This window comes from Populus euphratica, unplaced genomic scaffold (assembly GCF_000495115.2).
Source record: "Populus euphratica unplaced genomic scaffold, PopEup_1.0 scaffold87.1, whole genome shotgun sequence".
In the NCBI taxonomy this organism is placed as follows: Eukaryota; Viridiplantae; Streptophyta; class Magnoliopsida; order Malpighiales; family Salicaceae; genus Populus; species Populus euphratica.
Window position 1 is genome coordinate 551,747 of NW_011499900.1, and position 127,414 is coordinate 679,160.

At 33.0% G+C, this 127,414-nt stretch overlaps 17 protein-coding genes and 5 long non-coding RNA genes across 32 annotated transcripts; 10 read left to right on the top strand and 12 right to left on the bottom strand.

Moving 5' to 3' along the window:
- Positions 1-7,451: 7,451 nt before the first annotated feature.
- On the top strand, positions 7,452-9,897 carry LOC105132638 (probable WRKY transcription factor 40). The gene is made up of 4 exons (XM_011036244.1): positions 7,452-7,997; positions 8,457-8,783; positions 8,910-9,026; positions 9,303-9,897. The coding sequence occupies exons 1-4, from the start codon at positions 7,836-7,838 to the stop codon at positions 9,651-9,653; spliced, it is 957 nt and encodes a 318-aa protein (XP_011034546.1). The 5' UTR covers positions 7,452-7,835; the 3' UTR covers positions 9,654-9,897.
- Positions 9,898-12,041: 2,144 nt separating this feature from the next.
- Positions 12,042-15,738, bottom strand: LOC105132639 (uncharacterized). Its single transcript, XR_843609.1, has 2 exons — positions 15,213-15,738; positions 12,042-13,088 (listed from the first exon to the last, which is right to left on the bottom strand). It is a non-coding gene; the product is annotated as an uncharacterized LOC105132639 (long non-coding RNA).
- Positions 15,739-18,866: 3,128 nt separating this feature from the next.
- On the top strand, positions 18,867-21,574 carry PNSB1 (NDH-dependent cyclic electron flow 1). Its single transcript, XM_011036246.1, has 7 exons — positions 18,867-19,374; positions 19,487-19,634; positions 19,930-20,120; positions 20,369-20,626; positions 20,763-20,871; positions 21,119-21,204; positions 21,276-21,574. The coding sequence occupies exons 1-7, from the start codon at positions 18,932-18,934 to the stop codon at positions 21,439-21,441; spliced, it is 1,401 nt and encodes a 466-aa protein (XP_011034548.1). The 5' UTR covers positions 18,867-18,931; the 3' UTR covers positions 21,442-21,574.
- Positions 21,575-22,014: 440 nt separating this feature from the next.
- Positions 22,015-25,077, bottom strand: LOC105132641 (phosphatidyl-N-methylethanolamine N-methyltransferase). Its single transcript, XM_011036247.1, has 2 exons — positions 24,722-25,077; positions 22,015-22,578 (listed from the first exon to the last, which is right to left on the bottom strand). The coding sequence occupies exons 1-2, from the start codon at positions 24,964-24,966 to the stop codon at positions 22,329-22,331; spliced, it is 495 nt and encodes a 164-aa protein (XP_011034549.1). The 5' UTR covers positions 24,967-25,077; the 3' UTR covers positions 22,015-22,328.
- Positions 25,078-30,461: 5,384 nt separating this feature from the next.
- On the top strand, positions 30,462-32,942 carry LOC105132642 (probable N-acetyltransferase HLS1). The gene is made up of 3 exons (XM_011036248.1): positions 30,462-30,772; positions 31,056-31,189; positions 32,052-32,942. Exons 1-3 carry the CDS (start codon positions 30,551-30,553, stop codon positions 32,917-32,919), a joined length of 1,224 nt encoding a protein of 407 aa, XP_011034550.1. The 5' UTR covers positions 30,462-30,550; the 3' UTR covers positions 32,920-32,942.
- Positions 32,943-37,681: 4,739 nt separating this feature from the next.
- On the top strand, positions 37,682-46,325 carry LOC105132645 (protein LOW PSII ACCUMULATION 3, chloroplastic-like). 3 transcript variants are annotated; one of them, XM_011036250.1, is made up of 12 exons: positions 37,682-38,092; positions 38,777-38,807; positions 39,182-39,274; positions 39,355-39,417; positions 39,945-40,056; positions 40,618-40,703; positions 41,791-41,849; positions 41,938-42,040; positions 42,130-42,190; positions 42,973-43,055; positions 43,180-43,260; positions 43,493-43,732. In XM_011036250.1, the coding sequence occupies exons 1-12, from the start codon at positions 37,788-37,790 to the stop codon at positions 43,559-43,561; spliced, it is 1,146 nt and encodes a 381-aa protein (XP_011034552.1). In that variant the 5' UTR covers positions 37,682-37,787; the 3' UTR covers positions 43,562-43,732. The 3 variants fall into 3 exon arrangements, with proteins under 3 accessions (XP_011034552.1, XP_011034553.1, XP_011034554.1); XM_011036251.1 differs by lacking the exon at positions 43,493-43,732 and adding an exon at positions 45,941-46,325 and having other exon boundaries at positions 37,683-38,092; XM_011036252.1 differs by lacking the exons at positions 43,180-43,260; positions 43,493-43,732 and having other exon boundaries at positions 37,683-38,092; positions 42,962-43,055.
- Positions 41,195-44,125, bottom strand: LOC105132644 (uncharacterized). The gene is made up of 2 exons (XR_843610.1): positions 43,759-44,125; positions 41,195-41,662 (listed from the first exon to the last, which is right to left on the bottom strand). It is a non-coding gene; the product is annotated as an uncharacterized LOC105132644 (long non-coding RNA).
- LOC105132643 (protein LOW PSII ACCUMULATION 3, chloroplastic-like) lies at positions 43,767-45,191 on the top strand. Its single transcript, XM_011036249.1, has 4 exons — positions 43,767-43,945; positions 44,034-44,136; positions 44,226-44,286; positions 45,104-45,191. Exons 1-4 carry the CDS (start codon positions 43,854-43,856, stop codon positions 45,127-45,129), a joined length of 282 nt encoding a protein of 93 aa, XP_011034551.1. The 5' UTR covers positions 43,767-43,853; the 3' UTR covers positions 45,130-45,191.
- Positions 46,326-46,846: 521 nt separating the features above from the next.
- On the bottom strand, positions 46,847-51,746 carry LOC105132647 (putative cyclic nucleotide-gated ion channel 7). The gene is made up of 8 exons (XM_011036253.1): positions 51,644-51,746; positions 50,872-51,008; positions 50,200-50,782; positions 49,847-50,062; positions 49,153-49,460; positions 48,367-48,478; positions 47,886-48,122; positions 46,847-47,782 (listed from the first exon to the last, which is right to left on the bottom strand). Exons 2-8 carry the CDS (start codon positions 50,928-50,930, stop codon positions 47,063-47,065), a joined length of 2,235 nt encoding a protein of 744 aa, XP_011034555.1. The 5' UTR covers positions 50,931-51,008; positions 51,644-51,746; the 3' UTR covers positions 46,847-47,062.
- Positions 51,747-53,565: 1,819 nt separating this feature from the next.
- LOC105132744 (LRR receptor-like serine/threonine-protein kinase GSO1) lies at positions 53,566-55,521 on the top strand. The gene is made up of 3 exons (XM_011036416.1): positions 53,566-54,540; positions 54,986-55,435; positions 55,501-55,521. Exons 1-3 carry the CDS (start codon positions 53,566-53,568, stop codon positions 55,519-55,521), a joined length of 1,446 nt encoding a protein of 481 aa, XP_011034718.1.
- Positions 55,522-55,526: 5 nt separating this feature from the next.
- Positions 55,527-57,747, top strand: LOC105132648 (uncharacterized). Its single transcript, XR_843611.1, has 2 exons — positions 55,527-57,029; positions 57,424-57,747. It is a non-coding gene; the product is annotated as an uncharacterized LOC105132648 (long non-coding RNA).
- A 3,241-nt stretch (positions 57,748-60,988) lies between these two features.
- On the top strand, positions 60,989-63,543 carry LOC105132649 (putative receptor-like protein kinase At1g80870). The gene has a single exon (XM_011036254.1). It carries the CDS (start codon positions 61,181-61,183, stop codon positions 63,341-63,343), a length of 2,163 nt encoding a protein of 720 aa, XP_011034556.1. The 5' UTR covers positions 60,989-61,180; the 3' UTR covers positions 63,344-63,543.
- A 5,064-nt stretch (positions 63,544-68,607) lies between these two features.
- On the bottom strand, positions 68,608-69,615 carry LOC105132650 (lamin-like protein). The gene is made up of 2 exons (XM_011036255.1): positions 69,260-69,615; positions 68,608-69,121 (listed from the first exon to the last, which is right to left on the bottom strand). The coding sequence occupies exons 1-2, from the start codon at positions 69,426-69,428 to the stop codon at positions 68,772-68,774; spliced, it is 519 nt and encodes a 172-aa protein (XP_011034557.1). The 5' UTR covers positions 69,429-69,615; the 3' UTR covers positions 68,608-68,771.
- Positions 69,616-70,379: 764 nt separating this feature from the next.
- On the bottom strand, positions 70,380-74,134 carry LOC105132651 (Tetratricopeptide repeat (TPR)-like superfamily protein). 5 transcript variants are annotated; one of them, XR_843616.1, is made up of 4 exons: positions 73,430-74,134; positions 71,866-73,139; positions 71,206-71,298; positions 70,380-70,771 (listed from the first exon to the last, which is right to left on the bottom strand). XR_843616.1 is itself a non-coding variant. In XM_011036256.1 (2 exons), exons 1-2 carry the CDS (start codon positions 74,017-74,019, stop codon positions 72,095-72,097), a joined length of 1,635 nt encoding a protein of 544 aa, XP_011034558.1. In that variant the 5' UTR covers positions 74,020-74,134; the 3' UTR covers positions 71,733-72,094. The 5 variants fall into 5 exon arrangements, 1 of the variants encoding a protein (XP_011034558.1); XR_843615.1 differs by lacking the exon at positions 71,206-71,298; XR_843614.1 differs by lacking the exon at positions 71,206-71,298 and having other exon boundaries at positions 70,380-70,799.
- A 923-nt stretch (positions 74,135-75,057) lies between these two features.
- LOC105132652 (trafficking protein particle complex subunit 2-like) lies at positions 75,058-77,152 on the bottom strand (the record flags this gene model as incomplete). The annotated part of the gene is made up of 4 exons (XM_011036257.1): positions 75,058-75,490; positions 76,673-76,758; positions 76,885-76,946; positions 77,064-77,152. Coding segments are annotated over 4 exons (330 nt in total), but the record flags the coding sequence as incomplete, so codon positions are not given.
- A 1,346-nt stretch (positions 77,153-78,498) lies between these two features.
- Positions 78,499-81,460, top strand: LOC105132654 (uncharacterized). Its single transcript, XR_843617.1, has 2 exons — positions 78,499-78,925; positions 81,132-81,460. It is a non-coding gene; the product is annotated as an uncharacterized LOC105132654 (long non-coding RNA).
- A 784-nt stretch (positions 81,461-82,244) lies between these two features.
- LOC105132655 (magnesium transporter MRS2-1) lies at positions 82,245-87,145 on the bottom strand. 3 transcript variants are annotated; one of them, XM_011036258.1, is made up of 7 exons: positions 86,827-87,145; positions 86,618-86,687; positions 85,478-86,084; positions 83,554-83,682; positions 83,120-83,455; positions 82,980-83,027; positions 82,245-82,532 (listed from the first exon to the last, which is right to left on the bottom strand). In XM_011036258.1, exons 2-7 carry the CDS (start codon positions 86,623-86,625, stop codon positions 82,302-82,304), a joined length of 1,359 nt encoding a protein of 452 aa, XP_011034560.1. In that variant the 5' UTR covers positions 86,626-86,687; positions 86,827-87,145; the 3' UTR covers positions 82,245-82,301. The 3 variants fall into 3 exon arrangements, with proteins under 3 accessions (XP_011034560.1, XP_011034561.1, XP_011034562.1); XM_011036259.1 differs by lacking the exon at positions 86,618-86,687 and having other exon boundaries at positions 86,827-87,143; XM_011036260.1 differs by lacking the exons at positions 86,618-86,687; positions 86,827-87,145 and adding an exon at positions 86,182-86,379.
- A 2,271-nt stretch (positions 87,146-89,416) lies between these two features.
- Positions 89,417-91,251, bottom strand: LOC105132656 (chaperone protein dnaJ 8, chloroplastic). Of its 2 annotated transcripts, XM_011036263.1 has the most exons (4): positions 91,149-91,246; positions 90,813-91,118; positions 90,600-90,668; positions 89,417-89,888 (listed from the first exon to the last, which is right to left on the bottom strand). In XM_011036263.1, exons 2-4 carry the CDS (start codon positions 91,059-91,061, stop codon positions 89,694-89,696), a joined length of 513 nt encoding a protein of 170 aa, XP_011034565.1. In that variant the 5' UTR covers positions 91,062-91,118; positions 91,149-91,246; the 3' UTR covers positions 89,417-89,693. The 2 variants fall into 2 exon arrangements, with proteins under 2 accessions (XP_011034565.1, XP_011034564.1); XM_011036262.1 differs by having other exon boundaries at positions 90,813-91,251.
- A 2,549-nt stretch (positions 91,252-93,800) lies between these two features.
- On the bottom strand, positions 93,801-100,493 carry LOC105132657 (probable protein phosphatase 2C 60). 2 transcript variants are annotated; one of them, XM_011036265.1, is made up of 11 exons: positions 100,402-100,493; positions 99,841-99,963; positions 99,041-99,104; positions 98,235-98,343; positions 97,544-97,697; positions 96,589-96,714; positions 95,669-95,792; positions 95,483-95,559; positions 95,061-95,113; positions 94,226-94,280; positions 93,801-94,138 (listed from the first exon to the last, which is right to left on the bottom strand). In XM_011036265.1, exons 2-11 carry the CDS (start codon positions 99,955-99,957, stop codon positions 93,938-93,940), a joined length of 1,080 nt encoding a protein of 359 aa, XP_011034567.1. In that variant the 5' UTR covers positions 99,958-99,963; positions 100,402-100,493; the 3' UTR covers positions 93,801-93,937. The 2 variants fall into 2 exon arrangements, with proteins under 2 accessions (XP_011034567.1, XP_011034566.1); XM_011036264.1 differs by having other exon boundaries at positions 100,304-100,489.
- A 15,307-nt stretch (positions 100,494-115,800) lies between these two features.
- LOC105132658 (shikimate O-hydroxycinnamoyltransferase-like) lies at positions 115,801-119,901 on the top strand. Its single transcript, XM_011036266.1, has 3 exons — positions 115,801-115,899; positions 116,529-116,984; positions 118,677-119,901. The coding sequence occupies exons 2-3, from the start codon at positions 116,577-116,579 to the stop codon at positions 119,562-119,564; spliced, it is 1,296 nt and encodes a 431-aa protein (XP_011034568.1). The 5' UTR covers positions 115,801-115,899; positions 116,529-116,576; the 3' UTR covers positions 119,565-119,901.
- Positions 119,902-120,137: 236 nt separating this feature from the next.
- On the bottom strand, positions 120,138-121,108 carry LOC105132659 (uncharacterized). Its single transcript, XR_843618.1, has 2 exons — positions 120,839-121,108; positions 120,138-120,745 (listed from the first exon to the last, which is right to left on the bottom strand). It is a non-coding gene; the product is annotated as an uncharacterized LOC105132659 (long non-coding RNA).
- A 3,057-nt stretch (positions 121,109-124,165) lies between these two features.
- Positions 124,166-126,564, bottom strand: LOC105132660 (heat shock 70 kDa protein-like). Its single transcript, XM_011036267.1, has one exon. It carries the CDS (start codon positions 126,315-126,317, stop codon positions 124,350-124,352), a length of 1,968 nt encoding a protein of 655 aa, XP_011034569.1. The 5' UTR covers positions 126,318-126,564; the 3' UTR covers positions 124,166-124,349.
- Between the last annotated feature and the right edge of the window lie 850 nt (positions 126,565-127,414).

Sequence of the window (127,414 nt, forward strand, 5' to 3'; positions counted from 1 at the left end):
ATACTAACTGTCCACTAATTAAGGAGCAACCTTAGTAACCTCAAAAAAATCACGATCAATGTCCCTATGTATATGCATGATGGGTCATTATGTATCCCATGAAATCCATACTTGTAATCAAATTAATGCATGGCCACACAAGAAATTAGATTAACAAATTGAATTGTATATCATTTTCTTTCTAGAAGTTCATGTAGGACAAATGGACCACAACCAGCCACTTTCCCCCCAAAAAAAACAGACATCGAGGATATTTCCCTTCAGTTGCCTAGGTTTATCTTCTACCCAATTGTTTTTTTTCTTTTTGTCTTAATCGGCCAAATATAGGAATTCTTTAATCATTCAGACATCAAGAATTGAATTCTAAGATGTTTATTTGGTGCAGTCGGTTAATTTAAATAACGCTTAATCGTTAGTAATTTTTAATTTTTAATGAAATAAAATTTAAATCATGTAATTTTTTAATTATTTATGCAATCAAGAAAGCAATTCTAGGCTCGGTGTACCGTCATTTAATTTTATAGCTATTATAAAATTGAATGACGGATAATGCGCCGGCAATGTAGTCCCAGTTCTATAATTGAGGACATGACACTTAAAAAAATAATTGAGGTTCAAATTGCTTACTTAATTATATATATATATATAATTTTTAAACGGATTATTTATTCTCGACCCATTATAGCTTATGAAAAAAGATTCACGATTATTACTTGAATTTGAACTCTCAAGATGAATTTTTAATCAATAGATCAAGGGATAAATTAATTTATCCGATGAGATAATATTATATTATTGTAATTAATTTTTTTTAAAATATTTTAAACCAAAACCGATAATAAAATATTAATCTTTTTTAACGAACATTCATGCATTGGACCTTGGTGAGTTGCTTGAAGAAGAATTTTATGAACAAGTGGGATGATTGATTTATAGAAGGAACGTGTCAAACTTTGTGTTCAACTGGCAGTGTACATATTCTCCGACTTTTCAAGTTGTCCAGACCATGGCCTGTCGTCTCTTGACTGCTAGGTGACTGGGACCAAATGTTGACACAAATTAATTATTAATACACAATATCAAAACTCAATTTTAATCAACCCTCTAATCTCGTTTCATCCCCCCCTAACATGTTTATCCGTAGAATCTTAGAAGAAAAGGTCACTTTTTCTGTCTAATTAAAATTCTCTTTTGTCTAAAAAGAAAAAGAAGAAGAAGAAACAATGTTGTTCTACAAGAAAAAAATACGACTACAATAGATGATTAAAAAAAATAGTATAGGTTGTTAATTAGATTGATGAAACCTATACATTGATTGAATATATATATACATATATATATATATATATATATATCCCTCTAATGTCAGCCATAATTGAAGTCGTGTTAGCCTAGCGGTTGAAATGTGAGCAAGTGGGAGTAGCAGGAGGAAGGAGTCTAAAACATGTGGTTTGGAAATACGACCGTGGATTACAAAAATTTGAATTTGGGCACCATTTTTTTCCAACACTACAATAATAAAAACATTGGATTGATACTTTTTTTGTGGTTTTCAATGATGTAATGAAGTGGACATGGACGTGCTGGAGGAAATGGCAAAACCGAAACGCATGCATGAATGAGAACATGGTGGAAAGTTTCATTACAAAGTTCGATGGACTGACCCACCAAACCAACTCGTGTGTTGTGGTCGTGGTCTCATTCCATGGTTGAGTCTTTTGGAGGGAGGGAGGATTAGGTGACTGCTGACTTTCTTGTAAAGCTTTTGGCTTTTTAATGGATTGGGGGGACGTGAATTTTGTACTGTGACGTATCCCACTCACACCGTCCAGTCCAAATTCAAGCATGTTCTTCCTCTTCCTCTTCCTCTTCCTCTCCTTTTTTTAACGAGAATTCTTCCATGTTTATGTTGTTTCTTATCCTTCTGATCTGGCTTTATTTGCATAAAAATTGCACCGTCACTTTATAACCATCTGCTTTTTTTCTATCGAGTGCATGGATCTTATTCTTTTTTTAATCTTATGAGATTCTTTTTTTAATTTTATGATGAGATGTGAATGCGGTTGTGTTTTAAAGTATTTTTTAATTAAAAATATATTAAAATAATTTTTAATATAAGTATTTTAAAATGATATAAGAATTAAAAAATATATTTTTAATTTTTTAAACATAATTTTAAAATACAAAAATAAAAAGAAGCTTACCATACCAATATTATAGATTTATGCTAATATAATACTTTTATAAAAAAACATTAAAATAAAAAATATTTGACTGCAGTATAGTATAGTAGCCAATGAGACAAATTTAAAGTTTATAATTAATATTTAAAATTGTGCGGTGAATATTTTCTTTTCATTAGGAAATGCAAACCACACCTAATTTATTAAAAAAAATATAAATTTTCATATATAAACACTTATTTGTTTTTAATAATAGGGTGAGGTTTGAATTTCTCACACGAGGATCAAAGATATTTTTTTTAATTTAGATGAGAATATACGAGTATAAAGACAGATTAAAAAATGACTGTATAAATTAAAAATAATTATTAGACTTATAAAAACAAATTAGAGACTAAAACATAAAGTATAAAGATCGTTATAGTGTATAGTTTAGTTGCTAATATTCCTTGTAAAAACAAGGACTAATCCACGAGATTTGACAAGAGTCAATGCATAATGCCAACCCTTAATTTAAGGCAAGATTGATTTAAGGGATACGGTGATATGATTATCATTTTGGAATACTTTACTACTAGCAAAACGTTAATCATATTGATTTATTTATTAGGAGCATAGTCTCAGTGCTTTTACAGGATAAGTGAGCATAAAATAAACTATATTATATATCTTTAACTTAAGAACCATGTGATAGATGTTTTTCCTCCTTTGAAATTTAATGGAATTTACAGTGTGTTCTTGGAATCTTGACTCCCTGTATTAATAACACAAAATTTCCCATAAGAAATTAAATCTAATTTAATAATTTGATGAACTTTGATGTATTTATGTCACTTTTTAGATTTTAATATTATTGATTGTTTTGTGTGTGTGTTTTTGGAGTTTTTATAGGCAGGTTTAAGTGCTGATAGTATACTATGTATGTTGAGAGTAATTTAATAATTTAGGAATTGATGTGGTTAATAAATAGGATAAAAAAAGGGGATTAGCCTATTTTTGAGATTCAATAACTAATTTTTTAAGAATACGTTGGTTTTATTTCCATAATCAGGGCCGAGATGGAGTTTACATATTATTAAAAAGAATTAAAAATTTATATATTTTGGATTATTTTTTTTTTCAGAACAAATTGCAGGTCACTGATTTCCGATGCTCACATCCATGAATTTGTTTGGTAGGGTGGGGAGTTATTTTTTAAATAATTTTTATTTAAAATAATATTGTTTATATTTAATTTTTATTTTATTTTATCGTTCGAAAATATAAACAAATTAATATTAAAAAAATGAATTTTCAACCCTTCTATTTTGTACGGCACTGCTAAACGAGTGGCAGCCAACCATCTTTGACATTTTATTTTGAACTTGCTGGCGAAGGCTTAACCATGACTTTAGCGCAGAGAAAATCAGATGTGGGACAGCAACTTTTAGCCCAATAACATTATACAGATGGTGTTGAAAAAAATAATTAAAATTGTCTTAGTTTCATTTATTTATGTACGGCAAGTCAAGTTGATATCTTGGACTCAGGGCATGACTGTTGACTAAGAATATTAATTAGGTATGGTATGTCTCACGCCCTGTATAGTAATTCCAAAAACTTAAGAAAATTACATTTTAGTCTTATAACTTTTTAAAAACTTTAATTATACCCTTTAATTTAAAGTTTATTTTATAGGAAATCATGTCTCATCAAGTTCTTCTCCCAATCTTATTTTGATTTCGTAAGTGTCCATTCTTTGTAGGTTATAATCTGATAAGAGAACAACTATTTTTTCAAAAAATGACAAAATAAATGAAATATAAAAGGGTAGTTAGATCATGAGCTCAACTATAATAAAAGGTAAAGGTTGTCTTTTACTTTTTATAAATTATTATCACTTTTCTATTTCATAAAATATTTAGGTTTTTTTAGAAATGTGATGGGATTATATTTTAGCCCAATCATAATTTCAAAATTTTTAGTTGATCAATAAGCATTATATTTTGCATGGATTCCAATGAAAATCCTCTTTTAAAATATTGGTTACTAGAAAATTATAATTTATAAAATTTTTAAATTTATTTTTAAAAATATAACCACAAAAACTATCAGGTTATTTAATATATATTTATCGTTAATAGTAACTATATTAACTATTTGACTTGTATTTCACTGTAATAGTTTTTTTCCTGCATAAATTATATATGCAAATTTTCATGATATGTTTTTGTACACAAAAAATGCTTTGTAGAATTCAAAGATTTTATATATATATATCTAATTAAATAAATTAAAAATTATTTATGCAACAAAAACATGTATGAAGCTTGGCCCCTATCTTGTCAAAATAACTAACTAAACTCGTGATTCTAGTTATGTACTCAATTGAGGTTTAATAATTATCTTTCATAATTTTTAAAAATATAAAATAAATATCCATAAAATTAATAACAACCAAATACTAATGCGATTGAAAAAAAATCAAACTACAATAAATTACATTGAATAATTAATATTTAACTAAATAATAAATAATGAAATCTGAAAAAATAAAAGAAAAGAAAAAATTAAAAAATAAATTCAATTATAATAGATAAAAAATATTTTAAAAAAGGCTTCTATCTCGGGCTTAGCTAGCCTAGAGCTCTAAGTTAGAAAAATTAAATTAAATTTCATGAATGGTTATGGACGGAAAGTTTATAATTCACTAAGTTGAAGGACTAAAATATACATTTAGCCCCAAGTTTAGAAAAATTATTTTTTTTCTATATTTTTTATTTTAGTTCTCCATCAATTAATTTTGTTATTTCTTAATAGATATCCTTTAATTGATCATCAATTTTGATCTATAAAGATGTAATTAGAAAAAAAGAAAAGAAAAAAGAAGAAAAAGATGAGGGACTGAAAAAACAAATCACCATGACAATCTGTAATGATTTATCTCTTGTTAAATAGTAGTGTGGAGAACAATATATTTTTCAGTATTACCTAATTACCGTAATTGTGAGTTACAAATTCTTACATATAATTATATTTTTCTATATTACTATTTTATGTTTATCGCTTATTCTTATATATCAAGCAAAAATTTAAAAATCAAACAAAATTATCCGAACAATCAATAATGAACAAGTCTTCCGACTGCAACCCTAAAACAAGTCCTCAATTAAGTCTCCAAAATATCCAATATCTCAAGCATATAATATAAATATTCTTAGTCATAGTGGCTAGATCCCACTTCACTTAACAAGTTGATCCAAACATTTCAACTATCCAAAACCTAATTTAAAATGGGTTTTAAATTAAATAAACATTAATATGATCTGACTAAATTTACTTGTCTATAATCCAATTGATCAGGCTAAATCAAATAAAATTAATTTTAAGATTCATTTTAAAAGTAAAACAATATTATTTTAATAAAAATAATTAATCAAATAAACCAATTACTTTTTTTTTCTTAATTTTCCAGTTAAATCCTCGCACCAAAGATCAACTATATGCTCCTGCTAGCCACCAATGAAATCATCGAAATTCCTCTTTAAAAAACAAATGCATCAAGTCCTCGAAGTCGCGAGCTTCACGCTTCACCACCGACTTCACGATGACTCGGGGAAAAAATTGGCAAGGAGACATCCACTCGTGGTATTTCAGGGTGGCCGAACCGAAACGTAGTCGTCGTGTGATAGGACTTGTCGTCTTTAACTATCATATGGACCATAAGTTCGGTGATCCATATGAATTTTGAATTCAATATCTGTGGTTTTGATTATTATTTTTTTGGGTACGGTTTATCGTATTAACCGGCTTTTATATATGGAAAGATAGGGATTTTTTTCCCACTTTTTCATTTTTTAAAAATATAAATTTAATATTTTTCACTCTTTTTTTCATTTATTGAGTTTAAATTTTTTTAAAAAAATTAAATACTGAAATATAATAATAAATTTTTTTTTTTCATATAATGTTCTTTCGAATGAGGTCTGCATTTTTTACTATTTGTTTGTAAAGTGTATTTTAATTAAAAATATATTAAAACAATATTTTTTATTTTTTTTTATTTTTAATATTAGTATGTTAAAATCATTCAAAAACACTTCAAAAATATCAATTTAATATTAAAAAAATAATTTAAAAAGCATAATGTAAAAACAAATACCTAAATACAAAGATGAATCTAATAAAAAAATCACAGGGAGATAACACAAAGAAAAAGTAAAAAAAAAAATACATGAAAAAAAAATACACAATATTTGAAACCTTTCTAATTGAATTCAATATATAGGTTTTAATAAAATATAATGTTCGTAACATTTTGAGTGTTGAAAATTGAATTTTAAATAAAATTCAACATTTAAAAATACAACAAAAATAAAGGGATCAACCACTCTAATTTACAATTCTAAAAAGAAACAAATTTAATGTTAAAATTAACTTTCCTTAAATACTAATCTCCCCATTTTTTTTTTCTAGAGACACTTGAAGAAAAGGGATGATGATAATAAAGGTAATATAGAAAACAAAACAAAACAAATTAAATTTTTATTTTTTAAATTTAAAAATTTAATTTATTTATTAATTGACAACGTTATGGAATTGATTCGGGAAAATGGATGAATCAACAACTCAAATTATTGATGGACACATGAGCCATAAATTCCAACCAAACCCCCTCCCCACCTCCCTCCCTCCCACCCTCCCCCCCGCCGTGGGAGCTTACAACGTGCTCCCAATACTGAAAAATAAAATACCTCACATTGTTTTGTCGGTAGGTGTGGTAAAGCACATTTTAATGAACATAAACCAGAAAAAAGTTCCCTACGATTATGCATTGGATGCAACCCTCTTTCCAAAAACCTTTAGAAATTGTGAATCATTTGAACAATAATTCAATTACTTACACGTGATTGCAAGGGAAAGCCCATAAGTATGTGCGTTTATACTTGTAATCAAGTCCACATCTTTCTTTTTCATTGAAATTAAATTTGTTTTTCTAATTTACTCATAATCAAGCTATCTACCTTTTATTTTTATTTTTAAAAAACCAGTAATAAAAATTACATTCTTATGAACATATATCCTTGTTAGCTAACCCGTTAAAATTCTTATTTATAATCAAAGCAATACCAGCATTCGGTCAGCATTAAACTTAACCTGTTTCACGCGTGCGACACTCAACACAAGGACACACCACGTCACCACCCATTGTTTAATACTCTACTGTAGTATACTCCTCCTCCTCCGACCTTTTTTTGGTGGGCGCTTGACTTTGACGAAAGGTTTGTCCCATTGTCAATCCCCGACCGACAAGGTCTCTCACAGAGCAATCTAATCTGCATTCAGCATTTGTACCTATAAAAAAGAAAACAAGAAAAGAAGAAGCACGTGCAAGCTTCTCATGTGACCAGAACATATGTATCTGCTGCTCCTGGTACTGTTATATCTTTATCTTTCTTTCTCTCTCCACCAAGTTTCCACAACCGAGTTGGGCTATATATTCACGAGTTTTTTGCCTTCCGTTTTGTTCCATCTGAGTCTGGATTTAGCAACTCCGTGTTTTCACAAGTTTTGCTTGCTGCAGCCACAAAGATTGTCACTCTCCTACATAATTCACTTGGTCCATTGATTTTAAGAAGATTGTCAAGAAGGACTAGTTCGATTAAGGCGGCTATGGATAACTCATCCTGGGTTGATACTTCTTTAGATCTTAATATCAATCCTCTAAGAGTGAAAAGTGATGCTCCAGTTGATGCAGAAAGGTTTGGGGTACCAAGAAAAATGAAACCCACTTTCATGTTCCAGACCAAGCCTTCAGCGAATTCGAAAGAAGAGGTTAGCTTTATATATATATATATGCAGATACTCGCTTTGCAGTAATTTGATTATGTTTGTAGGTTTTAGTTGCATACCCCTCTTCCTTTCTTTATGGTTTATGGCCATCAGTTGAAGGCTAAACACATAGCTTCTTACATTCGATTTGGTTTTGTTTTTCAAACAAATTTCAATAAAGCATGTAACTTTCAGCAAGAACAAGATATTATGAATTCTTGTCACTGGGTTTCATGAAAAGATATATAGAAATGTTTTTGCTGTCATATATCATCAAAATATTGATTCATAGAAAAAAAAAAAAAGATTAACTATTACAAAAGGGACTAGTATCCTTCTTAAGTTTTAGCTAGGAACTGGCTGAACTTGATTAGAATAGGAACCTATCCGAGGTGCTTCTAAAACTTGCAGTCTTTTAGGAGTTTTGAAGTTGAATTTATTTTGTATAATTACTGATTTCAGACTGGAGCCATAGAAGAGGAATTGAACCGAGTGAGCGAAGAAAACAGGAAGCTCACTGAAATGCTAACTGTGATGTGTGAGGACTACAATGCTTTAAGAAACCAGTTGATGGATTGCATGTGCAAGAATGGAGAAAAGGAGCTTCATGGCCCATCAAAGAAAAGAAAGTCTGCAAGCAGCAACAACAACGATAATAACATTGCAATGAATGGGAACTCTGAGAGTAGCTCAACCGATGAAGAATTGTCCAAGAAACCAAGGGAAGAAGTCATCAAAGCTAAGACTTCCAGGGCTTATGTCAGGACTGAAGCGGGTGATAAGAGCCTTGTAAGTGCATATAATACACCTCTCTGGTGCAAAAATCACGGTTGTTTCTCAAGTTTACAGGTTATTTCGATATGCTATGCAAATGTCTTCATGGTTTACTAAGCGATTGCATATAATTTATTGCAGATCGTGAAAGATGGATATCAATGGAGGAAATATGGCCAAAAGGTCACCAGAGATAACCCTTCTCCAAGAGCTTACTTCAAATGCTCTTTTGCTCCAAGCTGCCCTGTCAAAAAGAAGGTGAGACTGAAACCATAAACACAGTTAGTTCTGTGCTGCATATGTAAAGAGCATTGGGTCGATTTCGTCCATGTTCTGACTTGTTCAATTTAGCTGTGATGAGGCAAATAAATAGCATATAATTAAGTTGGCATTTAAACTCACATGGACTGTGAATTTTGTCCAAGTTTTCTTTGTGCATGAAATAAGGGTTTTAGTTCCAACTTTCTTCCGTATGAAGTGAAAAAGCTGAGTAGAATGCTAAGATTCTTCTGTTCTCACTTGTGGCTCATTCAGGTTCAAAGGAGTGTTGACGACCAATCCGTTCTGGTGGCAACTTATGAAGGAGAGCACAACCATCCCTCAATGGAGGCAACATCAGGTTCAAGCCATGGTCTAACACTCGGTTCGGTACCCTGCTCCGCATCTCTAGCCTCATCTGGGAAAACTAATATCACTCTTGATCTCACAAAATCTAAGTCTAGCAATGAAGCCAAAAGTTCAAAACCAAAAACCGATGCACCTGAAGTCCGGCAATTCTTGGTGGAACAGATGGCCTCTTCGTTGACGAAAGATCCCAATTTCACAGCAGCACTGGCCGCAGCAATCTCAGGAAGAATGTTGCAGCAAAATCACACAAAGTGGTGAAATTTCTACTTAGATAGGAGAAGAAGCTCATACAACTTGGAGTTCTATAAATTATGTAGGTTTCTATTAGATTATGTGGGTTCCGTCAGACCATTTTGAATTTTACAATGTATTTGTAAATACATCATCTGATACACGGAGAAAAAAAAATCCCAAGAAAGATAGCACCTTTGAGGGATCCAAACTCAAATTGCAAAGCAAGGGTTATTGCCATTTTAATGGATAATTATCAGTTTTTGATATATGTTTATTTGTTGGTATGCATGGTCTTTCAGAGTCAAGTGCTAACCTTATGATAGTGGGTGAGTTTTAGATATATTATAATGGATAATTGCCATCTTAACGTATCTAGGGCAGCAATTGCACATCAATCAGATGTCTTTAATTGACTGCAAGGGCGCAAGGTTCTGGTTTTGGCCAAATGAATGTTTTGTTAGAACAACTGGAGTCCAGGACCACCATATCCATGTCATATTATGTCGTCGAACTTCCATTTAGCAGAAAGTCTTTGGCATCCAACCTTCCAGAATTACTGGGACGGTGTTTTTCTCAAGTTAAGTTGAATGATACAAAGTAGATGTTCGTGTGCTCCAGCTAGTGTGAAATTAAGCCGAGGTAGTTGGGATTTGACAAGATTTTTGGATTTGGAATGCTCTCTCCGGACAAATATAACCGGCTATTTTGACTACTTATCAAGATTCTATGCCGGTTATTTTGACTTATCAGCATTCCGTGGGTTCTTTAGGTTATAACCTTGATGGCACCACTTCTGGATTTTACCGATGTCCTGTTAGATCGCTCTTTCCAGGAAGGATCGTTGCTAAATTGAGATGGGTTCTAGTGATGCTTATCTGACAGCTCCAATGGCTGCTTGCCTTGATGTTTGGACCGCAAACAACACCCCGTGTGTTACGTGAACAATCTACTGCTGGTGACAAGAGTATTTTTCCATATTCAACTGAGGGGGTCAACAACGAGTCTTAATCCACGCAAGAATTCTTGCTAGTAATTGGCAGAAATTCGCAAAAATTGAAGGATCCAACTCGTACAAAGAGAGAGCGTTACCGCTGTGTAACTTCACCATTAGTCAAGAAGGATCTTGCAATGATTATGAACCGAAGGAGTATATTGCCGTGTAAGGATCTTGATATGCTTTTGCATGACTAAGATGTTTTCAAACTAGGCTGTGGTATCTTTAGATGCCTTGTTAAAAGTACAGGAACATGTATTCCCTGTAACAAGCCAATAGATCAAAACCAACAGTTTATTCACCTAGAAAGGAAATTGGACTAGCTATTCACGAGTGGTAACAGTAGTAAATTTAGCATAAAAATAAAAATAATTATTATTATAATTTTAAATTTTAATTTATGAGTTTATTCAATATCATGTCAGGATTATGTATCAGATTAACCATAACACCAAATCAATATAAGAAGAAAAAAAAATTATTATTATAGTTTTAAAATTCAATTGAGAGTTATTGATCTGAGTCAACATAAAAATAAAAATAATTATTATTATAGTTTTAAAACCTACTCAGGTCATGGATTGGCTTAATTATTGACTCAGTTTAATATAAAAATATTTATTATCATAGTTTTAAAATCCTATTAGGAGGTTGACCTGGGATCAGGATCGGGTCACAAGTTGGTTTGACCATTAACTCAGGTCAACATAAAGATTCAAATGGTTATTATCATAGTTTTAAATTCCAACTAAGGGTTCGACCTGATGTATGATCATAGTCACAAGTCGAGATAGTCTACCCGGGTTGACTTGAGACAATATAAGAATAAAAATAATTATTATCATAATTTTAAAATCCAATTCGAAAGTCGATCTATAATTATTATCATAGTTTTAAAATCCAATTCGAAAGTCGATTTAGGGTAAGGCTAAAGTTACGGGCTAGAAGGATTAACCCGAGTTGATTTAAATCAATATAAAAATAAACATAATTATTATTATAGATTCAAAATCCAACTTCAAAATCAACTTGGGGCAAGGTTGAGATTACAAGTCATGAGAGTCAATGTATAAATAAAAATATTTATTATTATAATTTTAAAACTTAACTCAGGAGTTGACATGAGGCAAAGTCGACCCCTAAATTAACACTCCAAAATTATAATAACAAATTATTTAATCCACTCCAAAACACTCCGTACACAAAATAAAACAGTTATTTAAGTGCAGTACAGTAAAATCCAGTCTAATAAATATTTTCTAGCATACCATGTATTACTTTAGCATTCCAAGAATTTGAGGTGTGACTGATGACTTATTCCAAGCAAGACATCCGAATTTTTCAGCCACGCAGGCAGGAGCCATGTCTAGAAGAATATTTTTGCCATAATCCAAAAGGAAAAGTGCTAATTAAAAGCATGTCGGAAAGCTTATTTGACTACAATAATTCAAGAATCTATTCTCAACCTTGAAAAGGAAAGGAACATAGAACTTGAAATACCGACATTAAATGTTCATGTAACCGTGAGTGAATTTTTTGTCGCAATAACTGCATTCACTGAATCATTTTACGTGAGCAGAACTTGATTACGACTTCAAAAATCTAAAGTAGCACGGCAGTCTCTTTCAATCACAGAAAATTAGTTGGACCAAGATGGACATTCCATGAATAAAATTGAATCCTACCATTTGAGACGTGGAAGCGAAGACATTATCACACAGATTATTCTAACATCCCATCCATTCAGTTTCCCATTCCACAAGGAAAAGTCACTACATCCAGGTCGATTCAACATGTAAATTTACTTGCACCACCAGATAATACAGCATTCATTGAATCCTCAATTTCTTTCACTTTGGTCTTCGCCTCAAGATAGCCATCCTTTACCCTTGCTTCTCCCTTGGTGGTCCACTTGGAATCTGAAGCAACTTATGAGATGGTCCAGCCGCTTGCATGAATTAGTATATAGCTGTTGGACTAACACTTCAAAACCCTCTTGTTGCCATGTCCTTCCTTATGAGCTCTGCTTTTGGAGTCTTGACTGGAACTTGGTGGGAATATCGGAATTGGCTTATGGATGACAAAGTTCGAGGTGTGTTTAATAAAAGAGCCAAACTCATCTATGAACTGCAGCATCAACAACAAGCTGCGAGTTTACAGCAGTTTGGAGGTCATGGGTTGGGACAATCTTCAACAGTATTATACAGAGCCCAGAGCTCTCTTTACCATGAGTTATTAACAAAAGTCACAAAAAAAAAAGGGGAGTCGAATATTAGGCTTGCAACATGAATTAATCAAACACGCAAGAAATGAATAGAAAAGCTCATGTCTCCACCTTGCACATTTGATGAGCATTTTCAACGATTGATCGGAACTTTAGCTCTGACAGTAGGAAGAAAGTTTGAGCATTTGGAAGTGCTATCTTTCTCTCATTAGCAATTGGATCAAAATCCAAAATGACTTCCCTGCATGCAGATAACTCCGTGTCAACCAAGTGAAACTCATTAAAAGTTTGAGCATCGACAATTCACATTGCCTTTTGGTTATTGAATGCCAGTACACCGACCATGTGAAGTGCATCTATCATAACAAACACATTTAATTGAAATAACCAATGCCTAAATATATGCCTTCTGTTAGGGATGAAAGGCCATGTAAGTTCAGCCAAAGCTGCTGATAGGCTTAGCTGTTCAAACAGCTTCCTGCACATCAAAAGAAATGATCGCAGACTGAGGAAGCTACCAGATCCCCTTCGCTTTGGAAGAAGATTATCCAAAGGGTTTTGTGCATGACATGCTTGTCATCATGGACTGGGACTCCCCGATCTTCATCATGAAAAGTGGCATAGCATGGATCTTTTAGAAAGCGGGGAAAAATTAATTAGCGACAGCAACTTTGTGAAAAAGCTCAAAACTTAATTATATTACAGGCAAAATATCTGGCAATTTGCAGCCCGCCACGGAATGCAGAACGTTTACAAGTTAACAAACTGAATTTAAACCATCATGTTTCTGGTCATGATTTGCTGTAAATCTAACTCAGGTAGTGCAAAGATAAAGACTATGTTCTCAAGCTCGAAGGTTAAGTGGAGAGAAATCTCCCTAGTATTTTATTATATATAAATAATAATTTCAATAATTAAAAAAAAACCCCAACAATTTATATGTCTCTTAAAACACTGATCTAGATAAAAAAATATAAACCAAGTAGAAAATAAATAATTAAAATTAAAAAATATATAAAAAAATAACTAAAATAGCCAAAACAATAACTTTCAGGTCTAATTTTGAGATACACAACTATTATTCGATACACAACTATTATTCAACAAGCGATAAGTGACTTATTAAAAGAAAATAGCCTTGGAAATCACCTGAAAAATTTTGAGCCCAATTTAACATCGGATTTATTAGTTTAATTTGCTTTATAGTCAATTGATTAATTAATATGACACTATTATATTCATATAAATATATATTTATTATTGATAAAAATTTAATTTATCTTTAATATCAATATAATATTAAATTAATGAATCTAATATTTAATTTATAAATTTAAAGTAAAAATATAGTCCACATATTTATTATTAATAAAAGCATTAATTCAAAGTTAATGGGACACTAGTCTCTATTGTTTTGGAAAAGAATTTATTTTCCTATCAATGAGTTTTGGTGAGGTCTAGCCCCGCAGGACTGTGAATAGCAGGATCTTGCTCCCGGAGCATGACCACAGATGAGACGGGGATGAATCCTCAGAATGCACAGGACACACATCTCTGGTATTAATTAACGCGGGAATAAATTTTGTCAATTAACCCCCTCAAGATACGAGCATCTGGCCACATTAGTGAAAATAATAGTAATATAAATCACTTCGTTAAGTTTTTATGCCAAACTAATTCAAGATTTAGTGACAGATTCTTTCTCTCTTTCATGATCATAAATATTTTGCACTACATAGATTGATTATAAACCAACTATGACTAAATTTCACATAAATATGATAAGAGCAAAGAGAAATCAATCATTCAGCTAAATCAACAGGATGATGCATCAAATAACGCACTGAGGTTCTCTTGCATGAAACATCACTTTTACAGCAGATGCTCACTACTAATGGAAGCAGATTATTAGCCTCGCAAGGGCCTCTTACCAGAAAGCGCACTCCTTGGTTCATTGCAAATGAGACTTTCATCTGTCCAAGCAAGTGCCTTCTTTGACATGAGAAAATAACAAGAGTGCAACAATTTGCAATTTAATACGAACCCCACTTACTTTTACCATGTTCTAAACCCAATTTCAACATAAATTCTTATTCTTTTTTTTGTCATCAATGACTAGTTTCCTACTTGTTTTTCAATCTCTATTTCTTATAAACAAGCAGGAGCATTAAACCACTCAACATCAAATACCAAATGCAAAAATCTTGCCTTTTTAAAACTTTTACCATCAATACCTCTCAATTCTTGAAGTTCCACAAATTACTAAACATCAATATCCAAATAAAAACACACCCAATTCAAACACGCTTACACAAAAAAAAAAAAAAAAAGAAACAGAGAGGGAGAGGGAGGTTAAAAAACTTACCAGTAGTAGATGTAACCCAGGACACCTATTTTTCACTTTGAAGTTGAATGTTATCAGTACTATCATCCCCCACTAGTAAGTACTTCACTCTCACCACCACCACCACATTGCTTCTTCCTTCACCACCGCAATCCTTCTTACAGCCATTCTCCCACTGGACCACGACAAGGACGATGACGACTCCCGGCTGAGGGGAGACGAGTGTTCCGACGAGGCGTCAGAGGAGCAGGAATCATTCATGGACTTTTGTCTCTAAACTACGAATTTTCCACTCCCGCATTTCTTCTTGTTCTTGTTGTTGGACTCCGTTTCTTGCGGCGGTTGTTTCTCGTTGGTAGGTTTCTTCTTCGTCGCCGGCTTTTCTGGTTCCTTGTTTTCCCGTTCCCTGATGCTGTTCTTGGCCAGCACTCTAGGTGGGTCTCCTGACATTGCCTTTTTTTCGGTGGCTATTGTTTGTGCTGTAGCCATTAAAATCATTTGAAAACTTAAAAAAATAATATTTTTTTAAATTATTTTTTAAATATAAAAACAAACAGCTCTTGAGGTTATGTTTGGGTACTGAGAAAGCGGAGAAGAATTTGTCGATGGTGTTGAAAGACAGGAAGGGAAAATTTTGCGGGCTTTTAGTTTTCCTTTTGGAGATAGAAAGGGAACCATCCAGTTAAAGTGTGCCACGTAACAGGATGTCTGTCTTTAGACTCTTTACTAAGAAGTTGATGTTTTGTCCGCCATTTTTATTTTCCCGAGATCGCAATCTGATTGCCTTCTTTTTTGGATTTGTTTGTTTTATTATCACCGTTATTAAATGGCAAGAATGGTTAATATGGGACATGTCAAGGCTGAATTATTAATTAATTTAGGTAAAATTGATTGTTTAAACTTAAATCTGATAAGAACTTAATTATTTAAAAAACATGTTGTGATTTTAAGATTTTTTTAAATTAAAATAACATAGTTTTGGATTAACTTAGTTTATTTAATTTAATTTATATTTTAAATCTTAGACTACTCATATCTAATCCAAGTTTAATATTAACAAAGCTAATTAGGCATGAAAAAACATTATAAACACAAACTTATTTGCAATGTGTATTGAGACAATATAATGATATCCTTTTTCTTAATGTCCAAAAATATTAAATTGATTATTAGAGGTATTGAGGTTTTTTCATAATGCATTAGTTATTGCTAAATTGATTGTAGAAAAATAATATTTTTTTTTTATTTTTAAAATATGCTAAAATGACCAAATGCTCTTGAAAGCAATAAAATAAAATAAATAAATCTAACATCTTTTCGTATATTTATTATGGTTTTTTTAATTTTAAGTTGGTTGAAAAATAATTTAATATATGACTAAATATAAAAAAAACAAAAAATAAAAAGTGGATGGCAAGTTTATACCTTAGCTGAGAGGTGCTTACATCTTTCGAGTGGTATCTCTAAACAGCCTAAATTGTTTTTCATTGTGTTGTTGAAAATATCCTAATATTCTTTTTCCCATATAGTTTATCACTAATAACATTTTTTTCCTCTCTTTTCTCTCTCTTTTTTTTTTTTAATTTTTGCTATTCATGCAAAATTTTAAAGTTGTCCTCTGATTTCTGAAGATTTTTATTTTGATCTTTTTTCTTCTAATTTCTAATTTTTGTTCTTAGTCCTTTTGTGAATTTTTTTCTAATTTTTGTTCTTAGTCCTTTTGTGATTTTTTTTTTTGATTTTATCCTTTAATCCTAATTTGTAATATGTTATTATTTTCGATTTACTCTTTATTTCTTTATTGTTTTTTTATTGTCCTTTGTGAAATTATTCTTTCTTTTCAATTTCATTTGTCAATTAATTTTTTTGTCCATTTTTATCCTTATTTTTTTTATTTTTTATCATTTTGTTAAATTGTTTCTTCTTTCTAATTTTTACCCTCCAATAAAAAATAAAATTTATTTTATATTTAAATTTTGATCTTCATTCTTATAATTATAATTTTTTTTGCTTTATTTTGAATCCATTTGTATAATTGAAATTATTTTTTCAATTTCATCCTTCAGCATTTTATTAATTAAAAATCAAGTCTTATGATTTTTTCAAATAAGGTGTTGCGGATCTAATGATCCAAATCACAAATTTAAAAAGTTCATGCAAATTGATATTATTATATATATCTATTTTTTAAATTGGCTTTGTTATTTTCTTCATATTTTTTTATCAGTTTATCCTAATACTTGGGTTTTGCAAAATAACTCGAGTTAACTCAATCTTAATTATTAGGATTACATGTTTATCATACTAACTTAAATTAATCAAACTTGATTTTTTAAGGGTTTTTTTTTACTCGATTTTATCCTTCTGTGTTTTATAGGCTGAAAATTAAGCTACACATATTTTTTTAATTTTTTTTTCAAGTTATCATAATTATTTAAAAAAAAAAACTTATCTATCCGCAACAACATTTTTTTTCTTTTTTAAAATACATTTGCAGCAATTGAAGTGTGGTACCAAACCTAGTCTTTGCTAATTATAAAAGGAAACAGATGGATGGCCATGGATATAATATAGTGTATTTTATGGTTAATACCTAGAGGAAATGATTATTTATTATTTATTCCGTGATATTCTTTTATCAGGTCAGGTATTAATTAAAATTAAATCTATTTTTTTTATGAGCTTAACAACATGCCCTTCCTTTTATGATTTAGTTTACTTGAAAAAAATTAATAAATTTTATTATATGTTAACTTCACAAGTCAAGAAAAGATGGAGAGGTATTTATTCCTTTAAATGCATCGAATGATTTAGGAAATGGTCGCTTAAAATTATTCAAAGAGTTTGTATAAATATGATAATGATACTATTTATTGTCTAATATAAAAAATAATAGAGGAAAAATAATCTTGCCAGAAGTGATCTAAGAATAGCATGAGATGGCCCACGAGTCCTTATTTTTGTATAATTTTATACAAGCACATTCATTGTCCAAGGTTACCATAACAATCTGTTTAGAAATACGATAAAAAATATTTTTATTTAAAAATATATTAAAATATTATTTTTAATTTTTTAAAATTTATTTTAATATCAATTCATTAGAATAATAAAAAATACTAACAATATTTAATTTTAATATTTAGTTGCCACACATAGTTAATTGGCCCACGAGTCCTTCTCATCTCAATCTCATGATACACTAGCACATAAATTTTTTCTTTAATGTGTTTTATTATGATAATTTAAAAAAAATAGTTATGATTTAAAAAAAGAATTGTTAGGTTAAGACAAGCAGAAGTTACTCACGTCATCCTAGTTAAAAATTGAGTGAGATGTAGTTTTATTTTTATTTTTAAAAAATAATATCATTCTAATTTTTTTTAAAAATATAAAATAATATTATTTTAAATTAACTTAAATCAATTAATCCGAATTAATCACTATCAAAGCTTTAAACCAAGTTATAAGCCAAAAACAGATTTAATAACTTTGATTTAAATTGCCCTCTCATATCTTTAATCCTGCTTGTTATCCCCTTCAATCAATCCTTAATCTCATGAAATTTTTTTTTATTTTTTATTTAAAAAATGAAAAACACAAAAAAGAGCAAGCAAGGACCCACCTAGGCACTTATCCAACTAGCTTCCACACATTGAAATCCCAACTTCTACAACCACAAAGCGAAGAAGTTTGCACAACAAAACTAACTCCAACTGAAAAAAAAAACTATCCACCTCATGGCTTCAACATCTTTGCTGCCCAAAACCATCTCTCCTTTCCTCACTAACCCACCCTCACTTCCCTGGACTCATCTCACCACCAAGCCATCCTTTTTTAACCCATCAGCAGACCATCATCTTCCATGTACTAGAAAACCAAGCATTCTGACCCCCTATGCAAAGAAAAAGAACCCATGGATTGATATATTTGATGATGGAGAGGACCCTGATATGGAATATGGCTCGTTGTTTGTAGATGGAAAGCAAGATGAAGATACTAGGCCAGTTGATAACCCCAACAACCCATATGGATTCCTTAAGTTCCCAAAAGGTTATAATGTAGAGGTTGCTCAGTTGGGATTGAAAATTAGAGGTGATGTAAGGAGGTGCTGTTGTATGATTTCCGGTGGTGTTTATGAGAACTTGCTCTTCTTTCCTGTCATTCAAATGCTGAAAGACAGGTATGCTGAAAGACAGGAATGATGCTATGATCTAGTATATTTTATACGAATGAAGATAGTCAATTCTTGTTTTATTTATTAATGATGCTTAATTACTATGGTCTTGTTTAAGGTACCCTGGTATTCTGGTGGATGTGTTGGCATCAGATAGAGGAAAACAGTGTTATGAGTTGAATAAGAATGTGAGGTGGGCAAATGTTTATGATCCTGATGGTGATCCTGAGCCGGCAATTTATACCGACATGATTGGAGTTCTTAAGGTTGGTGGCTTGCATACTTGCCTCTGCTCTTTCGATGATTATATCTCATTTGGTCACCTGAGCAGGCTGGAATTTCTGTTTCAGTTTCAAGTTGAGTATAGATTGCAATCTTTAGGATGCCAAGAATTTTAGTGAAGTGCTCCAGCTGTTGCATTTTAGATATAATCAAACCATCTTCGTTTATTTAAGTCTCAAAACCCTGACTAGAATATGTGTTTCCTACATCAACTTGCCATTTCCAGGGTTATTGGCTTAGGTTGATTAGATTTGAAGGATTGTTGCCTTGTGCTTGCAGAATAGGTACTATGACTTGATCTTATCGACGAAATTGGCAGGGCTTGGCCATGCGTCATTCATGTTCATGTCGTCGGCTCGGGATAAAGTTAGCTACATATACCCCAATGTGAATGCAGCAGGAGCAGGGCTACTTCTGACAGAAACATTCACACCAGATAGCACGAATCTTTCAGAAGGGGGTTACCACATGTGAGTTTATTACACAGCATAATCATTTGCAACACTTGTTCCATGGAAAGTTAGACAGCATCTTGAGTGCTAATGGTTTATCAATCTAAGTTGTTTATTGCAAAAGAGAGACGCACCTTGTTGACGAGGTGGGGGTGATTTTAAACACTATACAACAACGTGGACCTGGCACGAAATTGCCGAGGAAAACCTGAACACGGAATTGAAAGAACCTGCCTAATCCAAAAATTGCACTGTGTTTTGTTTAGGTACCATCAGATGCTTGATTGGCTAGGAAGACCAATTTACAATGTGCCCCGGCAACCAGTGCCTCCACTTAGAGTTTCACTTTCAAGGAAGCTGAAAGAGTACGTAGAGGCAAAATATAGGGCTGCTGGTGCAGAGAAAGGGAAATATATTGTGATTCATGGGATAGAATCGGATTCAAAGGCTTCAATGCAGTCTAGAGGTGATACTGATAGCTTGCTACCGCTTGAAGTATGGGATCAAATAGCTGATGCTATAAGGTATGGATGGACTATAATAATATGCCCTACCATTAAAGAACTACCTAAAGCTTAGTTTCAGTTTTGCCCATAATATGCATGGATAGCTTGATTTCCTCTTGCTCTCTATTTTAATTTACTCTCCTCTTTCAAACAGTGGATTTAAGCCAGTTTTTGTCATTCCACATGAGAAAGAAAGGGAAAATGTGGAGGAAATAATTTATAATGAAGATATCGGTATTGTCTTCATCACTACTCCAGGACAGGCAAGTGTCATCTTCCAGTCATTTTCTTATAAATCATAATGTTGTCCACAAAATTCTCAAAAAAAGAAAAAAAAGAAGCATCATGCATGGCTTCTGTTGAAGGTTCTGTCATCAAATCATGTTTTTTTCCGACGAAAACATTTTCAGAAATCTAATAATAATCAACAGTAAGAGAATGCTTTCGAGTTTTCCAAGCTTTAATGTTGGTCGTTCCGTTTTGCCAAGTATAATTCTGTTTTCTTCTCAGCTGGCAGCCCTCGTCAATGATTCAGCTGGGGTGATTGCAACAAACACAGCGGCAATCCAACTTGCAAATGCACGACAGAAACCTAGGTAATTTCTTTGCTCAAAGAAATTGTTTTTATCAACTATTTTGATTTGTGTTTATGCTCAATCTGTTGCAGCATTGCACTGTTTGGTTCTGAAGAGAAGGGTAAAGTATTTGTTCCCAATGCAGAGGAGAAGAAATGCATTATTGTCTCATCTAAAACTGGGAAACTAAAAGACATAGATGTAGGAGCTGTGAAACAGGCAATGCAAATTTTTGATATGTCCCTAGCTCTGGTCTAGAAAAGAAGGGCTTTATTTTTGAAGTTATGATCTTGTGCTTCTTCTCTCAACTTCCATTTTTATTATGAATGTCCAGCCACTGGGAAATCAAAATTGATGTTAAATGCCAATTTGTAAAGTAGAGTTTGAAGCAGTATACAGAAACAGGGTCGACCTGGTGATCCACCAACCCGGGTCTGGCCTTGGCAGGTGAAAAACCTAGATTTGGACCAAAACTCCATGGTTTTGGGCTTTCATTCTCTAAAATGTCAAAAGGTTGGGTTAACTTGGATCCACTCTCAATCCATGAGCTTTTAACCTCTAAGTCTGGTTTGAAAAATGGTTTAAAGAATGAATTGTCTTCAGGATTTACCCAGTTGAGAAATTCAATTTTCTACGAGCACTGTCAAGATAGTGACAGTCTGAACTTTAGCTCATGGAGTTGGAATATATAGCCAGCTAAGAACAGGGTTTGATCTTCTAATCATACATACATTCAAACGCTATCTACCCATAAACACTTTTCTGTCATCTATAGATTACAGCTTGATGACACCATTAATCTTAATATAACTCGTAATACCATGGCTTGAGTAGTAAAATTCAGTAAAATGTAGCTTCAAAATTAATGCCTTTACTAGTTAACTGTAAAAATATTCAGCCAAATGTAATGTAAGTCTACTAGGTGAAAATTACACAAGAAGGAAACTTTGTAAAACAAAGAAGCACCTTCTAAAGTAATTAGAATGAGAAAAATAATTAATCATCAAAATTTGAAAGAAATACGGGGCTCAGATGTTCAAAATGATGTTATTCAACCGGACCTAAAGAGCTGAGAAAGAAAGCATCTTCCAACCATCCACTCTCTTCTTGGAGGTCATTAGACGGTAAAATTGCAACATTTTTAATCAAGATATTGGCTTTGCTCGAGTAGCTGGATCCTCTTTTGATTCCACATAGATCATGAATACATAGCCCAGAGTCCACAGGAGAATGTATTGGAAAGGGGTCCAGGATAGGCATGCAAAAAGACTCAAAATGCTTCCAGCATATTGTGGATCTTGTATAACCCCGAATGGGAACTCTGTCACCCAGGGGATGTTCTTCCCAAAGCGAACACCATAGTAAGTACCGGATTCACCAAGCAATTGGTATACCCTGTAATGTGAAGGTTTTATTATAACCACAAAATGAAGTGGATAGAGGCAGTATAATTCCACACGATTTTACACTTATTTAGACAGCAGCAGCTAAAATATTCAAGTAAAGCCTCAGAATCATAATATAAGAGAACAGTTTCTGGTTTATTTTCCACTACCAGTACCCTACCTCTAAGGAATTATAACTCCCCAAAACAGATACAGTGATTCGCCAAAATTGTAAAACAAAACTTTTTTTCAGTTCAAGGAAGTCATCCAATTACAAAAACAAAAACATGCCAAATATCAGCCACAAAATAAGGACTTGGGAATCTGAACTGTACACTTCTCCTGGGAAGGTCCAAGCAAAGAAACAACCATTCATATATCATGATGCACGTTCACAAAAAGGGACTAGGGAATCTGGACTAGATATCCAAAGATAAGCATCTAATTATGAAAAGGGTGTCCATTCTAAGGTTATAGACAATATCTTAACAGGAAAGTTAAAATTGCATTTCTTATTTTATACTGCTTTTAAATGGGGTATGCCAATCAAAGGCCAAAATTTAAGCAGAATGAAATAAGCTCGTGAAAAGCTGTTCTGTATCAGAACTAGGTATATTTGATAACCCCACCTACTGCAGGATCTTTTACTTTTCCACCAAATCTGATATTTTTTACTATTATTATTCGGTCCAAAAACAGAGACCAGATTCTCATTAATTTCATAATTTTATGACGAGAGCTGAAACTGTAGGTTAAAACAGTGGTTAGAGGAAAAAGGGCAAAGAAAAATGAGAGAACCAAAAATATCAAAAGATATAAACACACAAAAAAGCAAATTCGCAAACAGTATGGTCAAGAATGAGGCATTTAAGAAATTATGCTTCTTAGGCAAGCATCATGCAATGACAGCTATTGATTTCAAAGACTGCTTGATTAGTTGCTCTTATACTCGAAACAGACCATTTATATAATAATATCAAAACCACACAAACTTAATGACATGCTGAAACTGCAAGAGCAAGCAGGCCTAGACTGGAACATGAAACCAACAATTACACACAAACTATAAGAGTGATCCACAGAGCAACAACCTAGACTAAACTCGAGTGACCAGATTAGAACAATGACATGCACATCTTAACATCAATGTGTGACCAGCCACTGCAAGCGAATATTTTCTATAAAGGTGTCATAGATATGTGGATTAATTCTGCCTTTAGTTAGGCTAGAGGTTCTAATCACCATCAAATATCCAAGTAATTGGATAGATAAGAAAGAAACATGAAATAGGGTGAAGATCAGCTCTTTAGGACCAGATTCAGATTTTGATTAAATATAAGAACCAAACTCCAGCAATAACCTACAAAATACACTTTTCTTTGGCTGAAATATAAGCTTATTATATAAATGGAAGCCATTAAAAGGCATCAAGTTTAACATGAAAAAGATCAAAGGGATGGCTACTAGATTGCCTATGTGGAAGCAAACCCAAAATATAGTGTAAATGTAAGAGAAACAAGAAAGGAAAGAAACCATTCTTTTTTGCTTTATCAATGGTGTGTAATGTATGACAGTTCTTATGTTCCAATTCAACCACACTCATCGATTGAGCAACAGGGGTTACCTCATTCTAAATGATAGGAGCTAACAGCAAAGCAAATCAATGACAGCTACCAGCACTTGGTTATAGAATGATAAAGTATGCCATAAAGCATTAAATAAGCAAAAAAATAGATGCTTCAAGGTAAATCCACCAGTCCACCTCACAACAAAGCACCATAATTACCATTACTCAACTACACCAAGTATTTTTCATTTCTATTACCTAAAAAAAGAAGCAAAACTTGAATTCTGAATTGGGTCCATAACCAACAATTCATCCCCATCAAAAAGTTACCAACATGGGGACATTTAAGCTACCAAAAACCGATCTTTGTAGGCATATATCGATATGCTAGTATCCATAACAAAGAATTTGCAGTCTCTTTTGCCAAAAAATGAAGGAAAGTTTACATGAATTCCTAGCTGGGTCTTTCACCAACAATCCATCACAATCAGACAGTCATCAAACTGTACATTATTCAATTAAAAAAACCAATCTTTACAGGCATACATAAACAAGTCAGATATTGATAGTACAGTGATTGACTGACCTGAAGTTGAGGAACTGACCAAAGCCAAAGAGGGGCCAGAAGTAGAGAGGAGGAGGCCAAGAGAGAGTGGAAACTGAAAAAAGAGAAATGAACTGCAACAACTTGAGGAAATGTGAAACATGAGACATAACCTTTGATGGGTTCTTGTCTTTCCCACATAGGTTCACCCATGCTTGTGGGTTTGTCCATAGCCAGTAGTAATACGGGAAGGGAAGCAACACCCCTACTGCTGCAAAGACACCCATTTTCTCTCCTGCTTGTTTTCCTATTGATTTTCTAGGGAAATTTAGTAACAAAGTCACAATGAGTACCAGGATTTTTGTCTGGTTTGGTGTGTTTTGGAGTGGAGACCGGAGAGGTTTGATTTTGATGGTGATTGTGACACATGGTCTTCCCAGGCAAAATAAAATGGGATTGGGCCTTATGAGTTGATAGAAGTGTTTCTAAGAGCCCAATTGGGCCTTATGAATTGATAGAACTGTTTCTATGAGCCCAATTTATGGATTTAAAAAAAAAAATACATTTCTTCTTCTGTTCGGGCCCAATGTCATTTGTCATTTGACATTTGTACAACTTACCGATATATTATAATGTGTGTTTGATGGCGAGGAAGAGAGTGGTTTTTCATTAAAAAGAAATATATTAAAATATACTTTTTTAATTTTTTTTAATTCTTAGTAGAACATGAAAATTATAAAAACATCAAATATTGAAAATCAGTTTAAAAAATAGATTTAAATTGTTAAATTCATGTCCGGAAGATAATTTCAAGTAAATTTACTTAATGAGATATATATAAACATATATTATATTCATTTGAACTTGAACTGCTTTTCTTTCCTGTTAATATAATAATCATCATTCAGCTTTCTGTTTTTTTTCCCCTATAATTAAAAACTAAGATTTTGTTTATTTTTAAAATTTAAAATTTTATTTATTTTTTCATTTACTACAAATTAATATGTTTTTAGTGTTTTTAAATTATTTTAATATATTAATATCAAAAATAATTTTAAAAAAATAAATATTATTTATATATATTTTAATACAAAAATTTATTTAAAAAATAATCATAATCATTATCAAACAAACTTTAAATGCATAAACCATATATTTTCATAATGAAAAGTAGGTGCACGGGAGAATTTGCATCAAATCATAGCTATTAATTTATTGCCTTGTATCACTCCCGTCAGAATGCATATCAATCTTCATCCTCGAGGATAAACAAAGCGAAACATATCTCTTAATTTCTCATGGTTTCTTTCACTTTTCCCTTTGAAAGGAATTTAGTTTCAAGTGGGTGTCTTCTTCTCCTTTTGCTATCTCTGCTGTAAGATTCCATGCCATCTCTTACCTAAGCAACGATTACTAGCTCACCTAGCTAGCTAGGGTTCACTCGCAAATTAACTGTGTAAAAGATTAAAATTGGAGGTGATTGATTTGATTCTGGTTTCAGATCCCATCAAGAAGATTTCAAAAGGGTCAACATCGATCCATCGTAGTCTTGGCTAAACACTCCTGATCAGATCGAATGTTCAATGAATTTCATAACCATTGACGTGAGCCGAGCTCACGGGACACAACTACATAAACATCATTAAAACTAGCTGTACGAATTGAGAAAAAAGGTTGTCTCCTTCGTCTCGCAAGAGCAGATTGATTAGATGTATCTTAGGGGACAACAGGATGAGCATGATTTTACCTAAGAGATGCGCAACAATGGGATTCTTGCATGGTCTTTGAAAATAGAAAAGACGATTGCAGGAAATCTGAAAAGTTAGATGCAAAGAAGATTATAAGGGAATAATATATATATATATCTTCGATATCTGGGTGACTTTCTTACTACAACAGTAATTGTGATGCTGAACAAGAATATTATGCTCAGACTTCTTATCATTATCTCTTTCAAACAGTACCGATCATTCTATTCTAATCAACTGGAGTTCGTCTTTGAATATTTCCCATGGATTGATTGGTGTAATATTAAAAGTACTGGTATAATAAATTAACGAAAAGCATAATAATTCTTTAAGACGCCTTAAAGTCGAAGTGACACCATATGCATGATAAATCTTATTTCCAAATCAACATAGGAAATTTGAAGGGGTTGACTGATCAATCGGATCGATTTGTTCAATTTCTTGATCTTTTAAATTTTAATATTAAGGTAATATCTAAAAAAATTGTTTATTAATTTTTTTTTAAATACACCATGCTTGTATAAATTTAGTCTTGATTAACACGCTAAAATACACTTATCATAAAAAAAAAACACGCTAAAATACACTTATCATAAAAATAAAATAAAATCAACATTAGAATTATTAACCTTTTTATTAATTAATTAGAATTAAGTATAACTTGGTCTCTATATTTTTAAAATCCATTAAGTTAATCCTTGTATTTTCATCTCGTTTCCTTTGGTTAATTCTTGCCACTTAAGTTACGGATTGAATTAGTGGATCCTGTGATTTGTACAGCTCGTAAGTAAATTTATCTGTAGTATTTCATGTATATTTGATATTGCTATGCATAATATTTTTTAAAATTATTTTTTATTTGAAAAACTATTTAAATAATTTTTAAAATTATTTTTTATTTGAAAAATCATTTAAATAATTTTTTTTAGTTTTTTTATTTTTAATATTATCATATTAAGATCATCAAAAAATATTAATTTAATAATTTTTAAAACTGAATATATTTTTAAAATGCAATTATAAATACAAAAAACAAATTGTGCCATAGTAAATAATATTCCAACATGCACCAAACATATGCAAGGGAATACTTACGTAGTTTTATGATTGAAAATTACTTGTCCACTCCCATTTCTACCCCCCCTCTTAAAGTGTCTTTTAACAATTTTACTGGAGAAAATTTTTCTGCCGTTGTAAAACACATATTCCATGGATAATTAATATACCAATAAAATTATCAATAGAAATAATTTGTTGTTAAATTTTTTATTGATAATTTTTTATCTATCAGTAAATCTGTTTGTTAACAATTTTACTGGAGAAAATTTTTCTTTCGCTGTAAAACACATATTCCATGAATAATTAATATATCAATAAAATTATTGATAGAAATAATTCATTGTTAAATTTTTTATTAATAATTTTTTATCTATCAGTAAATCTATTTGTAATAAAAAAATATTATTACCAACGGATTTACTCATGAAAAAAATATTATTACCAACAGATTTACTGACAAAACAAACACTTAAAAAAATACCCGCTTCATTCCGTCGGTATATCATTCGAAAAATACTATCGGTAATTCCTTCAGTAATTATTTAAAAATATTTTAAAGAATCTATTTTATAAAATTATAAAATAATTAAATAACATAAATCAACACTCTATGGTATATACTCAAAATGCTTAGAAAAAAGAATAAGAAAATCAACTCAAACAAATTTGCAACAAATAAATAAAATAAAAAAATAAATTCAACTAAAAAAATTCATATGAAAAAAATGAGGTTGCAATTGCTAAAAATTTTAAAATCCTATAAATAAATCATCTAAAAATTGATCTCACATGAAAAAAAAAATCTCACAACAACATTTATATAATTATTAAGAACAAAAATAATTAAAAATAAAATAAAAAACAAATATAGTGAAAAAAATCATGAAAAAAGAAAAACATTACCTTAATGTAGTTGCAAGTGAAGTTAATGAGAGAAATTTTTTTTTTTGTAAAGCATATTAATTAAAAAAACTAAGAGGATAAAAGAAGAAGAAGACATACCCGAACATAGAGAAAAAGAAAAGGACATGAGGAGAGAAAAAAAGAAAAAGAAATAGATATGGATGATTTTTACATATAGTGAATAATAATAATAATAATAAATGAGTCTATCTCTTATGAAATAAGAGAATCTAGACTTTTTATTGAGGCACGTTAGTGACGGATTTATCGACTAATAATTAAATATTAATATTTTTTAATTATTTCATCGGTAATATTTAATTCAAATTTTTAATTTTATAAAAACTTTTCAGAAAACCGCCAACAATTACCGATAATTTCTCAATCCATCGGTGATTCCGTCTGTGATATGTAAATAAAATTTTTAAATTAATTGAATTTTTTCAGAAAACCGTCAAATAACACCAACGACTTTTCAATCCGTTAATGATTTTTTTTTGTAAAAAACAACAATTAACAGTGCAATTAGAAAGTGAACAATTCTGGAGCTCTCTGAAAAATACCGACAGAAAATTTCATCTATGATTCCCTTTGTATTTGACATGATGAACAGTATTCACAGTTTACTGATAGATTTTACCGACAAAATAAATTCTATCGGTAATTTTGTTGATAAATTATTTTTTTATTTTTGTTTTAATTGTTTTTCACTGTAATTCTCTCGGTATATACCGATAAAATATTTTCATATGTAAAATTCCTCAAAAATTTACCAATAAAAATATTCTCTCCATATTTTTATTTATTTTTATTAATTTTCCCAATTATGAAAAAAAAAGGGGGAATTCCAATATATCTACCATCATTTTAAATGTGCCAATCGATGGATTTCAAATCCATTGCTGTTTGGTTGTCCTTTTAACTTTCAGATTCATGATAGTTACCAGCATTGCTTTTCTTGTTTGACCAATTTGTGTTTGACAACATCAGTGTTCGCTCTCCACACAGGACAAATCAATCGGAATGTTTTAGATAAAGCTTCCTAGAATGGATTGGTTCAGTTACCACCCCCTCTTCTTGCATCATCATGTTTCTAACGTTTAGGGAAAAAACCAGCCTTCAACAAAGGATAATGACAAGTCTCGTAGATTTATTTCTTGAATTCTTCTTCTTTTTAGTGAAAGGAACCTTCCGGGTTCTTAAGCACTCAGCACACGTCTCGATGCTTCACAATCACCATTAAGATAACTAAATTTAATTAAGAATGGATAAGTTTCTTGCATTAAGGTAATGGTTATCATTCCAAGCACATGACCATCTCACATGTTCACCAAAAACGTGGTGACGGGCATGATTCTCACCACCTTCACCAATAATTGGTGAAACACGGAGTAATATAATGTTTATTATTTGAAACGGCTACTCTAGGGACAAAGATTTTGCTTCACCATTTAACTAAAAAGAAGAGATATTGTAGCCATCATCTACTCCACCCCAAAAATCGGCTGATACGCAGAAGTAATTATGCCTATGATAACCACTAGTCCAAATGCTTGATTGACAAGTTGTAATTAGCGCCGGATTATGATATAAATGATTAATCGTAGAAGTCTTTCATGTGATTGGTTTATGAAATTCTTGGGAAAATCCACGCCAGACTTCTTAATCGTAGAAGTCTTTCATGTGATTGGTGTATATAGAACTTGTATATATCGATTCCCACTTTGGTTTTAAAAAAAAGTTTATCTGCCATTAATTTCATCATCAGCACGATCTGATTGTAAGATATTGCACTTGATAAAAGACAAAGTCACCTGATGTATCAATAATTGCGACCATAAATATATATGGATCATTATATGTATGCATGTATGGATATAGGTCATCAAGAAAAAAAAGGCATATAGAACATGCATCTTGCTGCTATTCATGAAGAGAATGTGAGTGAATATATATATATATTTGCTAGAAAAAGAATTCCCCGCTGAATCTGATCAAGAGGGCCACGTCAGAACCTCCACTATACTATAAATATACGGGGAGCTAGAGATTACATAGGCCTAAGTGACATAGTCGAGAAAACACACATTGTGAGAACTTTTGAGCTCCATAACTCAGTAGTCTCTGTACATTGCTAGCTAACACAAATTTTTTTCCCACCATGTCACTAAGAATAGCTGCGGACAATTTCCCAACTTTGCCGGTCGGCGAGATGGAGAATTTTGTGGTGGTGAGAGAGTATGATGAAGGGAGAGACAAGGTGGCTGTGGAGGAAATGGAAAGAAGGTGTGAGGTCGGCCAAAGGGGAAAGCATTCACTGGTTACTGACCTTATGGGTGATCCAATTTGCCGAGTTCGCCATTTTCCGTCTCATGTTATGCTAGTGAGTAGCAATTCATCAATTCTCATTAGTCCCACTTCTTTTTTTCCTTTTTACATGACACTCAAGTTTGTGAAAAGAGAAACGTACACAAATTATTCCGTGTTGCATGATCACATAATCTGTAGGTCAAGATTTAAGCAACAAAAATGAAGTTTGAATGTGTGTGTGTCTTAATGGTGTGTTTCTGAAGAGGGAGGAGGAGGCTTGCACTGTGGTTAGGCATTGCCTTTTTTCTTCTTTCCATTTTTCAGTGACAAAAGTCATGTTTATATCATTAAAGCAGGTTGCTGAATGTGGTGATGGAGGAGAGATAGTAGGGGTGATAAGAGCCTGTGTAAATACTGTGACGACAAGAGAAAGTTCAGGCTCTGTCAAGCTAGCTTATATTCTGGGATTAAGGGTTTCTCCTTCTCACAGGTCAGTACTCTCTCTCTCTCTCTCTCAAGAAATTGTTTTATACCTCTTTGTTTTTCGCAATCATTTGCATTTAATTGGCCCTCTTCCGTTACTTGATTAGAGCAGCATAAGAAGTGCAATCAAACAAACGTTGCTTTTACTAGATTTAAGTGTCCTTTTGGTGGTTATGGTGAGCACAAAGTGCTCCATGGAAAGGGCAAAACTATCACCAGAAAACCTTTCTTTTGGTGTGTGGGTTCTCCTTAGCCACTGCACCTGACTAATTCGCAGCCCTACTTTGTGAAATTTAACAGTTTCTTTCTCGCATTACTTTTGTGGGTTTCTACGAACCATTCCCACCCCACAAAACACGATTAGATTCGACTATAAAGAGAGAACATTATTTCCTCGTATCATGGAGTGAGGCAAATGCAAGCTAGCCTGGCATTGACACATGTATCCCAATACAAAGACTTCCTTTATCATAGAAAAAAAGCTTCAAGACAATTAGATTTCTTGTTTGTTTCTACTTCGTGACCAATTAAAATTACTTTACTCGACATAATATATATATTGTCCACCACTGATGTCGATATATCCACTTCCTTCATACAATATAATAATAGTTTTGATTTACAAGCATATGCCATTAATATGCCTAATTACTTGGGCAAAAGCTTAGATAAATGTAACCATGATCACAAATTCTCTTTTTTTTAAATCTATAATGGTCCTTATCATCTTCAAAAATGTTCCCTACTTTTGCTTAAACGAACCCACCTAAAGTACCTTTTGTGCTCACCTTGGACAAAAACCAACAAACAATTATATCACGCTTTTATGTATTTTCTTAATTAATTCTTAGTATTTGGCAATGTTGCAGGAGGCTTGGCATTGGCACAAAATTGGTTCAAGAAATCGAAGAATGGTGCAAGCAAAAAGGTGCAGAGTATTCATACATGGCCACAGATTTCTCCAATGAACCTTCTATCAATTTGTTTACCAGGAAATGCTTTTACACGAAATTTAGAACTCTTACCATGCTAGTGCAACCGGTTCATGCCCATTACAAGCCATTAGGCTCCGGCATTGCCATAATTCAACTCCCTCCGAAACTTGCCGAAGCGATTTATTATCGAGTGTTTGCCGATGCAGAATTTTTTCCAAAAGATATTGGCACGATTTTGTCTAGTAAACTAAATCTGGGCTCATTCATGGCCGTGCCCAAAAAGGCTCTCCCCAAGTGGGATCCAACAACAGGAATTCTGCCCTCAAGTTTTGCCTTACTGAGTGTGTGGAACACCAAGGAAGTGTTCAAATTACAAGTGAAGGGAGTGTCCAAATTAACGTATGCATGCTGCACAGGTACTAGGTTGTTAGATGCTTGGATGCCATGGCTAAGGTTGCCTTCATTTCCTGATGTATTTAGACAATTTGGTGTTTATTTCTTGTATGGACTACACATGGAAGGTAAAAATGCATCGAGGCTCATGAAGGCTCTATGTGCATTTGCACATAACATGGCTAGGGATGATGATGGGTGCGGGGCCGTGGTGGCTGAGCTGGCCCTGAGGGACCCAGTTAGGGAGGTGATCCCACATTGGAGGAGATTTTCATGGGCTGAAGATTTGTGGTGCATCAAGAAGCTTGCTGATGAAAAACTAGACGTTGATCGAAGATGTGGACAGTCCGATAGGATGAAACATGGATCTTCTTCACCAGTCATTTTTGTTGACCCGCGTGATATTTGACCATGCTATTTGTAACAAGCTTATACATCAAAAAATGAAAAAATGTTTATAGCCATTTTGGACCTTCTTCTTTCTAATCGTAAGGAAAAACTTCCCAGCCATTAACCAAATCTTATTCATTTCAATTTTAATTCTACGTTCATTTTTGAGAGAGAGAGAGAGAGAGAGAGAGAGGGACTATTTTTGTTGAGCTTTAATGAGAGAGAGAGAGAGAGAGAGAGAAGGACTATTTTTGTTGCGCTTTAATTTTCTTTTGTGATGGGTATAGTTGAATCTTATAAAGTCTGAGCTTCAATAGCATGAACTAGATTGACGGTCGAGCTATTCTCGAAGCTAAATTATTTTTTTTAACATAAAAAATAGATATTCAAGCTCTATAATAATGTTTAGAAGCAAGAAAAATATGAAATTCTTGTGTTTAATAAAATTAATTAATTCAATAATATAGATAAAAAAGATAATGATGGTAAATAAATCAAACAAAAAAAATTGACAATGATTAACTACATAAAATGAATGTTTTCCAATATAATGAAAAGATCACCTTATATTCTTAAAATATCTTCGTGATCTTATTTGATAATAATAAAAAATTAAATGAGAACACGATAATTTCAGAATTTTTTTTAAAATATTAAAATTTAATTTCTAACAAATTAAATATTGAATATTTTTTTTAAAAAAAAGACAACAAAAACCAGTCTCAGTCTGCCCAAGTCAATTTTTCATATGCGCATTTTAGTCATGAGATCGAAATAATCTCATAGAAAGCAAAACAAATAAAACTATAAATCCAAAAAAATAATAACAATGAAAGAAATGAAAACCAAATTTGATATTAAAATAAAATAAAATAAAATATTAAGGGATAAAATTAAAAATTAAAAAAAAGAAATAAAATATTAAGGGATAAAATAAAAAATTAAAAAAAAAATCCAAACAAAACAAATAACAAAAAAATAAAAACCAAATTTTATATAAAAACTAAATAAAACCAAATGCGTGAGAGATAAATTTGAAAAATAAAATCAATTAAAAAATTTTAAAATAAAATAAATAACAATCAAATAAATAAAACATAAATTTAATAAAAAAATAATAAAACATCTTTTAATTTTAGCAATCCTTCACAAATCCAGAAAAGAGAAGCTAAAAAAGAAGAAGAATAAAATTAAAAGCAGTTGGAGGCTCACTGCCGCTCCTTCATTGATGTGCACCAGACCAATACAGAGAAGGTGACGTGTAACTTCCAACACCACCGCAGAATATGGTATTTGGCCACTAAAAGAAGTTGCAGCTGTCTTTAGAATGCGGTAGGCTTCTCCCATATTTTTTTAACAGTGGCTCTCCTTACAGTCTACAATTAAAAAAAAAAAAAAAGGGTCCTTACAGTCTACAATTAAAAAAAAAAAGGGACTGAACACTCTTTTTTTTTTTTAAGATTAACAATATATATATATATATATATATTGATTTAAAAAAAAAGAAAAAAAATGAAGCAATAGTAACTTCTATGAACAGAATCTAAACCTGATGTAGCCAATCGGGAATCAAGAATATGATGAAATCTTTTAAATTAACTAATCTCTCGAACTAGGAGGGTGTCATCATGCGATTTTCCCATCTCCGGTCCCCTCCCCACCATGCGTGCAAATCCCGAAGAAAAGCCTGCAATCCTTGCGGCCGAAAACACCATCTGCACTATCCATGGATCATCAACCTCGACAATATATTATACACAACCATGCAAAAATCTGAAGAATCCATTAGCCATGCGTCGACTGCCAACTAATTAAACTCCACTAGCATCTCCTAGCTTGAGCACTTGACTTTTTTGGGGCCCGAGGCTAACATTATTGCCTAATAAAGAACAAATTAAACACGAAGAGTTTTGACCCTTTTTTTGTTTTTGTTTTGTGGTTCCCTGCGTCGAAGTTTCCTGCAAGTGATCCCACAAGAGTTTCTGAGAAATATGGCGTGTTTCGACACTCCCACTGGGAAGTAATTTCTTGCCAGTGATCCCACAAGAGTTTCTGAAAAACATGGACACACCCAGTGGATAATATTTAAGACTTATTATCATAATACTTGAATTTGTTTACGCACTAATGCTGTTTATATATGATAATTCCTTCTCTTTTTAAATTTAAATATAATTTTATCATCTTAATTGTGTTGTCGTTCTTGCTGCTGGTGGAGAATTACTTCACTCCTGTCAAACCATCGGATTCATTAGGCACACCAATTAAACAAGTTGCCTGAGGAAGAAAATTCCATACTCATCTGATCTCTAATTAGTAATTAGAGCCAATGATCAAGCAGATAGATGGTTAAGTGGCTGGTGTCTTACGAGTCCCAGATTTCATGATTTATGATCGGTGCCAGACAGCACGCCTGGGTAATTAATGCGGCTAGTTTAGTGGACTGCATTAAAAATTGAATTAAATTAAATTAGAAAACCATAAGATATTAAAAGCTTAAACCAAGAACTCTAATGCCTGAGGATGAACAACTTGTAAGCTTTTATATTGCTGCAAGAGCATAATCATCAATTAACAAAGCAATAGTATATTTCATAAAATCAATTAACATCACTGACGTGCTTGGACATGATGTAATGCTTGACACGTACGTCAAGGAATTTAAAAACATAGAATATTTATGTTTTTATTTTTAATGAGCATCATACTTTATTTGAACTTTCACTATACCTATAATTTTTAAGTTTGGTATATATCGTGCTATATTTCTATGATGTTTGTATCTATATATTTAAATATAAATGATATATTTTTAATTTTTTAATTCAAAGTACAAGATTTTATCTCCTAAATTTTTTTATAAAAGCTCTATTTCATCGATCGATTGCAAAAAACTTTATAATTGATTCAATTTTGAAACTTAAGAGGGTACTGAAACAATCAAAATCCAACGAAAAAAAAAAACTTCGATTTGTCTAAAAAATCAAAGAGGTAGATTAAAAAATCCATTTTGTTGATATTTTTAGGGCAAAGGAAATTTGTCACTTCGCAACCAAGCTGATGGAACCCAGAGGCCGAGTTAACAAAAGAGCTTCCAGTCCTCTTAGCGTCAAGAGCCCAATCTGCATAGAAATAGTCCCTATCCTAACTGGGCTAGCCCACTCCAGATAAGCCCAGGCTTATTTCACCCGATGGGATCATCAAAGGTCCATGTCGATATAGCCTTCCATTGTGGTGTTGGACTGGTGATCGTCTGCTTGCGCTATTGCAATAAGATTTTGTTAAATGCCTTTGACTAGTCCCTCAACTATTTTAATTTTACTTATCTAGCCCCTCATTGTTTTAATTTGTCAATGTGACCCTTATACTTTATCCATTTCCATCCTCTTCAAACCATTAACTGTAACAGGATGACAAGCGCACATCAAAGTAAAAAAACGTTCTTGGAAGGAGAAGCATGTTAGATTGGATCGGGATTAATCTAGAAAAATCTAGAAAATAGTTTATGTTGTTAGGTTATTAAGTAAATTATTTTTATTAATTTACAACTTTTGATGTTTTTTTCTTCCACATTAACCTAATTAGATTTAGATTTAGTTTGGTGAGTTCAATATAACTACTAAAAAATTAGCTTTTTGATGAGTTAATAATTTGTCCGATTAAAATAAAAATCTAATGCTATACAAATCTGAAGTTTTTTAAATTGACCTTTCAAATTAGATTTAACAATTATAAAGTTTTATATAGTTTTACCTTAAATGATCGATTTGGACTTTAGAAGTTTTATTGATTTAGGTTGTTTACTCACTTTTGGGTTATAGGATGTTAAAAACGAGTTTATTTAGGTTTTTAAATATTTTATGATATAAATATAATTGAAAAATAAATTTTTAGTTAAGAATAATTTTTTTTTAATTTTTTTCAACTATCTTTATAATGGTTGAATTTTAAAAAGCAAACTATAAGTTATACATGCGACAAACAACACAAGGTTTACTTGTTTTTTGGTATTGTATTTTGAAAATATTTTTAAATTTTTTTTTATTTTTTTATTTTAAATTAATATTTTTTTATGTTTTTAAATTATTTTGATGTATTAATGTTAAAAATATTTTTTAAAAATAATAATAAAATATTATTTTAATATGTTTTGAAATCAAAAACACTTTAAAAAATAATCATTATCATATTTTTAAATATATATATTTTAAAAAAATAGTTAATTTTTAATGAAATAAACAAGGTTTAACCGTGTAAACACATGTTTTATTTCTAAAAGCCTTGGTGTGCTGGGCCTTTTAATCGTGTGTGTGTGGGGCTATAAAAATAAAAAACATGTATTTTTGTTTATTTAAAAATATTATAAATTTATTTAAATATTTTATTTTAAATTTGCTTTAAAAACCCTAATAAATTTGTCTTTAGAAAATAAGGATTATAATTTACTAAACATTCTGATATTATATTGATAATTGGATTTGTAAATGTTTTTATTTATATTATAGAATAAAAATAAATTAAAAAACATGTAATTAGGCTGAGAGTTTTAATTAAATTAAAAAAACTTATAATTAAGATGAGAGTTTTAATTTTAACCTTGAAATAATTTTAATAATAATATAAAAGTTTTTACTATAATTCGAGCATTTTTTTTATAAACATTTTTTTTTTTCTATTCGACCGCTATCACAGCATGAAGTGACCTAGTTTCACCACTATTTATGCTTAATCAGTTTCTTATTTAAAAACCCGTATATGATATATGAAAGACATAGCGTATAAAATAACTCAATATTTGTGTGGGTAAGGTCCGTCAACATATCCATATAGCAAGGAGCCGAACGTCTCTCACAAGTCACGACATCTCTTTACCAACTGAAACCGGCCATGGCCATGGCCATGCCACTAATGACCTCTTCCCTCTCTTCTCTCACTCGTTCCTCTATTTCAGTCGTCTCCTCCACTCCACTCCGCTCTCCGTCTCCAACTCTCTCTAAACTCTCTTACACCACGAAAATCCAATGCGCCAACACCAACAAACAACAAAAGTCACAAACAACTCAAAGTTATGACCCCAGGAGTGGAGTTGCAGTTTACAAGCCTAAGTCTTATGAAGTTCTTGTCACTGATGCTGCCAATTCTCTTTCCTTTTCTCTTCAAGATGGAAAAATCCGCCTGGAAATCGATTTCCCGTAAGCCCATTTCCTCTCGTATCTTGATTTTTCTGTTTACAGCTTCAATGAATTTTTTGTTTCACGGTTTTTTAGGTGCCTATTTGCTTATTTGGCTAGGAATTTTTGTTTTAGCGATATCCATCTCGTAACTTGCACTCCACATCATGAAAGTAGATTCCTTTCAATGCAGAAGGAAAAAGTTCACTTTTTTTCAGAGATATCATGTGTTCATTTCTAGTCTTACGTCTTGTTTTTGTTTTTTTAATTATAAAAGAAACATGTTCCATGTGAAATGTAGTTTAGTTGAGAAAGGAAGTGCTTAAAGTTTCAAATTTATATTCAATGAAGTGCTTTCCCAGTGTGAACAAGTAAAAAAGATTTAGGGCCAACAAAGTTAACAAAAAATTTGACCCAAGGATGATAATTTTCCTGAAAAGGAGATTTGAACAAGTTCGAGGCTAAGGATTAGTTGACTTAAGTGGAGTTTAGGAGTTTGAGAATTTGGCATTGATGTTACAAAATCAATCATGGATTGTCTTACGCCTCGCTTATTGTTTTTAATGTAAATGGGTCCTGAAGCAATGTTGTACCATCGTTGCCGGATACCTTCTGCCGTTTGTTTCTCTTAACTGTTTCATTTCTGTGGATTTCCATTCCATGACTTATTTTCTAAGTGCTTTTCACCCTTGGTTTGCATCTCAGGCCCTTGCCTAGCAACATCTCTTCTTACAAGGTATGAAATTTGGCTCTTGAGTTCCATCGTTGTGTCAATGAATGATTCCGGTGATTTCTAATGCTCGTGTTAATGTTTTTTTTTTCCAGTTGTTTGTGTATCATTTCACATGGGTGTTCATTTTTCATGCCATATTTATTCATTGATACGTATTTGGCTTTTCAAATCTTTGTATAGTCTTGGAATTCTTGTGGGCATTTGTAGTCCTAAGATATATTGTTTCCTTATCCAATATTGGTGTTATCATTTATAAGGTGTACAATACCAGAATATTTGTTATTTTTCTTTGAGGATGGTTTGATTTGCCTCCTAGGTAAGACAAGAAAATAGTAAACATGAAAATTTTATAATTTCAAATTTCTGACTATGTGAAGGGATCTTCAGATGAGTTCATTGATGCCAACATTCAACTTGCCTTGGCTGTTATAAGGAAGCTGCAAGAGAAAAGAGAAACCAGAGCTTGCATTGTAAGATGTGATTGTCATCTATTAAATTATCCACTTCCACATAAATAAAGAAGAGCTGAACATGGTGTTTTCACTCCCAGGTGTTTCCTGATAAGCCAGAAATGCTAAGGGCTTCTCGGATTTTCAAGACAGCTCTTGACTCGGTAACATTCTAATTTGAGGTTAACTTCTTATTCTGAGTAATCATAGATGGTTGGCTTGAGGTCTGTTCTTAGCAAAGGCCTTTGGCTTTTACCTTCTAATTAGAAACTCCTTCAGCCTTTTGGTTCTAAAATGAATTTGATTGTGGGATGTGGTTCAGGAGTTAAGCTAACATACAAAGCAGTAAAAAAAAAAAACAGTCAATTTATAACTTAAGCTAACATACAAAGCAGTAAAAAAAATACAATCAATTTATAACTTACAATACTTAGTTGGCATTCATAAAAAGTATCTAATGAATTATGAGTTCAATACACCTCGATTAGCAGAAAGATTGATCTTCCTTGCACTTAAAAGATGATATAGAACACAAATTGAGTTTTGAGTTCTTTCTCTAGTCAAACGTAGTTTATTTTCTTAGTTCAATCTGTAACCTGATTCAGGGAAACACTTCTGAAACTAAAGAAGCTTGACTTTCGACATTCATCAATTCTTATATGGACTTTACCTCATTGTTTATTTCTTTCAGATTGATGGTATAACCATAGGTTCCCTTGATGATATTCCGAGTGGTCCCGTCACCACATTTTTCAAGTCTGTGAGGAATACCTTGGATTTTGATTTTGAAGATGACAGTGAAGGTTAGTTCTAGAAATTTTAAACCAATGTAGAAGTCTATATTTGAACAACAACCTAACTCAATCTGCATGCAGCATATGCATGACAAGAGGTCTAGGTGTTTTCTTTAAAATGCTACTGAACATACCTTTTACCATAATAAATAGAGCATTTAAGCTTCTACAACATTAGAGGTGAATATAATTAGTGTGATCATATAACAACCGTACTGTTTTGTTGTTGAATATAATTAGTGTGATCATATAACAATTGTACTGGTTTGTTGTTTTTTTTTGGAAAAACTTGTGTGCTATTGCAATTTTTCCTTTAAATAATGATTTCTATCTCTCTCATTTATTTGCTTATCATATGATGTGGTTTGTTTTTTTAGTTTACTTATGACTGCATATTATGGTCATGAATAGAGGAACATTGGTTGCCCCTGTAGAGCAATTGTATGCATTTATATTGTTATAATTTACTGTGATATTCTCTTCTCATTTCCCTTCTCAAATATCTTAGAAAAAATGAAGAAAAAGTGGAAAATCTGAACTTAACATTCTTCTCGGTCCTTTTTTTTGCAGGTCGTTGGCAGTCCAATGAGCCACCATCACTCTATGTATTTATTAACTGCAGCACACGTGAACTTTCTGTTATAGAGAAGTATGTGGTAAGGTTTATCTTGAAAAACCTTGACCAATCATGGATCCTAGCTTTTATTTCAATTTTAGTCTCACTATAACTGCAGTACACGTGAACTTTCTGTTATAGAGAAGTATGTGGTAAGGTTTATCTTGAAAAACCTTGACCAATCATGGATCCTAGCCTTTATTTCAATTTTAGTCTCACTGTTGCCATCTGAGCTGGCATGCCTGCATACTTTTTACTACTTCTTCCCTTTCCCGTAGCTTCATAAGCATACAGCTGTGATCTCGCAAATTTGAATCCTCTTCATTGATTTGTTCTGTATTTGCAAACATTAGATAGCTGCTCATCCGACCTTTAATTTACCTGAGGTTACACAAGCTTGAGAAAAGTTTTAGATATTGATATGATGACATGATGTACATTACGTTGGAATTTGAAAATCAATTTAGTAATCTAATGAATTCAGAAGATAGGTGTTATATATGAAACTTGCAAGTGATCATGCACATTTCCCCCCTCCTGTATCCTTAGCAAGGAAATACTGGTTGCAATTTTTTTATTTTTTCAATGTTGATCATTTCACTCTTTCTCTTTCACAGGGTCTGGCACATCTTTTTGTTGGTTTTCTGATTAAGTAATCTGTATAAATTCATTGGTTTTAATATAATGTTGATCAATCCATGCAGAAAATAATGACAGCACAGATGCGGACATGTTTGTTTATTCTAGTAATACCATTCATGTTTATCTGGGTACTTCCATTCCATTCCAACATAAGCACTCTAAAATTGTAGGATCTAATTCATCAAAAAAAAAGAAAGAATCATTTCAATGCATTTGCATCTCTGGATATCAAGTATGTAGTGAACTATTTGATGTCTTTAACCACTCGCTCCAATGTTACTCTCTTAGAGTCACTAATTTTAGTTATAGTTCACATGAAAATTCTTTGGTCGTATAAAATCCTGAAGTTGTGAGCACCTCAATTGGACAATAACTCTGGCTAGTGTCATACTTGCATATCTCTTTCATCATACCTGCACTTCTCTTTGCATGCATCTGAAATTGCAGAAGTTATGCCACCTGCTGTGATTGATGGGAATGTGCAGGAAAAATTTGCAATGTCAACCCCAACACTTCTATTCAATCTTGAACTTGACACATTGCGGTATAGTTTTTGTGGATTTACTTTGTATACCTATTATCTTATCACTGAAATTACTCTTGGTTGAATAAAAGCTTCCTCCTCTTTTCAGTGCTGACCTGGGTCTTCTGGGATTTCCAACCAAAGATTTGCACTATCGATTTCTTTCTCAATTCATTCCAGTGTTTTATATTCGAATCAGAGAGTACTCAAAGGTTCTTTTCATTCATTGATGTCAACCTGTTTCCTGCCATCTGTTTTATGAAATGTGGTTTTTGATACAGTTTGTTCTTAATGATGTAAGACAATAGGAGTGGCACCTTATATCGTAAATTACAGTGGAGCATTATTTCGCCAATACCCTGGTATGGAATTAAATTTCTCTAAGTCATGGCAGAAATCTCGATCCAATTTCATTTTTCTTTTGAGATTGGAATTTTCTTTTAGGTTTTAACCCATAACCTGCAGTTACCTGTTTGGATGGTTTCATAGAGGCCTATATTTTTTAGAGGATTGACAGAATGATGAAATTGCTAAATCAAGACTCTTAGAACCAACCTCTGACTTTGATTAGGTATTTTATTGTAAAATCTCATGGCTAAAACTTGGTATAATTAATTTGGAAAAGACTGTTGTCCTGCCATCTTGGCCTAACAGCTCTGCTTTGGTGCTTCTTTTCAGGCTATTTTTTAGATTCTACTGGCACAATAAGTTGACGATACTAATCTTGAACTGATGGTTCGCGGATGATTGCTTTTAGGGGCATGCTATATTCCACATATATATTTGAACATAGTTTACCTCATCCTAATCCCTAAACAGAATCATATGCTTAGTTTTAAGTTGTTGTACCTAAGTCGATTATAAAATGAACGACGTAACTAGAAATGCTATGTATCTAAGCCATGATTTAATGTGATCATTTTTCATGTAACAAATGGTCTAGTCTTCAATTGCTTCCTCCAAACTAGCCTGACTTCTCTTATTGTCAAGACACCTTCTACCTTTATGTTTTCTAGGTAGTAACTGATGATGGTTCTTTTCTACAATTAATTATTTGATTTCGATCAATATCAATACTGTTTCTACCTGATCCTGGGTTGAATAGTTTGTTCCGTGTCTCTTATCCTACTCAGAATATGTACAGGGCCTTGGCAGGTGATGCTTAAACAAGCAGATGGTTCTTATGCTTGTGTAGCAGAGAGTGCAACGCGCTTCACACTTGGTGAGGTATGTATTTGTTTCACCTTACAAGCTGGACTTGCTTCCCTTAGCTAACAATAGCTTGTTATATTATTTTGTTTTAGTTACAAATAGTTCTATTCACTTTGGATGGCTATTTTATATGCTTCAGACAAAAGAAGAATTGTTGAGGGTCCTTGGACTGCAGGAAGAACAAGGAACCTCACTAGAATTTCTTCGCAGAGGCTACAAGGTAATTATCCATCCAAGTAGTTCCTCTCTGTTCTGCATTGCTATTCTAATAAGCCTGTAAATGGTTTTGAATTGATCCCTGGGACTGCTATCAACACGATCACAAGGGATGGAATTCCATTAGATGCATGACAAAAAAATTGAGATTGTGTTGATAATAGAAAAACATAATGATGGAAATGAACTTATGAAGTTAAATTGCCTATTTTCTCTGACTAATTTTATTTGTGTAGTTGAGTAGTTTTTCCAATTCACAATTCCCCTATTCAACTTTTATACTTGGCAAAAACAAACATGCATAAATATATGCGGACATACATACACATACTCTGGCAGCACTTTGTACGTGTCCCTGCTGAATATTTTTTCCTTCACATTTAAGGTAATTTCCAAAATTTATTACAGTACTATATCCCTCATTCCATCTGTACCCTAAAATCTGTTTCCGTAGTTGAATTTTCAGCCCCTCCCCCCCAAAAAAATATATATATAAAAACACCTCAATTGGACAATAACCCTGGCTAGTGTCATACTTGCATATCTCTTTCATCATACCTGCACTTCTCTTTGCATGCATCTGAAATTGCAGAAGTTATGCCACCTGCTGTGATTGATGGGAATGTGCAGGAAAAATTTGCAATGTCAACCCCAACACTTCTATTCAATCTTGAACTTGACACATTGCGGTATGGTTTTTGTGGATTTACTTTGTATACCTATTATCTTATCACTGAAATTACTCTTGGTTGAATGAAAGCTTCCTCCTCTTTCCAGTGCTGACTTGGGTCTTCTGGGATTTCCAACCAAAGATTTGCACTATCGATTTCTTTCTCAATTCATTCCAGTGTTTTATATTCGAATCAGAGAGTACTCAAAGGTTCTTTTCATTCATTGATGTCAACCTGTTTCCTGCCATCTGTTTTATGAAATATGGTTTTTGATACAGTTTGTTCTTAATGATGTAAGACAATAGGAGTGGCACCTTATATCGTAAATTACAGTGGAGCATTATTTCGCCAATACCCTGGTATGGAATTAAATTTCTCTAAGTCATGGCAGAAATCTTGATCCAATTTCATTTTTCTTTTGAGATTGGAATTTTCTTTTAGGTTTTAACCCATAACCCGCTGTTACCTGTTTGGATGGTTTCATAGAGGCCTATATTTTTGAGAGGATTGACAGGATGATGAAATTGCTAAATCAAGACTCTTAGAACCAACCTCTGACCTTGGTTAGGTATTTTATTGTAAAATCTTATGGCTAAAACTTGGTATAATTAATTTGGAAAAGACTGTTGTCCTGCCATCTTGGCATAACAGCTCTGCTGTGGTGCTTCTTTTCAGGCTATTTTTTAGATTCTACTGGCACAATAGGTTGACAATACTAATCTTGAACAGATGGTTCACGGATGATTGCTTTTGGGGGCATGCTATATTCCACACATATATTTGAACATAGTTTACCTCATCCTAATCCCTAAACAGAATCATATGCTTAGTTTTAAGTTGATTATAAAATGAACGACATAACTAGAAATGCTATGTATCTAAGCCATGTTGTACCTAAGTCGATTATAAAATGAACGACGTAACTAGAAATGCTATGTATCTAAGCCATGATTTAATGTGATCATTTTTCATGTAACAAATGGTCTAATCTTCAATTGCATCCTCCAAACTAACCTGACTTCTCTTATTTTCAAGACACCTTCTACCTTTATGTTTTCTAGGAAGTAACTGATGATGGTTCTTTTCTACAATTAATTATTTGATTTCCATCAATATCAATACTGTTTCTACCTGATCCTGGGTTGAATAGTTTGTTCAGTCTCTTATCCTACTCAGAATATGTACAGGGCCTTGGCAGGTGATGCTTAAACAAGCAGATGGTTCTTATGCTTGTGTAGCAGAGAGTGCAACGCGCTTCACACTTGGTGAGGTATGTATTTGTTTCACCTTACAAGCTGGACTTGCTTCCCTTAGCTAACAATAGCTTGTTATATTATTTGTTTTTGTTACAAATAGTTCTATTCACTTTGGATGGCTATTTTATATGCTTCAGACAAAAGAAGAATTGTTGAGGGTCCTTGGACTGCAGGAAGAACAAGGAACCTCACTAGAATTTCTTCGCAGAGGCTACAAGGTAATTATCCATTCAAGTAGTTCCTCTCTGTTCTGCATTGCTATTCTAATAAGCCTGTAAACGCTTTTGAATTGATCCCTGGGACTGCTATCAACACGATCACAAGGGATGGAATTCCATTAGATGCATGACAAAAAACTTGAGATTGTGTTGATAATAGAAAAACATAAAGACGGAAATGAACTTATGAAGTTAAATTGCCTATTTTCTCTGACTAATTTTATTTGTGTAGTTGAGTAGTTTTTCCAATTCACAATTCCCCTATTCAACTTTTATACTTGGCAAAAACAAACATGCATAAATATATGCGGACATACATACACATACACTGGCAGCACTTTGTACGTGTCCCTGCTGAATATTTTTTCCTTCACAATTAAGGTAATTTCCAAAATTTATTACAGTACTATATCCCTCATTCCATCTGTACCCTAAAATCTGTTTCCGTAGTTTAATTTTCAGCCCCTCCCCCCAAAAAAAATATATAAAAAAAAGGAACATGAAATTTCATGATGTCAATTGCGTGATTGGTATTGCAGTCTGCCACTTGGTGGGAAGAAGATGTTGAACTTGAAACATCTTCTGATTGGCGTAGTTGAGTTAGCAGCAGCAAGAAAAGCACCGCCAGAAACTTACTGAAAGTCGAGCAGAAAAGTTTTACCTGAAATAGTCAAGTTTCAGGAGTTGGGAGATTTATTTGTTCCTTCTTGCTTCCTCTCCTATTCTATAAATTGCATTCCTGCTTTTAATCTTTTTTTTTTTTTTGCTAAATTTTATTCATGTATCCTCTGATAAAGTGAATAGGCCACAAACGCACGGCTATTGTAAAGAAAGTACAGGAACCTCGGTTATTTTCCATTCTCTGCTGGGTTGCAGAAAGCATGGAAAGAAAAGAAATTGAATTTTGAGAGTACTGCTTTTGGCGACTTGATTGTAACTTGCAATGCTCAACCGAGCCCATTACTGGTTAACGCATTGGCTTGAACTGAAGTATTCCTAATTATGATGGAGGCACATAAAATATTGCAAGAATTTTTTGGCGACTTGATTGTAACTTGCAATGTTCAACCGAGCCCATTACTGGTTAACGCATCGGCTTGAACTGAAGTATTCCTAATTTGATGGAGGCACATAAAATATTGCAAGAATCATGAGATTCATCTTGCTTTGGTCCAGAGTTTTACATAACTCCTGATTTCTGAATCATTGCCCCTGTAAGAAAAGCAGTAGAAATCAACTAAAAGACTCGCAACTAAAAAATTATTACTGGATCTGGGCAAGGATATGAGCTGTTGAATTTGTTCACGGATTTTCGTTTTCCTATTTTTCTCATGGTTGAAACTTGGATCCAATTCTTGTAGAGAGTTCACAGTCAAATTACATCACATGGTGTTCAATCTCATCCTTCATCAAGCTCAAATGATATTGTTTTCTTCTGTATGTGACCTTCGATAAATTTTGGATGGACAAATTCAAGAGACAAAGGAATCCTCTTGTTAATAAACCTAACCTTATTTAAGGCCCACCACAACTAGTTTTGTAGGACACAGCTAAACAATATAAAACAAAACACAGTTTGGTTGAAATGATGCTCTCTACTTTCCAATTAACCAATATATATAAGAATATTCAGACAGATAGAACCATCCCTATTTTACCAATCACTCTTCATTGAAGTCCGGTTCTGGGGGCTTCTGCAGCTTCTTCAGGCCTCTGGAATTCGAGCTGCGAAGCTTGTGTCCACGAAGAGCATTGGCAGCAAAGCGAGAAGCGAAGATTGTTGCACGTAGTCTGGCAGAGCCAAGTTCTCCAACCAATGCCCTTTCATCATCATCATCGCCATCATCTTCATCTTCCTCATCATAGTCTACATCCTCCTCCTCTTCTTCTAGGCGGCGAAGTTCTGCTGCTTTCCTCCTGGAATACCGTCGCCAAGCAGTTTGGATAAAGCAGGAAGCCCAAGTCCTCCATTGATGAGAGTAGAAACGGAAGGTGTGTTGGACCTGCCTACTATGAAGACGCCTAAATTGAGATGCAACAACCTTCAGCTCTTCAGCTTCCAAGGCAAAAGCCTCCACCTCAGTCAATGCCCCCACTGTTCTAGTTGATAATGGCAAATTGCCAAGAGATTTAGGGTCTAGTGCCCAAGTCAGAAGCTCCTCACCGCAAAAGTCCCCTTCTTTCAATACACCTCGGTTGAAAAACCCACTCCTTCCGCCATCAGTAGTTACACTCTCTAAGCGTCCGCGAATGATGAAAAGCATCCTGTCAACAGGATCCCCTTCACGGACTATGTAAGTCTCCTCTGTATACAAACTTGGCTTCAGTCTCTCGCAAATGGCATCCAACAATCTTTCATCCATATTGGCAAATAGAGGGACCTGCATAACCACCATGTCCGAAGACATATTTCGGCAAAAATATTGGAAAAAAGCAAGCCAAAGGAGTATCAATGATAAAACTAAAGAATAAAACTATACTTACTCTTCTGACCAAATTCAGACAGAGATGCCTCTTGATATCCCTTCTGAGATCTTTCGGTAGACTCTGGACCAAATTCTCTTCGTCCACTCCACGAGTTTCGAACCATTTGTACTGATCATATTTCCTAACTCGCTCTCTAAGATCATGTGGAAGCAAGCGATGATGCATCCACTGTTCAGAATCACGCCTTTTGATCCTCATCTCCTCTAAACGAACACTAAGAGACTGAAGGTAGGTCTGTTTCAACCACAAGACAGCTCAAATATCAGTATAATAATGCAATGCTGCTTCTTCTGATCGATGAGTAAATTGGATCAATATCAATTATACTAGTTAGATCATCAAAAACCACGGTCCACAATAAGGTGGTAACACAAATAATTCGACGACATGAGTTGCCTCGGCATTCATCAAATTAATTAAAAAGGCATCTGTAACCAGTCATTTATGAACATCCATAGAAGTGAAAATCTTAACATACCTGCATATTTCCAATCAGAAGTGCAAAGAGGATAAGCCCAGAAATAGCTAACAGTATGGAAAAGATAACTTCCAAAGGATAGGTGCTTGTTTGGAGACCCTGGCCAAGAGTACTGTGGAAGGTAAAACAGCAAATGCCTTGAGTAAATAAAACTCCAAGAACAGAAATAATTTCTGGATTCTCTTTTTAACACCAAAGAATCCAAACGTGAACGCGCAGATAACAGATAGAAGTAAATGATTGTTCAAACTCTGAACAAGTGTGACAGATTTATGTGCTCAGAAAAGTTTAGTCTTCGTAAAATACTTTTTTTTTTTTTTTGATTTACTGGGGTGTCCGGGCTAACTTGCGCGTACCACGACTAATCCCTACGGCCCACTGAATACCCTGCAAACCCAGTAGGCATGTAAGGCACCACGGGGGTGACAGGTGTGCACGCTAGGGCTTGAACCCAGGTGCAGTAGAAGGAGACAAGCCCCTTTCACTGCTAGACCTACTTGATCATAGCTCAAAAAAGGGAGTAGTTGATAAAAAAAAAGAGGCTCTCCAACAGTGACTGCCACTATTGGATTGGAAAGTTTCCACAGACCTTAGGTATTGAAATTCATGTTCTTTTGATACTTTGTGCATGTATAGCTCAGAGGACTAGACTTAGATTTTGATAAAGTGAACAGGAAAGCTTTTTGCAGAATCATGATACCTTGAAATTTTTTGGAAAATGAAAAAAAGAGATGTTCTCATATCTCCTCTTGTATTATGAAGATAAAGATCAATTACACAAGTTACCTCAAATTTTGCAGGCCCCACCATAAACAGTAAAAGAATTTGGAGACAAACTTCCTGGATGACACAATGTCTGAGGACATGGCCTGGAAATAGATTCCATAATTAAATCGTGAATTATCATCTTTGTCGACATCACATTTGTTTCCAAGAACCTTATCACTTATCCTTCGCCAATCATGGTAACCTGGTAGTAATTTATTGCCACAGAACAAGAAGTCTACGTTACATTTCCTACTTAGCCTGCAAGCTTCTCTCCAGCAAGTGCCTTTACGTTCAATGGCTAGCAAATACCAGAAAGCCCCTGCTATCTGTGAAGGTGGGCCGTAGTCTTGTCAGATAACTTTGATAATTTGCTCCACAGGCATCTTTAATGTATCTTAGTAATATTTGGTTTAAGAGAAAACTAAGAAATGTAGATTCTAAGATCAGTAGATAGTCTGTTCATGTCGAAAGTTCATCAATCCATCGCGCAACATTTAGGATTTTGAGTCATTTTCCTTGCGGTACATTTATATATTCAAGTTAAGAACATCACAGAAACAAACCAAAACTTTGTTGGGGTGATTATCTTGATTTCTCCAGGGATAAGAACTTTGACCAACGTTGGTGTAAAACACAAAGCAGCCACTCCTACCCAAATATACCAGGATCAAACATACTAGTAAGACCTAGCTGCATAACATTAATTACTTACGTGACTTGCAAGCAAGTACCAAAGTAGATAGTACGCAGCACCGGCTAAAGCACTCTCAGCAAAGGAACCAGCACTCTTTTTCAGGTCTGAAGTCAAAGGAAAAAAGCGACCAAACCTTGGGATGTATTGAGAAAAAACAATAATTAGCAATGCCTGCTTCGTAGCTAACACCTCCGAGCCCTTCTTTTTATTAGTAAGATATTTCCATACCACTATCTGCAGAAGAAGATAAATATAGTATGTATACAGCTACCATATAGAATCAAAAACACTTGTTCATAACAGAAAAAAACAATGCAGGGCTAAAATTTAAGAATGAAATAAGCCAGAAAGATGAGAAGCATTTCTCAAACCTGTGGCAGAGGTAGCACAGAGAGAAAATCAACAATAAAATAACGGCTTAAATACCGGGAGGCTATCTGTGCCGGATCAATCACAAGTTCACCTCGTCCGAAAACCCGTGATGATGGTGCAACATAGGCTGTTCGAAACTGAAGAGCAATGCGAACCAGATAGAAAACATCAAGTGCTGTCCTCATAGTTGTAATTGCTGCTGCTAACTTTGTATCCATACCCAGACAAGTCATTTGATAGTTGAAGACAGGGAGGTAAAAAAACAAAGGATCAATGGATACTGATAGAATGCATGACATGACCAAAAGCCTATTCCATAACAGAAGAGATTTGTGTTGAGGGTCAAAAATCAACTTCTCAGACACCTTAAGGTCCTCTAGAAATACTGCACGAGCGACTCCAGTTTTAAGTGATCGTCCAATTTTTACCAATCCTTTTGATCCTTTTTTCATCCCATGTCTAAAAGATTTTGATGCATTTTTCTTCTCATGTCCAGTTATGTTGAAACCGTCTACATTAAATCTCAGTTTCTTCATTCCTTTATTGCTAGAAGTCACGGATAACGAATCAAAATCATCCAACCTACAAGTTCCAAAATATGCCAACATGGAGTTAGATAATTCAGGTTAAAGCACATATCATTAAGATGAACATAAGAGGATCTGATGTACCTCACAAATTTTTCCTTCTGGCCACCAATGTATTGTGACTTGTAACCACAATCAAACATTTTGCAGAATAAGGAACATAGATACCTTTCAAGGCAAGTTACTGGCTACCATGATCTAACAGCAATCGATAGACACTCCTGCACAGACAAAACATAGATGTTTAAGATACTCTACCATGGAAATCTTTATGAAATTGAAATACTCAAAACATTTAATGAAAAAAAAATGCAGTCTCTCTTAACTTGAATAGGAAAATTTTGAAGAAATAAATGCGGCAAAATACCCAAAATGTATATGCACGTACCATCATGGAGAAATTATCAATTTTCTATGGTGCTGGGAAGGTAACACAAATTGATGAAAGTTAACAACAACATTGTTATTATGTTAGGTCTTCCATCTTCTCCTCTTCACAAGCCACTCCTTTCTAATGGATATCCTTTTCTTTTCTTGCAAAGAGTATGATTTTGTTTAGGTTTAAAGAAGGACTTACGGCTCACTGGCGAGGACTTAACCCTAAGATATCATCCCTTCCATGATGGCAATAATGAGATGAAAAAACCTAGATATATTCCAAATCTTATAGAAACCCTTTTCTTTTTTCTCTCTCAGACATTAATGGTTCTATTAGCAAAAGAAAAGGATTTCCTGACAGAAACATGTATATCAGATCTAAAGATGCATACATAATGTTTAGAAAAGATAGAGGAAATATTGAAACACAGCTACATTTTCATCTAAAAGAAAATTTTGGAAAGATCAATGAGCTTACGTAGGCAACCGATCCTCGTAGCTTCAATTACACAAATCAATGAGCCAAGAAGAAACTTTGAAAAAGAAAATTTTCCGAAGAGAGAGGCAGAAAGAAATTTAGAGCACAAGGAAAGATGGTTATAGAAGATTTTTGGCAATGTTCGAGCTAGGCAGGTATAACGGTTGCACAAAAAGATTCTGAATAAATTAAGGTGATGATCCAAGCCATGCCACTCAATTGAACTACATGACATGTATCGAGATTTGGACAAAAATCTTATTCCTCTGACGTTATACACTAAAAGAATGTTATAATTAAGCTTTAGAAACAAATTGATCAAATCTCAATACTAGTGATATCTTTCTGGAAAAAAAAAAACAAAAAACTATAACCAATCTCATCAGTATACTATATATAATATAATACAAAAAGTTCTTCATGATCTATCCTAACAAGCTTTAGCGAGACTTTTACTATATGGCATCTAATTACATAGCAGTGATTATTTTTTAAAAATATATTAGCTTTAGCGAGAGTTTTTTATTAAAAAATATATTAAAATATTTTTTTTATTTTTTAAAACCAATTTTGAAACAAAAAAACAAATAGATTTTTAAGTGTATGAAAAAAAATATTAAATACCTATTTAAATAAAATTAAAAATAAAATATTCAATTATAAAAATCAAACAAATTCAATAACTATTAAAATTGCTTTCTCTTTTTAAACAAATAAGGTCATATAACTTCACATATTCTCGAATTTATGTACCCTCTAAAGGCTAAATTTCATATAAAAAATTATACGACATTCTCATCTTTTTTTTTTTTTTTTACATTCTCATCTTTATTAATTAGGAAGGAAGTGCAAGGGAAAATCATACAGGTTGGCCAATCTATCTGTAAATTTCCTTTAATAATATTTAGGTCAATCTAGCTTAAATATTACAGACTATCACAGACCATGAATATATAGATGATCTGTACAGAGACCAGGTCAAAATGTGCTGTGAAAACACAGGCATCTAGAACCCAAATGTGAATTAGCACCAAATTCGTTGTATTTCTTTTTTTAAGGTTTATTTTTCATTTTAATTTAGGCTTAAAATATTTTAGTTTTTTCCTTTTTTCAATATTATTTACTCTTAAAAATTAATTTCTTTTTTTTTAAAAAAAAACTTTGCTTCAAATTATTTATTATTTTAATTAAGTTTTCTTTACTCTTTTATTTTGCTCCATATATGTAGCATTTATTTAGGCTCTTATTCGTTGGTTCTAACATGAATTTGTATTTTAGATCTTTTTCTGAGATTTTTCATTTGATAGTGTGTTTTTTTCATGAAAATGATATACTGTTGGAAAATATGTTGGGAAATAAAGATTTAAAGAGTGGTTTTAGAAACCGCTTGGAGAAATTAATCCTTCATTAGAGGACAAATTGATTAAGTAATCTTAACGTGAAAACACATATCCATGCTTGATCAGTATTAACAAGAAACTAGGAACGCGCAATATCCAAAAAGCAGCACCATGATCTTCACGAGGAAGTGCACGACTTTGACAAGCAATAGCGAAATGAAAAAGAAAAATTCAGTCCATGTTTTTATGAGAACATTATTTTGCTTTTCATGGAAAGAACAGAAGGGGCTTTGCCTTCGGCCAAAACAAGATTAATATAAAAACATTTTAAGACAATTGTTGGCTTATGGTGGGATTTATGAAGCTTCATATGTAGAGAATTAAAAGGGCAGTCCTTTTATCTTCATTTTATACGACTGAGTGGAAGCTAAAGCATTATGATTACCTTGGTTGTTGTGTAGTACTGACCACCATTGACTAGGAACAGTTTTCCACAAGCTAAAGCATTTACTACTTAATTAACCTCAATGAGGTAGTTTGATCTTTCATCTTGATTCAGAACACTTGCTGATCAATCAAACTATGGCTGGGACACACCTTACATTTCTTGTCTTTCTTTCTTGGCTTACTGTGTGCATCATGACGACAAATGCATACAAAACCAATTCCAATGTGGTAGACGTTAAAGTCATGTGCATGGAAAGGGAGAAACAAGCACTACTTAAGTTGAAAGATGACCTCGTGGATAAGAACGATCAGCTTTCTTCATGGGGGACTAGTGATGATTGCTGCAATTGGACAGGAGTTCGGTGCAACAACAGAACCGGTCATGTTTATGCACTTCAGCTTAATCAGCAGAAACTCCAGTTAAATGATTCTACCTTGGAAAAAAACTATTCCATGCAATTCAAATGGGATATAAGCTCTCCCTTGCTTGAGCTGAAACACTTGGCATACTTGACTATGAGTATGGTTAGAGCAACCTCCATCCCCCAATTCATTGGTTCATTAAAACACTTGATGCATCTCGAGATGTCCGATTGTGATCTTAGCGGAACTATTCCTCATCAGCTAGGGAATCTTACCAGGTTGGTTTTTCTTGATCTCAGCAACAATAATTTTCACAAAGTTGAAAGTCTTAGCTGGCTTTCTCGTCTTCCTGCTTTGAAACATCTTGATTTGAGCTCCACAGACTTGAGTGGAACTACAGATTGGTTTCAAGCAATCAATAGCCTCCCTTATTTGCACAACTTGTATTTGAGTGATTGTGGGCTCTCTTTGGTGATTTCTCCACCATTATTTCATTCCAATTATTCCCCTGCATCACTTGCAGACATTGATCTTTCTCAAAACAGCCTTACATCTTCGATCTTACCCTGGTTGTTTGACTTCAACAATAGCCTTGTTCATCTCAAACTTTGTTATAATGAATTTCTAAGGAAAAATCCCAAAAGCTTTGGGGCCATGATTAATCTTGAAAGTCTTGATCTTTCTGAGAATCATTTTGAAGGTGAAATACCAAGAGCCTTGGGGAATCTTGGTAGATTGGAATCATTGGATTTATTAGGTTGGTTGCCATTTCATGTAAAGCACCAACCATTGACCATTGACTATTGGTAGTCACCATTGTTGAATGAGTTAGAGTTAGTGGCCACCAATATTGACAACAAAGCAAGAAGAACCTTCACATATGCCTATAAATAGAGGCATATGTGAGAGAGCAAAATGAGAGAAAGAAAAGAGCCAAAGATGTGAGAAATATAGGAGAGAGTGAGCTACCATTACAGCACTAAAAAGAGAAAAATAGAGTGAGGTTGAGAGTTGTGAAAGAAGGGATGATTCCTCCTCCTCTATTGTTGTAAATCTTGTACTCTCCCTACATAATGCAATGGCTTCTTCCGTGGATGTAGGCGGTTTTGCCGAACCACGTTAAATATTGTGTCAGTGTGCTTGGTCTCCTATGAGCAAATATCAGTACATTACCGGTCGGAATTCCCAACAGGATTTGTCTTGGAATAGTTTGGTAGGAGAGGTGCCTGATATGAAGAATCTTTCTTTCATAAGTACATTAGATCTTTCCGAGAATAAATTAAATGGGAGTTGGATCGAAAATATCCAGCTACTTTCTCATCTTGAATACTTGGACATCTCCTCAAATTTCATGAATGGAACAATCTCAGAGATTAGCCTTTTGAACCTGACCAAATTAACTTACTTGGATATTTCTTCAAATGCATTTGTTTTTAACTTGAGCTTAAACTGGACTCCTCCTTTCCAACTTGAAACCTTAATTATGAGATCTTGCAAGCTGGGGCCTAGTTTTCCTCAATGGCTACGAACGCAGAGAAGAATTTCCCACCTGGACATCTCCTCAAATTTCATGAATGGAACAATCTCAGAGATCAACCTTTTGAACCTGATCAAATTAAGGTACTTGGATATTTCTTCAAATGCACTTGTTTTTAACTTGAGCTTAAACTGGGCTCCTCCTTTCCAACTTGATGTTTTAATCATGAGATCTTGCAAGTCGGGGCCTAGTTTTCCTCAATGGCTACGAACACAGAGAAGAATTTCCCACCTGGACATCTCCAATGCTGGAATTGCAGATGACATTAGTAGTTGGTTTTGGAAACTTGCTTTGAAATTGAATTATTTGAACATCTCTTGCAATCAAATCACTGGTGAAGCCCATAAATTATCATCAGTCGAAGGAGATTCTGCTACGGTCGATATGAGTTCCAACTGCTTGCACGGTTCCTTACCACTTCCACTTAATGCAACAATATTGAACCTTTCCAGAAACTTGTTTTCAGGAACTATATCCAACCTTTGTTCAATTGCTTGTGAGAGATTAGTTTACCTTGACCTTTCTGACAATTGTCTCACAGGAGAAATACCTGACTGTTGGATGATGTGTAAGGAACTGGACATCCTTAATTTGGCTAGCAATAATTTTTCAGGGAGGATACCTGCCTCACTTGGCTCTGTGGTTTTTATCCAGACATTAAACTTGAGAAACAACAGTTTGTCTGGAGAGTTGCCTCCGTCACTAGCCAATTGTACGCGATTGAAAATTCTTGACCTCGGGGAGAACAGATTATCTGGCAAAATTCCATCTTGGATTGGAGAAAATCTTTCGAGTTTGGTTGTTCTTCGTCTAAGATCAAATTACCTTGATGGAACCTTACCCTTGGTCCTCTGCCATCTAGCTCATGTTCAAATATTGGATCTCTCCCACAATAATATATCTGATGATATACCGCATTGCTTCAGCAATTTCTCTGCCATGTCAAAGAATGGGAGCACTTACGAATTCATTGGTCATTCCAGCAACCATACTTTACCTTTTTTTGTTATTTTATATCATGATAGTGTTAGAGTTGTATTGAAAGGAATGGAGCTTGAATATGGAAAAACTCTCGAACAAGTGAAGATCATGGATCTTTCCAGCAATAACTTAATTGGAGAAATTCCTGATGGGATAGCGAAACTTGAGGGCTTGGTTTCGCTGAATTTATCAAATAATTGATTGACCGGGATCATTCCTCCCAGTATAGGCCTCATGAGATCATTAGAATCTCTTGATTTGTCTACAAATCAACTTTCTGGTGGACTTCCTGACGGCCTTCGCGATATGAATTTTCTCAGTCGCCTGAATGTCTCGTATAACAACTTGTCAGGAAAAATTCCATTAAGCACTCAACTCCAGAGCTTTGACAATACTTCATTCATGGCAAATCCAGAACTTTGTGGGAAACCTCTTTCAAACGAGTGTGCAGCAGAACAAGCTCATGATCCATCAATCAGTCAAGGCAGCAAAAATGTTGATATCCAAGATGAGGATGGATTTATAAGCAGAGGATTCTATCTGAGCATGGGGATTGGATTTGCCACTGGATTTTGGGCAGTCTGCGGCACTTTATTGCTCTATAGGCCATGGAGGCATGCCTTCTTCCGTCTCATGAACCATTTTGAAGATTGGCTGCACGTGAAGACAATGCTGTTAATCATGGCTAGATTGCAAAGGAGGCTTCGTAACTAGCAAGGTAACAAATTCTGTGTGCCTGTTAGGACATTTGCAATACTATAAAACATAGTAAAACATGAATATTTTTGTTTTCACGACAATAATGGGAAACAAACTACTATCTATTGTTTCCTTGAAACATCCTTTCTGTTCTAGCATTTCCTTTTCAATTCATTTTATCTATTGTTTCCTTGTTCTAGCATTTCCTTTTCAATTCATTTTTGACATTATATTCACCAAACTTTGACATTACACAGAAGCCTTCTTTCAATGTTGATTGGTCAATTTGGAAACTTGATTTGAATAATAAATTCGCCTAATAAACCTTGTTGATGATATAGTAATGAATAATGTCTTATCTTGATTGAAGATTAATAATCCTAATGGGGGCTCTCTCGTATCTCTGTTTCTAGTGTGTGCCGCAGCACCTCGCATGGCGTGTTGTTCTTCAAGGGATCCATCTGGTGAATTATACATGCATGGCACGTTGTGAAGAAGATATGAACTGAGCTTGATGTCTTATAATAGCTACTAGATGGGGTCGATTATCTCCATTGGTCTGTGTTCTACATCCTTAATTATGAACCATAATTCCTGTGTCTTTCCGTTATAAGCAATGATTTGGTCCTAAAGCATGCATAAGGGCGCTGACACCATTGTAATAAAAATTATCCCAAGATCCATATATGATATTCAGAGCACACATAATTAAATAATTGGCTAGTTTGTTTGCTTAACATTCAATAATTTCTATTTTTTTTTTATATTGAAAATGCATTTCATTTAAAAGTTACGCTTTATTTATGATGTTTAACAAAAAAAATCAATAACATTTATTAAGAACAGTAATCTTATATGGTAACCTCTTTAAGTATTTACAATAAATTTTAAATAAAATACTATTATGATTGATTAAAACATTAAATAATCCAACAGGTAATGTTTTTGGCCTTTTCTTTTGAGATTGAAATGATGTGTACTATGGAGATATATTAGATATACGCCCATGCAAAGCAGGACATGTATGAAGGCATCAGAACTAAGAACAGAGAAAAATAGAGAGACAGCAATGGATATAAGGAAAGAAAAGGGTGTCCAATGTCTTCAATCAGAAATCTCAACTTCCTGTTGGTGGCCAGACCCCACCTTCCACCGCAATCCATGTTCCTTTGCTCAGTATCTGCTACAGCACACAACAGCAAACTACAGACCCCACCTTCCACCACAATCTATGTTCCTTTGCCCAGTATCGGCTGCAGCACACAACAGCGAACTATGTGTGTGCGGTTGACGCCATTATCACAATAGCAACATTCCTCCCGTAACCTCAACTAGCCTCCTCTTTTTTTCTTTTAATGTATTCAATACGGGTCAACCTCTGAAATATTTTATGATCATAAATATATAATTAGAATGATTTAATAAAAAGTTAGGGAAATAAATTTTTAATAAATTAAATATTAAATGATGAAATTAAAATAATTCAAGAATTAAAAAAAAAAATCAACCTACTTTAACTTTTAAAAATAATAATTCTGATCATGAACTCAAGACTAATCTCATAAAAGGTAAATTATAAAAAATAATAAAGTAAAACTCTAAAAACAAAAGATAAAAAAATTATTGCGTAAAAAAAAAAACAAATCTTTTAAACTTAAGCAAATCTCTAAAACTCACAATTCATAAAATCCTGAATCCGGGTTAAAAGTTTAATTCCCAACCAATGTGATTTTGAATAATGAAACCATGAGAAAAAATCAATTTAAAAAACTTGCTAGAGTAAAAGAGATAGCAATAAAAAAGATGAGAATTAAATCTAATAGAAAAAAATTATGGAGGATGAAATTGTAAAAAAACAATCTAAAAAATGATCCTGAACAAAATAAATAACAGTAAAAAAATAATGATAAAATTTTAAAAATTAAAGAAATAAAAAGGGATAAAACTAGAAAATATTTGTAATTTTATAGATTATTCAAAAAACAAAAGTAATCAAAAGGACATTGAAAAAATATGAAAAAAAAAATTGAAGGGGCTAGTGATGAATTCAAGGAGAAAAGAAAAAAAGAAAATGCTCGTTGGTTTATGGATAGCAATGTGCATGAATTCTGACTTTGATCTTGTTGGAACCATCTCAAACAAATTTAGACTTTGATCTCATAGAAAAGAAAGAGAGAGTGGAGCCAATATCCCACCTTCTCTCTTTGGAGGGGAAAAAACAGTCATCGTTTCCACAAATGAAGTCACATTTGAGACTGTTTTAACATCTTCAATTGTTGTTCTTCACAATGATAGTTTTCTTCCAATGGAAAATAATGATTCATTTATATCAAAATATTGTACTCCAATGCATCACTATGCTCACCTTATTATCAAATCGAAGTAAATAATTGGTGGGAATGAAATCACTCTTTGTTTTTGTGTTTGGGTGCATTTGATTTAAAAAAATATTGAGTTGATATTTTATACTATTTTTTGGATATAATTATATAAAAAAATTATTTAAGATAAAAACAAATAAAAAACTAGTTTAAAAGCATAAAAAATATTATTTTTAAGGTATTTATTTGTCTCATATAAAAAAAATATCTTTAAGATATAACTAAGTCATATAAACTTTTTAAAAAATAAAAAGCGAAAACCAAAAAAAAATTATTTAGATATATATATATATATTCTCTACAGTGATAGTTTCTATTAAACTTGAAAATATTATAATAGAATACTATTTCTTTTAATATTATAACTATTAATGAAATTAATCTTTTAATATTTTAAATATTGATATAATAATATTAGAAAGTTCAAAAGCTCATCCACCACTGTTTCACTTAATTTACTAAAATTAATACTTATAAAAGGTTTTTATTTTAACATGGAATAGACATTTTTTTTTAATTTATTTACATACTAGTTATAGTATCGTATATTGATAGATAGGTTTACAGTGAATCAACAAAGAACAGATCGCATTACTAAACTCTGTTGATGAACGATCCTTATCTACAGTCGATATCAATATCTTTCAATCAAGAAGCTACAAACACCATGACCCTTATTCAGAAGAGAGGACAGCTCAACAATAAAGCAAGCAAACTTCAAAAAAAAAAAAAAAAAAAAAGAAGAGAGAGGCCAAACTTTTAGTGGGAGGGAAGGAAAAACAAAAATCCATGAACACAAAGATATAGATAGAAATCTAGATCCACCAATAAAACATTTAAAGGATCTAACTGAATAACACATAAGAACTTTATTATTAGAGATTAAGAAAAAAAAATTATCACAAGTAGATCAAGCCTATAATTCTTCTGAATTACTAGCTAGTTGCCCTGGATTACAATTTAGCAACATGATCCCTTGCTTCTTCTTTCTGACACTGAACTAGACAAGTATACGGATAAATTCAGTTGGTGATGGAATCAGTGATTCGCGAAAAACTAGATTGGACAGAAGTACACTTTATCTCCCATGTACTATCCAGATTCTTGCATTAATTTCAAGTTTGAAAGTGGCGGTTCAGTTTGGCTAACATCGATATCCTTCTCTCGGAGGATCAAACCCAGAAACCCATTAGTAGCAAGCAAAGCATCTCCACTCCACCATCTCTTCCACTTTTGGCATCTCAACCACCAAGATCCAAAGTCCAATACCATAAACACTACGCGCCTCCATACAGTGCTTAGGACAAGAATTACTCCCTACTGTCACTGTAATCCGTGTTCCCTCCATTTTCTTTATCCTATCCGGGCTGCTTCGGACTTTGTCTTCTTAAACTTCCTCTTTAGTCAAAAGCATCTTGGGACCCTCCCTGCGCCACCATCTTTTTCTAATTGATGATGGTTCTTCTCCTAGTCACTTATTTTAAAAAAAAAAGAAAATGATCATTGAATAACAATATCACTAGAATTAAAAATTAAGAGTCTATTATCAATGTCATTGACTATTATTGTAAACAACAATATCATTTCACTTTGATTATCCTACTGTAAAGCAACTTATAACATTGGATACAGATTGCAACCAGAAGTGCAAATAAAAACTAAACACCCCCACCCCAAGAAGAAAAAGAAACGAGTATCCCATCGACACGTTTGCTTTCTTCACCAAATCTTGAGACCAAACTAGCTAGCTAATTAACACTAGAAACCCAGAATTTCAAACCACCAGACCATGCCTTCAAGACCCATATCTCCAAGTTCTGACCATCCTAGACCCAGTTTCTTAACCAAAACCAGAATCTTGTTTTTGACACTCACAATCTCAGCCTCTGTGGTGCTAATCTTTGCAATTGTTTACTTTCTTTACCATCTTTGGTGCACACTTTTGAATCGTTCAAGAACCATCCCTTTTGACTCTAGCGCTCCTTCAAGGCTCCAAAGGTTTTCATACAAAGAGCTAAAGATTGCCACTGATGATTTTGATGGTGCAAATATTATTGGCAAAGGAGGTACTGCTACTGTCTTTAGAGGCATTGCAAGAGATGGCAAGTTATATGCTATTAAGAGGCTCGATACGCTTTCCTTGCAATCAGAGAGAGAGTTTCAGAATGAGTTGCAGATTCTTGGTGGTTTAAGATCACCTTTCTTGGTTATTCTTTTGGGGTACTGTGTTGAAAAGAATAAACGCTTACTTGTTTACGAGTATGTGCCAAATAAAAGCTTGCAAGAATTGTTATTTGGGGATGGTCATTTGAGTATTTGCTGGGAGACAAGGATTAGTATCATTCTTGATGTTGCAAAAGCACTTGAGTTTCTGCACCGTGGATGTGACCCACCAGTGATTCATGGGGATATTAAACCAAGCAATGTTTTGCTTGATTTTGATTTGAGAGCAAAGATTTCAGATTTTGGGTTATCAAGGATTAAAGGGGAGGGGGATTTTGGAGTGGATTTGTTTAGTCAAGATTTGGGAAAGAGTCAAGAGCTTTGGAAGAGTCAAGAGCTTTCTGGGAATGTGACTTCAGAAACACCAGCAAATGGTACCCCTGTGGAAAGTTGTCACGAGGTAGATTTTGCTCTTGCTTTACAAGCTTCATTTTCGTCAAAAAATAACAGAACATGCTATAATGTTAAAGCTTTGAACTTGAATTCTTTGAATGATAATGCCAATATTGTGAGTGAGAGTGTCGTTAAGGTAAGGAAGGGGAAGGGGAAGGGGAAGGAGGTTTCTAGTGTTGATATTGGATGGGGTGATTGGAATTGTAAATTTGTGCCTTATGATGATGATTTTTGTAGTAACGATCATAGTAAGGAGCTGAATTGCAATAGCTCCTCGATTATTGATGATATAGCTAGTACAAAACAATGGGGAAAGGATTGGTGGTGGAGACAGGATGGGAGTGGTGAATTGTGTAGTAAAGATTATGTCACGGAGTGGATAGGGAGCCAAGATTGCCCCTCAGCAAATCTAGATTGGGATGACGAGAAGAGAAGTACTTCTGGAAGAAAAGAACTGCGTCGTATGGTCCCATTAGATAAATTAGACGATGCAAACGAACCTCCTCGATTAAAAGAATTCAAGTTTGAAAATACTGTTAGTGGATTTGAGAAGAAGGAGCATGAAGGCAGGAAAAATCGTCGGAAGAAAAACAGGAAGATGCAAGAGTGGTGGAAAGATGAGCAGCACGTGGATGGGATAAACCAGAAGGGTAGTAAGCTGAAGAATCTTGAAACAAAGTGGAAAGGAGGGTTTAGAATTCCACATTTTGATCTTGGTCGCAGGTTTAGATTTCATAGACGAGAGAAAATGGGAGAACAGAACCAAAATGATACTGATCAAAATGGGGAGTTCAGTTTCAGAAGGGGGTGGAAGAAAAAGAATGCGCGATCTACTGGAAGTGATATGTGGAGTGGGGATCTTTTTAGTCGCGAGTTAAGCAGTACAACAAGCGTGAGGGGCACTCTATGTTATGTTGCACCAGAATATGGTGGCTGCGGGTACTTGATGGAGAAGGCTGACATATACAGCTTAGGGGTTTTAATTCTTGTGATTGTCTCCGGTAGAAGGCCATTACATGTTCTTGCTTCCCCCATGGAGCTTGAGAAAGCAAATTTAGTAGGTTGGTGCAGGCAGTTAGCTCAAACTGGGAACATCTTAGAACTTGTAGATGAAAGAGTGAAAGATGAATACAACAAGGAGCAGGCAAGCTTGTGTATAAACCTGGCGCTGTCATGCTTGCAGAGGATGCCTGAATTAAGGCCAGCTATCGGAGAGATTGTCAAGATTTTGAAGGGGGAGATGGATCTACCGCCTCTACCTTTCGAGTTTTCTTCCTCCCCACCTTCCAAGTTGTGTAGTAGGTCAAGGAGAAAACAAGGATCCAATGCAGAGTAGGTTCAGTAAATTATCTCCGTTTGCTTCCATTTATCATGTTGCGTCCGGGGTTTTCATTTGCTGAGTGGCACATAGGATGGAAGCTGTAATCTGTTAACACGTGATGGATGTGAAGCTGTGTTCTTCGAGGCTATATGTAAATCGGATGAATGATTTTTCGTTTTCCTTGTCTCTGATTGGATGCAGATATTTCTGGTTCATGTTAATGTTGTATCTTTCTTCTTTGGTTAAGAATTTGATTATTTCGGTAACATCCTGGAGACATGTATCTGTTTACTTCCAGTCCTGAGAGGATATATTTACTCCTAGAACACTAACCAAACACGTTATAGATGGTCCATCTTACTTGTCTTTGTAAGCCTACGAAAGCTGCAGGATGTCTTGGCCGGTCAACTTATGTTTCATTACTTGTCTTTGTAAAGCATTATTGGATGTCATCTATGATTTTGAAATAATGAAAAAACTAAAACGGTAAGGGGTTTCAACATTGCTAGCTTTATGCTGGTTTGTATCGTGGAATGAAATTGTAAAATGATAATTTTATTTTTTTCATTAAAAATATTTGACCTTGGGATAATTGAGTATTATTATATTTTCTATACATTAAAATTACTAACTTATAATTTAAAGCAACAAAAAAAAATGAATTGCCTTCAGGGGTTGTTTAGATTATTTTAAAAAAAAAAAACAGCGAAAAGACTTAGTTATCCTTACAATAAAAAATTCTTTAGGTAATGTTCATGGGCTTTTTTGTTTTTTTAATCTTTTTCTTATATATATTATCAAGTTGAATGAAGGATACTTTCATAAATAAATAAATAAATATTAATATTAATAAAAAAAATATAAATGATATGTGTATTGTATTTATCATTGTTTAGATTAAAGTCATGATATACAAGTGATGTGGTGTAATAGTTAAATAATAACTTTTAAAATAGCATTGAAATTCACTCAGTGGTGCGTGTTGCATATAAACTTTTGATTTGGAGTAAGTGAATTTCTTTTCTTTTTTCTTAATTTTTATGTCTAAACCTTGCATTTTCAAAATAGCTCCTCAAATTTGAAATTGGTACACAATATAAAAGGTGATTGGTTCACCATTCTTTGAAATTGGTGGCAGCTAGCAGAGATGATTGCTCCTTTGATTTCGGTGGTCTTTTTGACTAGCCAGGAGCTAGACATGTCATCATCATGGATTATATAATTTAGTATAAGTAATAAAAACAAAATAATAAATCGCGTGAACTCTAGCTAGAACTTTAATTATAGTCTAACGCATCTTGAAATTTCTTCCCATGTTGATGATAAATTACAGGGCTTTTAAATATATAATGGAAGAATAATTAAGAAAAGATAAAGTATTGTAAATTGGTTTCCATGGTAAGATTCCCTTTTGAATTCCAATATTCTTTATTGCTAAGTTTTCTTCGGTGCATCCCATTATTTTATGTGCTCGTTTATCCTTCTTCCCTTCCTCAGGCTTTCTTTACCTTTTAACCCAAAATCGGCAGCACACTAAGCTTTGGTGAATTTTTTTAACTGTTTGCTGGTCCTTTAACTTGATGCAAAGACTGGTCTTTTAAGGCTTCCCTCACTCTTTTTGCTATTGTAAATTTGTTCATAATGTTATATTATCATCTTTCCATGGTGTTATACTAAAAAATAAGAGTACCATTTTATTGTTTATTTTTATTATTTTAGTTTCACCTTCTCCCTTTTCATGATTTAATTAATGTAATTTTCAGTATGAGAAGAGAATGAAATACGGTGATAACAAAGTATTTATGATTTAAATACTTGCGTGGTTTTCTCTTTGTATGATCGAACTAGTAAGTTTTATTACAATGTTCTTTGAATTCTTTTAATTGATATAGATTTTCGAATTACTTTGTATGCACCTTGATTAATTTCATGGATCGTAAAATTAATAATCATGTAAACCTTCAATAACTATCATATTAGTAACCATAAGATTCAAACATGAAGATTGATTCATGTAAGTTAATTGCTTTTGATCTCCTGAATATTATGTATTTTTGTACATTCACAAGGTATTTTTTATTTTTTATGGTATTTTAAAGAAATTGTGTCATGATTTTATGATTTCATAATGTCTGCCTTCAAGTTGATTTTGAAATGTGGAAAGCTTATACATATTTATAAAATTCTTTGGTAGCATCCAAAAGCTGAATTTGAGAATTGAAAATGACTTTTATTTTCAAAAGATGAGCATTTTCCGCGACACGCATGAGTGTCGCTATAGTCAAAACCACGGCCTTCAACATAGTCGTGAGAAAATCCCCGACTTCGGGGTTTTCTGTCACTAAATCAACTCGAGCTCCCTACACAAGGACTTGTCTCATTGGGAGGATGTATACAAGGAGAACGAATGAATGAACATTTTAGGCCTCCTGGAGCTCTCTACACAAGGACTTGTCTCATTGGGCACAACTATACATTGAAATTGAATCTGTCGGAGTGTATTACATGATTGCAAATATCTCATAATTAATTATCTTAGTATGATTGCTCGAATATTTAAGAATATCTTAATTAGGCTTGATTTGTGGTTATATATCTGTAGAGTTATGACAGATTTCCTTGATTATTAACATAGGAGTGAGTGTATAAACCCTCCTTGTATCCATACATTCCAACAACAAATCTTGGAAATAGGTTCTCTTCCATTTTCTCATAGAATTACTGGTGTAATATTGTTTGCGCATTGCATAATTAATTCCCAAATCTAATTGAATTTAAAATATTGCAGAAATAACAACATATAACATTTAATGATAAAATCAAAGGGTGAAGTTAATCAAAAGTTGGATCAATGGCTAATAATCATTTTAGGATTATGATGGTACCGACATATATATCACACTACTTTATTTATTTGCCCGTGCATGGCATGGAAATCAAGGAGAATGTTTCCATTTGATAATATATTATGAGAAAATGAGTTTTTTTTTTTTTCTCCTACCGTTGATAGTATTCAGGATATATAAGCTCTATTTTTATTCTCATATATCCAGAAATGTTCCACTTCGATCCCAATAAAGTTTAGCTACTACCCATGATGCTAACTCTAATGATAGTTGTAATTTCTGAATTTTGTTTTTGAAGATTTTTTCAAAGAATAATACAAATTAGATTTGAGGCTATACATAATAATTTAAGTTATTGAGTTGAGATAATTTTTTAATATAATATTAGAACCTTAATAATTAAGCTGTCATAGGTTCTAATCTCACTATTTTTATTTATTTGATAAAAATTAAATATAAGATAATACAAATATGTGTAAATTTCAAACCTAAAAAACTTTTTACTTGAGAGGCTGTGTTAGAAAATAATATAAATCATATCATGGAACTTCACCTAACAGTTTAAGTTATTAGGTTGAAATGGTTATTTGACAAATTTATATTTTTTTTTATTTTTCTTTTTCAGTTTTTTTCAATAAAGAATTGAAAAACACATTTATTTCTTGAAAACAAAAATAAATTTTCTTTTTACATTAAAAAATTACAAGTATATCTGTTTTTATAAAAATCATACCATAATTTATAATAATCAACACAAATAATATAATTGTAGATTATTGATTTTATTTTATTCAAATTCAAAAGGTATCATCATGAAAAATTTATGTTCTTAACTAAAAATATATATTAGATTTATAATAAAAACTATAAAGAACCTCTAAAATATGTTTTTCAAGCTCCATACAAATTTGAAAAGCGAAAAAACTATTTTTTTTCTAGTATTTTAAATGGAGAAGCATTGCATTTGAACAGAAAGTTCTTGTTTTTTTCCCTAACTCGGTTTTTCCAGATAATTAAAGTATTACTCTGTAATATCTAAACAGTTTCTTTAACTTTTCACCAAGTCTTGTTAACAATGATGGTATATTTCTGATCATTAATAGACTAAACATTTGAAAATTGAAAGTGGATACATTCTGTGCATAGCACCCACCCTCGGGGTGGAATGTATTTTGTGTTCAAAACACTACCGATTGGGTTGAACACTTGAGACGATGGGGCTTCTTGAAACTTCTCTGATTAAAAAAAATTACTAATAGATGGAAATCATAACACATTAATTATACAATTAAAGAACAATAAAAGGTATAGACTCAGTGTAATTGAAATAGTAAAATGATAATTTTTTTTTTCTTTTTTAAACATTACACTAATAGACTTGGAAGTGAGGGTATAATAGTCTTTTTGTTTTTATTTTCATAGAAAATTTACTATTATGCCCTTGGAGGATTTTTTTCCTCAATTGGATAGTTTTATTATGATTTTTATTATTATTATCTTAATTGAATAATTTTTTTAATTACATCCCTTAATATTTCAGTTCATTTGATTTTATGTTAGATTTAATCTTTATTTTCTTAATTGCCATTTGTTTTATTTTTAATCTTGTTTTTATTAGAATTTTTTTTTATTTCATCCCTTATAATTTAATCAATTGAGTTCGTTAACTTTTTAAATCAAAAAAATTAGACCGAGTTGTCTTAGATTTTCTTATAAGTACTTTTTTATAGTTAATTTTTGCTAATATTATCCTTTTATATGATTATCATGATTTTATATATTAGACCATAAATTTTATATATTAACCTAACTTTTCCCAAATCAACATTATTTTATAAATTTATATATTGTTGTTATTACCCTGCTTTTTATCATATTATCAATTTTTTCTAACTTATTTGAAAACACAATCATGCCCTAAACATTTTTTTTTGGGCTGAGAAAAGTGAAAAACTTTGGCACGGCCTGCGGTGTACACCGCATGGACCACTAATGTGTTAGCGAGTGTGTTTTTCTTAGAGTAAAACCAACATGAGTTTTGTTCCACGGTCATGGCATTTGCTACTCTTAGGTATATATACATTTCATATATACCTTTACTATGACTATCAAGTTTTCTTGCTTGGCCTCTTTGTTCTACAAGGGAGAGGTGATAAGAACAAACACACATCTTGTTCTTTAAATACGATAGCATCTGATCAGCAGTGATAGAAGTGAAGTTTCTTCCAGTGTAAATACCAAATATTGTAGGAGGCTGACAGGCACACTAAACTAATATTGGCACATAAGCAAAGTTAAGGCACTTGGTAGAACGTGATCCAGAATCGAATTCTCAACGCATGATTTTATTTTTAAAAAAAAAGAGGTTAGAATCTAGCTGTGGTACTTGTTCAGTTGTTCTCATCCAAAACGAAAGAAAAGAGTAAAAAGGTGGCCAAAAAAGAAAGAAAGATTCTGATATTTTCAAGAAATCTAGATAATATAACATCCAAAAAGAGAATACAAGAAAAATTGAGTAATGAGAGGGGGAAAACCAGAATTAATACAGTTCCAATGAGATTTGCAACCAGCAAATTAAATCACTAACCATCTAGCTACTAGATCCAACCAGATCCAAACCAAATTGAAGCAACTGCCAAAACCAAAGCCCTCAAGCCCACCAACCCCTTATGGAAAACCAATGGAGCTGCAGAATCTGAGGATTTCACGTTAGCAGCCATGGTAGCAGGAGTTGGTGGTGGCGGCAAAGGGTGAACAAGAACAGTAACCTTCATGCCATTGAAACACTGCCCATTCCCACCAATGAAGTAGTATCTCTTGGCCTTGTTAAGAGGTATGAAATCTTTGCCACTAGTCCAGTTGCCTACTGCTCCTTCTGTTGTACAGTTGTCATAACCAGTCTGGTTCACTTCAAAGACATTGTACTGTGTCTTTTGGTACCTAAAAGCTACATTAACAAAGCGAAAGCAAACACTTCAATTGTAAATGGGAACTGGGTTTTGATCTTCTGGCTAAACTTAAACTGATGTTTATAAACAGACTTGATGTATAGATAGAGCTAATTAAGGAAAGCGGGGAGGCTTACAGATAAGGTCACCAACATAGAAGGTGTGGTTGTTCGCCCAGTGGGTATAGTTGATTCCAGGGTTCCAGCCTTTATTAGCACCAACAATGTGGTCGGTGGCGGTGGTAGCAATGGCGGAGAAGAGGATGAAGAAGCAAAAGAAGATGAGCCGAGCCGAGCTGGACACCATTTCACAGTGACTTGTTTGGTTCGAGGCTACTTTCTTTTCTTGGACAATAAAGAGTTAGTGAGGATGACAAAGAGCACCTTTTTTACTACACTTGACTAGGGCAATCCTCTTTTATAAGATCCAAGAAAAAATTTGAAAGTTATTCAGGCATGCATCACATTACCGTTTGCATTATCACAGTCAATGATTATGCTGCCATGCCTATACTTTTCTTGTTTTCTTATATGAAATAAGTTTTTTTTTTTTCAATAATTGGATTACAGAACAACAACAATCTCTTGGAAAATTTAATTTAGTGTATAGTTTATAATTAATTTAATAATAAATAAAGTCATTTGAAACAAGTTATCATTGCATTAAAATTGATGCTGCACTTGATTTTTAAAAAGAAACCACAATTGCTTTCGTAGGCGTGCCTCTAGTTTTCTAGTTACATGGTCCAGTGTCTTCAGCTCAAGACAAAATGTCCATGTCCAACGGACAAGTACATTAAAAACAAAAATGGGTAGGCAGCCGTTGGCGACTATATTTGAAATTGCGAATGCATGGTAGTTATAGTCTAGGGTTTCATCTGGTTGAAGATTCTAGTCAAGAAACTATTTTGGAAAAAACAATTTGAAGTTGACCTGATCATGTCAATCAAGTCAGTGGATTTTATCCTGGTAAAATTAAGTGTAATCAGATCAATTTCTAAACATGTTCAAAATAAAATCTGACCTGAGCTAGGTTATAAATCAGCAGATTATTGAGTCGACCTCAAGCCAGGTTTTCAGTAGATTATTGAGTCGACCTCAAGCCAGGTTTTATAACCATGGACTGCATGAAGCTTTCTTTTTCCCTCCTTCCTTAGGTATGGTTAAGTTCATTGGAACGGTCCCAGTGGATCTGTCTGTCTGCAAGTGAATCTTGGAAGGGGAAAAGTAGATGAGAGTTTCAAGACAAGCTAAAAGCTAGAGAAGAAACATTCCTCCTCAGCAATCGGTTTTATATGTTTACAAGCACCATAGACACGGTTTAGGATGTCATCACATCTCTAATGCTCCTCACAATGACAAGAGGAGGTACTTAATACATAAACTTTGATTGCCCGGAAAACGTTTATGAGCATGTCCGGAACCTGATTGACTCTACCTGTTCTATCAGCTAATAAAGACGGAGACACGCTAGCCACATTGCCGTGGACCACAAACACGATATTTAAAGGCAACAAAGGAAAAATATAATACATATTGTCTCGGTATTATTCTCAAGAAATGCTGGCTAGATTACCTTTCACGTAAGAGAAGGTGCTTGAGATTTTTCTCCTCCATGGATTGAAACCAGTCATGCAGAGATGCCCCCTCCTACTTGAGAATTTGGGCCTCCTCAAAGCTACCTTTCACTTAAGTCATGATAAGGATGAATTAAAGGGAGGGGAGTAACTATAGACAATCAGTTTGGGAAAACAGAATTTTTAACTGTTGTTAGTAAACAGAGCACAAGTATTATTACTATTCGTCATTGCATCAAGCCTAATCCAAGGTTTTTCCACATCATAAATTTCCCAAAAAATTTGCAGGTCATTCCCAGATGGTTGAAATTTCAGCATGTGCAGTTAAATATGATCAACTAAGAGCAGCAATATTTCAATTCAAAAGGTTAAGGAACTATCAAGCATACTAACCCCGATATTTTTACAAAGAATCACAAATTCAACTGACGAAACATATCACATATTCAACTGAAGACATATAAAGAAAGAAATATAGATTGCATCAAAGTAATTAAAGCTTACAACCTCAGAAGTTTTGTAACCAATGCATTTGTCAAAAACAAATTCACCATGAAGAAAAATCTCCCTCCGTCCCTATTTGCTGAAATCCTCAAGGATCTATAATTAAACAAATAGTGAATTCAAATTCTTTCTCCTCCACCTACCCTCATAAGGAAAAAATTTATCATCAGTTGTACCCACTCGATTCCAATCACATTCAGCAAGACAGCACTTTTATCTCCAATTTGTAAATGCTTTTCCTACATTTATTAGATAACTGGAACATGTGGGGATTAATCCGAGCCTCATCAAACATTTGTTAAGGCTTTTTCTATGCAATCTGAGATATATGCATTACAAAGAAGCAAGAGAACTCTCCCATGATGTAGACACTACCCAAATTAGATCCACATCGAAAAGTTATCAAAGAAATCTATATGAATTATCAAGAACGACATCACAAGCCAGAATGGGTACTTGGCAACATTGATAAGCGCCTAGCCAGGTGCATATTAGAAGGCAACAATACCTAGGACCAGGCAGTAAAGCAATGAAATTGGGAACAGTTATTTTTACAATTAATTTTTAAAGAAAAAATACCACAAGCATATTCAAAGAGAAATGCCAACATTTTCTAACTATAAAAATTTGCAACAATCGCAGTTACACCAACTACTACAGTACCTTAGAACAGGCCTATTCACCTATAGGTCCACATGTGAATAGGTTGAAAATTGGCCAATGCATACTGCAAGGTTCTCTGAAATAAAAACTCTTGCAATAAAATGAGAGATTGATATCTGGTGAAAAGAATTTTTCTCAGCTATGTTCTCTGAGATCAATATCCCAGTATTTTTCTATGCAAATTGTTCAACTGGTGTCTTCTTCTTCTTCTTCTTCTTCTTCATCTTCATTAGTGTTGATGACTTTTCGGTCCAACCATACTGCCTTTCTTGTGACTCACATGTTGATTTCTCTTAAATTTCCCTCCCAGCTTTTTTCTCTTGTCATTCTTGTCTTGAACTGGCACTTTCAACATTTTCTGAATCTTTGGATCATCTGAATATCCATTTGACCTCATCTCAGCATAGTATTCTCGAGCCTTGGTTAATAAACCACACCTTGCTAGTCCTTCCACTACTACTGTATAATGTGTCAAATTGGAAGCCACTTCATACTGCTTCATTTCCACCCATATCTTCAATGCATTCTCAGGTTGCTCTAGTTTGAAGAACTTTGCCAGAAGTAAGAGAAAGGTGTCTTCAGTAGGACCTAAACCAGCTATCTTCATTCGATCAAGGACTTCAAAAGTTTCTTCGAAAACAATACCCTCAAGAAATGCATGGTAGGTTTCTATTGTTGGGCTGACATTCTCCTCTATCATGGCAGCCATTAAACTTCTAGCATCCTCTAGCTTTTTTGCCTCACACAAAGGACGAATCATCGAATTGTAAGTAGCAGAATCTGGCTGCAACCCTGTTTCTTTCATTTTGTCTAGAATTTTGAGAGCCTCCTTAAAGCAATTCTCACGAGTTAATATGTAAACCAGAGAATTATAAACCTCAATGCCTGGAACCCAACCTCTTTTTTTCATTCCATCATAAAGTCTCAGTGAGTCAAAAAGATTCCCAACTTTTGAAAAGCAAGAAATCATGTGTGTATAAGAAGTTGCATCAGGGTCAATACAATATTTTGACATTTCCCTCCAAATTCGCTTTGCTTCAAATACATCAACACATATATTACACCATCCATTGAGAATAATGTTAAATCCCTCGACCTCCAATGGGAAGAATTTCTTGTTAACAAGCATAAACTCTTCGGCCTCTTCAATGTTTCCATTTTTACAAAGAACATTCAATAGGAAGAAAAATGCTTCTTCATCAGGGGTCATTCTAAACTTATCCATAATGCGAAATGCATAAATAGCTTTGCCAGGAAAATTTGCAGCTGCGTATCTAGGAAACACCAGAGTTAAAAACAACATAAAACTAAACAAAAAAATGGAAATCAAGAATTCTCTTTACGAAATAACTAAAAAGACACCACATGAAAATTAAGTGAATCGTCAATTCTTTAAAACTTGTACATGTTTAACATGATTCTCTTTATAGTTTCCATGAGATAAACTCGAAAATCAAAGGACTTTAACCAAAATTATATTTCCATACCAGCTAATATGCAAATTCCATTGAAACTGAAACGAGATCAAACTTCAAAGAACCAAACTTGAAGAACACAATCTCACCTATCAATCATAATAAGCATAGCTTTTCTAGTACTCATCAAGGACCTGTGCAAATCTCTAATCAAAATCCAAGCAGTATTGAACTTCCTATGATTACCCAAAACCCACACCATCAATTCACAAGCTTTCTCATCAACACAGCCCCATTTATCTCCCCATTTAAAGGCCAGAAAAGCAAGTCTCCACTCTTCTCTTAGTTCCCATATCACTGAATACACTAGATTCTGATTTGCTCTAATGCCTGACTCATACAGAGAAGCCATAGCCTCTGCTTCAGAGGGAAAATGGGCAGCCATTTTGAGTGATTGGAGAAGGACCATTTGAAGAGGTTCATGGGTTTGGATTCCTTGTTGAATGGGCTCAAAAGAGACGTTGAGATATTGAGTGGAGAAGGATTGGGAAGTGGAGAAATGGTGAGGGGATCGTGTGGGAACTGACAGTGTTCGATGAAATTCCGCAGAGAAAAAGATAGGATAATTGGAGTTATTCAAGGGAGAGGGAGGGTGAGGGTAGGTGATGGAATAGAGAAGTGGGAAAAGGAGTCGGGAATGGGATATCTGTAGTCTTCTTGCAATTGTTAGGAGTGACATGAGTTGAGCTCCGGGGAAATGGGAATGGAGACTTAGGAGTGGAAATTTGAAACAATTTGCCTTATATAGCCTGTACAAAGGACAACAGGACCAAAGAGTAACATGGCAGCGACAGCTACCTAGAAGCACCGAGCGCTTTAGATTGGGACAATGGTTGTAATTTAAAATATATTTTTTATTTAAAAATATATTAAAATAACAATTTTTATTTTTTAAAAAATTATTTTTTATATCAATACATTAAAATAATTTAAAAATATATAAAATAATAATAATTTTAAACAAAAATAATTTAAAATTTAAAAAAATAATAATTTATATCACATTTCCAAACATAACCTAAATCAACTTAAAATTAATTTAGATTAACTCAGTTAAGCCGGCAAGATAATCTTCAATCTAATTGTAATAATAATAATAACAATGCTTATATGTTTTGGATGCCACAGGCTACATGAGACAGGGATAAAATACAAAAGGTACATCTTAACGAAACATATAAATGATTTGCATGTACTCAGAAGGATTAGCCAAGTTAAACGGTGAGCTTAAAAAGACTAGCATTTTGTTCATGTGCATGGCGATGATCACTGGCCATGTTCTGCTTGGGTAGAAATGAGGAAGGGCAAGAAAAAGACATGGCTGGAGCGAAAAGGGAATTTCCCCTGATTACTCACTTGATTAGATAAATATGTAAATTAGGCTAGCAGGTGCCATACATGGTCAATAACTTTCCAAGTGTCCAACAACAAGAAGGAATTGCAGAACAAAGATTTTACCACTAATGATGTTGGCCCAAATGCACTGCGTGGCTAACCCTTCAAAAGGTATCGTTTCATCCTTGCCTCTCACCAAATTCACCTACATTTTCCCTGTCCCGACCATAGAGATAGTGCCTGCTAAATATCTAGCCGTCGAAGGATAAACATTAAGAAAACATCCACCCCACTTAGGACTAGCGTGGAGAAAAGGTTTGCGAGAGAGCAAGATAAATCCTTCATATAAGTATACCATCAAAGAAAGACAACCCTGGAATCGAGATATACAAATGCAAGATTAGATTCTATATTAAAGGAAAAAAGAATACATCATTTAATCACCGTGTCTCAACTGCCAACATTAAGAATTTGAGTGAAACACATTGTCACAAAAATAATCAACGCGTTTTAGTTGCTGCTTGTGTTTTATGCATCCATTGAGGCATCCGATGCAACATTAAGTAAATTGCACACAGCCACTAATCTTTACCATCATGAATGAAACTCGAGGGAAGCCTTTAAAATACTCAATAGCCGAGACAAGAAAAAGGATGGTGGTACTTTCTAAGTTCATTCCATCACCCCAATAGCTCTCAGACTAGTATAAACGACCACCACCACTAAAGGTATTTTCTTGCAAGAGCACGGACTTTGGTGTCAAAATGCGAAGATGCAATGCGGGAACCAGGCAAATAGAGGGGGTTGAGAAGAATCTGCAATAACCAATATTTTTTATTTATCAACATATGCAAGAAAAAAACATTAAGCATTTCAGTCACTAATCAATATCATAGCAGAGAAAGAGCGATGGTTACCCAGATGCAAAGCAATAGGGAAAAGAACATATTTGTCCCATGACTAACACATGATTCTCAAATGGCTACCCAATAAAAAAAATCCCAATTGGATCCCCCATCCATGAAAGATTTCCACTATAAAAAACAGGGGAGCAATCTCTTTTCCTCACTCTCCCTTTACTTCACATGTTATCTAATACTGTAGGGTTGTGATCGTAATCGATGACAGCATAGTATATATAGGATATCTTAATTTAAGTTTTGGAGAGTCATCCACTCCATTCTTCATCCACCAGTTCAACTAGCTTTTATTCTACCATAGGAGAAAAAAACACGAGCCATACACTATCCAGTATCTCCATGCTCATTTTAGCCAATATCAAACCATTGGCTCTACAAACACTCAATGCATTCATTTGTATCTAGCTGAACTATCGGTTCTGCTACCGCTTGTTGGGAGATCTGCTCTATCATATTGCACGTTGGTCTATGGGCCTATGCATATGAGATATTATATTATGAGTGCACAAAGCCTTCTACCCAGGTGTACAAGCTATTGGGTTATAGGCCTATCATTGTATATCAGCCACTCACTCTCTTTATCCTCAATTAATGTAAGCTATTTTCCAAAACTCAGATGTGCATATATTTCAATAGATTTTGTACCATGTGAGGCACAAAAATAGCAGCAAAAACTGGTACAAGCATGACCAGGAATGAAAAGTGCAGGAAAGAAAATGTGAACTCAAATCTAAATTCCAACAAGATAGGAGCTGCAGATTCTCCCATGAAGTTGGAATGACATGAGTATAATGAAGTGCGTTAAGTTGACAGTGGCATTTTCTGGATCTTATACCCCAATATGATTAGGAAAGGAGTCAACTGCCCGGCTTTGTTTGTTAATGCTATTCTCTCATAATACCATGAACTTTGGCATAAGCAGTTAAATGAGTATAATTTCTCAGCACATAGAGTTATCCATAATCTTAATACAAAATACTGACTTGAACAAATCAGCATCTATGTTTAACAGCGTATGCACCAAAGAGAATATGTTGTGTGTAAGAATTCAAAACTGCAGAGCAAGGAGTGGTTTACCTTTATATACAGCTCATGAACCTCCTGGAAAAAGCTTTTGATTCCATCATCATTGCGAGAGTCATGAAGTAGCATGAGTCTTGTATGTAAGATAAGTCAAGGAAAATATATACCAACAGAAAATGCAAAAAAGATAACATAAATATCATTCTCCATTTTCTCTGCGTTCTTTTTGTCACTATAGCAATTAAACTCACAGACACAAAGGATATGACCTGCTGTAACATAAACTGATACCACCAAATCATTGAACCTGTCAATTGCTTTCAAATACCTGTGAAAAGGATGTGATAAACAAGATTTTAGGAGGCAACGTCAGCAATAAAAACCAGAGTGGTCATTGTAGAAATGCATTGATTGATTCAGATATATTTTGAGCATTAGAAATTACATCGCGCTGGTGGTCCATGCAAGATCCTGAACAATATCCAAAGCTGCGTGCAATATGAATTGATGCATCTGTGCAGCATCTTCCCTCTGTCATCAAGTAATTGGCTGAGTGTTAATCACAAGTAGCTTGTGAGGAAATCAAAATACAACCAGAGAACATAACAAAATAATAAAAAGATGACAACAACGGTGTTTCCAGAACCCAATAGAAAGATAACAACTTCACCATGAAAGCATGTAAGCAAAGATCCACTCCCACACATCAGAAATTTGATATTAATGGTGCAGACAGCAACTTCACCATGAAAGCATGCAAGCAAAGATGGACTCCTCCACATCAGAAATTTGATATTAATGGTGCGCGGAGCACAAACAGCTTGTTTGGAACCAATTTTATGCTAGAATTGATTTCGACCAGTTCAGTGGAATGAATTGATTGGATTTGCTAATTGAATTTATTTTTTTTTGGAATAGGTTTTAAAATTGTGGAATCCATTTTACTTTAGTTAGTGAAAATACATCATTTACCCAACTTGCCTCATCCTTTAAAAAACTTATTCCAATCATATGAGTGCGAGAAAGGGAGGGAGAGAAGGGTGCTAGTGGGATTAATTTTAATGGATTAATTCTGAAGCAAATCACACCCCTTTTAGTGTAATTTGCAAATCTATAAAAATCTCTAATTTTAATTGGCTGTAGAATTCATTTATGTCTCTTAAAGATTTCCAAACACTAGAATTGGGTAAATGGTGTTGAAATGATTTCATGTCTACTCAAATCATAAGTTTTCAAATAGCCTGTAACTTTTTTCTTTTTTTCTTTCCCTTTAATTTCTCTCCTAGATGCTTCATGCATTAAATTTTAAAGGTGACATTATGAAACAAATAGATCCTAGAACCTTTCTGTAAGTCCATAAGCATGAAATTATGCAAAAAGCTGTAAAATTTCTTCAAGCAGATTACCAATATTTAAAACAGCAACATCAGAGGTTTGATGAAAGAATTATTCCAAATCACATGTTCCCATTAAGTTTGAAGCAAAGGCAGTACCAAAAGAACTTTCAAATGTTCTATCTTACACAGCACAATACGCCTAATACCTTCAATTCTATGTTTTGGAAATTTGGTGAATAACTAAACATAAATCGGAATAAATAAAATAAGCAACGTGAGAAAGATCAAAGAGCCGATGAAACACAACTAAAACAAAACACAATCCTATATCAAGGCACTTTGGAAACAAGAAGCTAATAAAATCAATCATATGCATTTTTCTACCTAGAAAAACAAAAACAAAAACAAAAATAATACTAATAATCATCATCATCTTGACCCATTAAAGAAATAACTTTCAATAACAGTTAGGTGAGCTCATATTTTCCAAAGACAAGCAAAGATTCAAAATTTTGAAAATTTTCCGTATTTCCAAAGAGAGTGAGATGATGCAAAAGCATACCTTTTTATGTCTTGATTTCACTGGTGAAGTCTCTGCACCATGAGTAAAAGAAGAGAGTTTCCTGCTTCTCAAAGTCTGTTTATGTTCTCGTCTCCCGATATTGGACTTGGGCCAAGCCCAAATATTCAGTTTGTATATGACCAGGCCCAAAATTAAAAACTAAGCAGCACAACCAGGAGAGGAAACCTAGAGAGAGAATTTGCTGAGGAGTCGAAGAAAACAGTGGTGAGTGAAAGGGAAACGGGAAGAAAATGGGAAGCGAGGCAACAAGCAGTGGTAGTGCCAACAGTGGAGGATTCAAGTCAAGAGTACAGCGTTACTTGTATAGTGGAGACACAAAGCATGTCATGGCTGGCATGGCCGTCATAACTCTTGTCTTTGGTGTCCCTTGGTTCCTCATGAACAGAGGTTGTTTTTCTTCTCCCCTTTTAATCTTTTGATTTGGTATCAAATATCTATGCTTTTAAATCAATTGGGTTACTTTTATATGATTTTTGGGTTTCTGGTTCAATGGTGAAATTGAAATGAGAAGTGACAGCAAGTGGAAAGTTAGTATCTTTTTACAGTTTTTTTACCTGGTCGTTGCCATGTCGATGCTGCTTAGTGTTCATTTTTGTTTGGTTAGTGGAAAGTGCAAGGAAAGGAGAGGAAAGGGAGTAAATTTTCAAGATTTTGACTTTTTTCTAATTGCTTGGGAAGATGAACTATGTTTAAGAGAGAAGTACTGCTTTGTGCTCAAAATTTAATTATTTTAAGTGCTGCTGATCTTGGGTTTGATTTGTTTGATTCCAAAGAGAATGTAGTGAAACAAGAAAAGTTGAGACTTTCCTGCATCTTTCTCTGTTTTTTTTTTTCCCTGCTTATTGATGATGTAAAAGCCTCTCCTGAAATGTTCTTCTTTGTGTTAAAAGATTATATTTATGGGTTCGTTATTCACTTATCTTTCTTAGTTTCTTCCACAGTCAATAAGAAGTTATAATTTAAGATGAGAAAATAGAGAGGGCTGGAATTATGTTTTGATAGAAGGGATTAGCGTGAATTGTCAGATCAGAAGTGCTGTTGATGGATTAAGCTGGGAGACTTGATTATGGGTTCTTACTAGGGTTTGACGCTGTATGAAGAATTACATACTCGGAGAAGGGGAAAATGTTAGGAGGACAAGTGGGACTTCTATGGTAAGATAGATTGGTAATCTTGTCACTCCATTGATATCAACCCTTCTGGTACCTTCTAGGAATGATGATGGGTGGTTATTGTATTTTCAATCAAGTTGCAATATTTGATCTAGATTGTGAGATGGAGTAAAGCATTATGAACATGAAAGCAATAATTGCTGTTTTGGTTACTTGAGGGGGTAGTCCCTGTCATTTACATTTTTTTTCCTGTTCTTGCTTGTTCGTGTACTGATTAGGCTAATAGAGAGTCCTGAATTCCTTAATTACAGATGTCATCCTTGGTTTTATGAACATGATTCTTTGAAGATGTTCTTTCTGCACTGCTTAGTTTAACCTTCTTTTTGGGCACATTCTTCTGAGGACGTGAGTGTTGTGAGTGTTGTTCGTGCATGATCTCCTGTCAACCATATCATGGACATTATTGTTGGCTTGGATAGCCTTGTTTTGAACTATTTTTCCCCAACCAACTAGATCATCTCCAGAAATCATGTTAGCATTTTATTCACTCCTTCGAATTGCCATCTTTTTTTCCATTGTAGTTACCTTTTCTTATTCATTTCAAGTTCAAGAGAAATCAAACCCGTGTTGTAGGTACAAGTAAACAAACCAGTGATAGATTGGAATGAGTTGTACCAAATGAGACCCTTTTCATGTTTCAAGCTGGATCAAGGAGGGTGGAGACTTGGAGTTCAAAGAGAATTATCTATTAATTTAAGCAGAAAAGGACTAAAAAATGCTACAGTATGCTAGATGAACCGCAGTTTGGAGAGATTCCTGGATCATGAAGTATACCAAGGAGGGACTTTTCAATATTTTACAACGAGGTGATTGTTGAGAGTAATCTCAAAGGGGGGACTTTTCAATATTTTACAACAAGGTGATTGTTGAGAGTAATCTCAAAGGGTGTGATGTCAACCTTCATGGTGTTGCAGTATGCAAACACCATATCATGTAGTTAAAAAATGCTTCAATGGATACAACATCATTCCAGGTTCCTATTCTAGCATAGATGCACTAACCTGCAGTTAGTACCGCTATTCCAAGGCTCCTCCATAAAAGCAGCAATTGGCTGTCTCTGTATAAAACCTATGCTGATTGGGTATTGATGGAAGATAAATTGAACCTGTAGCAACTGTTACTTGATGATTTTCATGTATGGCAGTGAGATTCATCGTGGTGCTGACTGCTGAGGGTTGTTCTGTGCTCATCTTGTGAATCATTGACCTGACTTCTTCATAAAGACAACCTTGAGACTGTTGTCATGGTTGTGTTTTTGCGCTTGAAAGGAAATTGCCTTATTACGTTATGTTTGTCCATGAGGATTTAAGTGTTTGAGATGTGGGTGTTATATTTGCATGTCAGTTTACCAATTTCTTTATTGTTTTATTCGCAAAGATATCTACAGCTGCTGTTAACTGAGATCATCTTTTCTTCCATAGGAACAAAGCACTCGTCTCATCAAGATTACATGGAAAAGGCTGATCAAGCAAGGCGTGACAGACTTTCTTCAGGTTCTGCTGCTACATGATTTTTGTGATCGCTTTCTTCAAGGTATTAGTTTCAAGTGATCATTTTAACAGTGGAAAAGTACAAGGAGTTTTGATTGTTCTTTTCATCCACCCTCTTTGGCCATGGCTAATTTTCAGGTCAAGGAGTGGATCTATATTTGTGTTATAAGATGCCATGTGCAAATGTTTATGAGATGAATTGAAATTTTTCTGAGCAGGCAAATCCAAATAGAATTCTTGCTTGGATTCTTGTTTTGTTATCCCTGAAAACGGTATCAATTGACTAGATGGAAATTAGCGGAGGTTAAGGTGAAGTTTTTTCCTAGACTAGCACAGTGAGATAAAATATTTTTCAAACTACTACAATTAAAAAATAATAATTTTTGGTAGTTAATATGCACTGATAGGACATGCACAGCTAGGTGTGCTGTCCATGTACATGCGCAGCTCATACTCAAATTTCACTTCTCCAACAAATTAATTCATCCTCTCAAAAATCAACATTCATATTTTATAAAGAATCAATCAATAGCTATGAAATGAACAAAAATAATCCAATAGCTATAAAATAGAAATGTTGAGTGGATGAATTAACTTGCCGGAGAAGAAAGATTTAAGTTGTGCAAATGCTATACGCGCAACATACCAAGGTGTGCGTGTATTAGAATGCGAGTCTAGTGTAATATTTGCCATCCCTGTAGCTTCTTCGCTTGTGTTGATTTCCATTTGCCATTAGTAAACATAAAAATATTAACCGTAGCCAATACAGGAGAACCAACTTTTCAAAAAAAATTTCTCCATTTTATCTAATAAATTACAGTAATTATGTGTTGTAATTGAGTTCAATTAAACTTAATTAATAAATAAATGAACTTTACATGTTTGAAAATATAGAATTAAATTTATTTTGTTTTTTTATTTCAGCCTTGTCACCTTCATTTTATTCTTTCAAAGCTAGTTTTAATATTAATTTTTCTGTTTTTAGTACAACAAAACAGATGGGTTAGCATCTAATTTATTTTTGTATATTTATAGAGTAAATTCCATTTAAAATTTAATTAAAATGGTTTCAAAATAGAGTTCCAAACATGTTTTAAAAGTTTAAAGTGGCATGAGCCTTCTGTACTTGAAGAACCATACAAACGCACAAAATATGACGACTCCGGCAACTCCAGTAATTATGAGGACCCACTTAAATGCCCCAGCATCATCAAACAATGGTACGGCGAAATTCATGCCAAAGATACCTGCCACCACTCCAAAAATGGCGACAACAAATGTTGCTGTTGTGAGTAGAAGCTCAAATTGGATCAGTTGATTTCGAACGTTGTCCTGCAAACAAAAATTTCCCTCGTCATGAAACTGGGATCCACCCGATCAACTCAAACAAAATCGAAAAAATTAAATGACTAGTTCCCAAAGAAAATAGTGTGATATCTTTGTATTATATGGGCATCCAAAAGGATCTTTCATGAGTCAGTATCATGGATTACGTGAACCCGCACCGTTATCCAATAAGAATAAGAAGCAGCACAGCCAGCAAGGATCGACATTTTGTGCAGGAACAAATGACTACTTATTTCTTTCTGTGATAATATTTCTTTCTGTGCATCATCTTAAAGAAGTTGCCAGCTGTGCTTATCACTTGATACGTTGAAGATGATTTTGCTTGATATTTTTCTAATTACCAAGGTTTTAAAATAGCAGTCCCTAACAACTGAGCTAAAAACAACACAATTTAATATTGAGGAGGCCGGAGGGAAGGAGAGGAATATGTACCAGCTGAATGTTGATGAAATCCTCTGTATCATCAATGTATTCTTTCAACTGAAAAAAAGTGAGAAAAATAAATGAGGTGTTAACATCCTAAACATAGAAAGAAGAAATGGAAATAATCATATCATGCTGCCTGCCCATACCGATGTCAACTTGTTCAGGGTGCTATCAATGACAACAAAGTAAGCTTCTAGCAACATCTCCAGCTCTTCTATATTCTCAGTAGCACTTTCAGTACTCTTCATACTCTCATGTCGGCTCCTTGCAATGCTCAGGCTTTTCTCAAGTTTTCGTGAATCAGGGGGTGATGAAACAGGAGAAACTGGAGCGGAAATAGATGTCCCACCATCATTTGATCTAAATCCCATCAAAGATTGATCGCCATAGAACGATGATTCCATCCGACTTTTCTTTTCAGTGAGATACATTTCAGCCATATCTCCATCATCATCCATGAGCTGCTCAATCTCATCCCTTACCTAGATACAAGTAAACTCAGAGAGAATAAGAACAGCAGAATAGATATCAATCAAATCTTAATTGCAAGTAAGGGAAAGGCAAGTGAAATTAGACATACCTTCTGAACCCTCCGAGTCAAGGCAACAAGTCTGCTTTTTAATCGCCGTACACGCTCCAAGTTTAATGTACTGATCTTGGATGTCAGTTCATCTAGTAATGGGTATGCTTCAATTTCTAATTCTGCTGCCTTCAGAAATTGCAATTTAAATAAGATTATTAACTTGCTCTAACTTAAATGACTTTTACTACAGAAACTGTGACGGGACAGACCATGTGATACCTTAATTTAGCAAAGGCATTAGCATGGAAACAGAAGGTAAAAAGACTGAATTTTGTATGAAACAAAAAACAACAAAGGATAGATCTAGATAGACATAAATGGGAAACAAGACTGATGTAGCCATCCCCGAGTACTTCTCTAGGCCATAATGAGACATAATATCACTTTCTAATACATAATCAGCCAACATGCCTCTTTCAAAAAGACAATCTGAATTGCATGTTTAATGATGTAAAAAGAACGGGTCTGGGTCTAACCATCAAAACAATAAAAACCAGCAAGACATACATTTTGTGATACATTCAAATTGCAGAAGACCATGCAGTGAGGGTTGCTCCTGTTCTAGAATGATTTGCTTTTGCTCAACTTGATCTGATGTTACAAACCCCTAGTACTTAACAATGAACCTTTCTGGAGATGAGTTCATACCATCACTATAACAATAGGGTAAAAAGAACTAAAGAAACCTATAAGACAACTCTCGGATCAAATTTGATGACTTGCTGAACACAATTTAAGCTAGACACTGAATAATGATTGGTTTCATTAAGAGCTCTTAACCTTTGTTGAGTTGAGAAAGAGTTCTTGAGAATTCAGAGCTTTTCCCTCTGCCTATAAAAAATTGTTATTTTGAAATATCATCAAGATGAAAGCTAATAACAGAGAATGGACTGAAATGAACCCAGAAATCTTGCAACAGATTGGAAATAAAAAATCAATCCAAAAAGAAATATCTTTGAGACCACTATGATCTAAAGAATAAAATGAGGAATCATTTACTCAGTCAATGTAGATTGCCAATTATGCAATTAATGGTAATGCCTTCAGTTAAGTGAATGTTAGTAGCAATTACCATGTCATGTCATAAACTCAACATGGACAAAGGCAGTAGGTTTGCATATCTTTGAGACCACTATGATCTAAAGAATAAAATGAGGAATCATTTACTCAGTCAATGTAGATTGCCAATTATGCAATTAATGGTAATGCCTTCAGTTAAGTGAATGTTAGTAGCAATTACCATGTCATGTCATAAACTCAACATGGACAAAGGCAGTAGGTTTGCATATGTGTCAAATGCAGACTGGCAATCTCATATGTAACAAGATAAGAAAACAAACTAAGAGGAAAACAATTAGCTAGAACTTTATAGGAGATTTTCTAAAATGTCAGTCAATAACATGGAATAGTGTAAAATGAAAAAAGCTTCCCTAAATAACAAGCTAAATTGCAGGCAAAACATACACAAACACACGTCCGTGTGTAAAATGATCCACAAGTTTGTAGCATAGAAAGATGTCGACTAGGAAAATACTCCCTGCCAGTAGGGTTAGAAAATACAGCCATGTCTTTTTGTTCCAAGACGTGCAGATATCACAAGATTTATATAATGACATACAGCAAACCACTTCAATTAAACTAGAAGGTACATGTACATCATTCAAGTGTCAAGGACATGAAAACACCTATATGGATAGACAAGACAGTTAGTAGTACTTATCAACTACTATGATAGTTCAAGCTACAACAGCTAAATCATATAAATTGTGGTTGAAAAGTTCACTAGGATTAGGAAAAAGAGTAATAACATAGGGATACACAGCTTTCATAATACTTCTGCAACAAACCATTCTTAATTTTGTTGAATAACATCATTCATTCAAATCAAGCATGTGAGAGATTTAAAGTTCTGTTTACACACCTGAGAATCCAGGAATGTACAAGCAGCTTCCAGAGCAACTTCAAGAGCCCTAAACTCAAAGGGCAAATAATCAGGGGATGTATTCCCAAATACACTGTCAAAATTCCTACTTCTCCTTCGATTCAATTCAGCACCTTCTGACTGCCATACCTCACCTACCCCTGGTGTCATCAATCGCCTTTGTAGCTCCACCACATACTGCAGCACATAGCTGTCAAGGGAATTTAGGAGTAGAACCTCATCAGCTGTAATAATACACCGAATCTGCTCCAAGTTTACAACTATAGCCTTCTCTCTACCGAGGATTGTTGAGGGGTAAACAAAAAGAGGATCGAGCAGGCGTAAATCACGAGCAGGTAGATCACAACGACGCATCATAGTGAACTTGTCAACCTCAATAATTTGGGAATTTCCAGATGAATCAACACGAATCCATGATCGAAGGCCTTGGCCACGCTTTTTCAAACCCAGAACATCAACACCTTGGAAAGGTTGGCGTCCAGAGGCAGATGGTCGATAAGATGAATCTCTAAGGTTTATAGCTGATGCTGGTTTTGGAGGGAGCAGGCGTTCTTTAAGGTCCGCCATTAATAACAACCCCTGAATGCTGGTACACATCAGGCAAATGAAAGTGTGAGTATACTCATCACCATCCTTTTTTTTTCCAGGATGCAGAAATAAAAGAGAACACTAATGGCACTTACTCCAGCTTACAAAGGCCCTTCTATTTGAAGTCATTCCATCAAGTACGGTAAAACTTTACTAATACCATGAGAGCTAAATTCATGTAAATTAAAGCCAAAGAACGAAAACAGTTGTCCGTAACATTGAATGGATACTTAGTCTCAGCAAAACATTGCAAGTGAACCACGTTGAGCTACAAAAAAATGATTTTTTGCCCAATGCAAGAGCAGGGTATGTCAACAATTCAATAGACTTGTTAACTTTGCAACTTCCATGTTCCAAAAATCAATCTTTCCTTTACTGGAACCACAAAGGAAGGGACTAGCTTCTCAAAAATCTTGATTTCTTTAGCTGAATTAGCATTTCTATTATCGACCCACAAACCCTCCTGCAACAAACCCTAATTATTGCCTGGATTAACAATGTAACAGGCAGAAAAATTAAAAATATGCATACATAATCATAAAGAAGCAGCTTTAAGAGAACCCCAGAAGCCATAAGTAGGATTTCAATGCAAGTTACACAGCTGCAGCAGATAAAACAAGAACTCAAATCACAGCCTTGATTTCTCTATTGATAATTCATTAAAAAAAGGACACCCAAGAGAGGATTGAATGCAATGAAAAAGCAAACCCTAGATTCTAAGAATCAGATAAGTAAATTACCTAACTGTGCTTTGACGGGTTGGTGGTTAGAAAGGATGAAATGGGGAGAGAAAGGAGTGGGCTTTGTTTAGGGCTAAGGCTTGATAGAGAAGGGAATCAGGCAGAGAACCTTAATGGAGAATCCAGTAAGATTAGGATACAATAAAGGGAAAATACACGAGTTTTGTTTGTTCTTAGTTCAAAAAGCTTAAAGCATACCGCTGCTATAAGGATGGGTCTTCTGTGAGTTGGCGGGGTATTGAGTATTGACTCGATGCCTATTCAACTACGTAAGGAAATACCTCCCACGTACTCATCCCTACTGTATTTTCAAGTTTACTCGTGTTTTTAACGAGGCACGTGCGTGCAGGGGGGAGGTGACCCAGTTAAAGGTTTGGGTTATTAAATTGATGTTGGGAATGTTGCGGTGATTATTTTTTATTTAAATATATATTTAAATAATTTTTTATTTTTAAAAAATTATTTTGATATTAATATATCAAAATATTAAAAATTAACTTTAAATAAAAAACCTCAGATTTGTAAAAAATGCGTTCTCAAACCAAACCTAGATCATTAAGTATGATTTTTGGATTCTAATACATAATATTTTTTAAAATAATTTTTTAAAATTTTTATTTTATACTTAATATTAACATATTAAAATTATAAAAAAATATCAATTTGATGTTTTTTTAAATAATAACACTTTTAAAAAATTTATAAAAATATAAAAATACAAATAATGACACTTTTAAAAAACTTACAAAAAAATAAAAATATAAGTTTGTCCACACACGCATCATGACTTAGTTATAAAACCATATTGTTTTTTTATTTAAAAAAAAAAAACTAAAATTAAATTTGTCCACGCACGCATCATGACTTAGTTATAAAACCACATTGTTTTTTTATTTAAAAAAAAAACAACTAAAATGACTTTGATTTGAAAATAAAAAATATAAACGATCATTGGAGTTTATACTAAAGACATATTAAAAGAAAAGTTAAAAGCCAAGAAGTTTCACTGTAGCTATTGTAGATTCTCATAATAAAATTATTATTTTATTCCTGCTAGGGAAAAGCTTTAGCTTTAAAGATGGGGTTTGTTGGGTTTTTCCGTTGGCTGTTAGTTATTAAAAAATTATTTAGAATTATATATGTTTTTTATTTTTTTTTAAATGGTAAAAATATATGTGTTTTCATATTTTTTTAATTTTTTTAATTTTATATTTATGAATTTATAGGCATATGTTTCAAATATATCAACTAATAAATGGTGTTCATGTTTTTCAAGTAATGTATATGATATTATTCGGTTATTAAATCAGATTATTTATCATATTATTAGATGATTAGTTTATATTTATGATAATACCTATCTTCAATTTAGAAAATAATCTGATCTTGATAATTCATTTGTTCATTTGCTATTGCATCTCATTAGAGAGAGGATATTAGAGATCTTCTCTCACGCTATTAATAAGGAGGTTATCGGAATCATCTAGGTGGTGACCAAGTGGTAAAGATTTGGGATCAAGGAGTCTACTCTCTCTGTGGTCTCAGGTTCGAGTCCTTGGTTGCTCATATGATGGCCACTGGAGGCTTACATGGTCGTTAACTTCAAGGTCCGTGGGATTAGTCGTGATACGCGTAAACTGGCTCGAACACCCACGTTAATCTAAAAAACTAGTCCGAACATCCAAGTTAATCTAAAAAAAAAATAAGGAGGTGTTCGAGGTATTTTATTTTTTTTTAATTTTTTATATGTTAATTGTAAAAAATAAATAGTAGGCCCATAGGCCTAAGCACATGCTAGGCCGAGGGATCAGTTCCAAGCCACAAAAAGGTTTTCATAGAACACAAGAGCCCAGCTCATAACTCCATATAATGGACCGACAGGTGGGCCTTTTTCCAGCCCAACTATAACTGTAAGCTAATCTGAATGAGCCCGCCATTTTAGACACCCAGGCATTAACGTTTTAATTTTTACTCCTTGAAAACGTCGTGGTTTTCAATTGGGGATAAAAACCCCTTCTTAAGAAGACACCTGCCACGTCATCTGCAAAGAAAACCTAACCCCTTCTTCCCGCACATCCCGTCTTCCCTGAAACCAAAGGACACCATTAACCTCTTCTTTTTCAAAACCGTCAAAAAGTCGTTTCCTTCAAAAACTCAAACAAGATCTGGTCATTGAGGAAGAGGCGGTGGCCGTCGTGTAGTCTGTTAAAAGTGCCACCTTAAAATAAGAATTTGGTGGTGAAAGTCTGGTGTTAACCACTAATTCCTCTACTGTCACCACCATTTCCGTAGTAAAGAGAGAGAAAACAAGTGAAGAACTGAAAAAAGGAAGTTCAGAGATGACTGGGTTGCACAACGAACCTGGAAATTATCATTTTGTTGCCTGCTTGCTGCTTATTAATTCCAGTCTGGATTGGTTTGGTTTGCAAGTGGAAAAACAGTACATTTAGTTACAGTAACCTGCAATATTAATATATGCAAATAGTGTTTTTTTTTTAAATTAAGTTGAATCAACTCGGTTACATCTCTGCCTGAGACACGGGATCCTGCCCGATCGATACTCGCGTCTGGTAAAACCGATCGGCATCAGTGGAGGTAATAACACTGTATCAGAAAAATACTTGATCCACAAGAAGAGACAGGCAGCCATGGTGATAAAAATATTATTCCAGGGATACTTATCATTAGCATTATATGATAGATGAGATCAACAACTTTACGTGAAAAATAAAGGAGAGATCAAGAGAGGTCCCACGTCTAATTATGTACACCAGAAGCAACCATGTAATCTTGGCTGAGAGATGGGGCGGCGATCTGGGAGCCTTAAACCACCATTAAAATTGCTTATATACTATTTTTCTTTATCTTTAAATGTAAGGATTAACATGAGATGAGTAGTCACGAATTCCAGCCCCTTCCCATCCCATCCATTCCTCCCACATATCCCAATCTGTGTCGTTCATTCCTCTCATAGGCTCATCAATTCCTTGATCCGATGGCTCATAAGACCTGTACATCTGTGATGATTCATCTGGTTCTTCCCTCAAATTACTCATCACAGTCTGCAGGAAAAAAAAAGAAGCACTGTTAGACAAAAACTGTCCCTTGAGCTAAAGCTCAAAAGCATAGAAAAGTGTAACACGTAAATTGCATCCCAACAACAGAAAAATGATAGTGATGGCGCTAGGAGACAAGGTCTAGGCATGAAAAGACACTCCATCGAACCCAACATAGCCAAAAGAGTACTCCAAGAGCTTGCAGCCTAAATTCGCCCATGTCTATGATTAACATGATAAGGGTGTCATGTCCTATCAGGATGGTTGATGTAGCCACAGCCCTTTTGAACAAAACCATTAAAATTTCGTCTTACTGCTGAATCAGAATTGGATAAATCCCAATTTGGAAGCATATACTCTAAAGAAGCCTCTAATTGAAAGAGTTTGACCAGTCCTCCAATCTTCACTTGACAAGTTATCAGTATTTATTTTGGTTGAATTCTGTCCTTTTTTGTGTAAATTGTAGTGATTGAATTCGTATATTTAAGTCTTCATACCATTTTCAAGGTATCCTATAAGTCTTTGGATTTAATAGATGGGTCCTGTCCTCAATTATTTGGGTTGAATACTTTCGATTCCTATCTTTATTTTCTATGCCTGGAGAATAGTCATCCTTTACCAAATCCGACATGAACCCCGCCAAAGAAGAGAAAAAGAACGCACATAAAAATAATTTAAAAGGAAAAAAAAATGAATGATGAGGAGATGACTACATACATCATAGGCTTCATTGATCAGGCTAAACTGCACACCACAATTGCTTCCCCTGCAGACATCTGGATGATACTGAAACAGAACAGGAAAGAATAAATAAGCAAAAACCCCCCCAAAAAAAAAATACATCTAAAACGATGAATTGAATAAAAGGAATTAAAACCCACCAAGAAACCCAAGAAAAAAATTGAAATTTAAACGAACAATATATTATACCTGCAAAGCAAGCTGTCTAAAAGCTTTCTTGACCTCAGATTCAGAAGCATCAGGTTGGATCCTAAGAGTCTTGTAAGGGTCCATGACAGAAGGAGAAGAATAGGAAGCAGCAGTAAAAAACCTGACTCCATCTCTCCCCATCTTATCATTACTATTCTTCTTTCTCCTATTCTTTATCTGCAACCAAGAAGCTGAAGACCCCGCACACCCATTTCCTCCCACCATCCCAACAACCGCTGCACTTGTCATTCTCTCAAACCCACCCACAAACACAGTCCAAGAATCTCCCTTTATAAGCAAACAAGAGGGGGGGGGGCACACTATGGGCAGAGGCTGAACGTTGTTTTGTTAAAGGATAGTGTTACTATGGTGTAAAGGCTGTTGTAGCTTTGAAATCAGGACATGGAGGGATTGTTTAAATATCGAGAGAGTGAATATATATATATATATATAGGGAATATAAATTGCATTATGAGGTGTGATATACAGTGGGGTCCTTATCCAAAAGGGTCAGTGAGATGAGGTGTATTTGATGAATAGTGTTTTGTGCTTATCCTCGTCCTTGTCAGAATTGGAACATCCACTCTTTCTTTTATGTTTATCTAGGGTTTCTTCTGGGAATATTCCATTTCAGAAATCTAATAATCTTATTTACTCTCCCAGATGTTTTTTTTAAGGTTTTTTAGCATCGCTATAAACAGGTTGTCTGTATTTTGCTTTATAAAAATAAAAATAAAAAATATTTTGATATGTTTTTATATGAAAAATTTTATTAAAAAACACAATACCTTATAATAACCAGCACACAAAATCTAGTTTAATTAACAGGTTAACCTAATTAATCATGAAATCAAAACCTAACTTGATTAAACTTGCTTAAAATTAATTCTGTTGAAAAAAGAGAGCCTTGTCTTGGCTCCCCTCGAGGGGGGGAGGGGTCACCGAGAGAGTGTTCTTGTTTATTTCGAAGGAGGCAGGGTTGGCACGCCATAGCCATCTCTATTATTCTAATGCTATTACAGGGTGCTATATCTTGATGGTTAATCTTCAACTTGTGTTCTTCTGTGGCGAAAACAGAGGGCTATTCGCATCACTTTCCATGTGTTTGAATTTTTTATGTATTGAGACTTGGATCGAGAAAAAATCAAGGCACGAAAAGGTTGCATCTCCTGTTTAATCCCATTTCTTTATCTCATCTCTGTTATTCTAATGCCATTACAGGGTGCTATATCTTGATTGTTAATCTTCAACTTGTGTTCTTCTGTGGCAACTATTTAAATGGTGCTCAAGTGATAAGAATTTGAGATTAAAGAATTTGTTTTCTCTGTGGTCTCAAGTTTGAGTTCTTAGTTACTCATATGATGGCCACCAGAGGTTTACATGATCGTTAATTTCAAGGCCCGTGGGATTAGTCGTGATGCGCGCAAGCTGGTCCGGACACCTATATTAATCTAAAAAAAAAAAAAAAACAAAATATTAGTTTTTTTTTATTAACAGATTTAAATCGGATAATGTCTTGCTTTTTTACTTCTTGATCTTGATGATCAGACAATTCTTCTCTTCTCCTTTGTTGAATGGATGGATAAAATGATTTATCTGGTTTACACGTGTGCTACACGCGCATCAATTTACAGAATTTAATTGTAAGATATATCCATCCATCCATTAACGTAGGAGGTGGGGGTGTTCAAAGTCAAGAAATTTTAAGGATTAGATTCCTCATGTGAGTTAAATACCAAGTCAAGAGCTAAACATGGAGCTTCCATTGTCCTCTTCACTTGTCTTTTTTTTTCTTTGAATTTAATCATAGAGATTTCAAATTTCATTTGTGTAAAGAGAAATTGAAACTATACAATTGAATAGAGTGATTAATTAATGTGACTTTAAATTAAAAAAAGCACAAATTCGAAATAACCCTTAACGAAGAGTATGAAAACATCAATAATTTTTTTTAAAAAAAATTATTATTTCTCTCATAAAAATAATAAAAATATTTACGCTTATATTTCTCTCAGAAAATAACGGTCTATTTTTATGTTTCTCTCAGAAAATAACGATTTATTAGGTTAGCGATGAGGGATTGATTTCTAATAATAATATAGATCGTGATTAATCGGCTTAATTTGAATTGAAAACCTATATTTTTTAAAATAGAATAGGATGGGGGAATACCTAATAAAATATAACTAATTATTTGATAAACACTACAAACCACCCCAACAAAAACATCTAAAATTAGGGTGGATTTTACAATACAATATTACCAAATAATCCTAAAATAGTAAAACCTTGAACACATATACAAGAGAGAGAGAGAGAATACATGAATAAGGTAGATATTAAAATTTTAGTAAAAAATATTTTATTTTATTACCATGACACATAAATCCATGATCTTTTATAAGCATATAATTTTCGTATTACAGCGTGATTGGTGGGTTTTTCAATATACTGAGCTGGCGAGCTATGACTTCTTAAAAAAAACATACACAACCCAGTGTTTTTGTCTTTTCTTCCCCTTGACTCTCTAGTTTGGTCTCTTTAAGAAGCATATTTCGTTTTCTTCCATCAACACCATGTTTCGGTTCTTTCCTTTGTCTGTCACATTTCCAGCATCAGCGGCCTTAAGAGGGGCAGTGGAAAGAACAATTACGATTGCATAAGGCAAGTTTGAAGCTTGTGAAGAAGAAACTAATATACACCCACACAGTGGTCAGGCAGGAGATGGAGACCACAAATGCTGAAACAGATTTTTGCCCTGTTCTTTTCAAGCTTAAGCAGCCACAGCGAAGCCTCCTGATGAGGAAAATTTAGAAACTACCTTTACAGGGATCAACTCACAGTAAAAAGTCAGAGCACGTTCCCCATGATTATTGGTTTCATTGTTTAGGCCAATTGAACTTGTGACCTGTGCAGGATATCTTCTCCCTATAAGTTGCTAGAATTCTATATAAACCTGCAGAAAAGAAAGAAAAAAAGAACAGAACATGTACAGAACTAACAAAAAAAAAAGGTGAAATGATGAAGAAAAAAATAACTTGATCATTTACAATAACAAGAATTTAGATCCTAATTGTTAAAATTGTGGCACACTGTTCTGCTACTCTTCTCTCTGGACTCAGCCTTCACTGTTCCATATTATTTCTGTCAACCTCCATCGATTGACGAGAAGATGTTGGCTGCTGCTCTGCAGAGGGACCTGCTTGAACAGGCGTTTTGAATTGCACCAAGATCATGCTCATGTTGTCACATCCCTCGCCACCATTGGTATTGGGTGCCAAACACCTGTTGAAAACTCTCTCGCATATCACTGAAAGCTTGGTTTCCTGCATAGATTTGGACAGAAATATGGTTGCCTACATGTTTGCATATATTCAGATTCAGAACTTTAACCAAAAGTCTACAGAACTTACAGTGTTTAACTGTTCATGCACATAGTCCACTAGCTGTTGACTTGACATGCAATCCCTACGCAATACGTGGGAATTTATCAAAAATAGTAAATTCCCGAATCAAAACAAATGAGAGACCCAAACAGCTGCTTTTAGGCTACCAGGAGTGATCAAAGGGGTGAAGAGGAAAACCAGAAATAGAAATACAACCGAGCACCACTTAAGTTTCCAGCGTATACGTTACAAAATGAATGTGCTTCCTCTAAAGGCTCTAACTCATATGTGAATGGCAAATATCATCCTCCATGAAGAGCTCATATAAAAGTGTTGCTTTCAGGTTACCTTGCATCTTGGAGTGAGTAGCATGCAAATACTAGTTGTGCACTTCGATCAAACTGAGTTATTTTAGCCAAATGAAAAGGTGCATGACTACTAAATCACACCAGTCTTCACATCATCTTAAGACTATACAACTTATTTATCATCCCATTGTTGTTAGACCCGATTGACTAATTTCCAACACAAGTTGACACCAAGGCCACTTCCATCTCAAAAGATAGTTGAGTTCCTAGGAAACTAGAGTTTTTTCAAGTTGCTTGAGGTGAAGACGTGGTTCAGTTATGAAGTTGTGTCAACTAATGCAGACAACTTTAAAAGATACTTTCCAATCATATTTCCTTGTTTTAGAGCCTAGAATTCCCAGTAGCATGTAAGTTCAACTTGTTGAAGGTATCCATAGAAAATCTATATTACATTTCAAGAGGAAAGGAAAAGCAGAGAAAAACAGTTGTGCACAAGAAGTTCTTTCATGGAAATGAGCACATACTTATTCCAAGAGAAAAGGAAACTAACTCACCAAATTCCGTCACAAGCAAGAACAAGAAACTCATCATCGTCACAGAGCTCAACCTGTTCAAGTGCAATGAAAACTTATACCAGAATCCCATGAAAGAAAAATAAATGCATAACAGTGACATATAGCAATCATGTGATACTGGCAAAGGCATTCTTAAATCCTACAGGTAGACAATTCGTAAATGGATAATCTACACTTGAATATGGATGGGTGTTAAAGTAACTGAACTTATACAGCACCAGCAGTTACCTTTTCTTTTCTTTTTTTTTTTTTGGGTGTCATAAAGTATTCAAATTTAACATCTAGTAGCCCATGTAAAATTATTTAGCCACAAGTGCTCTCAAAAAAATAAAACGCTGAGGAAAGAAAGATTGACAGCAACAAGCATTATGGAATAATGCAAATGCACCAACACTACTTACAGTCTTTATGTCTGGATTGGCAGTAACAATTTGCTGCTCAGCGGGCAGTTTTTTGTTCTGCTTGAACTCTGTGTCTCCTGCAACAAAGAGATTAACAGCATAAGATGTAATTGGCCCAGACATGTAAAATTATGAAGCCTCGAGCCTCCTTGTGTTGGAATTATGGGGGGGGGGGGAATGAAGTACCAATTGCCCTAGACAAGTTTAAAGTTCCATTAACACGTCCAACTACTATAAAACCACCGGCATTACGAATCCTTTCTCTCTCAACCTCAAGACCGGGCTTGTGATCTTTAGACATGTCATATGCCTGCAAGAAAGGACTTGCATAAGACACTTCACATGTAAAATCTTGCAAAAGATGTGCTATTCATTCATTAAAGAGACATAATTCCATGAAAGACCCATTCACTTATTGTCTTAACAAATGTTACATGGGCTTGGGTATAACAGTAGGAGGTGGATAAAGATCTAAGCTCATGAGGTTAAAATAAAAGGATGTATCAGCTTATCATTTGGGTCCTGATTTAAATTCATCAATTCACTTAGGCAAAAATAAAGCACCATAGGGGAAAGGTAACATTCTTGATTGGGTATGCTGGCAGGGTCCGCCCCTTTTTAGAAAACTAACACCCTTCCTCACAGCTAGTTTAGGGAAGAGGGTTAGAGGATTCTTGGCTTTTCCCACTCTTCATTTAATAGCTCTAAGAGGCAAGACTGTCACCCCTGAGAAAAGGAAGCTTAACAATACAGATATGCAATATTTACTTCTTTCTTCTCCCATCAAGAGTTTGATATTTAGTCAAGGGTGATGATGATGCCACCCATCAATTTATGGGACTCCACTAACAGTGAGACAAATGATGATGCCACTCCATCAATTTATGGGACTCCAAACAGAACAAAATAAGGTGCATGTTTGCTCCAGTAATATATACCCACAGAACCATAACAGGCAAGGAAGCATACACACACACACCGAACACCAAGATCTTTTTCTATTCATCGGTTGGGAAACATCAAGGAACAAAAAATCAATTCCTTTTACCAAATATAGGGGAAAGAAGAAAGCTGAAAGCTTACTAAACAAGAGGGAACAAGAATACCTGACCCTTCCTGGATATAACACAACGAGAATCACCAGCATTTGCAACAAAAAGTTGGTTGTTTCGAATAATTGCAACACATGCAGTGCTTCCACAATTCGGTCCATCAAAGCCAGAATGAGGCCCCTGAGTTTTTGCATAATAAGATTTACTTTTCCTAAACTTATTAAAATGTTGTTAGCATGCCATTTCAAAACTAGTAATATTAACAACAGCCAGTACGCAAAAGTTATTGATAAGTCAAGTGATAATCAATATTTAAGGGTGGGAGTTTATATGATCACTGAAACAACACAAACCCTGTCCTAAACATGGTTAATTGTACAACCAACTGCACGTGAATAATTGAATTAAATAGTCGTTTCTATAAAGAGAATAGCCATTTCTATAAAAGGGAATTTCTGATTAGTTATATTGAAATTGCAAGAGCAAATTTCTAAATCTGAACGGCCAAAGAAAGAAAACCACCATCAAAAACAAATAAAAAGGTAGTTTAAATAGGAATTAACGGCCATTGAGTTTGTCTTGCAACTAGCACCCATTTCCCTCATCTCCCCGAGAGGTCTTGGATTTTAGCCTTTCCTTTGGAATAAGCTAAAGAAAACTAGTAGAATATGCATTAAGCAATCGAGAACTTTCAGGGGTCTTAAAACTCTAAAATTTCAACTCCATAACAACTAAAATACCAAGCCTAAATAAGACCCTTGAAGCTAAATGTAAGCTGAAATTCTCCAAAACAAATATCCCTCCAAAAGTAATCAAGAAGATCCCAAACAGCCAAAACCACTGCCCTGTTTACACACACTCCTGTTCAATATGAGTATGCTAGTGCACTTCAGTGCTGATTGCTCCAGGGTTGCACCAATTGACGATGGCAATTAGCATAGCAAGGAAATATTATTCTGCCATTAGCTACAAGCAATTGAAAAAACACTATATAAACACGATGGAGTACCTCCTCATCAAGCCAATCATCAAAATGGCCATTGACTTGACCACTTCTAGGTGACCATATCAATCCTTCTATCATACTGGAAACCTTTTCCATGTTATCACCCAATCTAGATAGTTCTCTCCATCCCCTCTGCCCACGCATCATCTCATCCATTCTGCATCAACAATACAGTTAGGATACATAAAACTTACCATTGCATGGTTTTGAAAGGATTAGAAACTTAAGTCAACTATGACAAAAACCAATACAATTATCTTATAAACTGACCAAAACCATTACTGCATACTATTGCATTCACCATCATCATGGTAGCAATGATTTAATATGGGTACATTTTTTTCACTCTGATAAAAATGATACACTAATAACATATAAATGGCATCACCACTGTCAAATTAGACCACCGTCAGAGAACAGCTCATGCAAGCCTTGGTCGAAAACTATTGGGCTTGGTTATAAATGGGATCCTTTTCCTCCGTTCTATTTTTAATGAGCTAAACCTTCTATAAGCTACTGTGATAATAAAGGATGACATCATACCAAAAAGAGCATTAACATATCCATAACACAGTTCAAATAATAGTCTAGGTCAATAACACACAACTCAAAGGCACAACCAAAACTGATAGCAAGGGAATAATTACATTTATCAGCATGTTAAGCAAAGTAAATAGTAAACAAGTGAAATAACCTGAGAAAAGCTTTCTGTAAAGAAGTGCCTAAATCACCAGACAGATAACTTTCATGTTTGAGCACTTGTTCGTGAAGATATTTAGCACAGAACTTAGCCACTGCTTGGCCTGCAAAACAATAGAAATTGATAAGAATGACAGAGACTGCATTTTACTAGCCGAGGAAATGATTACAAGCATTGCATTAGACAACTATGATGATCACCATAACCAATAACTAAATTGATGAACCTTGCTCAATATGAAGGGTAAGTTGATGCATGTTTGAGGAGCCACCAGCACAAGAATAATTGATTATGAATCGACCCTGATCCTACCACTAGTTCCACCTTACCAGCATTCATCTCATCTGATTCTTCTAAAGATTTTGAATATGTTATAAATGGATCTTTACACCTTACAGTATTTGTAGCTGGCAGAAATCCAGCAATGTACCTCTTGAATCCTTCTTTGAAATTTTAAAACAAATTCCAATTTCAATCAATCCACCAATTCTAATCCCTTTCAACATGCTCAGAGTATTAATCCTTGTTTCTAAAGCCCTGACTCACCACAGAAGCGTAGACACTTCAGGTCATAAATAGTCTCCCTAACCTAGCCCCTTTAACAAATAAGAAAAAGATATGCTTATATCTAGTTCAAACCTCCTATTTTTAAACGATCAGGTATACCATTGTCGTAAAGAAAGTGAAATTTTTTTATAAAATATTAGCATCTGGAAAGGAAACAAAACTAGAAGGTTTTCACAAAATAATAACAGGTATCAGAAAAGATATTAATATCCATATCAGCATCCAATGCTAACCTCCATGGCCATCATAAACACCGAAGAAAGATGTTGAACTGTCCAAATCTGGATAAGCTGCATGCTGCCAAACACCTTTTATAAGTTCATATGCAACTAGGAACGCCCCGTAACATCAAGACAATATAAGTCCCACCAAAATGGACAAAAATTTATCCTCTAAAGTTGATACATGCTTGAAAGGCTCTGTATCTAATTCCCAGTGCGATGATACCTAAGATGCAAACTAATTCCTAATCTGTCAACTATACTTTTTGAAATTGTTTCAAGAATCATCTCAGGAATCATAATGCTTTCAATATGCATCTGTGACTCTGCCCATGCTATTTGACTGAATAAGATTATATCCTATCTATTCAACAAAGGCTCAACATTTCATTAAATGTCCACTTTGACATGTATTATAGAAAGCGCTCCCTTTTGCAACGATACACTTGCCAGATGTAATATCACACAAATTCAATGAGTTATGATCATTCTACATCAGAACTCTACATTCTATTGAAATCTGCACTAGTTTTCTCCAGTTTAACACAAACACCTATAGGAAACTACATAGTTCATCACAAACCATCTTTAAAGAACCAGGCAAATTCTGGTTCTTTCGTTCGATTTGCCCTTGAATTGTTGCTATTTTTTGGGCAGGCCACAGGGCATAGAAACATTAAATTCAATACTTTTCCCGCGAGTTAATGACACATGAAAAAACAGCAATAACAATACCCATGGGAAGTCGATCTCTTTTAAAATCAACATCTACCCTAAACATTCAATTTTAAAATACCGTAAAGAGTACTCACGGCATCTTCGATGGTTGTACGCCAGCCTTGCATGGAGGACAAGCCATATCGAAGTCTATCATTTTCACCATCTTGTGAAGCCTTGTCAGTTTTAGGGGAGCTCAAATACACCCCCATTTCTTGCTGAAACAAAATCAAAAGCAATCAGTAACAAAACAAACCATTTTTCTTGCACTCAAATCATCCATAACGCCCAAACAAATCCGAAAACATCCCAATACCTCCATCCAGGGGACCTACAGATACCCCGATGCTCGTAAATAAATAACATGTATAAGTACACACACAAGTGCCCAGGAAGAATTTCAACGAATAAGCAAAACCAGGATATAATCACACACATACACTTTCCAATAGGTAATATACTTTACCCCCTTTTTCCCTTTTTTTTTCTCGATATTTCTACATTTTCTTGGGAACCAAACAGATAGAGGAATAAAGAAACAGAGAATCAAATGAATACCAAAATATTTGGAAAAGATGAAGTGCTAGAGAAACAGAGTAGAGAGGGCAGAAACAATCTCCAAGGTTTAGTGTTGTTGTGTTAGGATTGATACTCACTCTTGAGCTGTTATTGCAGACGGATCAAGAGATGTAGAATTGCCTGGTTAAAACTTAAAGGTTGTCTTTTGAGCTTAAACTGGATCGGCAGCACGCGTCATGCACGTGTGTTGGCTAGGAGGAACAAGTAGATAAGATATGAGTCTGACGTGATGTGCGATTAATATTTTTTTGTCCAGTAATGTGGAATAATCAACTTATTTTTGTCCCATGGTCTGGATGAGATTATTTTATAATTATTTGTATTTGCATGAAAGAAAAAAATAATAATAAAAAATACTTTACTTCTCCTAAAATTTTATTTATTTAAATAGTTTATTTATTTTATTTTTTATTTATATTTTTTTAATTTTAATTTTATTCTTTAATATTAAGTTAATAAAAATTTACCTTTATAGTTATTTTCAATTTATTTTTTATTTTTATAAAATTATGGTAATCTTATGATCGAAACTATAAATTTGACAAGTTAACTTAGTTAACTTTGAATTTTTTATTTTATTTTATTTTATTGTTAGTTGATTTTGAATTTTTTATTTTTTTTATCTTATTTTTTAATATTTGAGTTGATTAAAAATTATATTTTATTATTTATTTTAATTTACTTTGTAAGAGATTATTTTCATCTCATGGCTCGAATTCCATAGTTGATAAGTCAGCAAACATTAACTTGAGTTGGTTTTTTGTATTCATTTTTAATCAACTTTTCAATTTCAATTTCATTTTTAATGTTAGGTTTGTTAGTTATTAGGCTTCAAGATTGCTTTTCAATTTATTTGTCATTTGTTATGAACTTATCGTAATCTTGTGACCCAAACCACTAATTTAACGGGTTAACTTAATGGACTTAATTTTTTTTTCAGTTTCATCGTTTAATACTAGGTTGACTAGGAATTAAATTTTATGATTTTTAAAATTTATTTATTACGAGATTATCTTTCTCTTGTGACTCAAATCGCGAATTTAACGAATTAACCATAACTTACTTAAGTTTTTTTAACTATTATTTTAATATCATCTTTTAACATTAGGTTAATTGAGAATTAAATTTTGTAATTTATTTTATACTATGTTATCCTAATCTTGTGATCTCAATCATAAATTTGATAAGTTTACCATTGTTGATTTTAGTAGTTTTTTTATTAATTTTTATTTAAAAAAATTAATATTTAATTTATTATAAATTAAATTTTATAATTTATTTTAATTTATATAATTATTGGAGTTGCGTTCTGCATAATTGACAATAACAAAATATTCAACAGTGCATTCCTCTAGTTAGATTAAGATATTGTTACTAAAAGTGCTTTTATTTTTTAAAAAGTGTTTTTCAAAAAATATTTTTTAAAATATTTTTGTGTTCATTTGTTATTATAAGAGCTGGTCGAAAAATACTTTTATGTCAAAGAAAAATCTGACATGATTTCAAAAAAATATTTTTTTTTATCTTAGACAGAAGATAATTTTTAGAAATTATAAAAAATTTAAAAATATCATATTATTTGTTGATTATATCAAATTTGGTTCTCAAACTTTTGATTGCTATATATTTTGTTTGAATCTTTTTTTTCTCTAAATTCATCCCTTAAATTTTAATTTTATTTTATTTTTATATTAACTCTAATATTTATTTTTATAATTATTATTTATTTTTTTCTTATTATTTTTAAAATTAAAATTTTTTATCTATCAAATTTGATCCTTATTTTTTTATTGCTACTTATTTTATTTAAAATATTTTTTATGAAATTGTAATTATTATTATTTTAATTTCATCATTTTTTCTTGTTTTTGATATGTTAAATTTGATCTCTTTTATTTTAATTATTATTTATTTTACTTGAGATAATTTATGAAAATAAATTTTTTTCAATTTTATTCCTGTTTAACTTTTTAATTTATAAGATTTGTTTTTTATTATTTTAATAAATTTAAAAAATATATATTAATAAGTTATTTTTTAACTTATTTTTATAAAACTATCAAATATAGAAAATAATTTATTTTTTAAAAAATTATTTTTTAAAAAACTATAATTTATAAAAAAAAACTATTTTTCTAAAAACATACACGTCAAAATAAAATTTAATAAAATGATTCGGTGACCCGAGAATCTTCAACCTCCGGTGCCCTCCGTCAAACCTGAGGACAAATTTTGATGCTGTCATGTATTGATCTCATCCCTTGAAAATTGGCATTTACTTCTAATTTTTATGTAGTGGGATGATTAAAAACTATATTAAAATAGAATAGTCTTATCTTCTCCAAGGGTATGTTTTCGTACAATAACCGTTAATTATTTTATTTCTCTTCTATACAAATTCTCCGAGGATGTTTATGCTTGTAAAAGAAGGTGATAGTAAATAATAAGTCAATTGCTAAACCATGATTAATTTTTAATCAACTTGCAAAGGCTAATAGTTATTCTTCTTTATTTTTTTAAATTTAATTTGAACATACTTATTCTATACTTAAATCATTGTCTCCCACTGTGTCACAAGCTTGATTTACTATTTTTTTTAATTTTTTTAATGTAAAATAAATTATTTAATCATTACTAATACATTTTATAATAAAAATAAAATAAAAAAATTTCAAATTAACATGTTAAACTTGAAATTCAGATCGTAGATTAAAATAATCTCATAAAAAAATTAAAAAATATAAAACTCGGTTTTTAATCAATTTTGTTGAGTAATTAAATAAAAAAATCAATTAAAAATAATTTTAAAAAATCAAATCAACTCGAGTTAACTTATTTTATATAAGCTAAAAAAAAATATATAGAAGCACAGTCCCAATAACAACATAATATTGAAAAATATGATTAAAATAAAAAAATATAAAAATAAAATTGAGTTGCTGAAAAGTAAGATTGAAAAACAAATCTTTTAAAAAACACTATTATAATAAATAATATTTCTATAAATGTAGCTATAATGATTTAGTTATTCACTTTATTTTTTTAATTTAATTTAATCTAATATTAATAATGTTAATTTAAAAGGAAAAAAATAACAAATCTCCTCACATCAACCAGTAACTTATAAAAAAAAAAAATTAACGTGATCTCAACTCTTAGCACAAGTGTATAAATTTTTCTGCAACTTGAAAATACCACGTCATCCTTGAAAATGTATATGCAGAGGTTTTTGAGATTGCATGTAAAATATTTTTAAAAACATTTTTTTGTTTGGAAATACTTAAAAATAATTTTATTTATTTATTTTTATATCAGTATATCAAAACCATCATAAAATATAAAAAATATTTTTTTTTTCAAAATAAAAACTCTTTAAAAAAACTTCAAAAAATTAAAACAAAAATTACGTGAAACACCCCAAAATAACTTCAAATTCTTAAATTCCTAGCCCAATCCCTTCTAACAAAGCCCCCCCTTCCCTTCGTATTTTCGTACTCCCAGGTATTAGCTGGACCTTCAGCCCAATAACAAATCCATGGATTAACTGGCAATTTTAGGGCAGTCCTCTATTGAATTTAGCCCTGTTTATTTTTTGTATTTTATTTTTAAAAAAAAATAATTTTTTTATTTTTTAAAATTAATAATTTTTTTATTTTTAAAATTATTTTTAATGTGCTAGTATCAAAATAATTATTAAAAAATAAAAAATATTATTTTTATATATTTATTTTAATATATTTTTAAATAAAAAATACGTTAAAATATAACATTAACCACACTTTCAATATAACATTAACCACATTTTAAAACAAATTTTTAATAATACAATATATGGTTTGTCATCATTCTAGCTTATAAGTTATGCATCAATTAAAATATTAAAGACATATATCCTATATATTGCCTGAGTTATATAAAAATAATAATTATATTTTTTCACGTTGATTCTAACACAAAACTTGTTAATGGATAAAAAACCACAACAATCACTACAAAATATCATACACCGTATTATTCTCCTACTTTATACGTATTCAAAGCAGGAATATTCCATTGATAAAGGATTGCGAATGTGCAAAAGAACATGACACAAAATATATTTGATAATATGGTATAATTTATTTTTTATTTTAAAAATATTAAATTAAAAATTTTAGATATTTTATCTATTATTTTGATACAAAAATTTAGATATTTTATCTATTATTTTGATACATTACTATTAAAAATTAAAAATATATATTTTAATATTCTTTACAAGCACACACATTAACAAACACAAACTTAATAATGTTCTCATATATCCAATCATGATTTAGTTTTCTAATTTTCATATTATAAGTCCCATAACATTTTTGAATATATCTAAAATGAAAGTTGTCGCTATAGATGATCCTGAGAACGCTGCTCAGCACAAGCATGTAGATATAAAGCTGAATTATTTTCTGCAAAAGTTAACTCGCCACCAAAATCAATCCTTCATCCATAGAAAATTTTACAAGCATTTCACTTATGAAGATCTATGTCGCTTATATGGCCTGCTTTTACCAATACTGGGAAGGGTGTGTTTGAGATAATGCAATAGCTATTACAGTTGTGATTGTGACTTGAAAAAAATTATTTTATAAAAATTATTTTTAGTTGAGGTTGTTTTAAAAAAATATATATTTAATTAAAATTGTGGTTAAAATTAAGATTGAACAATAAGTAATTTAATATGTTCAGTTAAGAATGTTTTTGAAATTGAGTTTATAAAATAATTTTTAAAAATATATACTAATATTGATGATTTTTAATTTAAATATTGTAGATTTAACTATTGTTATTATATCGTGAAATAAATAATACTTTATATAACATATTTTTTATTGTTCGATTAAACTATTTACAATTTCATCATGTGAATATATCCGATAAGGACTATAGTTTTCACAAATTTTTTTAAGAGTGCAACAATACTAGGTAAAATATAATTAGGAACAAAATTAGGATTGCGATCAAATTCTGCAAACACCACGTCATCAAGCGATCTCCGTTCAATTTATGTAGTATCATTAAATATTGTTTAATGTTATTTTTTCAAAAAAACACAACTAAAAATATTTTTTTATTTTATTGGGTCAGACCCAGTTCAATATATTTTTAGTTTTGAATTGAACCAGTCCAACCGGAACAATAGAGTCATGCTCCACTACTCATTGAAGAAACTGTTCACGTGAACAATAATTTCATTGTTCATGGGTTTTCTAAGCACAAGAAGAAACAAAGAGTTGTTTCTTATGAATTTGTTGTACATCCATAATTGATAGTAGGCTCCACCATTAAAAAATTACTTTGAAAATATTACCAAATAACAATAGCTGTCGAGCAAATCTCATTCGCATCCACAATATCAAACAACATCAAAATAAATGTTATTGTTCAGAACTTAATTCTCCAAATTTTGCTCTCTTTCTTGTACTCGGAATCCAAATACATTTCCTATTATATGTTTTTCCTCCTCTTTCAAAATGATAAGAAATTATTTTAAAATTGTTTTGAAAATAAATTCATTTTACCTTTTCATTTTTATCTCTTAAAAAATATTATTTTATTATTATATTGTTTCTATAGTAAGACATTACTTAAACCCGATCAAGAAATGTATTATTCATGAGACAGTTATATAATAATTGATATTTATTATATATAATTAAGAATAAACAATCTTAATCTTAAAATTTAAAACTTATTCTATTAAAAATTATTAATTTTATTATTTAAAAATCTCTAAATTGCACAGAAAATAATTATTTTATAGTTATCGAGTCCTCTGTCATTGATAATCAACTCCATAAACCATGAAAAAAAGAATATTAACATAAACATTTGATCATTCTTTCTCCGAACACTCATTCATGAATATACAGGCTTACTGTCTCGTTATAATTGCATCGTATAATTAATGGAATTTAAAGATTTAAAACTATATTTTATTACTTCTTGGGAAGTAATATCATGCCTATAATGGTTGAAATAAGTCTTGGCATGATAAGTTGATACAGAAAATTTTAAATTAAAATACTAATTCAAATAAGATATCAATTTAAGAAAATGATTCGGTCACCCGAGAATCTTCAACCTCCGGTGCCCTCAGTCAACCCTGAGGACAAATTTTGATGCTGTAATGTCTTGGTCTCATCCCTTGAAAATCGGCATTTACTTCTAATTTTTATGTAGTACGTGATTGCAAAATATATTAAAATAGAATAGTCTTATCTTCTCCAAGGGTATGCTTTCCGTCAATAATAAAATAGAATAGTCTTATCTTCTCCAAGGGTATGCTTTCGGTCAATAACCGTTAATTATTTTATTTCTCTTTTATTCAAATTCTCCGAGTATGTCCATGCTTGTAAAAGAAGGTGATAATAAATCATAAGTCAATTGTTAAACCATGATTAATTTTTAATCAACTTGCAAAGGCTAATGGTTATTCTTCTTTATTTTTTAAAATTTAACTTATTACTTAACTAGATCATTCCCTGTCACCATGTCATGGGTTTGATTTACTATTTTTTAATGCAAGATAAAATATTTAATCATTACTAATATATTTTATAATGAAAATAAGATAAAAAAATTTCAAATTAATTTGAATTAATTTGATAAACTTACAATTCAGATCGTAAGATCATGATAACCTTATAAAAAAAGTTAAAGAAACATAAAACTCGGTTTTCAATCAATTTAGTGTTGATTTATAAAATAAAAAAAATTAATTAAAAATAACTTAAAAAACTTAGATGAACTTAATTTAACTTGCTTTGTATAAACTAGGAAAAAAAAACAACTTGGAAGCACAATCCTAAGAACAACGTAATATTAAAAAATATAATTGAAATAAATAAATATAAAAAACTAAATATATAAAGAAGATTGATTGGTTGAAAGGTAAGATTGAAAAAAAAATCTTTTAACAAATATTATTATAGTAAATAGTATTTTTATAAGTGTGGCTATAATGATTTAGCCATCCACTTTATTTTTTTAATTTAATTTGATCTAATATTAATAATGTCAATTTAAAAAGAAAAAATAACAAATTTCCATACATCAACCAGTAACATGTAAAAAACATATTCATGTGATCACAACTCTTAGCACAGGTGTATAAATTTTTTTATAATTGGAAAATACCAAGTTATCACCAAAAATGTATTTTTAGGGGTGCTTGAGATTACATGTAAGATATTTTTAAAAACAATATTTTACTTAGAAATACTTGAAAATAATTTATTTATTTATTTTTATATCAGTATATCAAAACCATCATAAAATATAAAAACAATTCTTTTTCAAAATAAAAACTCTTTAAAAAAACTTCAAAAAATAAAAACAAAAATTATGTGAAACACCCCAAAATAACTTCAAATTCTTAAATTCCTAGCCCAATCCCTTCTAACAAAGCCCCCCTTCACTTCGTATTTCGGCACTCCCATGTATTTGCTGGACCTTCGGCCCAATAACAAATCCATGGGTTGAGCTGGCAATTTTAGGACCCACCTCTATTGGATTTTTGCATTAAAAAAAAATTGAAAATTTTTTTTAAGTTAATATTTTTTATTTTTTAGTTTATTTTTTTATAAAATAATATCAAAAATAATTTTTAAATAATTAAAAAAATATTTTTATATATTTATTTTGATATATTTGTGAATAAAAAATACTATAAAAAATAACTGCATTTTCAAGCAGATTCTTAATAATATTTTATAACATATCCTTTATCTTATAAGTTATACATGAATTAAAATATTAAAGATGTATGTACTTTATATTACCTAAATTATATAAAAAAATTATATTTATCAATGTTGATTCTAACACAGGACTTGTTAATGGATAAAAAAACACAATAATTACTGCAAAATATCATACGCTATATTATTCTCCCACTTTATATATATTCAAAGCAGGGATATTCCATTGATAAAAGATTGCAAATGTACAAAAGAACATAACACAAAATATATTTGGTAATAAGGTATAATTTATTTTTTATTTTAAAAAATATTAAATTAAAATTTTTAGATATTTTTATTTATTATTTTGATACATTAATATTAAAAATTTAAAAAATATATTTCAATATTTTTTATAAATACACACATTAACAAACACGCATTTAATAACATTCTTTACAAGTCTCAAAAATTTTATAAACATTTCACTGATAATAATTTATATCATTTATACAGCCTGTTTTTATCGTAAAAAAAACGGAGTTGATTATAATTTAATTCCTTAAATTTTGCTCTTTTCTTGTGCTTTGAATACATTCTCTCTTATATGTTTCTTCACCTTTTTTTTTTTAATAATAAGAAGTTATTTTGATAATAGATTCATTTTATTTTTTTATTTTTATTTTTTAAAAAAATATTATTTTTATCATATTATTTTTACAATAAGACACCACTTAAACCTGATTAAAAAATATATTATTTAAATTAATTTAGAGGTGTTTAGGAGTGTAATAATAATTATTTTTTAAAATATTTTTATTTAAAAATATACTAGAATAATGTTTTTTAAAAAATATTTTTAATATAAAAACAATAAAAAAACATTTAAATTTTACGGCGCGTGGAGACATAGCCAACCCAGTCTCGACCAAACTTACTTCCCCTAGAGATGCTTACACGTGTCCCAAAAAACCACGATGACTTCATGCCCCGCCGACCTTGTGCACGTACGATGTCAGAAACTGAAGGACTCGGGGGATATTTTTAGCAACATAAAACAAACGAGCACGGCGACCAAGAACTCAAGAGGGCTCCCCACGCCATTAATGATGTTCGGCTAAGGACAGGGAGGAGGAGGGTTCCTCCCAAAACTTGCAGCAGGTCACCATCCCACCAACCTCCCGCTTGACTCCGCGTCCATTCTAGTTCCTTGCTGGATGACAACGGTGATCTGTTTAATTTTATATTTTTAAAAAATATTTTTATATATTTTAAAATCATGTTAAAAATAATTTTTAAAAAATATTATCTTAATATATTTGCAAATAACAACAATTACAAATATATTTTTAAATCCCGAAATAAAATATCTACTAAAATGGTGGTGAATTGGGTTAAGGATAAGATCTGAATCTTGGAGAGGATGACTTCTTTAATCTATTCAGCAGCCTGACCATGTCAATAAACTGGGATGACAGGAACGAGGTTGGGCTCCTGTTTTGTGTCTATCCTGACTGGTTCTCGACGGAGCAGTGAGATTGCTTTTATTAAAAAACTAAACTAGTGTTTTCATATATTAATATAAAAAAATTAAAAAAATAATGTCAATCCAATTAAGTGAATAATAGCAGGTGGAGTGAGAAATTGGATTAACTGATATGACTAGATTACTCTAAAATAATACCGATATGTTTGAGTTCGATAAGTTATTAAGAAAGTAGAAAGATTTTAGCCCAGTGGCAATGATCTTGTGGATTCATTGAATATCTCACCTAACAAGATGACGCCCAACAACCTCATTCCATCGTAATATTATTATTGGTGGATGGTAGTGAGCATAAAATAAAAAAAAATTGATTAAATTGAGAGAATTAAAAAAATTAATTAAATTAATTAGAATTTTTTAAAAAATTAAGCAATTTGATTTTAGTTTTATAAATTTAAAACTGAAAAAACTGAATCGAACTCCAATAAAAAAATCAAATCAAATCAAAAAATCAAACTAATTGATTTGATCATGTTTTTTTTTAAATAACTAAATTTAAACTGGTCGGTTTGATTTAAATTGATTTTAATTATTTTTTTAATAAAAATCAAATGAAACAATAAATAATCACCTGAACCATGGATGGGTAAAACTTGCGGTAGTTTCTGCTTTTTAATTAATTTCTTTTGTTAAGAAACATTAAATTGATAGGTTTTTAAAGTTTTTTTTAAATAATTTGGATGTATTAATATTAAAAAATTAAAAATACTTTACGTCATAGCACACAAAATACTATCAAGTTGACTTGGGACCTTTATTAAAAAATTACAACTATACAGAGACAATTAAAGAAATAAGAAGAACACTATCACAATAGTGTCTTTGTCTTTTTTCCTTGAGTTTATTTTTATCACGTCTTCCATGTGCTGTTTGTGATTTTTTTTTAGTTATGGTCACTTCCATTGAAATATTCCTGGGAGCTGAAGGCTTCAAATAAATTTCCAAATTTTATCAGAGGTCAATTTAAATTTAAACCATAGCTTAAAGGCACAATAAAATGTCAAGGACCCGACCTAAAACTAAAAAAAAAAAAACACAATGGCTCATCTAAGATTTCCACTTAAAAGTTCATTTTTATCCATGTATTCTCCGCCAACTCCTCTTTTAGTCTATTCAGTTTTAGCATTTTGTGTTTTGATTTAGAATTTTTTTTTTGTATGATTTAGTTATTAATTTCAGAGAAAAGAAAGTGAAAATTGAAGAAAAAATAAATTTTATCTTACAAGAAAAACTTGTTGAGATATTTTTTACCCTTGATCATGGTGTAAAATGTAGATTAAGGTTCATATTTCTTTTAATCTTGGATGATTTTTTTTTTAACCAGGTAAAAGATTGTATAGGTTATATGTTGTTTAATTAAGGTTTTAAAGGTGTTTTTTTTCATGTTTTTTGATAAAAATTAATGTTTCAGGTCTAAAATATTGAACCTGACTTTCCACTCATCTTAGATACCTAGAAACTAAATGATGCATTATCTATTTTTTTTATAAAAAAAATACCATCCGATCTTTTAAATAAAAACAATGGTTATGCACCCTAGCTTGACCTTGGTTATCATGGGTCAAGGGTGTTGGTTCATTCAAACCCAGTCATTTAATTTTTTTTGTCAAAGTCTTTATGTTTTATTTTTATATTCTCATTGAATTTTTATTAAAATAAATTAATAAAAAATAAATTAAGGGTATTATTTTATCAAATACAATACTATTTTTACTTGATTTTCAAATAATATCATGATTTTTTTTTAATAATGCATGGAGAGTTTTTTTTATGCCTCCTTTCTTGATTTATTTTCTTCTATTTATTGGCTTTACCATGCATGTCTATTTTTATCGTTGCATTGTTAGATAAAGAAAATAAACTAAAAAGTTCCCTGCCGCATCCTTCATGTAGTATATTATTCTTATATTTTTTTAATATATTTTCATGAATATTATTAATTTTTTTATTAAAGCTTATTTTCACGACTACAATAAGCTCTTGTTAAAATAAATATTCAGGTAAAAAAATAGAAAAGATACTAATAAAACAAACAAGCTTCAGTTAAATAAATATTTTTTTTTCAAATCATTTAAAGTTTTTTATGTTTATTCTAATTACTTTCTGTTTTTATCAAGTAAACACGTAGCATATATATATATATATCTTTATAGAAAGATAGATTAATAAAAATGAAAAGAATTATATCATTAAATTATTTTGTTTCTAGGTAATTTAAATTATTTTTTTTCTTGTAAGAATTATTGGCATGTAATTAAATAAAAAAATTGAGTAGTTCTCTTAAGATTAAATATTTTAATCAATATGTATGCTTGATTTGACCATTAATTAACACTAGTAGTTCTTTTAATATTTATTTATACATATAATTAATGATTCATTTAATTAAATATCCATGTCAACTTTTCATTTAACAATTAGTAATTTGACTTGTTACATAATTAATTCTTCTCGTGAGTGTGACTACAGTTATTAATAATCGACCTCGTAGGCATTATTCCCCCAGCAATCCGCTTGAATTTATCAAACTATGCAGTGATTAAAAAATATTAGATTGAAGAAATCGTCCAAGAAATAAATAGAATACGGGGTACAAAGTTAGACTTTAGCTTATTTACTTACGAGTGTGATTATAGTTTTTTTAAAATATATGTGAATAATTGTTTTTTTTTTAAATTATTTTTAATATCCGTACATCAAAATAAAAAAATAATTTTTTAAATTTTTTTTTAATAATTTTAAAACACAAAAATAAATATACTTTAAATAACATGACCAAATTAATCTAAAAAAATACCAATTGTTTTGGATTCTATACTTATCAAGTATGTAAGGTGATGAGTTTTGCTCTTCCTATTTTTTTAAAATAAATGTTTGTTCTTTAAAAAATATTAAAAAAACTATAAAAAAACTATTCCAATATAATCTTTTTAAAATATTTTACAACAAGCATCATCAATCACACAATTAAAAATCAGAAAAAGTTCTTAATTCAGTGAGGTCCCAGCACACCAATCTTGTTAATTTATTGAATATCCCACCTAACAAATTGACAATCACCAAACTAATTCCATCATGATATTATTATTGTTAGTTAAGCAAGCGTTCTTGATTAAATGGCACCTTCCACCAGATTCTGTTGAGCTTGGAATAAATGGCCATCACCAGTGACAAGCTGCTTGTGATGTATTTATTGCTTTTCATCTATTTGAAGCTCCTAATCCTGCAGAAAGGAGAACGACGAGTTTCAGAGTGTATGAACATAAGATTTAATATTTTTACTCGAGAGGGAGATCTGTGAGTTTTCCTTCACCACGCACGTCACAACTAATCAAACTTATTCCCAGTGAATTGGAAAAAAAAAACATTAATTTGATTTTTTCGTGCTAATTATTGAGTTTTTATTGGGTTAATTTTATGCTTACCTTATGTCCTAATTAATTCTTCGACCGAGTCACACTTTACTTGTATAGAACGCTTTACAGCTATTTAATAGAAACTTCTTTTTTAAAAAAAATTATAATACAAGTAATTACATACTTTTTTGGTTTTTTTATGATCCAAGACGTTCGGTCAATTTATATATAATTAATCTTTGAATCCATAAAATATTCTACAGGTCTAATAATTAAGTAAAGTATTGTAAAAATAACAGGTATACTAAAATTTGAATCCAAAATGCAAAGATAGAAAAACTCTGCCAGGATCGCTGTGCTCCGAGCCTCGGTGCAGGTTAATTGCATTTTTTTTATATATAAATTAATGTGGATATTCGAGCTAGCTTGCGCACACCATCACTAATCCCACGAGCCTGACAGAGAACACTGCTGTCTTTTACATTAATATACGTTTACAAGGACGTCATCGTCTTGAACCAGGTTCGCGGTTTCGAGTTCGGATCCTTGTATGGAAATCGGAGAGAGATGCCGAGATACACACTTGCTATTTTTTCAAAAATGAAATTATTGAGTGGATTCGAGTCCAGAACCTCAAATTGAATGTATCTTTTGTCTTGGGCGCCGTAGCAATGAAAATTTAATTTTTATTTATTTATTTATTATGGTTATGAATCATTTTAATATACTAATATTAATAATAAAATTTGAAATAAAAAAATATTATTTTAATATATTTTAAAATAAAAAATATTTTACAAAATAATTACTACTATACTACCGTGTATTTTAAAATTACCAACTTCAGCCTATATGTAGAAAGCCAAAAGGCAATCTTTTTTTTTTTTTTCAGGATGAAATACCTTTTATTAAACAATATATTATACACACGCATGCTTTTGAAAGTCTAAGATGATATGTCTATAAAATGCCAAGGGATTCTGGTATTATTAAGTCCAGGTAAAATGAGTTTGACTTATTTACAAGTTTAATATTTTAAGTTTAGTTATACCTTGAATCAGAATATATGTGAGTCTTTTGAGATGTGAGGCCTAATACTCTTCAATTTAACTATATATTAAATTCATATTTATATGGGTTTGATGAAACACTAAACCTAATATCTTTATATTCAATTATACGTTGTACCATTTGTGATGAGCTCAAATATACATGAATGCACGCGAGATGCTAGATCAAGTATCTTTGAGTTTAGTTATATGTCAAGCCCAAATACATGCAGGCTTGTCAAGATGTTAGACTTAACATCCCTAAGTTTAATTATGCGTTGAACTCAAGTGCACGTGGGTTTAGTATGCTATCATACCCATTCCTTTTGGGTCTAAAATCATTTTAAATCTAAATATATACAATATTGATAATTTTTTTTGGCTCCATACTAGATCATGAGGATTTGCTGTTTATATATATTTTAACATTCATAAATATTGTATAAGAAATATTTATCTTTTATTAATATTATTAATAAAAAACAATGTTTCAATCTCTTTATTCAAATAACATGATAAAATTCAAATGCTAAATATATTTTTTAAAATGATTCATACTTTTTATATTATTTAAATATTTATACTCTATTTTTTTAAGCATTTATTACACATAATTTTTTTTTTGTTTTTACTTGGATATCCTCACACTCTTTTTAAAGAGTGAAACTAGCCCCATTCGGAGTTTGTGGTTACCTCTCTCAATAAATACTATTCCCGGTAATTAAATTTGTATTCTCACTCTTATAAGTAATGCTTTAATCGCTAGACCAATACTTTATTAATATTTATTACAGATAACAAAGAATAAAAAATTTTAATTTTAAAATTTAAAACTTTTTTTATATTTATTATAGTTTTTTTTTATTAAAAATCACTGATTTTATTGTTTTTTTTTTTTATTAAAAATCACTGATTTTATTATTATAGAATCTCTAAATTGCACAAAAATTATCAACTCCATAAACCATGAAAAAAAAAAATCAATATAAACATTTGATCATTCTTTCTCCGAACACTCATTCATGAATATATAGGCTCACTGTCTCGTTATAATTGCATCGTATAATTGATGGATTTTAAAGATTTAAAACTAGATTTTATTACTTCTCGGGAAGCAATATCATGCCTGTAATGGTTGAAATAAGTTTGGCATGATAAATTGACACAGAAGATTTTAAATTAAAATACTAATTCGAACAAGATATCAATTTAATAAAACCCAGGACCTAGCTAAGTTTTTTTTTTTAATGTAATTAACTTAGTTAAATCCAATTTAAGCTTAACTGGGTAAATAATTAAAAAAAACTTTTAAATATTATTTTTAAAAGATAATCGATGCCATAACTTGCTAGCTACCCTAATAATTCACCCCTCCCATGAAGCCCCGGGGATAAGCATCCTGTAATGCCAGCCAAGTTGCTTGCAGAGTGGTTCTCACCAACCTGGTCTACTTTCCAAAAGCACAAGAAAATAATAATTTCCATAGACAGCAAAGTTGGTAACGCAGGGTGAGCCGATTGACCGGTGGCATCGCTGTTGGTTGACGTGGCAACGAAGAAATGATATGCTTTTAAAAGTAGTTTTTGTTTTAAAATGTAATGATATATATATATATATATATTTTTTTTTTTTTCAACATTAGTGTATTAAAACAATTTAAAAGTATAAAAATAATAATTTAAAACAAATATTATTCTTAAAAATAACGAAATATTGGTTCAACCACGCTAAGCCAGAATAATCAAACACCATTAGGCGGGGGTTGGTGGAAATGTTTCCATGGAGAAACAGGCACCTTACGGGATCACTATAAGTGGCCCTTCAACATCCTTACACCAACTCCACTGACACCGTTCACATTTTAGATTTTATCTCTCCTTTTCTGCTTCCTAGCCTCTCAAAGGTACGCTAGCTCTTCTTGTCGTTTTTCTTGATTAATTCTTGTGAATCTAGCTCTGTCTCTTCTTAATCTTTTTTGGTTTTTAAGCAATTAGACAAGGTATTTTAAGCTCGTAATTAGACTGATAAATGCACGAGTTAATGACTTATGTAACTCCTTGTGTCTCTTGGAGGAGTTTCACAGGCCTTGGTGGTTTGTAACTCTTTTACCTGTGTCCTTAAATGATTTGTGTTAGGGAAGGGTTAGGGTGGAAGGATGAGAGAAATCTAACTGGGAAAGGTTTGGAAACATTGATTCTGTGTTTTAAATGATGGTGATAGATATATTTGCTGTTCTTTTTGTGTTGGCTCAGCAGTAATGTTGATGGAGTCATTTTTACAATTTAAGATTTAAGAAGGGCAAAGGGCCTTTTTTTTTTTTTTTTCTTCATGTTGTTTTTTGATGTCTCGGATATAATTCCACAACAAAAAGATTTCATTTCCATTATTTATCAATGCCAGCCGCTGCATATAACTGTGCAACCCACAGAGAAACTTTGGGTCCACAAACAGTTGGGGGCTGGAAAGGGCAACAGTCATCATTCAGAGAACACCCACTATAAATTTTATAACAATTTGCCTTTCAAACTGCAGAGAACTTGGTTTGGGAGTGGGATAGATAGAGCATTTGGGTGGAGAAAGATGATAATCAACGTGAAAGAGTCAACCATGGTGCAGCCGGCGGAGGAGACGCCCCGGAGGGGGCTGTGGAATTCTAATGTGGACTTGGTGGTACCAAGGTTCCACACCCCAAGTGTCTATTTTTATAGGCCCACAGGTGCCCCAAACTTCTTTGATGCAAAAGTGCTCAAAGGGGCTTTGAGTAAGGCCCTTGTGCCGTTCTACCCCATGGCAGGACGGTTACGTAGAGATGAGGATGGTCGCATTGAAATTAATTGCAATGCTGAGGGAGTGTTGTTTGTTGAGGCTGAGACCACCTCAGTTATAGATGATTTTGCTGATTTTGCACCCACTTCGGAGCTCAAGCAGCTCATACCTACTGTGGATTACTCTGGCGGGATATCTACTTATGCACTTTTGGTTCTGCAGGTATGCGTCTTCCATTTCTATTTTTCATCTAATTTGGGACTTATTTATGTTTTGAACTATGGAGCCACTGTGCAAGTGATTTATTTTTGACTTTGAATATTTTGCATAAATTGCGGCGAAGTTTACCTCTTAAAATTCTCCTTTTCAAGGCCTGATTTCTTATGAAGCCATGAATATACATGTCCTTTAAAGCTGCACAGTTGAGTCAATTCAACTCAACTGAGAAGTTTCCATGGCGGCAGGATGAAAAATCTGCATATAAGACCGATCTGCTGTGAACTGAAAACCTCAAGTCACCCAGTGGCTTTTGATTGTCACTTTATTTAAGCCAGGAATAAAATGCCAGGTCATGGTATCCTGAGGCAAAGGAGCAGTTGTTTTTATTCTAGTTTTTATGATTTCGATATTACATGGAAACAAATTTTGTTTCCATACAATAACAACAATAACCACCCTGAAATTCTAATGTCTAGAAGTCTCTACAAGAAGACTGAAAGATAGCATAGAGTAAGGTTGATTGGCGAGTTTATGATCGAGGGAAGTGGTTAGTACAGTACACCAAACTTCAGTTGTCTGTAGCCGTATTGAGATCATATCACCTACTAGTTTAATGCACACCAGCTGTCCCAACTCGATAAATAAGTGCTTGATAGATGACTTGAGAGACATTAATTGGTAGCCTAACCTTTGGCTGGCTTAGTATACATTTTGATGTAACCTCATAAGGATTAGATGTGACAGATAGTGCATCACACATGGGATTATCAGCTGGGATGGTCGGGACAGAGTACTGAGGTGATGGTAAACAACCACACATTTGCTTGATAGGATCCCCACAGAAATAAATCGGTGGGAACTTTCAGAGTTATTATCACATGACCTTAGTCCACTCGTGCATCGATGCTATGTTGGTGTAATCACTCACTCCATGATTTGAAGTGAGCAATTCTGGTAATTGTACTTCATTTTGCCATGCACCTGGATACTGAGAAGATGTGTCATCTGAAAGGTCTAAAATATAAGAAATCAAAGGGAGGTGGTTGAGAAAATTTCCACTCAAGAGAGCTGGTCAAGTCTGACCGTTGTTTTTTTATTTATTTATTTATTTTTGGTGTTGAATATATAGACTCAGTATGCAGAAATTTGGTTTAGCTGTGTTGAATATACAGACTCAGTATGCAGAAATTTGGTTTAGCTTGGTAACGTTATGCTCATCTATCTCTAGTGGTTTATGGGCTTCGTTTTTCCAAACAAACATGAATGCGTGCTCTGTTTCCGTGGTTTTTGGAAAATCTTTTTTATCATTGAACTTAGATGAAATTTACCTTATGTATCCACGATTATCCACTAATTGAGCATAATAAATGAAGAAGACGTTGCTGTTTTATACTTTGCAATTGATAAAGACTGACTCCAGGCAGAATTGACAGGCCAACTTACAACATGTGCAGAAATTAGCAAGCAGATTCAACTTCTGGATGGCATACTTTTTGAAGCTACTGAATGCACTTAAGATATTTTAGAATAATTAACTCGCGTTTTCTTTTTTGGAATAAAGAATTTTGCATGTAATAGAAATCTCCTGCATTTATTCTGATACTTAATTAGACAAGTCCACCAATCACTTAATTCCAGATTGAGGTGGTGCTATTATGAGCTCACTATAAGCATGATTTTGGTTATTCTCTGCAGGTGACTTATTTCAAATGCGGAGGAGTTTCACTTGGTGTTGGTATGCAACACCATGCAGCGGATGGGTTTTCTGGTCTTCACTTCGTGAACACATGGTCAGATATGGCTCGTGGACTTGACCTTACCATTCCACCCTTCATTGACAGGACCCTTCTCCGTGCTAGAGATCCACCTCAACCTGCATTCTACCACGTTGAGTACCAGCCTCCACCGTCCATGAAAACCGTTCTTGAAACCTCAAAACCAGAGAGCACGGCAGTCTCCATTTTTAAGTTGTCTAGGGATCAGCTCAGCACCCTCAAAGCCAAAGCAAATGAAGATGGAAACAATATTAGTTATAGTTCATATGAGATGTTGGCGGCTCATGTGTGGAGATCAACATGCAAAGCACGTGAACTTCCTGATGATCAAGAGACCAAGTTATATATTGCCACAGATGGTCGGTCAAGATGGCAACCTCAACTCCCTCCTGGTTACTTTGGCAATGTGATCTTTACAGCAACACCAATTGCGGTAGCTGGTGAAATGCAATCAAAGCCAACATGTTATGCTGCAGGAAAAATTCATGATGCATTGGTGCGCATGGATAACGATTATTTAAAGTCAGCTCTTGATTATCTAGAGCTTCAGCCTGACTTGTCAGCCCTTGTTCGTGGTGCCCATAGTTTCCGGTGCCCAAATCTTGGGATTACTAGCTGGGTTAGATTGCCAATCCACGATGCAGATTTTGGCTGGGGCAGACCCATATTCATGGGGCCTGGTGGGATCGCATACGAGGGCTTGTCATTCATCTTACCCAGCCCAACAAATGATGGGAGCATGTCAGTTGCCATATCTTTGCAAGCTCAACATATGAAACTATTTGAGAAGTTCATATATGACATTTAACTGAATAAGCCAAGGCTAGCATCCTCTCGTGGTTTTCGTCGTCCTGTCAGTAAAACCAGGCCGGGAAAATTCAGTATACCATTTTTTCTCTTGTTGGCCATGTATCTTTCTCAGTATTTTTTTCACGCATGGTTTGATGTAACAAGACTATTTCAAAGGATAATACCCTCCTGACCGAGGGCTTATGTTGTGAACATATCAAGACTCTTTGAGAAGCAGAACTGTATTCAACCTAATTTGATGTAATAAGTGAGATGGTTGCATGCCACAGCATCAATTGGAAACTAGTTGGTTGATACATTAATGACAGTGGCAACCACGTTTCGACATTACGTAAGGGGATTGCGAGCTGTCTGAGCTGTTTGCACGTTTGTGGTCTCTTTTGCCGTAGCATTTAAAGATCATATATCCGCCAAAGCTTTTGGTTTTTGAACCATTTGCCTCTTGTCACCTGCTAGAGTCGGGCATTTGTTTTGGTCTGGTACTGTTTCAAGTATATTTCAATGGCAAAACTGTTGACCTCTTCTGTTTGTTTTGTTTCTCTAATTGAATATATCGATTACAAACAACACATGGAGGAAAGCTGGCCGATGCGCCAGTACAAGCTCAGTACTGAGATGGTCAAACATGATGGTGAAAGATAATTCTAGGACAGTCATTGACAAAGACAACACTTGATCGTTTGTCATGCTACATGAAAAATAATTATGCTGAAAGAAATACCACAAAACCACAAAATCAATACCAGGAACCAGAGAAAGGGGGAACGAGGGGCCGTAATCAAACAAGAATTTCCATGTACTTCAAGGATGCCTGTAAAGCTACCAAATGTAATTGGGAGTCGACTGAGAAATGAGGCATGAGGGGCCATAACTAAAGCAAGCTAGCTACCATAATCTTGGATCCGTAAATATGCCCAGTTTGTAAGATCTAGAGTGATAGAAAAGGAAATACGAGAATGAAAGCCAAGCTCACACACAACATGGTGGCTGTCACAAAGCTGCTAGCCTTTGCTGACAATAAGGCATCACTTCTTCCCCCGTGCTTAGGCCGATGGATACTATTTGCACCACCATAAGCTCCCTTTCCTTTCCGTCCCTTTATTGAGTGAAAAATCTGATGCTTTCCCTTGTATTCTCTTCTTTCACCTTCTCGAGGCAAACCGATCTTGCCTTCTAGATCTGCAGGTGCAATAAGTCTAGAAAATTAGTGTCCCTGGCCTAAAAGAGGAAAGCAGCAGATTTGAACTACCATAAACGAAAACGAGTTCCAACCGTGAACTTGTCCTGGCATAGGAGGTTCTGGCTTGTCGAAATCTTCATGTTGTGGAGTGGATGTAACTCGATGAAGGGCCATGCTACAAAAGATGGAGAAGGTCCAAGCTAGAAACTTAACCTTCATTTTTCTTTTCCTCAATTTCTCTTCCTTTCTTTTTGAAATGCTTTAGGAGGGGGAGGATGGCTTGGAGGTAGAGGTTACCTGTTTTGATAGGCAAAAGAGGCTATATAGATGATAGGGTTGAAGGCTCCAGGGAGAGGGTTCCATGGGCCTAAATGCGAGTACTTGGGTGTGTACTTGTAATACGAACATTGCCTAAATGTTTTTTCCGGCCATTAAACTTAGACAAAATAAACAAATAGGAAATGCGAGTACTTGGGTGTGTACTTGTAATACGAACATTGCCTAAATGTTTTTTCCGGCCATTAAACTTTTTATATGTGCAATTTCATCCACTCAAGCTATGCTAGCATGGTCTTATATGCCGAAATTTCTTTCAATTTGCATGCTCTTTTAGTCATACTAGAAGTGTTTGTTTTTCTTTAAAATAGTTTTTTAAAAATTATTTTAAAATTTTTTTTATATTTATTTATTATTAAAAAAATTGGTCAATAAAAATATTTTTTAATAAAAAAATATCTTGATTTTCAGAAAAATATTTTCATTTTATTTTAGATAGAAAATACTTTTTAAAAATTATAAAAAATTTAGAAATATCATATTATTTCCTAATTATATCAAATTTGATTCTCAAACTTTTGATTGATATATATTTTGTTTGATTTTTTTTTATTTTCATCCCTTAAAATTTAATTTAATTTAATTTTTATATTAACTTTGATCCTTATTTTTATAATTGTTATTGACTTTTATCTTATTTTTTTAATTAAAATTTTTTATCTATCAAATTTGGTCCTTATTATTTTAATTGTTACTTATTTTATTTGAAATAATTTATGAAATTATAATTATAATTATTTTAATTTCATCATCTTTTAATTTTTTTAATTGTTAGATTTGATCTCTATTAATTTAATTATTATTTATTTTATTTCAAATAATTTAAAAAATTAATTTTTTAATTTTATTCTCATTTAATCTTTTAATTTGTAAGATTTATTCTTCATTATTTTAATAAACTTGAAAAAAATAAAACATTAATAAACTATTTTTCAACTTATTTTCTACAACATAAATAAACACTCCAAAGTGTTCTCCAATTTATTTTCTATGACATTAGCAAATATAAAAAAATAATTTATTTTCTAAGAATTTACTTTTCAAGAAAATCACTTTTTTTAAAAAAATTACTTTTTAGCATACAAATGAGACCTAAGACTGCATTTGTTTTCCGTTAGCTTTCACGTTAGCGGTGGAACAAACACAATAGCATGTTTTGTATAATATAAAATTGAGTTTTATGTCGTAGAATCCATTAAAAAATTAAGTTTAAAAGGTAGGTTTTGTGTAATAATTTTTACATGTTTTTTTAGGCGAGTTTCATAAATATTTCTTATCAATCTTTTTTTACTGTTTGTAAATAAATCAAAATACTTTTTATATATTTTTTGCTATATATAAACTTTAACTATAGTTTTTATGAAATATATATTTAAATCCAACTAATTACTGCTAAAATTACTTTTTTTTTAATTAAATTTTTTTTTCACATAATATTTATAAAAACTATTTAAAAAATAAACACGTTTTAAATGAATAGAGAAGAGCTCTCTCTCTCTAGTTTTGCATCTATCGGTGGCTTTTTATTTCTTCTTTATTCCCCCCCAAGAATCCCAAATCCAGCAGTCTTTTTGTAAGATCTGATATATATTCTTTTTTATACATTTATTCAATTTATTTAGCGCTTGTTTAGTTAAATTTTACTTAGATTAAACAAGGGCCCATGCAAAGCAGGATGGTGAGGTGAGGTGAGGTGGGGATGCTCATCAAGTGGTAGCGTTAGATCCCTGGAATGGAATAGCACCGCATTTTTTCGGTGCTCTTCATTAATTTTATAAAGAATCTCAGTTTTATTCTTATTTTTACCACCTAATTCTCCTCATTATCATAATTATTCTCATAAGAAAATCACAATAAAATACCACGCAAGATTGAAAAATCATAAATTATTTAATGTAAATTAAATATATTTTTTAAAATATTCTTATCGTGCTACCATCTTCATTGATTATTCCATGCCTGTAAAGTATAATAATAGGGTTTGATCAGATACCATTTAGCTACTCCAAATACCGATAAGCACAGCCTAATAGAGCGTTCCCGAACACTAATAACATCCCCTGACAGAGCTTGATGAATAAAGAAGCAGGGGAATTGGATGCCCACTTTTTCTTTACTTTCGACTGAGAAAGTTACTTTCATTCATGAGCAATCTTCATTTTACTTTAGAAAATTACTTTTTCTCTCAAAAGAATTATTCATATATATATATTCAGAACATTTTGCATCAATTTTGGAACACTGCTGATAGAACACCTTTATGATAGAATCCTTCTGTGCACCGAAACTCCACCTGTATCATCAGCCCTTAATTTCATCAGACAATACCCTGAAAAGCATCAAACAAGCTGTATGTTTTATGTTCACACAACGTTAAAACCAGGAGAACTATGCATGGAATTAATCAGTGAAGAAAAAAACCAACAGAGAATAACGAAAGCATAGCTCCAAGCTAGAATATTAGAAGGCGCAAAATGACAGAGACTGAAGTTCAAGCCTCATCATTCAATCTTATAATTGACCAGCACCACCTCCAAACTAGCCTTTGCCACCAGCAGCTTGCTTTGAAATGATTGGATTCCACATACCCTCCATCTCGTTGATTTTGTCATTTATTTGATCAAAGCAGGTTGCCATAGTTTACAGGTTGAAATCAAGAATTTGGATGCTTTGCTGTATTTTTTGTATGATTGAAATGATTTTCAGGATGCCATATCCATATAAACATGTATGTATGTAGGTATGAAGGGCGTCTTGATCCAATCAAAGAAGGAGCAGCATTAGAAAGTTTATCACGACTGGGTTCAACCATTAGGCAGCTTGGACAATTTTGGTTCAAATATTGGATAGTTTAGAGCTCGGACGACACAGAATTGGATTCCTCTCTCTCAGGCTTTAAGAGTTTCAAGTCAGACCCGATTCCTGACAGAATTCCCAAGCAGCTGTTGATATATAAAGATTTGATACTTGCATTTTTACAAGTGTTTTGGTATAATCTCTTAGTAGTTGACAGAAGGCCAATCTTTCTGCTGCTGGGAGCCAACTATAAGAGATTAATGAAAAAGAAAATGAAAAGAAGTGGGAATGGATAATTAAACAACTCCTGGCATTTCATCAAACATCTAAATACACATCATTGATTCCACTGCATGATTTTTCACAACATTAATACTTAAGCATGCCTAATTCGAATCACTCGAGCACATTCAAGGACAGAGTTACAGGAGCTGATAAAAATATAACATTTAAAATGAGTATTTTCAAGCCCTAATCAACCTCCTCAATCTTAGGCCCGGCTCCAGAACCACCAGAGCTAGCCTTGCTGTATCCACCTCCTGGCATCTGGGCACCACCACCCATTGGCACATCACCGCCAGCTCCTTGATACATCTTTGAAATGATTGGATTGCATAAGCCCTCCAACTCCTTCAACTTGTCCTCAAATTCATCTACTTCTGCCAATTGGTTCCTGTCTAGCCAGTTAATTGTCTCCTCAATCTCCTTCTCAATCTTCTGCCTGTCGGCCGGGTCCAACTTACCACCAACCTTGTCATCTCTCATTGTATTCCTCATATTGTAAGCGTAGTTCTCCAGGGCATTCTTGGCCTCCACCTTCTTCTTCACTTTCTCATCCTCTGCTTTGTATCTCTCTGCCTCTTGCACCATTCTCTCAATATCATCCTTGCCCAGTCTTCCCTTGTCATTGGTGATGGTAATCTTATTCTTCACTCCTGAAGCCTTATCTTCTGCAGAAACATTCAAGATGCCATTTGCATCGATGTCGAAGCATACATTGATCTGCGGAACCCCTCTAGGCGCTGGAGGGATTCCTTTAAGCTCAAATGTGCCAAGAAGATTGTTGTCCTTGGTTTGAGCCCTTTCACCTTCATACACTTGAATTAGCACACTGGTTTGGTTATCAGAGTAAGTACTGAAGACTTGCTCTTTCTTGGTGGGAATTGTTGTGTTTCTTGGAATCAAGACTGTCATCACACCACCAGCAGTCTCAATGCCAACGCTAAGAGGAGTGACATCAAGGAGAAGTAAATCTTGAACCTTCTCATTCCCTTCTCCACTCAATATTGCAGCTTGGACGGCAGCTCCATAAGCTACAGCCTCGTCAGGGTTTATGCTCTTGCAGAGTTCCTTACCATTGAAGAAATCTTGCAGAAGTTGTTGCACTTTGGGAATCCTTGTTGATCCCCCAACAAGAACAATTTCATGAACGTGGCTCTTATCAATCTTTGCATCACGGAGACACTTCTCCACAGGTTCCATGCATCTTCTAAATAAATCCATGTTCATTTCTTCGAATCTTGCTCTTGTGATTGTAGAATAGAAATCAATACCTTCATAGAGAGAATCAATCTCAATAGTTGTCTGAGTGGTCGAAGACAAAGTCCTCTTTGCCCTCTCACAGGCAGTCCTCAACCTTCTCAGAGCTCTGGCATTGGCACTAATATCCTTCTTGTGCTTCCTCCTGAACTCTGCAACAAAATGATTAACAAGCCTATTATCAAAATCCTCACCTCCAAGATGAGTATCACCAGCAGTAGCTTTCACTTCAAAAATCCCCTCCTCAATTGTCAACAAAGAAACATCAAAAGTTCCACCACCAAGATCGAAAATAAGCACATTATGCTCGCCACTCTTCGACGCCTTCTTATCCAAACCATAAGCAATGGCAGCAGCAGTTGGCTCATTAATAATCCTCAAAACATTCAGACCTGCAATAGCTCCAGCATCCTTTGTAGCCTGCCTTTGTGAGTCATTGAAATAAGCAGGCACAGTAACCACAGCATTATTCACAGCATGACCAAGATAAGCCTCAGCAATCTCCTTCATCTTGGTTAACACCATTGAAGAGATTTCTTCGGCTGAAAACCTCTTCTCTTCACCTTTATACTGCACCACAATCATAGGCTTGTCAGCAGGGCCTGGAACCACCTTGAAAGGCCAGTGCTTCATGTCACTCTGAACTGAAGGGTCAGAGAAACGCCTGCCAATAAGTCTTTTCGCATCAAAAACAGTGTTTTGAGGGTTCATCGCAACCTGGTTCTTAGCTGCATCACCGATCAAACGTTCAGTGTCAGTGAAGGCAACATAAGAGGGAGTGGTTCTGTTGCCTTGATCATTTGCTATGATCTCTACACGATCATTCTGCCACACGCCTACACAACTGTAGGTCGTGCCAAGATCAATCCCAATGGCCTTTCCTTCAGTTTTTGATGCCATTATGGATGTTTTTAGCAAGAAGGTGTTAAAAAAGGGAACTAGCCAAGTACAAAACGAGAGCAAAGAAATTTGGCTGGTTTCGAGAGTGCGGGTGCGTGTTTTGGGCTGACCTTGTTACCTTTCGAGTTATGTTTGTTTCTGTCTGAAGTGAAGTTGGAGGCTTGCTGTCGATATATATGGGGGTGTGCGCAATGTATAGGAAAGTTTGAGAGAGCAAAAGAGATCGGTAGAAGATGCCAGGGGGAGCGAAATGGAGAGAGCTCCAGGAAAAAACAGAGGGAACACCAGAGGGTTCTGGAGGGTGCTCGTGAGCTGAAATGGGCTGGCACAGTCATGGTGGCTGGGTTTTGATCAGGTTAAACTGTAACTCTCGGCCTTTGCTTACTGTCACCGACCCAATCTGCTCCTCAACACAGTCCATGAAACTTTTCAAAATTAATTACTTGGGTTTGAGATGGTTTAAGACTAATCGGGCATGGAGGCTAGGGCCATGCGCCTTGCCCTTTGATGTCTTTTTCTTGTCGCCCGCTTCTAACTTTTTTCTTTTAAAAACATAGATGGTAGGTTTAGGACAAAGTCGATTGATATTATTATTAAATAAAAAAATATAATTATTTTAAATTTTATTTTTCATTAAGATAATTTTTTTATTGAAATATCTTTTATTTATCTTAACAAACACAATATTTTAAATTGTAATTATTGGTTATCTTAAAAAAATATTTCATCATTGTTAATTTTTTTTAAATAAAATAGTATTTTCATATTTTTATATATTATTAAAAGCTAAGAAAATCATAAGGATAAATAAAATATGTTCAAAATAGAAACTAAAAAAATGAATTTTAATGAATGATTTGTTATCAATATTATTATTTTCATATCAAATACAGAATAATTAAAAGAAAAGTTATTAATATTAAAATAAAAAAATTATAATAATATTTAAGAATCATTACAAAATAAAAAAAATAAGTGAATCTATTCATTTTTTTAGTGGAAAAATAAAAATCCAAAGAAAAAACAATACAACAAACAGCAAGGCATGTGCATGCCTAACATATATATATATATATATATATATATATATATTGTTG

Excerpts from the sequence above, each read along its gene's own strand:
- LOC105132642 (XM_011036248.1), top strand. The coding sequence starts at position 30,551 with ATGTCACTAAGAATAGCTGCGGACAATTTCCCAACTTTGCCGGTCGGC. Across the intron at positions 30,773-31,055 it reads TTCCGTCTCATGTTATGCTA|GTTGCTGAATGTGGTGATGG; the intron begins GTGAGTAGCAAT and ends TCATTAAAGCAG. Across the intron at positions 31,190-32,051 it reads AGGGTTTCTCCTTCTCACAG|GAGGCTTGGCATTGGCACAA; the intron begins GTCAGTACTCTC and ends GCAATGTTGCAG.
- LOC105132647 (XM_011036253.1), bottom strand. The coding sequence starts at position 50,930 with ATGTTTGATTGTGGTTACAAGTCACAATACATTGGTGGCCAGAAGGAA. Across the intron at positions 48,479-49,152 it reads TGGGGCCTGCAAAATTTGAG|TACTCTTGGCCAGGGTCTCC; the intron begins GTAACTTGTGTA and ends TACCTTCCACAG. Across the intron at positions 48,123-48,366 it reads TTCTGATTGGAAATATGCAG|ACCTACCTTCAGTCTCTTAG; the intron begins GTATGTTAAGAT and ends TGGTTGAAACAG.
- LOC105132660 (XM_011036267.1), bottom strand. The coding sequence starts at position 126,317 with ATGGCATCAAAAACTGAAGGAAAGGCCATTGGGATTGATCTTGGCACG.
- LOC105132657 (XM_011036265.1), bottom strand. The coding sequence starts at position 99,957 with ATGGGGGTGTATTTGAGCTCCCCTAAAACTGACAAGGCTTCACAAGAT. Across the intron at positions 98,344-99,040 it reads TGTTTATGATGGCCATGGAG|GCCAAGCAGTGGCTAAGTTC; the intron begins GTTAGCATTGGA and ends ATTGTTTTGCAG. Across the intron at positions 94,281-95,060 it reads CTTGCTTGTGACGGAATTTG|GGATTGCATGTCAAGTCAAC; the intron begins GTGAGTTAGTTT and ends CGTATTGCGTAG.
- LOC105132638 (XM_011036244.1), top strand. The coding sequence starts at position 7,836 with ATGGATAACTCATCCTGGGTTGATACTTCTTTAGATCTTAATATCAAT. Across the intron at positions 7,998-8,456 it reads CAGCGAATTCGAAAGAAGAG|ACTGGAGCCATAGAAGAGGA; the intron begins GTTAGCTTTATA and ends TACTGATTTCAG. Across the intron at positions 9,027-9,302 it reads GCTGCCCTGTCAAAAAGAAG|GTTCAAAGGAGTGTTGACGA; the intron begins GTGAGACTGAAA and ends TGGCTCATTCAG.
- PNSB1 (XM_011036246.1), top strand. The coding sequence starts at position 18,932 with ATGGCTTCAACATCTTTGCTGCCCAAAACCATCTCTCCTTTCCTCACT. Across the intron at positions 19,375-19,486 it reads ATTCAAATGCTGAAAGACAG|GTACCCTGGTATTCTGGTGG; the intron begins GTATGCTGAAAG and ends GTCTTGTTTAAG. Across the intron at positions 20,872-21,118 it reads TCATCACTACTCCAGGACAG|CTGGCAGCCCTCGTCAATGA; the intron begins GCAAGTGTCATC and ends TTTTCTTCTCAG.
- LOC105132656 (XM_011036262.1), bottom strand. The coding sequence starts at position 91,061 with ATGACAAGTGCAGCGGTTGTTGGGATGGTGGGAGGAAATGGGTGTGCG. Across the intron at positions 90,669-90,812 it reads TTAGACAGCTTGCTTTGCAG|TATCATCCAGATGTCTGCAG; the intron begins GTATAATATATT and ends GTTCTGTTTCAG. Across the intron at positions 89,889-90,599 it reads TGATCAATGAAGCCTATGAT|ACTGTGATGAGTAATTTGAG; the intron begins GTATGTAGTCAT and ends TTTTTCCTGCAG.
- LOC105132655 (XM_011036258.1), bottom strand. Across the intron at positions 83,456-83,553 it reads TGACTCGGAGGGTTCAGAAG|GTAAGGGATGAGATTGAGCA; the intron begins GTATGTCTAATT and ends ACTTGTATCTAG. Across the intron at positions 82,533-82,979 it reads ATTTCATCAACATTCAGCTG|GACAACGTTCGAAATCAACT; the intron begins GTACATATTCCT and ends TTTTGTTTGCAG.
- LOC105132649 (XM_011036254.1), top strand. The coding sequence starts at position 61,181 with ATGCCTTCAAGACCCATATCTCCAAGTTCTGACCATCCTAGACCCAGT.
- LOC105132643 (XM_011036249.1), top strand. The coding sequence starts at position 43,854 with ATGCCACCTGCTGTGATTGATGGGAATGTGCAGGAAAAATTTGCAATG. Across the intron at positions 43,946-44,033 it reads CTTGAACTTGACACATTGCG|TGCTGACTTGGGTCTTCTGG; the intron begins GTATGGTTTTTG and ends TCCTCTTTCCAG. Across the intron at positions 44,287-45,103 it reads ATTATTTCGCCAATACCCTG|AATATGTACAGGGCCTTGGC; the intron begins GTATGGAATTAA and ends TATCCTACTCAG.
- LOC105132651 (XM_011036256.1), bottom strand. The coding sequence starts at position 74,019 with ATGTCACTCCTAACAATTGCAAGAAGACTACAGATATCCCATTCCCGA. Across the intron at positions 73,140-73,429 it reads ATGCTTATTATGATTGATAG|ATACGCAGCTGCAAATTTTC; the intron begins GTGAGATTGTGT and ends GGTGTTTCCTAG.
- LOC105132658 (XM_011036266.1), top strand. The coding sequence starts at position 116,577 with ATGATAATCAACGTGAAAGAGTCAACCATGGTGCAGCCGGCGGAGGAG. Across the intron at positions 116,985-118,676 it reads ATGCACTTTTGGTTCTGCAG|GTGACTTATTTCAAATGCGG; the intron begins GTATGCGTCTTC and ends TATTCTCTGCAG.
- LOC105132641 (XM_011036247.1), bottom strand. The coding sequence starts at position 24,966 with ATGGGTGTCTTTGCAGCAGTAGGGGTGTTGCTTCCCTTCCCGTATTAC. Across the intron at positions 22,579-24,721 it reads GGTCAGTTCCTCAACTTCAG|GGTATACCAATTGCTTGGTG; the intron begins GTCAGTCAATCA and ends TTCACATTACAG.
- LOC105132744 (XM_011036416.1), top strand. The coding sequence starts at position 53,566 with ATGGCTGGGACACACCTTACATTTCTTGTCTTTCTTTCTTGGCTTACT. Across the intron at positions 54,541-54,985 it reads TTGGTAGATTGGAATCATTG|GATTTGTCTTGGAATAGTTT; the intron begins GATTTATTAGGT and ends AATTCCCAACAG. Across the intron at positions 55,436-55,500 it reads ACTTGGATATTTCTTCAAAT|ATCTTGCAAGTCGGGGCCTA; the intron begins GCACTTGTTTTT and ends TTTAATCATGAG.
- LOC105132645 (XM_011036250.1), top strand. The coding sequence starts at position 37,788 with ATGGCCATGGCCATGCCACTAATGACCTCTTCCCTCTCTTCTCTCACT. Across the intron at positions 38,093-38,776 it reads CGCCTGGAAATCGATTTCCC|GCCCTTGCCTAGCAACATCT; the intron begins GTAAGCCCATTT and ends TTTGCATCTCAG. Across the intron at positions 43,261-43,492 it reads TTCTTCGCAGAGGCTACAAG|TTGAGTAGTTTTTCCAATTC; the intron begins GTAATTATCCAT and ends TTATTTGTGTAG.
- LOC105132650 (XM_011036255.1), bottom strand. The coding sequence starts at position 69,428 with ATGGTGTCCAGCTCGGCTCGGCTCATCTTCTTTTGCTTCTTCATCCTC. Across the intron at positions 69,122-69,259 it reads CTATGTTGGTGACCTTATCT|CTTTTAGGTACCAAAAGACA; the intron begins GTAAGCCTCCCC and ends TTGTTAATGTAG.